Here is a 144,179-nt window from a genome sequence, read left to right as displayed (position 1 = left end):
TTTATACACTGTATGAATAGAACTGCGTTTATGTGCGAAACCATAAATGTATTTTGATGCTTTGGCAACATAAGATGTAACTTATCATGCCAATAAAGCGATTTGAATTGTGAATTGTGAATTGTGTGTGAGGGTGGGGAGTTGGATGGGGTACAGTGTGTGTGAGGGTGGGGAGTTGGATGGGGTACAGTGTGTGTGAGGGTGGGGAGTTGGATGGGGTACAGTGTGTGTGAGGGTGGGGAGTTGGATTGGGTACAGTGTGTGTGAGGGTGGGGAGTTGGATGGGGTACAGTGTGTGTGAGGGTGGGGAGTTGGATGGGGTACAGTGTGTGAGAGGGTGGGGAGTTGGATGGGGTACAGTGTGTGTGAGGGTGGGGAGTTGGATGGGGTACAGTGTGTGTGAGGGTGGGGAGTTGGATGGGGTACAGTGTGTGTGAGGGTGGGGAGTTGGATTGGGTACAGTGTGTGTGAGGGTGGGGAGTTGGATGGGGTACAGTGTGTGTGATGGTGGGGAGTTGGATGGGGTACAGTGTGTGTGAGGGTGGGGAGTCGGATGGGGTACAGTGTGTGAGAGGGTGGTGAGTTGGATGGGGTACAGTGTGTGTGAGGGTGGGGAGTTGGATGGGGTACAGTGTGTGTGAGGGTGGGGAGTTGGATGGGGTACAGTGTGTGTGAGGGTAGGGAGTTGGATGGGGTACAGTGTGTGTGAGGGTGGGGAGTTGGATGGGGTACAGTGTGTGTGAGGGTGGGGAGTTGGATTGGGTACAGTGTGTGTGAGGGTGGGGAGTTGGATGGGGTACAGTGTGTGTGAGGGTGGGGAGTTGGATGGGGTACAGTGTGTGAGAGGGTGGGGAGTTGGATGGGGTACAGTGTGTGTGAGGGTGGGGAGTTGGATGGGGTACAGTGTGTGTGAGGGTGGGGAGTTGGATGGGGTACAGTGTGTGTGAGGGTGGGGAGTTGGATGGGGTACAGTGTGTGTGAGGGTGGGGAGTTGGATGGGGTACAGTGTGTGTGAGGGTGGGGAGTTGGATGGGGTACAGTGTGTGAGAGGGTGGTGAGTTGGATGGGGTACAGTGTGTGTGTGAGGGTGGGGAGTTGGATGGGGTACAGTGTGTGTGAGGGTGGGGAGTTGGATGGGGTACAGTGTGTGTGAGGGTGGGGAGTTGAATGGGGTACAGTGTGTGTGAGTGTGGGGAGTTGGATGGGGTACAGTGTGTGTGAGGATGGGGAGTTGGATGGAGTACAGTGTGTGTGAGGGTGGGGAGTTGGATGGGGTACAGTGTGAGTGAGGGTGGGGAGTTGGATGGGGTACAGTGTGTGTGTGAGGGTGGGGAGTTGGATGGGGTACAGTTTGAGGGTGTGGAGTTGGATGGGGTACAGTGTGTGTGAGGGTGGGGAGTTGGATGGGGTACAGTGTGTGTGAGGGTGGGGAGTTGGATGGGGTACAGTGTGTGTGAGGGTGGGAAGTTGGATGGGGTACAGTGTGTGTGAGTGGGTGGGGAGTTGGATGGGGTACAGTGTGTGTGAGGGTGGGGAGTTGGATGGGGTACAGTGTGTGTGTGTGTGAGGGTGGGGAGTTGGATGGGGTACAGTGTGTGTGAGGGTGGGGAGTTGGATGGGGTACAGTGTGTGTGAGGGTGGGGAGTTGGATGGGGTAAAGTGTGTGTGAGGGTGGGGAGTTGGATGGGGTACAGTGTGTGTGAGGGTGGGGAGTTGGATGGGGTAAAGTGTGTGTGAGGGTGTGGAGTTGGATGGGGTACAGTGTGTGTGAGGGTGGGGAGTTGGATGGGGTACAGTGTGTGTGTGAGGGTGGGGAGTTGGATGGGGTACATTTTGTGTGAGGGTGGGGAGTTGGATGGGGTACAGTGTGTGTGAGGGTGGGGAGTTGGATGGGGTACAGTGTGTGTGAGGGTGGGGAGTTGGATGGGGTACAGTGTGTGTGTGAGGGTGGGGAGTTGGATGGGGTACAGTGTGTTTGAGGGTGGGGAGTTGGATGGGGTACACTGTGTGTGAGGGTGAGGAGTTGGATGGGGTAAAGTGTGTGCGAGGGTGGGGAGTTGGATGGGGTGCAGTGTGTGTGAGGGTGGGGAGTTGGATGGGGTACAGTGTGTGAGAGGGTGGTGAGTTGGATGGGGTACAGTGTGTGTGTGAGGGTGGGGAGTTGGATGGGGTACAGTGTGTGTGAGGGTGGGGAGTTGGATGGGGTACAGTGTGTGTGAGGGTGGGGAGTTGAATGGGGTACAGTGTGTGTGAGTGTGGGGAGTTGGATGGGGTACAGTGTGTGTGAGGATGGGGAGTTGGATGGAGTACAGTGTGTGTGAGGGTGGGGAGTTGGATGGGGTACAGTGTGAGTGAGGGTGGGGAGTTGGATGGGGTACAGTGTGTGTGAGGGTGGGGAGTTGGATGGGGTACAGTGTGTGTGAGGGTGGGGAGTTGGATGGGGTACAGTTTGAGGGTGTGGAGTTGGATGGGGTACAGTGTGTGTGAGGGTGGGGAGTTGGATGGGGTACAGTGTGTGTGAGGGTGGGGAGTTGGATGGGGTACAGTGTGTGTGAGGGTGGGAAGTTGGATGGGGTACAGTGTGTGTGAGTGGGTGGGGAGTTGGATGGGGTACAGTGTGTGTGAGGGTGGGGAGTTGGATGGGGTACAGTGTGTGTGAGGGTGGGGAGTTGGATGGGGTAAAGTGTGTGTGAGGGTGGGGAGTTGGATGGGGTACAGTGTGAGGGTGTGGAGTTGGATGGGGTACAGTGTGTGTGAGGGTGGGGAGTTGGATGGGGTACAGTGTGTGTGTGAGGGTGGGGAGTTGGATGGGGTACATTTTGTGTGAGGGTGGGGAGTTGGATGGGGTACAGTGTGTGTGAGGGTGGGGAGTTGGATGGGGTACAGTGTGTGTGAGGGTGGGGAGTTGGATGGGGTACAGTGTGTGTGTGAGGGTGGGGAGTTGGATGGGGTACAGTGTGTTTGAGGGTGGGGAGTTGGATGGGGTACACTGTGTGTGAGGGTGGGGAGTTGGATGGGGTACAGTGTGTGTGAGGGTGGGGAGTTGGATGGGGTACAGTGTGTGTGAGGGTGGGGAGTTGGATGGGGTACAGTGTGTGTGAGGGTGGGGAGTTGGATGGGGTACAGTGTGTGAGAGGGTGGGGAGTTGGATGGGTACAGTGTGTGAGAGGGTGCGGAGTTGGATGGGGTACAGTGTGTGTGAGGGTGGGGAGTTGGATGGGGTGCAGTGTGTGTGAGGGTGGGGAGTTGGATGGGGTACAGTGTGTGTGAGGGTGGGGAGTTGGATGGGGTACAGTGTGTGTGAGGGTGGGGAGTTGGATGGGGTTCAGTGTGTGTGAGGGTGGGGAGTTGGATGGGGTACAGTGTGTGTGTGAGGGTGGGGAGTTGGATGGGGTACAGTGTGTGTGAGGGTGGGGAGTTGGATGGGGTACAGTGTGTGTGAGGGTGGGGAGTTGAATGGGGTACAGTTTGTGTGTGTGAGGGTGGGGAGTTGGATGGGGTACAGTGTGTGTGAGGGTGGGGAGTTGGATGGGGTACAGTGTGTGTGAGGGTGGGGAGTTGGATGGGGTACAGTGTGTGTGAGGGTGGGGAGTTGGATGGGGTACAGTGTGTGTGAGGGTGGGGAGTTGGATGGGGTACAGTGTGTCTGGGGTGGGGAGTTGGATGGGGTACAGTGTGTGTGAAGGTGGGGAGTTGGATGGGGTACAGTGTGTGTGAGGGTGGGGAGTTGGATGGGGTACAGTGTGTGTGAGGGTGGGGAGTTGGATGGAGTACAGTGTGTGTGAGGGTGGGGAGTTGGATGGGGTACAGTGTGTGTGAGGGTGGGGAGTTGGATGGGGTACAGTGTGTGTGAGGGTGGGGAGTTGGATGGGGTACAGTGTGTGAGGGTGGGGAGTTGGATGGGGTACAGAGTGTGTGAGGGTGGGGAGTTGGATGGGGTACAGTGTGTGTCAGGGTGGGGAGTTGGATGGGGTACAGTGTGTGTGAGGGTGGGGAGTTGGATGGGGTACAGTGTGTGTAAGGGTGGGGAGTTGGATGGGGTACAGTGTGTGTGAGGGTGGGGAGTTGGATGGGGTACAGTGTGTGTGTGAGGGTGGGGAGTTGGATGGGGTACAGTGTGTGTGAGGGTGGGGAGTTGGATGTGGTACAGTGTGTGTGTGAGGGTGGGGAGTTGGATGGGGTACAGTGTGTGTGAGGGTGGGGAGTTGGATGGGGTACAGTGTGTGAGGGTGGGGAGTTGGATGGGGTACAGTGTGTGTGAGGGTGGGGAGTTGGATGGGGTACAGTGTGTGTGAGGGTGGGGAGTTGGATGGGGTACAGTGTGTGTAAGGGTGGGGAGTTGGATGGGGTACAGTGTGTGTGAGGGTGGGGAGTTGGATGGGGTACAGTGTGTGTGTGAGGGTGGGGAGTTGGATGGGGTACAGTGTGTGTGAGGGTGGGAGTTGGATGTGGTACAGTGTGTGTGTGAGGGTGGGGAGTTGGATGGGGTACAGTGTGTGTGAGGGTGGGGAGTTGGATGGGGTACAGTGTGTGTGTGAGGGTGGGGAGTTGGATGGGGTACAGTTTGTGTGTGTGAGGGTGGGGAGTTGGATGGGGTACAGTGTGTGTGAGGGTGGGGAGTTGGATGGGGTACAGTGTGTGTGAGGGTGGGGAGTTGGATGGGGTACAGTGTGTGTGAATGGTGGGGAGTTGGATGGGGTACAGTGTGTGTGAGGGTGGGGAGTTGGATGGGGTACAGTGTGTGTGAGGGTGGGGAGTTGGATGGGGTACAGTGTGTGTGAGGGTGGGGAGTTGGATGGGGTACAGTGTGTGTGAGGGTGGGGAGTTGGATGGGGTACAGTGTGTGTGAGGGTGGGGAGTCGGATGGGGTACAGAGTGTGTGAGGGTGGGGAGTTGGATGGGGTACAGTGTGTGTGAGGGTGGGGAGTTGGATGGGGTACAGTGTGTGTGAGGGTGGGGAGTTGGATGGGGTACAGTGTGTGTGAGGGTGGGGAGTTGGATGGGGTACATTGTGTGTGAGGGTGGGGAGTTGGATGGTGTACAGTGTGTGTGAGGGTGGGGAGTTGGATGGGGTACAGTGTGTGTGAGGGTGGGGAGTTGGATGGGGTACAGTGTGTGTGAATGGTGGGGAGTTGGATGGGGTACAGTGTGTGTGAGGGTGGGGAGTTGGATTGGGTACAGTGTGTGTGAGGGTGGGGAGTTGGATGGGGTACAGTTTGTGTGTGTGAGGGTGGGGAGCTGGATGGGGTACAGTGTGTGTGAGGGTGGGGAGTTGGATGGGGTACAGTGTGTGTGAGGGTGGGGAGTTGGATGGGGTACAGTGTGTGTGAGGGTGGGGAGTTGGATGGGGTACAGTGTGTGTGAGGGTGGGGAGTTGGATGGGGTACAGTTTGTGTGTGTGAGGGTGGGGAGTTGGATGGGGTACAGTGTGTGTCAGGGTGGGGAGTCAGATGGGGTACAGTGTGTGTGAGGGTGGGAAGTTGGATGGGGTACAGTGTGTGTGAGGGTGGGGAGTTGGATGGGGTACAGTGTGTGTGAGGGTGGGGAGTTGGATGGGGTACAGTGTTTGTGAGGGTGGGGAGTTGGATGGGGTACAGTTTGTGTGTGTGAGGGTGGGGAGTTGGATGGGGTACAGTGTGTGTCAGGGTGGGGAGTTGGATGGGGTACAGTGTGTGTGAGGGTGGGGAGTTGGATGGGGTACAGTGTGTGTGAGGGTGGGGAGTTGGATGGGGTACAGTGTGTGTGAGGGTGGGGAGTTGGATGGGGTACAGTGTGTGTGAGGGTGGGGAGTTGGATGGGGTACAGTGTGTGTGAGGGTGGGGAGTTGGATGGGGTACAGTGTGTGTGAGGGTGGGGAGTTGGATGGGGTACAGTGTGTGTGAGGGTGGGGAGTTGGATGGGGTACAGTGTGTGTGAGGGTGGGGAGTTGGATGGGGTACAGTGTGTGTGAGGGTGGGGAGTTGGATGGGGTACAGTGTGTGTGAGGGTGGGGAGTTGGATCGGGTACAGTGTGTGTGAGGGTGGGGAGTTGGATGGGGTACAGTGTGTGTGGGGGTGGGGAGTTGGATGGGGTACAGTGTGTGTGAGGGTGGGAAGTTGGATGGGGTACAGTGTGTGTGAGGGTGGGGAGTCGGATGGGGTACAGTGTGTGAGGGTGGGGAGTCGGATGGGGCACAGTGTGTGTGAGGGTGGGGAGTCGGATGGGGTACAGTGTGTGTGAGGGTGGGGAGTCGGATGGGGTACAGTGTGTGTGAGGGTGGGGAGTCGGATGGGGTACAGTTTGTGTGTGTGAGGGTGGGGAGTCGGATGGGGTACAGTGTGTGTGAGGGTGGGGAGTCGGATGGGGTACAGTGTGTGTGAGGGTGGGGAGTCGGATGGGGTACAGTGTGTGTGAGGGTGGGGAGTCGGATGGGGTACAGTGTGTGTGAGGGTGGGGAGTCGGATGGGGTACAGTGTGTGTGAGGGTGGGGAGTCGGATGGGGTGCAGTGTGTGTGAGGGTGGGGAGTCGGATCGGGTACAGTGTGTGTGAGGGTGGGGAGTCGGATGGGGTACAGTGTGTGTGAGGGTGGGGAGTCGGATGGGGTACAGTGTGTGTGAGGGTGGGGAGTCGGATGGGGTACAGTGTGTGTGAGGGTGGGGAGTCGGATGGGGTACAGTGTGTGTGAGGGTGGGGAGTTGGATGGGGTACAGTGTGTGTGAGGGTGGGGAGTTGGATGGGGTACAGTGTGTGTGAGGGTGGGGAGTTGGATGGGGTACAGTGTGTGTGAGGATGGGGAGTTGGATGGAGTACAGTGTGTGTGAGGGTGGGGAGTTGGATGGGGTACAGTGTGAGTGAGGGTGGGGAGTTGGATGGGGTACAGTGTGTGTGTGAGGGTGGGGAGTTGGATGGGGTACAGTGTGAGGGTGTGGAGTTGGATGGGGTACAGTGTGTGTGAGGGTGGGGAGTTGGATGGGGTACAGTGTGTGTGAGGGTGGGGAGTTGGATGGGGTACAGTGTGTGTGAGGGTGGGGAGTTGGATGGGGTACAGTGTGTGTGAGGGTGGGAAGTTGGATGGGGTACAGTGTGTGTGAGAGGGTGGGGAGTTGGATGGGGTACAGTGTGTGTGAGGGTGGGGAGTTGGATGGGGTACAGTGTGTGTGAGGGTGGGGAGTTGGATGGGGTACAGTGTGTGTGAGGGTGGGGAGTTGGATGGGGTACAGTGTGAGGGTGTGGAGTTGGATGGGGTACAGTGTGTGTGAGGGTGGGGAGTTGGATGGGGTACAATGTGTGTGAGGGTGGGTAGTTGGATGGGGTACAGTGTGTGTGTGAGGGTGGGGAGTTGGATGGGGTACAGTTTGTGTGAGGGTGGGGAGTTGGATGGGGTACAGTGTGTGCGAGGGTGGGGAGTTGGATGGGGTACAGTGTGTGTGAGGGTGGCGAGTCGGATGGGGTAAAGTGTGTGTGAGGGTGGGGAGTTGGATGGGGTACAGTGTGTGTGAGGGTGGGGAGTTGGATGGGGTACAGTGTGTGTGAGGGTGGGGAGTTGGATGGGGTACAGTGTGTGTGAGGGTGGGGAGTTGGATGGGGTACAGTGTGTGTGTGTGAGGGTGGGGAGTTGGATGGGGTACAGTGTGTGTGAAGGTGGGGAGTTGGATGGGGTACAGTGTGTGTGAGTGTGGGGAGTTGGATGGGGTACAGTGTGTGTGAGGGTGGGGAGTTGGATGGGGTACAGTTTGTGTGTGTGAGGGTGGGGAGTTGGATGGGGTACAGTGTGTGTGAGGGTGGGGAGTTGGATGGGGTACAGTGTGTGTGAGGGTGGGGAGTTGGATGGGGTACAATGTGTGTGAGGGTGGGGAGTTGTATGGGGTACAGTGTGTGTGAGGGTGGGGAGTTGGATGGGGTACAGTGTGTGTGAGGGTGGGGAGTTGGATGGGGTACAGTGTGTGTGAGGGTGGGGAGTTGGATGGGGTACAGTGTGTGTGAGGGTGGGGAGTTGGATGGAGTACAGTGTGTGTGAGGGTGGGGAGTTGGATGGGGTACAGTGTGTGTAAGGGTGGGGAGTTGGATGGGGTACAGTGTGTGTGAGGGTGGGGAGTTGGATGGGGTACAGTGTGTGTGTGAGGGTGGGGAGTTGGATGGGGTACAGTTTGTGTGTGTTAGGGTGGGGAGTTGGATGGGGTACAGTGTGTGTGAGGGTGGGGAGTTGGATGGGGTACAGTGTGTGTGAGGGTGGGGAGTTGGATGGGGTACAATGTGTGTGAGGGTGGGGAGTTGTATGGGGTACAGTGTGTGTGAGGGTGGGGAGTTGGATGGGGTACAGTGTGTGTGAGGGTGGGGAGTTGGATGGGGTACAGTGTGTGTGAGGGTGGGGAGTTGGATGGGGTACATTGTGTGTGAGGGTGGGGATTTGGATGGGGTACAGTGTGTGTGAGGGTGGGGAGTTGGATGGGGTACAGTGTGTGTGAGGGTGGGGAGTTGGATGGGGTACAGTGTGTGTGAGGGTGGGGAGTCGGATGGGGCACAGTGTGTGTGAGGGTGGGGAGTCGGATGGGGTACAGTGTGTGTGAGGGTGGGGAGTCGGATGGGGCACAGTGTGTGTGAGGGTGGGGAGTCGGATGGGGTACAGTGTGTGTGAGGGTGGGGAGTCGGATGGGGTACAGAGTGTGTGAGGGTGGGGAGTTGGATGGGGTACAGTGTGTGTGAGGATGGGGAGTTGGATGAGGTACAGTGTGTGTGTGAGGGTGTGGAGTTGGATGGGGTACAGTGTGTGTGTGAGGGTGGGGAGTTGGATGGGGTACAGTGTGTGAGGGTGGGGAGTCGGATGGGGTACAGTGTGTGTGAGGGTGGGGATTCGGATGGGGTACAGTGTGTGTGAGGGTGGGGAGTTGGATGGGGTACAGTGTGTGTGAGGGTGGGGAGTTGGATGGTGTACAGTGTGTGTGAGGGTGGGGAGTTGGATGGGGTACAGTGTGTGTGAGGGTGGGGAGTTGGATGGGGTACATTGTGTGTGATGGTGGGGAGTTGGATGGGGTACAGTGTGTGTGAGGGTGGGGAGTCGGATGGGGTACAGTGTGTGAGAGGGTGGTGAATTGGATGGGGTACAGTGTGTGTGTGAGGGTGGGGAGTTGGATGGGGTACAGTGTGTGTGAGGGTGGGGAGTTGGATGGGGTACAGTGTGTGTGAGGGTGGGGAGTTGGATGGGGTACAGTGTGTGTGAGTGTGGGGAGTTGGATGGGGTACAGTGTGTGTGAGGATGGGGAGTTGGATGGAGTACAGTGTGTGTGAGGGTGGGGAGTTGGATGGGGTACAGTGTGAGTGAGGGTGGGGAGTTGGATGGGGTACAGTGTGTGTGTGAGGGTGGGGAGTTGGATGGGGTACAGTTTGAGGGTGTGGAGTTGGATGGGGTACAGTGTGTGTGAGGGTGGGGAGTTGGATGGGGTACAGTGTGTGTGAGGGTGGGGAGTTGGATGGGGTACAGTGTGTGTGAGGGTGGGAAGTTGGATGGGGTACAGTGTGTGTGAGGGTGGGGAGTTGGATGGGGTACAGTGTGTGTGAGAGGGTGTGGAGTTGGATGGGGTACAGTGTGTGTGAGAGGGTGGGGAGTTGGATGGGGTACAGTGTGTGTGAGAGGGTGTGGAGTTGGATGGGGTACAGTGTGTGTGAGGGTGGGGAGTTGGATGGTGTACAGTGTGTGTGAGGGTGGGGAGTTGGATGGGGTACAGTGTGGGTGAGGGTGGGGAGTTGGATGGGGTACAGTGTGTGTGAGGGTGGGGAGTTGGATGGGGTACAGTGTGAGGGTGTGGAGTTGGATGGGGTACAGTGTGTGTGAGGGTGGGGAGTTGGATGGGGTACAGTGTGTGTGAGGGTGGGGAGTTGGATGGGGTACAGTGTGTGTGTGAGGGTGGGGAGTTGGATGGGGTACATTTTGTGTGAGGGTGGGGAGTTGGATGGGGTACAGTGTGTGTGAGGGTGTTGAGTTGGATGGGGTACAGTGTGTGTGAGGGTGGGGAGTTGGATGGGGTACAGTGTGTGTGAGGGTGGGGAGTTGGATGGGGTACAGTGTGTTTGAGGGTGGGGAGTTGGATGGGGTACACTGTGTGTGAGGGTGAGGAGTTGGATGGGGTAAAGTGTGTGCGAGGGTGGGGAGTTGGATGGGGTACAGTGTGTGTGAGGGTGGGGAGTTGGATGGGGTGCAGTGTGTGTGAGGGTGGGGAGTTGGATGGGGTACAGTGTGTGTGAGGGTGGGGAGTTGGATGGGGTACAGTGTGTGTGAGGGTGGGGAGTTGAATGGGGTACAGTGTGTGTGTGGGTGGGGAGTTGGATGGGGTACAGTGTGTGTGAAGGTGGGGAGTTGGATGGGGTACAGTGTGTGTGAGGGTGGGGAGTTGGATGGGGTACAGTGTGTGTGAGGGTGGGGAGTTGGATGGGGTACAGTGTGTGTGAGGGTGGGGAGTTGGATGGGGTACAGTGTGTGTGAGGGTGGGGAGTTGGATGGGGTACAGTGTGTGTGAGGGTGGGGAGTTGGATGGGGTACAGTGTGTGTGAGGGTGGGGAGTTGGATGGGGTACAGTGTGTGTGAGGGTGGGGAGTTGGATGGGGTACAGTGTGTGTGAGGGTGGGGAGTTGGATGGGGTACAGTGTGTGTGAGGGTGGGGAGTTGGATGGGGTACAGTGTGTGTGAGGGTGGGGAGTTGGATGGGGTACAGTGTGTGTGTGAGGGTGGGGAGTTGGATGGGGTACAGTGTGTGTGAGGGTGGGGAGTTGGATGTGGTACAGTGTGTGTGAGGGTGGGGAGTTGGATGGGGTACAGTGTGTGTGAGGGTGGGGAGTTGGATGGGGTACAGATTGTGTGTGTGAGGGTGGGGAGTTGGATGGGGTACAGTGTGTGTGAGGGTGGGGAGTTGGATGGGGTACAGTGTGTGTGAGGGTGGGGAGTTGTATGGGGTACAGTGTGTGTGAGGGTGGGGAGTTGGATGGGGTACAGTGTGTGTGAGCGTGGGGAGTTGGATGGGGTACAGTGTGTGTGAGGGTGGGGAGTTGGATGGGGTACATTGTGTGTGAGGGTGGGGATTTGGATGGGGTACAGTGTGTGTGAGGGTGGGGAGTTGGATGGGGTACAGTGTGTGTGAATGGTGGGGAGTTGGATGGGGTACAGTGTGTGTGAGGGTGGGGAGTTGGATGGGGTACAGTGTGTGTGAGGGTGGGGAGTTGGATGGGGTACAGTGTGTGTGAGGGTGGGGAGTTGGATGGGGTACAGTGTGTGTGAGGGTGGGGAGTCGGATGGGGTACAGAGTGTGTGAGGGTGGGGAGTCGGATGGGGTACAGTGTGTGTGAGGGTGGGGAGTTGGATGGGGTACAGTGTGTGTGAGGGTGGGGAGTTGGATGGGGTACAGTGTGTGTGAGGGTGGGGAGTTGGATGGGGTACATTGTGTGTGAGGGTGGGGAGTTGGATGGTGTACAGTGTGTGTGAGGGTGGGGAGTTGGATGGGGTACAGTGTGTGTGAGGGTGGGGAGTTGGATGGGGTACAGTGTGTGTGAATGGTGGGGAGTTGGATGGGGTACAGTGTGTGTGAGGGTGGGGAGTTGGATTGGGTACAGTGTGTGTGAGGGTGGGGAGTTGGATGGGGTACAGTTTGTGTGTGTGAGGGTGGGGAGCTGGATGGGGTACAGTGTGTGTGAGGGTGGGGAGTTGGATGGGGTACAGTGTGTGTGAGGGTGGGGAGTTGAATGGGGTACAGTGTGTGTGAGGGTGGGGAGTTGGATGGGGTACAGTGTGTGTGAGGGTGGGGAGTTGGATGGGGTACAGTGTGTGTGAAGGTGGGGAGTTGGATGGGGTACAGTTTGTGTGTGTGAGGGTGGGGAGTTGGATGGGGTACAGTGTGTGTCAGGGTGGGGAGTCGGATGGGGTACAGTGTGTGTGAGGGTGGGAAGTTGGATGGGGTACAGTGTGTGTGAGGGTGGGGAGTTGGATGGGGTACAGTGTGTGTGAGGGTGGGGAGTTGGATGGGGTACAGTGTGTGTGAGGGTGGGAAGTTGGATGGGGTACAGTGTGTGTGAGGGTGGGGAGTTGGATGGGGTACAGTGTTTGTGAGGGTGGGGAGTTGGATGGGGTACAGTTTGTGTGTGTGAGGGTGGGGAGTTGGATGGGGTACAGTGTGTGTCAGGGTGGGGAGTCGGATGGGGTACAGTGTGTGTGAGGGTGGGGAGTCGGATGGGGTACAGTGTGTGTGAGGGTGGGGAGTTGGATGGGGTACAGTGTGTGTGACAGTGGGGAGTTGGATGGGGTACAGTGTGTGTGAGGGTGGGGAGTTGGATGGGGTACAGTGTGTGTGAGGGTGGGGAGTTGGATGGGGTACAGTGTGTGTGAGGGTGGGGAGTTGGATGGGGTACAGTGTGTGTGAGGGTGGGGAGTTGGATGGGGTACAGTGTGTGTGAGGGTGGGGAGTTGGATGGGGTACAGTGTGTGTGAAGGTGGGGAGTTGGATGGGGTACAGTGTGTGTGAGGGTGGGGAGTTGGATGGGGTACAGTGTGTGTGAGGGTGGGGAGTTGGATGGGGTACAGTGTGTGTGAGGGTGGGGAGTTGGATGGGGTACAGTGTGTGTGAGGGTGGGGAGTTGGATGGGGTACAGTGTGTGTGAGGGTGGGGAGTTGGATGGGGTAAAGTGTGTGTGAGGGTGGGGAGTTGGATGGGGTACAGTGTGTGTGAGGGTGGGGAGTTGGATGGGGTACAGTGTGTGTGAGGGTGGGGAGTTGGATGGGGTACAGTGTGTGTGAGGGTGGGGAGTTGGATGGGGTACAGTGTGTGTGAGGGTGGGGAGTTGGATGGGGTACAGTGTGTGTGAGGGTGGGGAGTTGGATGGGGTACAGTGTGTGTGTGAGGGTGGGGAGTTGGATGGGGTACAGTGTGTGTGAGGGTGGGGAGTTGGATGTGGTACAGTGTGTGTGAGGGTGGGGAGTTGGATGGGGTACAGTGTGTGTGAGGGTGGGGAGTTGGATGGGGTACAGTTTGTGTGTGTGAGGGTGGGGAGTTGGATGGGGTACAGTGTGTGTGAGGGTGGGGAGTTGGATGGGGTACAGTGTGTGTGAGGGTGGGGAGTTGGATGGGGTACAGTGTGTGTGAGGGTGGGGAGTTGTATGGGGTACAGTGTGTGTGAGGGTGGGGAGTTGGATGGGGTACAGTGTGTGTGAGCGTGGGGAGTTGGATGGGGTACAGTGTGTGTGAGGGTGGGGAGTTGGATGGGGTACATTGTGTGTGAGGGTGGGGAGTTGGATGGGGTACAGTGTGTGTGAGGGTGGGGATTTGGATGGGGTACAGTGTGTGTGAGGGTGGGGAGTTGGATGGGGTACAGTGTGTGTGAATGGTGGGGAGTTGGATGGGGTACAGTGTGTGTGAGGGTGGGGAGTTGGATGGGGTACAGTGTGTGTGAGGGTGGGGAGTTGGATGGGGTACAGTGTGTGTGAGGGTGGGGAGTTGGATGGGGTACAGTGTGTGTGAGGGTGGGGAGTCGGATGGGGTACAGAGTGTGTGAGGGTGGGGAGTTGGATGGGGTACAGTGTGTGTGAGGGTGGGGAGTTGGATGGGGTACAGTGTGTGTGTGAGGGTGGGGAGTTGGATGGGGTACAGTGTGTGTGAGGGTGGGGAGTTGGATGGGGTACAGTGTGTGTGAGGGTGGGGAGTTGGATGGGGTACAGTGTGTGTGAGGGTGGGGAGTTGGATGGGGTACATTGTGTGTGAGGGTGGGGAGTTGGATGGTGTACAGTGTGTGTGAGGGTGGGGAGTTGGATGGGGTACAGTGTGTGTGAGGGTGGGGAGTTGGATGGGGTACAGTGTGTGTGAATGGTGGGGAGTTGGATGGGGTACAGTGTGTGTGAGGGTGGGGAGTTGGATTGGGTACAGTGTGTGTGAGGGTGGGGAGTTGGATGGGGTACAGTTTGTGTGTGTGAGGGTGGGGAGCTGGATGGGGTACAGTGTGTGTGAGGGTGGGGAGTTGGATGGGGTACAGTGTGTGTGAGGGTGGGGAGTTGGATGGGGTACAGTGTGTGTGAGGGTGGGGAGTTGGATGGGGTACAGTGTGTGTGAAGGTGGGGAGTTGGATGGGGTACAGTTTGTGTGTGTGAGGGTGGGGAGTTGGATGGGGTACAGTGTGTGTCAGGGTGGGGAGTCGGATGGGGTACAGTGTGTGTGAGGGTGGGAAGTTGGATGGGGTACAGTGTGTGTGAGGGTGGGGAGTTGGATGGGGTACAGTGTGTGTGAGGGTGGGGAGTTGGATGGGGTACAGTGTGTGTGAGGGTGGGAAGTTGGATGGGGTACAGTGTGTGTGAGGGTGGGGAGTTGGATGGGGTACAGTGTTTGTGAGGGTGGGGAGTTGGATGGGGTACAGTTTGTGTGTGTGAGGGTGGGGAGTTGGATGGGGTACAGTGTGTGTGAGGGTGGGGAGTTGGATGGGGTACAGTGTGTGTGAGGGTGGGGAGTTGGATGGGGTACAGTGTGTGTGAGGGTGGGGAGTTGGATGGGGTACAGTGTGTGTGAGGGTGGGGAGTTGGATGGGGTACAGTGTGTGTGAGGGTGGGGAGTTGGATGGGGTACAGTGTGTGTGAGGGTGGGGAGTTGGATGGGGTACAGTGTGTGTGAGGGTGGGGAGTTGGATGGGGTACAGTGTGTGTGGGGGTGGGGAGTAGGATGGGGTACAGTGTGTGTGAGGGTGGGGAGTCGGATGGGGTACAGTGTGTGTGAGGGTGGGGAGTCGGATGGGGTACAGTTTGTGTGTGTGAGGGTGGGGAGTCGGATGGGGTACAGTGTGTGTGAGGGTGGGGAGTCGGATGGGGTACAGTGTGTGTGAGGGTGGGGAGTCGGATGGGGTACAGTGTGTGTGAGGGTGGGGAGTTGGATGGGGTACAGTGTGTGTGAGTGTGGGGAGTTGGATGGGGTACAGTGTGTGTGAGGATGGGGAGTTGGATGGAGTACAGTGTGTGTGAGGGTGGGGAGTTGGATGGGGTACAGTGTGAGTGAGGGTGGGGAGTTGGATGGGGTACAGTGTGTGTGTGAGGGTGGGGAGTTGGATGGGGTACAGTTTGAGGGTGTGGAGTTGGATGGGGTACAGTGTGTGTGAGGGTGGGGAGTTGGATGGGGTACAGTGTGTGTGAGGGTGGGGAGTTGGATGGGGTACAGTGTGTGTGAGGGTGGGAAGTTGGATGGGGTACAGTGTGTGTGAGGGTGGGGAGTTGGATGGGGTACAGTGTGTGTGAGAGGGTGTGGAGTTGGATGGGGTACAGTGTGTGTGAGAGGGTGGGGAGTTGGATGGGGTACAGTGTGTGTGAGAGGGTGTGGAGTTGGATGGGGTACAGTGTGTGTGAGGGTGGGGAGTTGGATGGTGTACAGTGTGTGTGAGGGTGGGGAGTTGGATGGGGTACAGTGTGGGTGAGGGTGGGGAGTTGGATGGGGTACAGTGTGTGTGAGGGTGGGGAGTTGGATGGGGTACAGTGTGAGGGTGTGGAGTTGGATGGGGTACAGTGTGTGTGAGGGTGGGGAGTTGGATGGGGTACAGTGTGTGTGAGGGTGGGGAGTTGGATGGGGTACAGTGTGTGTGTGAGGGTGGGGAGTTGGATGGGGTACATTTTGTGTGAGGGTGGGGAGTTGGATGGGGTACAGTGTGTGTGAGGGTGTTGAGTTGGATGGGGTACAGTGTGTGTGAGGGTGGGGAGTTGGATGGGGTACAGTGTGTGTGAGGGTGGGGAGTTGGATGGGGTACAGTGTGTTTGAGGGTGGGGAGTTGGATGGGGTACACTGTGTGTGAGGGTGAGGAGTTGGATGGGGTAAAGTGTGTGCGAGGGTGGGGAGTTGGATGGGGTACAGTGTGTGTGAGGGTGGGGAGTTGGATGGGGTGCAGTGTGTGTGAGGGTGGGGAGTTGGATGGGGTACAGTGTGTGTGAGGGTGGGGAGTTGGATGGGGTACAGTGTGTGTGAGGGTGGGGAGTTGAATGGGGTACAGTGTGTGTGAGGGTGGGGAGTTGGATGGGGTACAGTGTGTGTGAAGGTGGGGAGTTGGATGGGGTACAGTGTGTGTGAGGGTGGGGAGTTGGATGGGGTACAGTGTGTGTGAGGGTGGGGAGTTGGATGGGGTACAGTGTGTGTGAGGGTGGGGAGTTGGATGGGGTACAGTGTGTGTGAGGGTGGGGAGTTGGATGGGGTACAGTGTGTGTGAGGGTGGGGAGTTGGATGGGGTACAGTGTGTGTGAGGGTGGGGAGTTGGATGGGGTACAGTGTGTGTGAGGGTGGGGAGTTGGATGGGGTACAGTGTGTGTGAGGGTGGGGAGTTGGATGGGGTACAGTGTGTGTGAGGGTGGGGAGTTGGATGGGGTACAGTGTGTGTGAGGGTGGGGAGTTGGATGGGGTACAGTGTGTGTGTGAGGGTGGGGAGTTGGATGGGGTACAGTGTGTGTGAGGGTGGGGAGTTGGATGTGGTACAGTGTGTGTGAGGGTGGGGAGTTGGATGGGGTACAGTGTGTGTGAGGGTGGGGAGTTGGATGGGGTACAGTTTGTGTGTGTGAGGGTGGGGAGTTGGATGGGGTACAGTGTGTGTGAGGGTGGGGAGTTGGATGGGGTACAGTGTGTGTGAGGGTGGGGAGTTGTATGGGGTACAGTGTGTGTGAGGGTGGGGAGTTGGATGGGGTACAGTGTGTGTGAGCGTGGGGAGTTGGATGGGGTACAGTGTGTGTGAGGGTGGGGAGTTGGATGGGGTACATTGTGTGTGAGGGTGGGGATTTGGATGGGGTACAGTGTGTGTGAGGGTGGGGAGTTGGATGGGGTACAGTGTGTGTGAATGGTGGGGAGTTGGATGGGGTACAGTGTGTGTGAGGGTGGGGAGTTGGATGGGGTACAGTGTGTGTGAGGGTGGGGAGTTGGATGGGGTACAGTGTGTGTGAGGGTGGGGAGTTGGATGGGGTACAGTGTGTGTGAGGGTGGGGAGTCGGATGGGGTACAGAGTGTGTGAGGGTGGGGAGTCGGATGGGGTACAGTGTGTGTGAGGGTGGGGAGTTGGATGGGGTACAGTGTGTGTGAGGGTGGGGAGTTGGATGGGGTACAGTGTGTGTGAGGGTGGGGAGTTGGATGGGGTACATTGTGTGTGAGGGTGGGGAGTTGGATGGTGTACAGTGTGTGTGAGGGTGGGGAGTTGGATGGGGTACAGTGTGTGTGAGGGTGGGGAGTTGGATGGGGTACAGTGTGTGTGAATGGTGGGGAGTTGGATGGGGTACAGTGTGTGTGAGGGTGGGGAGTTGGATTGGGTACAGTGTGTGTGAGGGTGGGGAGTTGGATGGGGTACAGTTTGTGTGTGTGAGGGTGGGGAGCTGGATGGGGTACAGTGTGTGTGAGGGTGGGGAGTTGGATGGGGTACAGTGTGTGTGAGGGTGGGGAGTTGAATGGGGTACAGTGTGTGTGAGGGTGGGGAGTTGGATGGGGTACAGTGTGTGTGAGGGTGGGGAGTTGGATGGGGTACAGTGTGTGTGAAGGTGGGGAGTTGGATGGGGTACAGTTTGTGTGTGTGAGGGTGGGGAGTTGGATGGGGTACAGTGTGTGTCAGGGTGGGGAGTCGGATGGGGTACAGTGTGTGTGAGGGTGGGAAGTTGGATGGGGTACAGTGTGTGTGAGGGTGGGGAGTTGGATGGGGTACAGTGTGTGTGAGGGTGGGGAGTTGGATGGGGTACAGTGTGTGTGAGGGTGGGAAGTTGGATGGGGTACAGTGTGTGTGAGGGTGGGGAGTTGGATGGGGTACAGTGTTTGTGAGGGTGGGGAGTTGGATGGGGTACAGTTTGTGTGTGTGAGGGTGGGGAGTTGGATGGGGTACAGTGTGTGTCAGGGTGGGGAGTCGGATGGGGTACAGTGTGTGTGAGGGTGGGGAGTCGGATGGGGTACAGTGTGTGTGAGGGTGGGGAGTTGGATGGGGTACAGTGTGTGTGAGGGTGGGGAGTTGGATGGGGTACAGTGTGTGTGAAGGTGGGGAGTTGGATGGGGTACAGTGTGTGTGAGGGTGGGGAGTTGGATGGGGTACAGTGTGTGTGAGGGTGGGGAGTTGGATGGGGTACAGTGTGTGTGAGGGTGGGGAGTTGGATGGGGTACAGTGTGTGTGAGGGTGGGGAGTTGGATGGGGTACAGTGTGTGTGAGGGTGGGGAGTTGGATGGGGTACAGTGTGTGTGAGGGTGGGGAGTTGGATGGGGTACAGTGTGTGTGAGGGTGGGGAGTTGGATGGGGTACAGTGTGTGTGAGGGTGGGGAGTTGGATGGGGTACAGTGTGTGTGAGGGTGGGGAGTTGGATGGGGTACAGTGTGTGTGAGGGTGGGGAGTTGGATGGGGTACAGTGTGTGTGAGGGTGGGGAGTTGGATGGGGTACAGTGTGTGTGTGAGGGTGGGGAGTTGGATGGGGTACAGTGTGTGTGAGGGTGGGGAGTTGGATGTGGTACAGTGTGTGTGAGGGTGGGGAGTTGGATGGGGTACAGTGTGTGTGAGGGTGGGGAGTTGGATGGGGTACAGTTTGTGTGTGTGAGGGTGGGGAGTTGGATGGGGTACAGTGTGTGTGAGGGTGGGGAGTTGGATGGGGTACAGTGTGTGTGAGGGTGGGGAGTTGGATGGGGTACAGTGTGTGTGAGGGTGGGGAGTTGTATGGGGTACAGTGTGTGTGAGGGTGGGGAGTTGGATGGGGTACAGTGTGTGTGAGCGTGGGGAGTTGGATGGGGTACAGTGTGTGTGAGGGTGGGGAGTTGGATGGGGTACATTGTGTGTGAGGGTGGGGATTTGGATGGGGTACAGTGTGTGTGAGGGTGGGGAGTTGGATGGGGTACAGTGTGTGTGAATGGTGGGGAGTTGGATGGGGTACAGTGTGTGTGAGGGTGGGGAGTTGGATGGGGTACAGTGTGTGTGAGGGTGGGGAGTTGGATGGGGTACAGTGTGTGTGAGGGTGGGGAGTTGGATGGGGTACAGTGTGTGTGAGGGTGGGGAGTCGGATGGGGTACAGAGTGTGTGAGGGTGGGGAGTTGGATGGGGTACAGTGTGTGTGAGGGTGGGGAGTTGGATGGGGTACAGTGTGTGTGTGAGGGTGGGGAGTTGGATGGGGTACAGTGTGTGTGAGGGTGGGGAGTTGGATGGGGTACAGTGTGTGTGAGGGTGGGGAGTTGGATGGGGTACAGTGTGTGTGAGGGTGGGGAGTTGGATGGGGTACATTGTGTGTGAGGGTGGGGAGTTGGATGGTGTACAGTGTGTGTGAGGGTGGGGAGTTGGATGGGGTACAGTGTGTGTGAGGGTGGGGAGTTGGATGGGGTACAGTGTGTGTGAATGGTGGGGAGTTGGATGGGGTACAGTGTGTGTGAGGGTGGGGAGTTGGATTGGGTACAGTGTGTGTGAGGGTGGGGAGTTGGATGGGGTACAGTTTGTGTGTGTGAGGGTGGGGAGCTGGATGGGGTACAGTGTGTGTGAGGGTGGGGAGTTGGATGGGGTACAGTGTGTGTGAGGGTGGGGAGTTGGATGGGGTACAGTGTGTGTGAGGGTGGGGAGTTGGATGGGGTACAGTGTGTGTGAAGGTGGGGAGTTGGATGGGGTACAGTTTGTGTGTGTGAGGGTGGGGAGTTGGATGGGGTACAGTGTGTGTCAGGGTGGGGAGTCGGATGGGGTACAGTGTGTGTGAGGGTGGGAAGTTGGATGGGGTACAGTGTGTGTGAGGGTGGGGAGTTGGATGGGGTACAGTGTGTGTGAGGGTGGGGAGTTGGATGGGGTACAGTGTGTGTGAGGGTGGGAAGTTGGATGGGGTACAGTGTGTGTGAGGGTGGGGAGTTGGATGGGGTACAGTGTTTGTGAGGGTGGGGAGTTGGATGGGGTACAGTTTGTGTGTGTGAGGGTGGGGAGTTGGATGGGGTACAGTGTGTGTGAGGGTGGGGAGTTGGATGGGGTACAGTGTGTGTGAGGGTGGGGAGTTGGATGGGGTACAGTGTGTGTGAGGGTGGGGAGTTGGATGGGGTACAGTGTGTGTGAGGGTGGGGAGTTGGATGGGGTACAGTGTGTGTGAGGGTGGGGAGTTGGATGGGGTACAGTGTGTGTGAGGGTGGGGAGTTGGATGGGGTACAGTGTGTGTGAGGGTGGGGAGTTGGATGGGGTACAGTGTGTGTGGGGGTGGGGAGTTGGATGGGGTACAGTGTGTGTGAGGGTGGGGAGTCGGATGGGGTACAGTGTGTGTGAGGGTGGGGAGTCGGATGGGGTACAGTTTGTGTGTGTGAGGGTGGGGAGTCGGATGGGGTACAGTGTGTGTGAGGGTGGGGAGTCGGATGGGGTACAGTGTGTGTGAGGGTGGGGAGTCGGATGGGGTACAGTGTGTGTGAGGGTGGGGAGTTGGATGGGGTAGTGCGTGTGAGGGTGGGGAGTCGGATGGGGTACAGTGTGTGTGAGGGTGGGGAGTCGGATGGGGTACAGTGTGTGTGAGGGTGGGGAGTCGGATGGGGTACAGTGTGTGTGAGGGTGGGGAGTCGGATGGGGTACAGTGTGTGAGGGTGGGGAGTCGGATCGGGTACAGTGTGTGTGAGGGTGGGGAGTCGGATGGGGTACAGTGTGTGTGAGGGTGGGGAGTCGGATGGGGTACAGTGTGTGTGAGGGTGGGGAGTCGGATGGGGTACAGTGTGTGTGAGGGTGGGGAGTTGGATGGGGTACAGTGTGTGTGAGGGTGGGGAGTTGGATGGGGTACAGTGTGTGTGAGGGTGGGGAGTTGGATGGGATACAGTGTGTGTGAGGGTGGGGAGTTGGATGGGGTACAGTGTGTGTGAGGGTGGGGAGTTGGATGGGGTACAGTGTGTGTGAGGGTGGGGAGTTGGATGGGGTACAGTGTGTGTGAGGGTGGGGTACAGTGTGTGTGAGGGTGGGGAGTTGGATGGGGTACAGTGTGTGTGAGGGTGGGGAGTTGGATGGGCTACAGTGTGTGTGAGGGTGGGGAGTTGGATGGGGTACAGTGTGTGTGAGGGTGGGGACAGAAGTGTTCCGCAAAGCAGTCACCCAATCTGTGTTTGGTCTCCCCAATGTAGAGGAGACCACATCGTGAGCAGCGAATACAGTATACCAAATTGAAAGAAGTAGAAGTAAATCGCTGTTTCACCTGGAAGGAGTGTTTGGGGCCCTGGACAATGGGAAGAGAGGAGGTGTTAGTGTCACTGGTCACTGTTTGCTGATGATCTAGGCCGGAGTGTAGGAGCCGAGGATGTCTGTTTACTGTCTTCAGTGAGATGCGGGCGGCTGAGCCAGTCCGGAATGTGGAGCAGGGAAACGGTGTAATATTGACCAGGCTCCAGCAGCTCCATTTGATAAAGCAGAAACTATTAATTTTGGCATGACTCATTGCAGTAGCGTGTGTCTGGTTTACTCAAAGTACAAGGGAAGCTGTGGAGAAATACTTCATTTCCTGAACAGGAAGGGATTCCATTCAATCAATGGCCGGCTGGTCCATTCCCCCATTCCCACTGCTGTCTTTCACCCAGCCGCTGTGAAGCTTTCTCCTCCATCTGGATATTAGGGCATAGATTTGAGTCTTCACTGACCACTGCTGGTGTGTCACGGTGCTCGTTGGCGTGAAATGCAGTCGTACCCAGGTATTGGTACACAGATCATAACCAGGCATGAATCAATCAGTCACAATCCATAATAACAACAGTAAATGCTGGAAAAACTCAACAGGCCAGGCAACATCCGTGGAGAGAAAATAGAGTCAACGTTTCGGGTGAAAACCCCTTTGTCAAGACTAAAGAAGCACAGGAAATGAAATGGATTAAAAGGCCAGGCTAGGAGAGAACAAAAGAGAAGAGACATTAAGAGGTATTCAAAACCAGACGAGATGGTGATGGGACTAGTGGAGACAAAGGACGGCTCTCGATTAGGTGTGAAATGCGCTGGCAGAATGGGAGACAGCTGCCATGTGGGGGAGAAAAAGAAAAAAAAAAGGTGGGGGGAAAGCCAAAACAAAGGTGTGGATAAAAAATATAAGTAAAAATGTAATAGGGGCCGAGGTTATGATCTGAAATTGTTGAACTCGATATTGAGTCCGGAAGGCTGTAAAGTGCCTAATCGGAAGATGAGGTGCTGTTCCTCGATCCATGTTCCTCGGTCACAATCCATGCCTTGGATTTGGGAGAAAGTGTGTGAGGATGTGAGTGAAGGACTGGTCCACACGCCACTCCTGGTGATGAGCTAGTGAACACGGTGAGGGGGTAACCATGTCGCACACATGCTTAGCTCCGAGCACGGTGTCTGCCCTGGCAGAGCTGCCACCAATGTTTCGCCCTGTGTTGCTGTGCACGGGGTTGTGGAGTCGGCACGGATCCCAGCTGTGCACGGGGTTGTGGAGTCGGCACGGACCCCAGCTGTGCAAGGGGTTGTGGAGTCGGCACGGACCCCAGCTGTGCACGGGGTTGTGGAGTCGGCACGGATCCCAGCTGTGCACGGGGTTGTGGAGTCGGCACGGACCCCAGCTGTGCACGGGGTTGTGGAGTCGGCACGGATCCCAGCTGTGCACGGGGTTGTGGAGTCGGCACGGACCCCAGCTGTGCACGGGGTTGTGGAGTCGGCACGGACCCCAGCTGTGCACGGGGTTGTGGAGTCGGCACGGACCCCAGCTGTGCACGGGGTTGTGGAGTCGGCACAGACCCCAGCAGCGTAAAGAGGCAGGGGAGAAAACAGTGGCCGAGCTGCATCTCCTTCAGCATTTAGATTGCTGCCAGGCGCCTCCGCCAGTCACACTGTCTGGTTAATTCGGGGTAAATACTGTGCCGTGTTGCCACGGTGATAATGACAGATAAAGTGATGTACAACGTTATTGGGTCATTAGCATCTGATTTGAATTCTCCGCCCACATTTGAGCTGGCGTCACTTCCACGGAAAATCTGTTGGGGGAAAATATACAAGGATCCGCCTCCCACCGCCCGTGACTGCTGCTAAATGGGTGGCAAACGACAGCAAAATCCTGCCTTGTACAGCTTTCCAAATGTTTGCATTTATAATAGACTGATTGCAATAAAACATCTGGATCCCTTCTGTACATGGCTCATTATCCCAACGTGACATGTTTCTAAGGACCGTTTCCATTATAAATGTTGACATATAGTGAGGAAAGGTGTGACTGTGATAGATGACGAGAAACTGAGCATTTATATACCTTTAATGTACAGAGTGACTATTAATAAACAAACTGATTTTTGGAAAAATAAAAGCTTTGGTTTTGGTGATTCACATCACCCGAATAAAATGTTTCAATTGTAAAATGTTCATAATTAATACGGTTAAAATATTGCTACAAAATTAAATCAGCTTTGTAGTTTGTTTAAAATATACGTAAATATGTTCTTAAAATAAAATTGGTAGTACAGGTTAAGAAAAGGTTTCCGCTGCCTCAGTTACTGGTGGAATCCCCGAGCAAGGAAGAGAAATGAAACTCAAGTGGTTTGTGGGATACAGCTGTGCGCTGATGTGGACTTTCCTGATCTTGCTGCAGATTTCTGTTGAGACCTGAAGAAACACTGAAGGAATGAGACTCGAGCAGCTAGCTGTGGCTTGGGAGCTGACACCGACACCAGCACCAGTTCCAGTCCCAGCAGAGGCACATTGTTCTAGTTTCTATGATGAAGTGAACAGAGGAGTCAACAAGGAGGGGGAATCACACGCAAACTGCAGCAATTATATGAAATGCAGAAGATGTACAGAGAAAGCTGACTGTCCGACCCACGGTAACGCACGGCTCGGGGCAAATGGTGACACTTTCTGGCACTGTCAGCTGCACCATTGTGAAGAGGTTCTGAGTGGAAGGGGGAAGAGACACAGAGAAAGGGTTCCATACAACTCCCAGTGGTCATGTTGTATGGCCTGACAGGGTCGATACTGAGAGGTTGTTTCCCCTGGCTGGAGAGTCTAGAACCGGGGGTCACAGTCTCAGGATAAGGGGTCGGCCATTTAAGACCGAGATGAGGAGAAATTTCTTCATTCAAAGGGTGGTGAACCTTTGGAATTCTCCACCCCAGAGGGCTGTGGAGGCTCAGTCGTTGAGTATATTCAAGACTGAGATCGATAGATTTTTGGACTCTAGGGGAATCAAGGGATATGGGGATCGGCTGGGAAAGTGGAGTTGAGGTCGATGATCAGCCATGATCTTATTGAATGAGTGGAGCAGGCTCGAGGGGCCGACTCCTGCTCCGAATTCTTATGATCTAATCACAGCTCCATCAAAATCTGGGGGCAGGCTGTGCCTCTCACACGAGAGGTTTCCAGAGACTGAGGACAGGAAATGAGGGACTTTTCACATCTTAGTCAAAATTACAGAAAAACTTCATCACGTCAAAATTACAGAAAAACTTCATCACATGAAAAAAAAATCAGTTCAGATTCCAAACTTAGTCTAATAATGCTCAGTCTGCAAGTCAAGAAGAGTAAGGCAGGAGACTGTTCTTCAGGAACTTTCTTCATTTTCTTCAGAGTGCTTTGAAGGTACTAAAACAAAAGAAACATGAGATTTACTGGGGGCACTGGGAGCGAGGGGGACACTGGGAGCGAGGGGGGCACTGGGAGCGAGGGGGACACTGGGAGCGAGGGGGACACTGGGAGCGAGGGGGACACTGGGAGCGAGGGGGACACTGGGAGCGAGGGGGACACTGGGAGCGAGGGGGACACTGGGAGCGAGGGGGGCACTGGGAGCGAGGGGGACACTGGGAGCGAGGGGGGCACTGGGAGCGAGGGGGACACTGGGAGCGAGGGGGACACTGGGAGCGAGGGGGACACTGGGAGCGAGGGGGACACGGGGTATCAGTTCAGAAGGTTGCACATCAAGAATACTGTTATGACCTGTGGGTGTAAAGTTTCAGTGTACACATAGTACAAAGTGCAGGTTACATCAGTAAATTATCTATTTGTTTACATTGTATTAATAAATTATTCCGTAGAATTTAGGGGAAGGTGACTTGAAGTTCCTCCTCACACCGCGAAACTCCAAACCAACGCTCATCCTGCAGCAGATGGTGCACTTTACTAATGTCCCCCACACCCCCCTTCCCCCTACAGCCCTTTCATGTTAATAGCGGACACACCCCCTGGTTAGAGAGATTTTGGCCCATATTTCCCGATGCCTACGGGTGTGTACGAGTTGTACGAATCGCATGCGCTGAAAACTGGCATTTCCGATCTGTCAAGAATCCTCCTGACAGATCGGACGCCTGCCCTGGAGAAGGGCCTCTGCGGGGGGAGAGTTCCACTTTCTGCAGAACCTCCGCCTGCTGAAATCCCTTAAAAATCTTACGCCTGGTAAAAGCAGGTGTAAGACCTGCTTTTACCAGCACAAGAGTTTAAAAAAAGTTAAAAAATCTTTCATTTAAAATTTAAAAATACTTTTAAAAAAGGTAAGTTTATTTTTAGCCCTGTAAAAAACTTTGTTTTTCAAAAAATTAAATTTGTTTAAAATATTTAATTTAATGTAATTTTAACTCATTTTAAAAATGTGATTTAAAAAAAAAATGTATTTAATGTTTTAGTGTCTTTTTTCCAGTGATCCCCATTCATATATTTGACCGGTCCACCTGTCAAAAGTATGAAAGGAGATTCCCTTCTCCCATTGGCTAGCCTGGCCCACGTGATCCAGGGATGCTTGTGAACCGCCTGCGCCCCTGGGATACCTGGGCCCTGCGCATTCCGACTGTGGAGAGGCCCAGAATCGGAAATGGCCTCACCTTGGGAGCCCTCAGGTAAGGGCGTAGATTTTTCCCGATAGGAGACATCCGCACGCAGGAAGCCTCCGATCGGAAATTATGGGCCACTATCTGGAATGTTCCTGGGGAAAACTGGTCTTCTAGGGGAGCCTCAGTCTGTGAATGAATCCTTCAATTGCTAATTGTTAAACTAACACAGTTTCATGAGTTGTGATTCAGCGATAATAAAACGGGTGAGGATGAGCGGTGATAAAATGTGTAACCCACCTAGAAATGGGACGCAGTTATTATCTTCCCATTAGCAGCTGCCACCACTTTGGCTTTTTCTGAATCAGCTAACACGTCTCCAATATTTTCAGCGCTCGATTTTTGGTTTCTTTTCTACAAAAGAAGCAATAATCAACATCACATGAGCAACACAAGCTGTGCCGGAGCCCAAAACACCCACGATGACACCTGTCCTGGTGCCCCTGCCAGGGACATGCACCTGTCCTGGTGCCCCTGCTGGGGATATGCACCTGTCCTGGTGCCCCTGCTGGGGATATGCACCTGCCGGGGACATGCACCTGTCCTGGTGCCCCTGCCGGGGACATGCACCTGTCCTGGTGCCCCTGCCAGGGACATGCACCTGTCCTGGTGCCCCTGCTGGGGACATGCACCTGTCCTGGTGCCCCTGCCAGGGACATGCACCTGTCCTGGTGCCCCTGCTGGGGACATGCACCTGTCCTGGTGCCCCTGCCAGGGACATGCACCTGTCCTGGTGCCCCTGCTGGGGACATGCACCTGTCCTGGTGCCCCTGCCAGGGACATGCACCTGTCCTGGTGCCCCTGCTGGGGACATGCACCTGTCCTGGTGCCCCTGCTGGGGACATGCACCTGCTGGGGACATGCACCTGTCCTGGTGCCCCTGCCAGGGACATGCACCTGTCCTGGTGCCCCTGCTGGGGACATGCACCTGTCCTGGTGCCCCTGCCAGGGACATGCACCTGCTGGGGACATGCACCTGTCCTGGTGCCCCTGCTGGGGACATGCACCTGTCCTGGTGCCCCTGCTGGGGACATGCACCTGTCCTGGTGCCCCTGCCAGGGACATGCACCTGTCCTGGTGCCCCTGCTGGGGACATGCACCTGTCCTGGTGCCCCTGCCAGGGACATGCACCTGTCCTGGTGCCCCTGCTGGGGACATGCACCTGTCCTGGTGCCCCTGCTGGGGACATGCACCTGCTGGGGACATGCACCTGTCCTGGTGCCCCTGCCAGGGACATGCACCTGTCCTGGTGCCCCTGCCGGGGACATGCACCTGTCCTGGTGCCCCTGCCAGGGACATGCACCTGCTGGGGACATGCACCTGTCCTGGTGCCCCTGCTGGGGACATGCACCTGTCCTGGTGCCCCTGCTGGGGACATGCACCTGTCCTGGTGCCCCTACTGGGGACATGCACCTGCCGACACCAGCAGACACTCCAGGGTCAGAGACTCCGTCACTAGGGGCACATCTAAGGTGGAGGGGGGAGAGATCTGCGTCCAGTCCCTACCCCTTGCTCCGGCGATGGCAGTGTTTCAGGCAGGCAGGTTCTCTCCAGAATCCCGGTGTACAGCTCGATCAGGCGGGATGAGTCTACACCCAGTTTCCAGCTGTTTCGATGGACTCTTACTTAAATTACTGAAGTGCCCGGAGGGGTCCGGATTCCCAGGACGCGGATGTTTCCGTTCAGATTCTGCGACTCCACTAACTTTGTTACTAAAATCGGTGTCAATTGGTTTAGTATTTGTGGGATTGTAGGATTAGTTTTCAGCCAGTCACAATCAGAATCACATGCACTGTATAAGTGACAGGGTTCATTTGGCTATTAATAGAAGAAATGTTTAATTATCACACTCCAGCTGAAGGAACAGCAGTTTGTAATATGCCCATCACATTCTATATTGCCCTGGTGCGCTTTGCTGTAATACATGTTAAAATTCGACTACTGAGCAAAACTTAGCTCCTGAGGGGTTAAATGCGCAGGAGGAATGGGATGGAGGCTTTGATTAAATCCGGACAAGGAGTGTGAACCAGCATGCTGCAGACAATGCAAGATAACACATTCTCGTGACAACTCTATTCCTTGAATGCATCAGGGTCATTGCCAATTTAGGCTGGGGGGAGTGGTCTGGTCTTGGGTGAGGAGTCGGCAGTTTGACAAAAACTGACACGAGAGTCTAGCAGAGGAGACGACAGGAAGAGGGCAACAAGATCAAAATTAATAACTTGCATTTATATAACAACAGAAAAGGTTCCCCGAGGTGCATCACACAGGCTGAACCAATGCAAGGGGGTGATAAAAGCTCGGTCAGAGATGGGTTTAAGGAAGGTCTTAAAGGACGGAGAGGAGGTGAAGGACATGGTTGACCTACCATGGTTGACATGGCCCTCGACCGTGTCTGTCCTCTGCCCCTCCCTCCCAGAACCACGATAGGGTTTCCCTTGCCCTCACCTTTCACCCCACCAGCCAACACATTCAACAGATCATCCTGCGCCATTTCCGCCACCTCCAGCGTGATCCCACCACCAAACAAATCTTCCCCTCCCCCCCTTTTCAGCATTCCGAAGGGACCGCTCCCTCCGCGACACCCTGATCCACTCCTCTATCACCCCCAACACCCCTTCCCCTTTGCCCGGCACCTTCCCATGCAAATGCAGGAGATGCAACACCTGCCCTTTTACCTCCTCTCTTCCCACTGTCCAGGGCCCCAAACACTCCTTCCAGGTGAAACAGCGATTTATTTGTACTTCTTGCAATTTAGTATACTGTATTCGCTGCTCACGATGCTGCATTGGGGAGACCAAACGCAGATTGGGTGACCGCTTTGCGGAACACCTCCGTTCAGTCCACAAACGTGACCCCGAGCTTCCGGTCGCCTGTCACTTTAATTCTCCGCTCCACTCCCACTCTGACCTCAGCCTCTTACACTGTTCCAACGAAGCTCAGCGTAAGCTCGAGGAACAGCACCTTATCTTTCGATTAGGCACTTTACAGACTGATATGCCTATCAATTAGTCCAATAAAAGGCGACGAGTTAAGAACGTAACTGAAGGTTTTTATTGGCTAAATAACAGAGCCCACCCTCGTGGGTGATCCGATCCAACAGGGAGGAATACTAGCCAGTCAGCTACCTTTATACCTGGGCAGGTAATGGGCGGAGTCGGAGGTGGTCAGCCCAGGTATAACAGTGCGACAAGAGGCGACCTCGTGTAGTGATGTGACAGTGAGAACAGTGAGAACAATATACAGTGATAACTATAACAGTGGTTTACCACATTCACCCCTTGTTTAGATTAGAGTCCGGCGGGGTGAAGTGTATTACCAGCTCTGGTATGTCAGTCTGTCCGGAGGCTTCGTTAGCCTCTCCGATCGTCGCAGCGGCGGTGTTACATTATCCGGTGTTAAAGCTGGTGTCTGCGTAGTCGGCAAAGGCTCGTGGGGTTCCGGCATGCCGTCTACCTCGGCTGGACTCGGGGGGTTGGGAGGGGGGGGTGAGGGTGCGAGGTCTCGTAAGGAGACAGTGTCCTCCCGTCCGTCTGGGTAAGCCACATAGGCGTACTGGGGGTTGGCGTGCAGGAGGTTCACCTTCTCGACCAGGGGGTCCGTTTTATGGGCCCTCACGTGCTTTCGCAGCAAGACGGGTCCCGGAGAGGTCAGCCAGGTTGGTAGGGTGGTTCCCGTAGTCGACTTCCTGGGGAAGACAAACATTCGAGCATGGGGGGTGGTGTTAATGGCAGTGCAAAGTAGTGACCGGATGGAGTGCAGCGCAATCGGGAGGACCTCTTGCCAGCGGGAGGTTGGGAGGCCCTTAGACTTTAAGGCTAAGAGGGTGGCCTTCCATACCGTCGCGTTCTCTCTTTCCACCTGGCCGTTCCCTCGGGGGTTGTAGCTGGTGGTCCTGCTTGCTGCAATACCCCTCTCCAATAGGAACTGACGGAGTTCCTCGCTCATGAAGGAGGCGCCCCGGTCACTATGTATATAGTTCGGGAACCCGAACAAGGCGAAGAGTTTGTTCAGGCATTTAATGACCGTGTTACTGGTCATGTCTGGGCAGGGGAAGGCAAAGGGGAAACGGGAGTACTCATCAACGATGTTGAGGAAGTACACATTACGGTCGGATGACGGTAGGGGCCCCTTGAAGTCGATGCTCAGACGCTCGAAGGGGCGGGTGGCCTTGATCAGGCTTGCTCTGTCCGGCTTATAGAAGTGCGGTTTGCACTCAGCACAGATCTGGCAGTTCCTGGTCATGGTCCTGACCTCCTCGATGGAGTATGGCAGGTTGCGGGCCTTAATGAAATGGTAGAGTCTGGTGACTCCGGGGTGGCAGAGGTCATTGTGGAGGGTCTGAAGTCTATCACTTTGCGCGCTGGCGCATGTAATGCGTGAAAGAGCATCAGGGGGGTCGTTCAGTTTACCGGGCCGGTACAAGATCTCATAATCATAGGTGGAAAGCTCGATTCTCCATCTCAAGATTTTGTCGTTCTTGATCTTGCCCCTCAGCTTGTTATTAAACATGAAGGCAACCGAGCGTTGGTCGGTGAGGAGGGTAAATCGTTTGCCTGCCAAGTAGTGCCTCCAGCGCCGTACTGCCTCCACAATTGCCTGGGCTTCCTTCTCGACCGACGAGTGTCGGGTCTCGGGGCCCTGTAGGGTCCTTGAGAAGAAGGCTACCGGCCTACCCTCCTGGTTAAGGGTAGCGGCTAGGGCGAAGTCGGATGCATCGCTCTCCACTTGGAAGGGGATTGACTCATCCACTGCGTGCATTGTGGCCTTGGCTATGTCTCCCTTAATGAGGGAGAAGGCCGCGCACGCCTCTTCCGTGAGGGGGAAGGATGTGGTTTTCAGGAGGGGTCTGGCTTTGTCCGCATAATTGGGTACCCATTGGGCATAGTAGGCGAAAAGCCCCAGGGTTCTCCTAAGTGCTTTTGGACAGTGGGGGAGGGGTAGCTCCATGAGGGGGCGCATTCTTTCGGGGTCGGGGCCGATGACTCCGTTCTCTACTACACAGCCAAGGATGGCAAGGCGCGCTGTGTTAAACACGCATTTCTCCTTATTGTAGGTGAGGTTCAGCCGTTGGGCCGTACGGAGGAATTTCTCCAGATTCACGTCATGGTCCTGCCGGTTGCGGCCGCAGATGGTGACGTTATCGAGATAGGGGAAAGTGGCCTGTAGTCCGTTCTGGTCAACCATCCGGTCCATCTCCCGTTGGAAAACCGAGACCCCGTTGGTGACACCAAAGGGGACCCTAAGGAATTGGTAGAGGCGGCCATTCGCCTCGAAGGCGGTGTACTGGCTGTCCTCCGGGCTGATGGGGAGTTGGTGGTAGGCCGACTTGAGGTCGATGGTCGAGAATACGCGGTATTGTGCAATCTCATTGACCATGTCCGATATGCGGGGGAGGGGGTATGCGTCCAGCTGGGTGTATCTGTTTATGGTCTGGCTGTAGTCGATAACCAGGCGATTTTTGTCGCCGGTCTTGACTACCACCACCTGGGCACGCCAGGGGCTGCTGCTCCCCTCAATAATGCCCTCCTTCAGGAGTCGCTGCACCTCAGAGCTAATGAAGGCTCTGTCCCCAGCGCTGTACCGCCTGCTCTTAGTAGCGACAGGTTTGCAGTCGGGGGTGAGGTTAGCGAACAGGGAAGGTGGCGGTACCTTGAGGGTGGATAGGCTGCAGGTGTTACGCGGTGGGCGGTTTAACTTTCGCTGGTTGTCGACTGTGAGTGGGGGGAGGGGTCCACCGTATGCTAGGGTTACACTTTGGAGGTGGGATTGGAAGTCCAGCCCTAGTATGACGGCAGCGCACAGCTGGGGGAGTACGAGGAGTTTAAAATTTTTATACTCTGTCCCTTTAACCGACAATGTCACGACACAGTAGCCGCTGATGTCTGTGGCGTGCGACCTCGATGCCATCGAGATGCAGCTGCGCGTTGGCAGGACGGGGAGGGAGTAGTGGCTCACCGTGTCTGGGTGGATGAAGCTCTCCGTGCTTCCGCTGTCGAACAGGCAGGTCGTGGCGTGGCCGTTGACTTTGATGTCCATCATTGAGCTGGCCAGGTGGTGCGGGCGGGCTTGATCCAGGGTCACGGAAGCTAGGGTGTAGATGAGCGCGTCGTTGTCATGACAAGATGGCGGCGAAGATGGCGGCCCCCGTAGTTCACATGAGGCTCTGTTTAAATCGTTTGCCCCGCACAAAGATGGCCGCCCCTGCTGTTCCCATGAGGCTCTGCAGGCTTCGGCTGCCCCGCACAAAGATGGCCGCCCCTGGTTTTCCCATGAGGCTCTGCAGGCTTCGGCTGCCCCGCACAAAGATGGCCGCCCCTGGTTTTCCCATGAGGCTCTGCAGGCTTCGGCTGCCCCGCACAAAGATGGCCGCCCCCAGGGTTCGCATGAGGCACTGCTGGCTTCTGAGGATTTGCTTCTGCAGGCCTTGGAGAAGTGGCCTTTCTTGAGGCAGGTTTTGCAGGTCGAGTTTTTGGCTGGGCAGCGCGACCTCGGATGCTTCTCCTGGCCGCAAAAGAAGCAGCCAGCGGCCCGATCGGGGTTGCCTGATGTCGGGGCCGGTACCGGGGCTAGCGGGCCCGGTCGGATCCGTGATGCAGACGCTGAGGTAGGTCCCGGGGGCAGCGCTGTGAAGGGTGGTGGGGTGGGGGTCGGGCCCGAGTCCCAGGGTCGCGAATAGTACCTGGCAAACGCTTCCTGGTCTTGCTGGGTGGCCTCTAGGGTGAGGGCGAGGGCTTCGGCCTTGTCCAGGTCTATGTCCTTAGCTTCAAGCAGTCTTTGCCGTGTGTAGTCGGAACGTAGGCCTCTCACCAAGGCGTCGCGGACATTGTCTTCCATGTTCGCAGTAGCCGTCACCGCTTTAAAGTCACAGTTCCTGCCGAGTTGTCTCAGCGCTCGTGAAAATTCAGCTATCGATTCTCCTGGCTGTTGCTGGTGAGATCTTAAGAGATGCCTAGTGTACATGTAGTTTACCGGGCTCCGGTACTGCTGTTTCAGTAGGTTGATGGCGTCGTCGTACGTAGTCATGTCCTGGATGAGTGTATATACTCTCGGGCTCGCTTGGGCTTTCAGGACTCTTAGTTTGGATCTCTGAGGGACGACGGCTTCCTCCAGGTACGATTCGAAGCAGTCCAGCCAGTGTTTGAAGTCGTTGGCTGAGTTTGGTGCCTGTGGGTTTAGATCCAGGTATGGTGGTTTCAAGGCTTGCAGCCAAGCCGGCTGGTGTGGCCCGTTGTCTGGAGGCTGCTGTTGCTGTGCTGCTGGGTGAGCTCCTTGCTGTTGCTGTTCATTATCAGACATCTTTAAAATTTAGTCAATAAAATTGATATGCCTATCAATTAGTCCAATAAAAGGCGACGAGTTAAGAACGTAACTGAAGGTTTTTATTGGCTAAATAACAGAGCCCACCCTCGTGGGTGATCCGATCCAACAGGGAGGAATACTAGCCAGTCAGCTACCTTTATACCTGGGCAGGTAATGGGCGGAGTCGGAGGTGGTCAGCCCAGGTATAACAGTGCGACAAGAGGCGACCTCGTGTAGTGATGTGACAGTGAGAACAGTGAGAACAATATACAGTGATAACTATAACAGTGGTTTACCACACAGACTTCTGGACTCAACCTCGAGTTCAACAATTTCAGACCATGACCTCTGCCCCTATTTATACTTTTCTTCCCCCTTGTCTTCTCACACGGCAACTGTTGATGATTCTGCCGTCGTCATTCACACCTCATCTAGAGTCCTCTTGTGTTTCTGTACTTGTCCCATTACCTCTCTTTATGCCTCGCACCATCATCCCTTTTGTCAGTCAATCTCTCCAGCCTTCCAGCCTGTCGCAGACCCTCCCTTTGTTCTTTCCTCCCCTCCTCCCTGCCCCTGCTTAAAAATCACTCTTCTCTAACCTTTCCCAGTTCTGACGAAGGGTCCCAGACCTGAAACGTTGACTCCGTTTCTCTCTCCACAATGCTGCCTGACCTGCTGAGTGTTTCCAGCATGTTCTTATGTTATTTCAGATTTCCAGCATTCGCAGTATTTTGCTATTGTGTTGAGGAGGGGGAGGGGTTTTGTGAGAGAATCCCAGAGTCTTCTCCCCATTACTCGCCGCTGTGCTTTCAGCCATCGAGGCCTCAGACTCTGCGATTCCTCCCTAAACTCTTCCACTTTTGGTTTCCCCTCTTAGTCTCCAAGCCAGAGAAGGAATTACTATGTATTTGATTACACCTCTATGAAACGCCTCGCGAGGTCTTTCAATGTAAAAGGCTTTATATAAATGCAAGTTGTTGTATTATCTGAGGTCAGGTTTGTTTTACAGACTAACATCAGATTTACTGTTTGATTTATCTTCAGCTACTTCATAAATGACCTTTCTTCCATCATAAGGTCAGGAGTGGGGACGTTCGCTGATGACTGCACAGTGTTAAGTTCCATTCGCAACTCCTCAGATAATGAAGCAGTTTGTACCTGCTTGCAGCAAGACCTGGACGATATTCATGCTTGGGCTGATAAGTGGCAGGTAACATTCGCGTCACAGAAGTGCCAGGCAATGACTATCTCCAACAAGCGAGAGTCTAACCACCTCCCCATGACATTCAACGGCATTACCATCACCAAATTCCCCATCATCAACATTCTCAGGGGTCACCATTGACCGGAAACTTAACTGGACCAGCCACATAAAGAGCAGGTCAGAGGCTGGGTATTCTGTGGCGAGTGTCTTAGCTCCTGACTCCCCAAAGCCTTTCCACCATCTACAAGGCACAAGTAAGGAGTGTGATGGAATACTCTCCACTTGCCTGGATGAATGTAGCTCCAACAACTCTCAAGAAGCTCGACACCATCCAGAACAAAGCAGCCCATTTGATTGGCACCCCATCCACCACCTTAAACATTCACTCCCTCCACCACCGGCGCACCGTGGCTGCAGTGTGTACCATCTACAAGATGCACTGCAGCAACTCGCCAAGGCTTCTTCGGCAGCTCCTCCCAAACCTACGACCTCTACCACCTAGAAGGACAAGGGCAGCAGGTGCATGGGAACACCACCACCTCCAAGTTCCCCTCCAAGTCGCACAACATCCTGACTTGGAAATATATTGGCCGTTCCTTCATTGTCGCTGGGTCAAAATCCTGGAACTCCCTCCCTAACAGCACTGTGGGAGTACCTTCACCACACGGACTGCAGCGGCTCAAGAAGGCAGCTCACCACTGTTGTGTATGTACCTTTAAGAGAATAACTGGTCTCAGACTGCAGTACCGGCAGTCACCACCCCTGTATAAAAGGCGCTAGTGAGCCTCTTGTTTCAGTTTCACTATTGACTTCCATCAGTAAAGACGTGTTTTGTTCCACTCCTGCTGTCCGTGTCTCAATCATTCACGGACGTAATACTGGCGACGAGCAGATACGAACCTACCTACAGTCTGCACCACCTCCTGGGATCCATTCCTGCAGCGAAGTGAGCAGAGGTCGAGGCCAGAAAGAAAAGAAAGTAAGAGGCAGTAGAAACGGGCGTCGACCGTGGGCATCCGCCCTGTGTTGCGGAGTTGAAGATTGCTGGAGAAGCTGTCGGATGCGGGGCCTGGTTCCTGTCAACGGTGCTTCAGCTAATCGGGCTGGTGGCAGGTAGTGCACTGATCCTTCCTGGGCTGCGGCGGTCGCTAACTCGAGCGGGTGGTTTGCAACGGGGCCGAGCAGCATTGTCGGGAAGAAGAGAGAGGGTGGAGCACACAGGGTGCGGCCGGTGCTATGAAGCCGGGCTGCGTATAGACCCGCGAAGAGGGAGCCAAGAGTCCCACAGGGTTGTTCCACGACGGGAAGATAATTTTTAAAAAAAAGAAATATTAAACGCGCAAGAAACCGCGAGGAGCTGCAGGTTGCAACGGGAACCGCGGAAAGCAGCGCTAACAACAGCGGGGAAGAAGGCAAAGCGCGTGAGGCGCCATCTTAATCAGCGGGGAAGAAGGCAAAGCGCGGGAGGCGCCATTTTAGATTTGCAAGATGCCGAAGACTGGCTGTATCACTGCTTTTGATAATACAATAGAGGACTGGACCACGTATGTGGAAAGAGTCGAGGTATATTTCGAGGCAAACGAAATAGCGGAGGAGAAAAAGGCATCGATATTGCTAAACTTAATGGGCGCTAGAACGTACGGCCTATTGCGGGACCTGATTACTCCAGCCAAGCCGAAGGCGAAGAGTTTTAACGAAATTGTTGCTGTCCTACAGGAACACCTAAACCCTGCACCGCTGTTGATAGCAGAAAGATTTAAATTCCACAGGAGAACTCAGCATAAAGATGAGAGCAATGCTGAGTACCTTACGGAACTACGCAAGCTATCAAAGCACTGCCAGTTCGGAGCAGGACTGGCAGATACCCTACGGGACAAATTTGCCTGTGAACTCCTGAGTGAAGGAACACAGAAGAAGTTACTCTCAGAGAAAGAGCTGACGCTAGATAAGGCTTTCAGTGTGGCAGTATCGTATGAAGCAGCAGCCAGGGGAGCTGCAGAAATTCAACAAAAACCACAGGAATACGGCACCCACGAAATGACACGGGGATTTGCAAAATGTTATCGCTGCGGCAGAACTAACCATGACCAGAAGGACTGCTGGTCCAAAGACAAAATATGCAGGCAATGCGGGAAGATGGGACACATTGCACGAGTTTGCAGGTCTGGGAAGAAGACCAGCGACAACAAAAAGGCTACTAAGGAACCGTACAAGAAAGTACAAAAGATGACGGACAGTAGTTCCGAAGACCAGATGAGCGATAGTGAATCCGGGAACAGGAGACTAAGCTGTCTCAAGCTTCACAATATAGTCACAAAAGAGGATCACCGAACCATTTGGGTCACCCTCACGATAGCAGGGTCCCAAGTTAAAATGGAATTGGATACAGGATCAGCGCTAACCGTCATGAATCGACGAGACTACGAGCGGCTATTTTCACACATACCCTTAAGAGAGACATCCATCGTCTTGACGACGTATACGGGGCAAAAAGTATACCCCAGAGGAAAAATAAGGGTGCCTGTCGAATACAACGGCAAGAAAATACGGAAATTGTATCTCTACATACTGCCAAATGGTGGACCACCGTTATTGGGACGGGAATGGATCAGGAAGATAAACTTAGATTGGCACTCCATTCATGCAATGACGGTGGACGGTAAAAAAGATGAAGACGTCACTCCTGGACGATTGTCAACAATCTTAGCTAACGCCAAAGAGGTATTTCAACAAGAACTGGGCACGCTTAAAGGCGTAACCGCCTCGATAAAAATAGAAGAGAATGCAGTTCCCAAGTTTTTCAAAGCAAGACCGGTACCATATGCAATTCGCCCAGCCGTCGAGGCAGAGCTGGAGAATCTGGAGAAGGCAGGCGTGTTGTCTAAGGTCGACTGGAGCGAGTGGGCGACACCGATCGTTCCTGTCATGAAGAAAACGTTAAGCAATAAGTCCGGGGAGCCAAGGAAGATTCGCATCTGTGGGGATTTCAAGGTGACGGTGAACCCTGTCCTTCACACAGTACAATATCCTCTTCCAAGGATAGAAGACATCTTCGCCTCACTGTCTGGAGGGAAGCGTTTTACAAAAATTGACCTAGCACAAGCATATTTGCAGATGGAGGTTGAAGAGTCCTCTAGGAAGTATCTCACGATAAACACTCACAATGGTCTTTACCAGTATCGTCGATTGGTATTCGGAGTAGCATCGGCTCCGGCGATATGGCAAAGAGCGATGGAACAAGTCCTGCAAGGGATTCCGGGGACTCAGTGTTACTTGGACGACATCCTTGTGACAGGTGAAGATGACAGTGAACACCTTAACAACCTAGAATAGCTGCTCACAAGACTACGGGAACATGGGCTGCGAGCCAACCGCCCCAAGTGCGAATTTTTTAAGAAACAGATATCGTATTGTGGCCACGTGATTGATGAAGAGGGGTTACATAAGTCCCCTGACAAAATTGAAGCGGTTGTTAAGGCCCCAGCACCTGAAAATGTGTCGCAACTGAGGTCATTCCTCGGATTGGTGAATTACTATCATAAGTTTTTGCCGAATTTGTCGACAATTTTGCACCCACTGAACGCCCTGCTACGAACGGGGGTAGCATGGAAATGGAGCGATGATTGTAAGCGGGCCTTTCAGAAGAGTAAGGACTTAATCACTTCAAGGGAAGTATTGGCTCACTACAACCCAGCACTGCCGATCAGACTGGCGTGTGATGCGTCTCCCTACGGCATTGGGGCGGTACTGTCACATAAATTCCTTGATGGTTTGGAGAGGCCGATAGCTTTTGCGTCACGCTCGTTAACTTCTGCCGAGCGTAACTACGCCCAGATTGACAGAGAGGCCCTCAGCCTAGTGTGGGGGGTGAAGAAGTTCAATCACTACCTGCACGGTCAAAAATTTACTCTACTAACCGATCATCAACCTCTTGTCTCCATTTTCAACCCTCAGAAGGGCGTACCAATAATGACAGCACAACGGCTGCAGAGGTGGTCCCTTTTCCTAGGGGCACACCAATATGACATCGAGTACAAAGGAACTAAACAGCATGGAAATGCTGATGGATTGTCACGCCTACCGTTGCCGACGGTGGAAGAAGACAACCTTGCAGTGGATCCAATGGAGTTATTCCACTCGACCACAGTCGAATGTCTCCCTGTGACGAATGCAAACATAGAAAAGGAAACACGGAATGACCCGACACTATCACGGGTCTATGATTTAACGGTGAAGGGATGGCCAGCACATGGTGAACCACTGCTGCCAGCATTCTCGCCGAGAAGAGAACAGCTGTCAGTGTGCAGAGGTACCTTGATGTGTGGATCCAGAGTAGTAATTCCACCTAAGTTGACGGATAGAGTGCTCAATGAGCTTCATGAGGGTCATCTGGGTGGGGTAAAAATGAAGAACTTAGCCAGAGCGTTTGTGTGGTGGCCGGGAATCGATAGAGAAATCGAAGAGATGACCAAGAGCTGTGCAGGATGCCAGAAGGTCCAAAACGCCCCACTACAAGCTCCTCTGCATCCATGGGAGTGGCCCTCATCTCCATGGCAAAGGGTGCACATTGATTTTGCTGGTCCCTTCATGGACTCGATGTTTTTAATTGCGGTGGATGCACATTCAAAGTGGCCAGAGGTAATAAAAATGTCCTCAACCACCACGGAAAAAACTATCACAGTTTTACGAATCATATTCGCCAGGAATGGGCTGCCTGAACAGATTTGCTCTGACAATGGACCACAGTTTGTGTCTGAAGAGTTCCGGAGGTTCTTCAAGAACAATGGTGTTAAGCATTACACATCTGCCCCATATCATCCAGCCACTAATGGATTGGCCGAGAGGTTTGTCCAAACATTCAAGAAGGCTATCAAGGCAATGTGTAATGAAGATATACCCCTACAACACAAAGTGGACAACTTCTTGTTTGCCTACCGGAATGCGACACATGCGGTTACCAACCAAGCTCCAGCCATGATGTTCTTCAGTCGAAGACTACGATGCCGCTTGGTTTTGGTTAAGCCAAACGTCCGACGAGATGTGGAGAACAGGCAGTTTCAGAATATGAATGAAAGGCCGACCAGGAGTTTTAAGATAGGTCAACCAGTTTTGGCCCGGGACTACCGCACTGAGAAATGGCAGCCAGGAACGATTTGTACACGACAAGGACCTCTCATGTATACCGTGGACGTTGGGGAGAGCATTGTAAGACGCCATGCTGACCAGATTCTAGAGTCACTGGAAAACGTCAACTCCACACCACGATCTGATACACCTGGTAATGAAATCGACGTTCCAATTGCAGCTACCGCAGAACCGGTAATATTGGAAGCAGATGAACCAAACAACGACATTGATCCCGACTCAACATTGCCAGAAGAACCTGATACCCCAAAGAGGCGTTATCCAGACAGAATCAGGAAGCCTTCTCAAAGACTGAACTTATAATTGCTTAAACTTAACCAATGTATCTCGCAACCGTAATTGTGATTGTAATTAGTTATCATTTAGTTGTTAAATGAATGTTATGTGCTGTTCATCTAAAAGGGGAGGAATTGTTGTGTATGTACCTTTAAGAGAATAACTGGTCTCAGACTGCAGTACCGGCAGTCACCACCCCTGTATAAAAGGCGCTAGTGAGCCTCTGTTGTTTTCAGTTTCACTATTGACTTCCATCAGTAAAGACGTGTTTTGTTCAACTCCTGCTGTCCGTGTCTCAGTCATTCACGGACGTAATAGCCACCACCTTCTCGAGGGCAACTAGGGATGGGCAATAAATGCTGGCCTTGCCAGTGACGCCCACATTCAGAGAATGAATAGTAATTTAAAAAATGTCCTTTCACAATTCTGACTATTTTAGGGCACATTCACTTTCACAATACGTTTGCACAGTTTCCAAGTATCAACTTATTGGTTCTTAGTTAAGTATTTAAAACATTTCATGCACTATTATTTTGATTTGCTCGTATAATTGTTACGCTCATCGCTTTGAGAATTTGAAAAAAAATTAGCTTCTATTTTATTTAAATTGGTTATTTTCATGCAAATAGTCAAACAGGATGATACATCTGCAATTTGTGTTCCACGAGTTTTAATTTTTCTTACCTGTTGCAGAAAAATTATTCCAAGAATTGCAGCAATAACCAGCAGTACAGCACCGAGTCCCAGGAGAATGTACTGAACATATTGCAGAACCGTGGGTACCAACACCATGAAGGTGTAGAAGGTATCGAGGATTGGACCGTCAATGTTCCCACTCTGAAGGAATGGTAGTAAGTAGAATAAGCATCAACCAGTTTGGTAAAAGTACACAAAAGGACACTCAGATTCTGCTTCTTAATAATAACTATTATTGATTAAATAATGTTACCTCAATTTGTGATTTTTTCCAACATGTAATGGTATGTTTTTTTTAAATTTTCTGCTGTTTTCTTTTCCTTTCTGTGATGGTTGCTCCTTTTATAGCGAGTGCTGATACCAAAGTGGAGCTTCTGGTGAGCATCCCAGGGAACATCAGACAACAGCCTCACACCCCCGCACAGGTGGGGTGGGGTGGGGGGCATTTTAACTTTTGCCATTAGTGTAAAATGGACACTACTGGATCAGCCACACGTTATACATCTCGCCTGATGTTCCATCTCACTGACGTGTATAACGGGCGGCCGATCCAGTATCCTTAGTTTTACACTGACCTCAGGGCTCTCTACGCGGAAGTCCTCCCTTTATCTATTGGGGACTTGGCCTGGAGGGTGTTGCACGGAGCAGTCCCGTGCAATAAGGTTTTAAGTCAGTTCATGGACTCCCAGGCCGCCTGCCTTTTCTGTGGCCTGGAGGAGTCCGTGTTCTATGTTTATGTAGAGTGTGAGAGGTTGCAGCCCCTCTTCCACTATTTGAAGGGGCTGCTCCTCGATTTTTAGCTGCACTTCAGTCCCACGCTCCTGATCTTTGGTCACCTAGTGCGGCGGGGAGCGGGCAGATCGGGGGACCTGCTCGTAGGACTGCTCCTGGGCCTGGCCAAAGTGGCCATCAACTGGTCCAGGCAGCGGGCGGTCGAGGAGGTCGTTCGGCCCGACTGCCACGTTCGTGCCCGGGTGGCCCTGGAGATGGGAGCACACGGTGTCTGCCGGCACACTCCAGGCCTTCCGTGACTAGTGAGCACCACAGGGACTGGAGTGCATCATCACCCCAGCAGCCAAATTTAAATTTAATTTGTTAAGTTTCATTTAATTTATTTTTGTTAAGTTACAGTTTATTTGTTAATTGTTGCCACCAAAAGAGTACACTGACCCCAGGCTTGTTTAAAGCTTCCAAACCCTGAGTGGCCACTTGTTCTGAGCACGAGTGTAAACGGTGAAAGTGGTTTCCATTGGTTGGCCCATTGGTAACAAGGGCCATAAAGTCTGGATAATGGGCAGAATGAAGGGGGAGGCTGGAGAAATATTTTCACCCAGGGTCATTAGGACAGGGAATGGTTAATTTTAGTAAGTATATTACCTCTTGGTTAAATGTTTCACGGCCATTTATTATTCACTTCACTTAGATTATAAATCATCACATTAATGCAGTCCCTCAAGTTCAAAAGCCCTTTAATAAATGTGCGGGGTTAGACAGCTGACAGCAATATTAAGGGAATCAAGGGATATGGGGATAGTGCAGGAAAGTGGAGTTGAGGTCGATGATCAGCCATGATCTTATTGAATGGTGGAGCAGGCTCGAGGGGCCGTATTGCCTACTCCTGCTCCTAGTTCTTATGTTCTTAATGTGTGGGTTAGGAAGGGATAAGCATAGAGATCCAGTTCGACATGTCTAGCTCACGGGGCAAATGGGGGAGTGACTCTCCCACTGATCACAAGCTGAGATGCAAAAGAGAAATAAAATTCTGGGAATTTCTTAGGGGTTCTGCTAATTTCCCACCATAATTCCAGCTGAAAACCAACAGAGCCCAACAGAAGAAGAAGTCAGGTGAGGCTGGGGTTCCCAGCAGGGGTCGGGGAGAGGCGGGGGCTCCCAGCAGGGGTCGGGGAGGCTGGGGCTCCCAGCAGGGGTCGGGGGGGAGGCTGGAGTGTGAGTCAGCAGAGAGTGCTGTGAGTTTGGGTAAGTGTGAGAGTTCTTTAATTGTTATTTCTCTTTAAATCATTCTTGATAAGATTACTTAAGCAGTTTAAGTAAAGGGGAAAAGTTAAATATTTGGGATTCTGTTGGTTTAAGAGTAAAACAAGGTTACACTGCAGTAGGAGTAAATTGGCACAGCAGGCAGTGGAAACCAGTTTTCTAACCAATCAGCAGGGGTGACTCATTTGGCTGTGAACAAACAAACAGTATAAAAAGTCCAGTCCTAGTGCGAGCAAGCACTGAGTGTGAGTCATCAAAGAGTGCTGTGAGTTTGGGTAAGTGTGAGTTAGGGTAAGTGGGGTGTTAGGTGCTCTTTTCAAACTTTAACTCTGTGGGTTGTAGTTGGCCTTTCTGGTGCAGAGTGACTGTTGGTAAACCATTTCCCTGGTGTAACTAGAGGGATTAATTTAATTTAAATCCAATTAATTAAAGGGGATACTAGCATCTAAAATTGGGCAGAGGGTGTCCATAACTAACAATAAAAAATTTAATTAATTACATAGAATGGAGCAGGTGATGTGTTATTGTTGCGAGATGTGGGAGCCGGTGAACCCCATTGAGGCTCACGGTGATTACGTCTGCGACAAGTGTCTGCTGCTACAGGAACTCCAGCTCCGTGTTGATGAGCTGGAGTCTGAGCTTCAGACTCTGCGACACATCAGGGAGGGGGAGAAGTACCTGGACTCTGTGTATCAGGAGGTGATCACACCTATGAAGTTAATTAATTCAGATGTAGCCCATGGTCAGGGACAGGACGGTGTGACTACGAGTGAGGCAGGTACGGGGATCCAGGAGGTAGAGCTGGAGGAGCCACAGCCCTTGCTCTTGTCCAACAGGTTCGAGGTTCTTACTCCCTGTGGGGACAGGAGCAGGGACTGCAGGGAGGATGAGCAACCTGGCCACAGCACCGTGGAACAGGGGGCCATTCAAGAGGGGGGAGTAAATAGAAATGTTGTAGTGGTAGTGGATAGTATTATTAGGGGGATAGATAGAGTTCTCTGCAGCCGAGAGCGAGAGTCCCGAAGGCGGTGTTGCCTACCCGGTGCCAGGGTTAAGGATATCTCCTCTGGGCTGGAAAGAAACTTGCAGTGGGAGGGGGTGGATCCAGTTGTCGTGGTCCATGTTGGTACAAACGACGTAGATAGAACTAGGAAACCGGTTCTGTTAAAGGAGTATGAGCAGCTAGGGGTCAAATTAAAAAACAGAACCTCAAGGGTAATAATCTCTGGATTATTACCTGAGCCACGAGCGAATTTGGCTAGGACAAATAAAATTAGAGAGTTAAATGCGTGGCTCAAAGACTGGTGTGGGAGAAATGGGTTTTGCTTCCTGGGACACTGGCACCAGTACTGGGGCAGGAGGGAGCTGTTCCGTTGGGACGGGCTTCACTTGGCCAGTGCTGGGACTAGAGTCCTGGCGGATCATATAACTAGGGCTGTAGAGAGGGCTTTAAATTAACTAGTTGGGGGGAGGTTCCTAGAGAGCAAATAATAAAAATGACAACAGAGAAGGTCATAGACTTAGGTAGCAGTGGGGAAATTAAAAACCAGAGCGTGTCAGGAAGGGGCAGAAGGTATGGAGTAAAAGGTAAAGTAATAAAAAGGGCAAAAGCAGCAACTAAGTGTCACAAAACATATTTGAAAGTTCTCTATCTGAATGCACGTAGCATTCGTAACAAAATAGACGAGTTAATGGCACAAATAACTACATATGGGTATGATCTTGTGGCCATTACAGAAACATGGCTGCAGGGTGACAATGCCTGGGAATTAAACATACCAGGTTATTTAATGATCAGGAAGGACAGGCAGGAAGGAAGGGGAGGTGGGGTGGCTATGTTAATAAAGGAAGGAATCACTGTAATACAGAGAAATGATATTGGGTCAAAAGATCAGGATAATGAAACAGTTTGGGTGGAGGTAAAGAATAATAAGGGGAAAAAAACACTAGTGGGCATAGTCTATAGGCCTCCGAACAGTTGCAACTCTGTTGGACGGAGTATCAATCAGGAAATAGTTGAGGCTTGTAATAAGGGAACATCTATAATTATGGGGGATTTTAACTATCATATTAATTGGACAAATCAAATTGGGCAGGGCTGCCTTGAGGATGAGTTCATTGAGTGTATTAGGGATGGGTTTCTTGAGCAGTATGTAACTGAACCGACGAGGGGGCAAGCAACCTTAGATCTGGTCCTGTGTAACGAGACAGGATTAATTAAAAATGTCCTAGTAAAGGATCCCCTTGGAATGAGTGACCATAACATGGTTGAATTCCATATTCAATTAGAGGGTGAGAAGGTTGGATCTCAAACAAGCGTGCTAAGCTTGAATAAAAGAGACTATGAAGGTATGAGAGCGGAATTGAGTAGAGTGGATTGGAAAAATAGATTAAAGGGTAAGACGGTACATGATCAGTGGTGTACATTTAAGGAGTTATTTTACAACTTCCAAAAAATATATATTCTACTGAGAAGAAAAGGGTGTAAAAGAAAAGACAGTCATCCGTGGCTAAGTAAAGAAATTAAGGATAGTATTCGACTAAAAACAAGGGCATATAAGGTAGCCAAATCTAGCGGGAGGATAGAGGATTGGGAAAACTTTAAAAGACAGCAAAAAATAACAAAAAGATTGATTAAGAAAGGGAAGATAGATTATGAAAGTAAATTAGCAAAAAATATAAAAACAGATAGTAAGAGTTTTTATAGTTATATAAAAAGAAAAAGGGTGGCTAAAGTAAATGTTGGTCCCTTAGAGGATGAGACCGGGAAATTAATAGTGGGAAATATGGAGATGGCAAAAACACTGAATGAATATTTTGTATCAGTCTTTACAGTAGAGGACACTAAGAATATCCCAACACTGGACAAACAGGGGGTTATGGGGGGGGGGAGGAGCTAAACACGATCAAAATCACTAAGGAAGTGGTACTCGGTAAAATAATGGGACTCAAGGCGGATAAATCACCTGGACCTGATGACTTACATCCTAGGGTCTTGAGGGAAGTGGCGGTAGGGATTGTGGATGCATTGGTAATAATTTTCCAAACTCCCTGGACTCAGCAAAGGTACCGGCAGACTGGAAAACTGCTAATGTAACACCCTTATTTAAAAAGGGCAGTAGACAGAAGGCTGGAAACTATAGACCGGTTAGCCTAACATCTGTGGTAGGTAAAATTTTGGAGTCCATTATTAAGGAGACAGTAACAGGACATTTGGATAATCATAATTTAATAGGACAAAGTCAGCATGGTTTTATGAAGGGGAAGTCATGTTTGACAAATTTGCTGGAGTTCTTTGAGGAAGTAACATATAGGGTGGATAAAGGGGAACCAGTGGACGTAGTGTATTTAGACTTCCAAAAGGCATTTGACAAGGTGCCACACAAAAGATTGCTTAAGATAAAAAATCACGGGATTGGGGGTAATATTCTGGCATGGATAGAGGATTGGCTATCTAACAGAAGGCAGCGAGTTGGGATAAATGGTTCATTCTCAGACTGGCAATCAGTAACTAGTGGTGTTCCACAGGGGTCAGTGCTGGGTCCCCAACTCTTTACAATCTATATTAACGATTTGGAGGAGGGGACCGAGTGTAACATATCAAAGTTTGCAGATGATACTAAGATGGGAGGGAAAGTAGTGAGTGAGGAGGACATAAAAAACCTGCAAGGGGACATAGACAGGCTAAGTAAGTGGGCAGAGATTTGGCAGATGGAATACAATACTGGAAAGTGTGAGGTTATGCACTTTGGCAGGAAAAATCGTAGAGCAAGTTATTATCTTAATGGCAAGAAACTGGAAAGTACTGAAGTACAAAGGGATCTGGGGGTCCTGGTGCACGAAACTCAAAAGGTTAGTATGCAGGTGCAGCAAGTGATTAAGAAGGCCAAAGGAATGTTGGCTTTCATTGCTAGGGGGATAGAATATAAAAATAGGGAGGTATTGCTTCAGTTGTACAGGGTATTGGTGAGACCGCACCTGGAATACTGCATACAGTTTTGGTGTCCATACTTAAGAAAAGACATACTTGCTCTCGAGTCAGTACAAAGAAGGTTCACTCGGTTAATCCCGGGGATGAGGGGATGGACATATGAGGAGAGGTTGAGTAGATTGGGACTCTACTCATTGGAGTTCAGAAGAATGAGAGGCGATCTTATTGAAACATATAAGATTGTGAAGGGGTTGGATCGGGTGGATGCGGGGAGGATGTTCCCGATGATGGGTGAAACTAGAACTAGGGGGCATAGTCTTAGAATAAGGGGCTGCTCTTTCAAAACTGAGATGAGGAGGAACTACTTCACTCAGAGGGTGGTAGGTCCATGGAATATGCTGCCCCAAAAAGCTGTAGAAGCTACATCATTACATAAATTTAAAACAGAAATAGACAGTTTCCTAGAAGTAAAGGGAATTAAGGGTTACGGGGAGCGGGCAGGAATTTGGACATGAGTCTAGGTTCGGATCGGACATGGCCCTGTGGGTAGCGGAGCGGGCCCAGGGGCCGTGTAGCCTGATCCTGCTCCTATTTCGTGTGTCTAATTCTGTTAGATTCAGGAGATGGTTCTGTGATAGTAGATTGGCGGTTAGGATCAGATCAGCCATGATCTTATTGAATGGCGGAGCAGGCTCGAGGGGCCGATTGGCCTACTCCTGCTCCTATTTCTTATGTTCTTATGTAAGCAGGGGTCGGGGGGGAGGCTGGGGCTCCCAGCAGGGGTCGGGGGGGAGGCTGGGGCTCCCAGCAGGGGTCGGGGGGGAGGCTGGGGCTCCCAGCAGGGGTCAGGGGGATGCTGGGGCTCCCAGCAGGGGTCGGGGGGAGGCTGGGGCTCCCAGCAGGGGTCGGGGGGAGGCTGGGGCTCCCAGCAGGGGTCGGGGGGAGGCTGGGGCTCCCTGCAGGGGTCGGGGGGAGGCTGGGTCTCCCAGCAGGGGTCGGGGGAAGGCTGGGGCTCCCAGCAGGTGTCGGGGGAAGGCTGGGGCTCCCAGCAGGGGTCGGGGAGAGGTTGGGGCTCCCAGTCCGATGTGGCAGTGTAATTAACTCTGTATTTCTCTTAATTTCCTTCAACAAAAACATAACAAGCAAATTGTTTTGTGCGAGTTAATTTTCATGAACCTGTTTCAGTCTGTGAGCCGCACTGGGAACAATCTTGCTCACGAGTTCCCAGCTTTCATTTGACTCTGGGTAGGGGAGATTTTCCCGACGCGTTTTAGCAGAGTTTTCTGGTCGTGACCTTACCTCAGCAAACCAAATTAAAGGAAGCAGCATCGTCTGCATTTTCCCAGTAATTCTAAAGAAGGAAAGTGAAAGGTTATTATGCTGCGTGAGGAATTGATCACCTGTCCTGTGAGCAATTGTCAATCTTATCCTGAATTTGGTTTCAGAATCTGTGGCTAAATACTTTCAAGATGAGGTAACGCTCCCTGCCAACAGTTTATTTAATGAATGGAAGGAAACACCGCGGGACACACTCACTGGAAGGAGACACACTATAAGGTCGGGACCCAGGAACGAGGTCGAGGCCCAGGGACGAGGACGGGGCCCAGGGGCGAGGACGGGGCCCAGGGGCGAGGACGGGGCCCAGGGACGAGGACGGGGCCCAGGAACGAGGTCGAGGCCCAGGGACGAGGACGGGGCCCAGGGGCGAGGTCGAGGCCCAGGGACGAGGACGGGGCCCAGGGACGAGGACTGGGCCCAGGAACGATGTCGAGGCCCAGGGACGAGGACGGGGCCCAGGAACGAGGTCGAGGCCCAGGGACGAGGACGGGGCCCAGGAACGAGGTCGAGGCCCAGGGACGAGGACGAGGACGGGGCCCAGGGGCGAGGACGGGACCCAGGGGCGAGGACGGGGCCCAGGGGCGAGGACGGGACACAGGGGCGAGGCCCAGGGGCAAGGACGGGGCCCAGGGGCGAGGACGGGGCCCAGGGGCGAGGACGAGGACGGGACACAGGGGCGAGGTCGAGGCCCAGGGGCGAGGACGGGGCCCAGGGGCGAGGACGGGGCCCAGGGGCGAGGACGAGGATGGGACACAGGGGCGAGGTCGAGGCCCAGGGGCGAGGACGGGGCCCAGGGGCGAGGACGGGGCCCAGGGGCGAGGACGAGGACGGGACACAGGGGCGAGGTCGAGGCCCAGGGGCGAGGACGGGGCCCAGGGGCGAGGACGGGGCCCAGGGGCGAGGACGGGACACAGGGGCGAGGACGAGGCCCAGGGGCGAGGCCCAGGGGCGAGGACGGGGCCCAGGGGCGAGGACGGGGCCCAGGGGTGAGGACGGGACACAGGGGCGAGGACGGGGCCCAGGGGCGAGGACGGGACACAGGGGCGAGGACGAGGACGGGACACAGGGGCGAGGACGAGGCCCAGGGGCGAGGACGAGGACGGGACACAGGGGCGAGGACGAGGCCCAGGGGCGAGGACGAGGACGGGACACAGGGGCGAGGTCGAGGCCCAGGGGCGAGGACGGGGCCCAGGGGCGAGGACGGGACACAGGGGCGAGGTCGAGGCCCAGGGGCGAGGACGGGGCCCAGGGGCGAGGACGGGACACAGGGGCGAGGACGAGGCCCAGGGGCGAGGACGAGGACGGGACACAGGGGCGAGGTCGAGGCCCAGGGGCGAGGACGGGGCCCAGGGGCGAGGACGGGGCCCAGGAACGAGGTCGAGGCCCAGGGACGAGGACGGGGCCCAGGGGCGAGGTCGAGGCCCAGGGACGAGGACGGGGCCCAGGGACGAGGACTGGGCCCAGGAACGATGTCGAGGCCCAGGGACGAGGACGGGGCCCAGGAACGAGGTCGAGGCCCAGGGACGAGGACGGGGCCCAGGAACGAGGTCGAGGCCCAGGGACGAGGACGAGGACGGGGCCCAGGGGCGAGGACGGGACCCAGGGGCGAGGACGGGGCCCAGGGGCGAGGACGGGGCCCAGGGGCGAGGACGGGACACAGGGGCGAGGCCCAGGGGCAAGGACGGGGCCCAGGGGCGAGGACGGGGCCCAGGGGCGAGGACGAGGACGGGACACAGGGGCGAGGTCGAGGCCCAGGGGCGAGGACGGGGCCCAGGGGCGAGGACGGGGCCCAGGGGCGAGGACGAGGATGGGACACAGGGGCGAGGTCGAGGCCCAGGGGCGAGGACGGGGCCCAGGGGCGAGGACGGGGCCCAGGGGCGAGGACGAGGACGGGACACAGGGGCGAGGTCGAGGCCCAGGGGCGAGGACGGGGCCCAGGGGCGAGGACGGGGCCCAGGGGCGAGGACGGGACACAGGGGCGAGGACGAGGCCCAGGGGCGAGGCCCAGGGGCGAGGACGGGGCCCAGGGGCGAGGACGGGGCCCAGGGGTGAGGACGGGACACAGGGGCGAGGACGGGGCCCAGGGGCGAGGACGGGACACAGGGGCGAGGACGAGGACGGGACACAGGGGCGAGGACGAGGCCCAGGGGCGAGGACGAGGACGGGACACAGGGGCGAGGACGAGGCCCAGGGGCGAGGACGAGGACGGGACACAGGGGCGAGGTCGAGGCCCAGGGGCGAGGACGGGGCCCAGGGGCGAGGACGGGACACAGGGGCGAGGTCGAGGCCCAGGGGCGAGGACGGGGCCCAGGGGCGAGGACGGGACACAGGGGCGAGGACGAGGCCCAGGGGCGAGGACGAGGACGGGACACAGGGGCGAGGTCGAGGCCCAGGGGCGAGGACGGGGCCCAGGGGCGAGGACGGGACACAGGGGCGAGGACGGGGCCCAGGGGCGAGGACGGGACACAGGGGCGAGGACGGGGCCCAGGGGCGAGGACGGGACACAGGGGCGAGGACGGAGCCCAGGGGCGAGGACGGGGCCCAGGGGTGAGGACGAGGCCCAGGGGCGAGGACGAGGACGGGACACAGGGGCGAGGACGAGGACGGGACACAGGGGCGAGGACGAGGCCCAGGGGCGAGGACGGGGCCCAGGGGCGAGGACGGGGCCCAGGGGCGAGGACGGGACACAGGGGCGAGGACGGGGCCCAGGGGCGAGGATGGGACACAGGGGCGAGGACGGGGCCCAGGGGCGAGGACGGGACACAGGGACGAGGCCCAGGGGCGAGGACGGGACCCAGGGGCGAGGACGAGCCCTGCAGCAAGGCTGGGGCCCAGGAGTGGCGCAGCGTGGACCAGCAGCGGACCACACTGCAGCCTATGAAACCCAGGCAGAGAGGACCTGCGGGAAGGAGGGAGGAGGACAGTAGGAATATGTCTGTGTGTGCTAGGCCGATGGAGCAGAGCCTGGTCTCCAATCGTCTTGGATCTCCTTGCCATTGGACCAAGACCTTGCTCTGTCAGCCCGTGTGGTAGCTGGTGTGCAACGGCCACCCCACGTTAAAAGAATTCACGCACAGGCATCTTCCACCCTTTAAAATGAAGTTCGGGACCTGGAACGTCTAGACCCTCATGGACAACCCCAACAGTGACAGACCGGAACGCCGTACTGCTATCGTTGCTCGGGAGCTCAGACGTTTCGACATTGACATCGCCGCCCTAAGCAAGACCTGGCGGGCTGGGGAAGCCCAGCTCAAGGAGCAAGGTGGTGGCTACACCTTCTTCTGGAAAGGCAAACCTGAAGAAGGACGCCGCCTCCATGGGGTCGGCTTCGCCATAAAAAATGGGCGAGTTGAACGTCTCAGAGACTCCCCTTGTGGAATAAACAAACGCCTCATGACTCGACGGCTCACCCTAGCCCGGAACCAGTGCACTACCGTCATCAGTGCGTACGCCCCAACGCTGGAAGCCACAGACGAGACCAAAGAGGAATTCTACTTCCTGTCCCGAGTCCCAACAGGCGACAAGCTGATCCTCCTTGGCGACTTCAACGCCAGAGTTGGAAAAGACACAGACCTTTGGGGAGGTGAGATCGGCAGCGGGAGTAGGGAAAGCTAACTCCAACGGTACCCTCCTCCTGATGAAATGCTTAGAACATGGCCTTGTCATAACCAACACCTTGTTCCGTCAGAGAGACAAGTACAAGGCTTCATGGCAGCACCCTTGCTCCAAGCACTGGCATCTGCTGGACTATGTTATCATCCAAGCAAGGGACCACAAGGACATCCGCATCACCGTGCCATGACAGGAGCGGACGACTGCTGGACAGACCGTCGCTTAATCCACTCTGTCATCTCCATCAACGTAGCCCCAAAACAGCGGTGGCCACAGAAACAATGCCGCAGGAAAATCAACGCTGGAGCACTCAAAGACCCTGCTAAAAAAGCCCTATTCAGCCTGCACCTCACAACCAACCTGACGACTCCCAGTGATTGTCAGGGTGTCCACAGCACCTGGTCTGCACTCAAGGCCTCCATAATCAGCACCTGTGAAGAGACGCTTGGTCACTCGACCAGGAAACACCAAGACTGGTTCGACGAGAATGACCAGGAGATCCAGGAGCTAATAACCCGCAAGCGCAAAGCATTCCTGATCTGGAAACAGCAACAGAACTCGAGAGCAAGAAAGCAGCTCGACAGGCGCCTGAAGGCCGAGGCCCAACAAAAAACTCGTGACTTAACGAACAGATGGTGGGTGGAGAAAGCATAGGAGATCCAGCAGCTAGCCGACAACCACGACGTGCGTGGATTCTTTAGCACAGTCAAGACCATCTACGGCCCAAGCACCCAAGGCCCTACCCTACTGCGGGCCAAGAACAGAGAAACTCATCAAGGACAGAGAGGCAGTCAGTGCCCGCTGGAAGGAGCACTTCGAAGATCTCCTTAACCGAGACTCTGTCTTCGACGGGAGTGTCCTCAACTCCATCACGCAGCATGCTACCCGCCACCACCTCAGCACAACCCCAGCCTGGCATGAGGTTGAAAAGGCCATCCGACAACTGAAGAGCAACAAAGCCTCAGGAGCAGATGGAATCCCCGCCGAGGTGCTAAAACATGGCGGAGAAGCGCCATTGGCGTGATTACATGAACTCATTTCTCTTATTTGGAAGGAGAGCATGCCAGGGGGTCTCAGAGATGCCGTAATCGTGACCATCTTCAAGAAAGGTGACAAGTCTGATTGCGGTAATTACAGAGGAGTCTCCCTGCTGTCTGCCACAGGGAAAGCCATCGCAAGAATCCTCCTCAATCACCTTCTCCCAGTGGCTGAAGAGCTCCTCTCAGAGTCGCAATGCGGATTCCACCCACTAAGGGGCACAATGGACATGATCTTCACTGCGCATCAACTACATGAGAAATGCAGGGAACAACGCCAACCGCTGTACATGGCCTTCTTCGACCTCACAAAGGCCTTCAACACCGTCAACCGTGAGGGATTATGGAGTGTCCTCCTCAAACTCGGCTGCCCTCAAAAGTTTGTCACCATCCTCCGCCTGCTTCACGATGACATGCAAGCCGTGATCCTGACCAACGGATCCACCATAGACCCAATTCACGTATGGACCGGGGTCAAGCAAGGCTGTGTCATCGCACCAACGCTCTTCTCGATCTTCCTGGCTGCAATGCTCCATCTCACCCTCAGTAAGCTCCCCACTGGAGTGGAGCTAATCTACAGAACAAATGGGAAACTGTTCAACCTCCGTCGCCACCAGTCCAGATCCAAGGTCGTCCCATTCTCTGTCATAAGAACATAAGAAATAGGAGCAGGAATAGGCCACTTGGCCCCTTGAGCCTGCTCCGTCATTCAATAAGATCATGACTGATCTAGGGCTCAAAGCCACTTCCCAACCCGCTCCCCATAACCCTTCACTCCCTTATCTTGCAAAAATTTGTCTATCTCCACTTTAAATGTATTTAATGACCCAGCCTCCACAGCTCTCTGGGGCAGAGAATTCCACAGGTTTACGACCCTCTGAGAGAAGAAATACCAAGGGGCAGAAAACGTTAGTGGGAGTTGTATACAGACCTCCAAACAGTAATGCTGAGGTTGGGGATGGCATTAAACGGGAAATTAGAGACGTGTGCAATAAGGGCACAGCAGTCATCATGGGTGACTTTAATCTACATATAGATTGGGCTAACCAAATTAGTAACAATACTGTGGAGGAGCAATTCCTGGAGTGTATACGGGATGGTTTCCTGGACCAATATGTCGAGGAATCAACTAGAGATCAGGCCATCTTAGACTGGGTATTATGTAATGAGAAAGGATTAATTAGCAATCTTGTGCGAGGCCCCTTGGGGCGAAGCGATCATAATATGATCGAATTCTTCATTATGATGGAGAGTGAAGTAGTTGACTCAGGGACTAGGGTCCTGAATTTAAATAAAGGAAACTACGATGGTATGAGGCGCGAGTTGGCTAGGATGGATTGGGGAATGTTACTTAAAGGGTTGAAGGTGGATAGGCAATGGCAAACATTTAAAGACCGCATGGATGAACTACAGAATTTGTTCATCCCTGTTTGCCATAAAAATAAAACAAAAAAGGTGACTCAACCGTGGCTAACAAGGGAAATTAGGGATAGCATAAGATCCAAGGAGAGGACATATAAATTGGCCAGAAAAAGCAGCAAACCTGGGAGCAATTTAGGATTCAGCAAAGGAGGACAAAGGGATTAATTAAGAGGGGGAAAATAGAGTATGAGAGTAAGCGTGCAGGGAACATAAAAACTGACTGTAAAAGCTTCTATAGATATGTGAAGAGAAAAAGATTGGTGAAGTCAAGTGCAGGTCCCTTGCAGACAGAATCAGGGGAATTTATAATGGGAAACAAAGAAATGGCAGACCAACTAAATACATACTTTGGTTCTGTCTTCACAAAGGAGGACACAAATAACCTCCCAGAGATGTCAGGGAACATAGGTTCTAATGAGAGGAACTGAATGAAATCAGTATTTGTAAGGAAATATTGTTAGGGAAATTGACAGGATTGACAGCCGATAAATCTCCAGGGCCTGATAATCTACATCCTAGGGTACTTAAGGAAGTGGCCCTAGAAATAGTAGATGCATTGCTGGTCATCTTCCAAAATTCTATAGACTCTGGAACAGTTCCCATGGATTGGAGGGTAGCTAATGTAACCCCACTATTCAAAAAAGGTGGTAGAGAGAAAACGGAGAATTATAGACCGGTAAGCCTGACATCGGTAGTGGGGAAAATGCTAGAGTCCATTATAAAAGATGTAATAGAAGAGCACTTGGAAAACAGTAACAGGATCGGACAAAGTCAACATGGATTTACAAAAGGTAAATCGTGCTTGACTAATCTACTGGAATTTTTTGAGGATGTAACTGGTAGAATAGATAAGGGAGAACCAGTGGATGTGGTGTATTTGGACTTTCAGAAGGCTTTCGATAAGGTCCCGCATAAGAGATTAGCATGTAAACTTAAAGCACTTGGGATTGGGGGTAAGGTACTGACTTGGATAGAGAACTGGTTGGCAGACAGGAAGCAAAGAGTTGGAATAAACAGCTCTTTTTCCGAGTGGCAGGCAGTGACTAGTGGGGTGCCGCAGGGATCGGTGCTAGGACCCCAGCTATTCACAATATATATTAATGATCTAGACGAGGGAACCAGATGAAATATCTCCAAGTTTGCAGTCGACACAAAGCTGGGTGGGCGTGTGTGCTGTGAGGAGGATGCCGAGAAACCGAGGGGGGCACGGTGGCACAGTGGTTAGCACTGTTGCCTCACAGCGCCAGGGACCCGGGTTCAAATCTGGCCTTGGGCAACTGTCTGTGTGGAGTTTGCACATTCTCCCTGTGTCTGCGTGGGTTTCCTCCGGGTGCTCCGGTTTCCTCCCACAGTCCAAAGATGTGCGGGTTAGGTTGATTTGGCTATGATAAATTGACCCTTAGTGTTAGGGGATTAAATACGTGGGGTTACAGGGATAGGGTGAGATATGTGTCGGTGCAGGCTCGATGGGCTGAAATGGCCTCTATCTGCACTGTGGGGATTCTGTGGGATTCTGTGAAACTCCAGTATGATTTGGACAGGTTGGGTGATTGGGCAGATGCAGTATAATGTGGATAAATGTGAGGTTATCCACTTTGGTGGCAAAAACAGGAAGGCAGATTATTATCTGAACGGCAATAGATTGGGAGAAGGGGAAGTGCAACGAGACCTGGGTGTCCTTGTGCACCAGTCGCTGAAGGTAAGCATGCAGGTGCAGCAGGCAGTTAAGAAAGCAAATGGTATGTTGGCCTTCGTAGCGAGAGGGTTCGAGTACAGGAACAAGGATGTCTTGCTACAGTTGTACAGGGCCTTGGTGAGAACACACATTGAGTAGTGTGTGCAGTTTTGGTCGCCTTATCTGAGGAAGGATGTTCTTGCCATGGAGGGAGTGCAGCGAAGATTCACCAGGCTGATACCTGGGATGGCAGGAATGACGTATGAGGAGAGGAGCATTAATCTCCTTTACAGTTGCGCTCTGTCCAGCAGTAATATTTGTGAGTCTGTTACTGTGTCACATCGTATTGGAAGATGGATTTCGAAGGATGCCAGCTGATTACTGTCGATCTGATTCTGTAGTTCCCACTCCACTTGCACTGACAATAATGAACTGTTTCCTGAAAATACCTGATGTGTTGGACGCGGACACAGTTTAATTATTTCAGTGTAATTCTTTACAAGGGTGACTGAGGGAGAGACTAACAGCCTACGCCAGTTGGAAAGCTAGCAGCGGCCGTTACACAAGTACGATGGGCCGAATGGCCTCCTCCGCTTTAATTTCTATGATTCTGGTGAGCTTACAGGCTCCGGGGAGTGGGGTAAAAGAAAAAGACTCGCATTTCTCCAGTGCCTTTCACGACCTCGGGACATCCCAAAGCGCTTCACAGCCAATGAAGTACCTTTTGAAGTGTAGTCACTGTTGTAATGTGGGAAACATGGGAGCTAATTTGCGCACAGCAAGCTCCCACAAACAGCAATGTGATAATGACCAGATCATCTGTTTTTGTCATGTTGATTGAGGGATAAATATTGGCCCCAGGACACCGGGGAGAACTCTCCCGCTCTTCTTCAAACAGTGCCATGGGATCTTTTACATCCACCTGAAAGAGCAGATGGGGCCTCGGTTTAACGTCTCATCCGAAAGACAGCACCTGTGACAGTGCAGCACTCCCTCAGCACTGCAATGGGTGTGTCAGCCTAGATTTTTTGCTCCAGTCTCTGGATGAGGACTTGAATCCACAACCTTCTGGCTCAGAGGGGAGAGTGGGGTTAGGGTTAGGGTTTGTAGAATCTATTATTTCTGCTGAGCCTGTCAGAGACAGTGAAGGAAGCTGAAGCCATTCCAGGTTCAAAATGAGTCTGAGGGGAGAGGTCTCAGAGAGAGGGGTACAGGGGGCGATGGGACTGTGGGGAGAGGGGTACAGGGGGCAATGGGACTGAGGGGAGAGGGGTACAGGGGGCGATGTGTGTGGAGAGAGGGGGTACAGGGGGCGATGGGACTGTGGGGAGAGGGGTACAGGGGGCAATGGGACTGAGGGGAGAGGGGATACAGGGGGCGATGTGTGTGGAGAGAGGGGGTACAGGGGGCAATGGGACTGAGGGGAGAGGGGATACAGGGGGCGATGTGTGTGGAGAGAGGGGGTACAGGGGGCGATGTGTGTGAGGGGAGAGGGGGTACAGGGGGCGATGGGACTGTGGGGAGAGGGGTACAGGGGGCAATGGGACTGAGGGGAGAGGGGATACAGGGGGCGATGTGTGTGGAGAGAGGGGGTACAGGGGGCGATGTGTGTGAGGGGAGAGGGGTACAGGGGGCGATGGGACTGTGGGGAGAGGGGTACAGGGGGCAATGGGACTGAGGGGAGAGGGGATACAGGGGGCGATGTGTGTGGAGAGAGGGGGTACAGGGGGCGATGTGTGTGAGGGGAGAGGGGTACAGGGGGCAATGGGACTGAGGGGAGAGGGGGTACAGGGGGCGATGTGTGTGAGGGGAGAGGGGGTACAGGGGGCGATGTGTGTGAGGGGAGAGGGGTACAGGGGGCGATGTGTGTGGAGAGAGGGGGTACAGGGGGCGATGTGTGTGAGGGGAGAGGGGGTACAGGGGGCGATGTGTGTGAGGGGAGAGGGGTACAGGGGGCAATGGGACTGAGGGGAGAGGGGATACAGGGGGCGATGTGTGTGGAGAGAGGGGGTACAGGGGGCGATGTGTGTGAGGGGAGAGGGGGTACAGGGGGCGATGTGTGTGAGGGGAGAGGGGGTACAGGGGGCGATGTGTGTGAGGGGAGAGGGGGTACAGGGGGCGATGTGTGTGGAGAGAGGGGGTACAGGGGGCGATGTGTGTGAGGGGAGAGGGGGTACAGGGGGCGATGTGTGTGAGGGGAGAGGGGATACAGGGGGCGATGTGTGTGGAGAGAGGGGGTACAGGGGGCGATGTGTGTGAGGGGAGAGGGGTACAGGGGGCAATGGGACTGAGGGGAGAGGGGATACAGGGGGCGATGTGTGTGGAGAGAGGGGGTACAGGGGGCGATGTGTGTGAGGGGAGAGGGGGTACAGGGGGCGATGTGTGTGAGGGGAGAGGGGGTACAGGGGGCGATGTGTGTGAGGGGAGAGGGGGTACAGGGGGCGATGTGTGTGAGGGGAGAGGGGGTACAGGGGGCGATGTGTGTGAGGGGAGAGGGGGTACAGGGGGCGATGTGTGTGAGGGGAGAGGGGGTACAGGGGACAATTGGTGTGATGGGAGAGGGGGTACAGGGGGCAATGGGATTGAGGTCTCTCAGAGGGAGGGCACGGATATGATGAACCGATTCTATGTTGACAGAGTTCTGCTGTGTCCCCAGGGTGTGATCTTCAGACAGACGCACCTGAAATATAATTACAGTTCCACTGCTTACGATTTGAGCCCTGAGACTATTGCTCGACTGCAGCACACAACAACCATCGCTTAAATTAACAAGAATCCTGCTTGTACAATGACTGCTCGTTCCACACGCAAACCTCTTTCCCCATTACACTCGCTTGCTCAATTTCCAAAATTTTAAAACAGGAGCACATTTTATATTTTCTCAGCTTTAACCACTTTTGCTTCTCTGAATTTTCCTTGTGTCGTCAAGGTCAGGGTCAGAGTTAGTGTTACAATCGCCTTGTGCCGATAGGGTCAGCTCGGGTTAGGGTCAGAGTTAGTGTTACAATCGCCTTGTGCCGATAGGGTCAGCTCGGGTTAGGGTCAGAGTTAGTGTTACAATCGCCTTGTGCCGATAGGGTCAGCTCGGGTCAGGGTCAGAGTTAGTGTTACAATCGCCTTGTGCTGATAGGGTCAGTTCGGGTCAGGGTCAGAGTTAGTGTTACAATCGCCTTGTGCCGATAGGGTCAGCTCGGGTTAGGGTCAGAGTTAGTGTTACAATCGCCTTGTGCCGATAGGGTCAGCTCGGGTTAGGGTCAGAGTTAGTGTTACAATCGCCTTGTGCCGATAGGGTCAGCTCGGGTTAGGGTCAGAGTTAGTGTTATAATCGCCTTGTGCTGATAGGGTCAGCTCGGGTTAGGGTCAGAGTTAGTGTTACAATCGCCTTGTGCTGATAGGGTCAGTTCGGGTCAGGGTCAGAGTTAGTGTTACAATCGCCTTGTGCCGATAGGGTCAGCTCGGGTTAGGGTCAGAGTTAGTGTTACAATCGCCTTGTGCCGATAGGGTCAGCTCGGGTTAGGGTCAGAGTTAGTGTTACAATCGCCTTGTGCCGATAGGGTCAGCTCGGGTTAGGGTCAGAGTTAGTGTTACAATCGCCTTGTGCCGATAGGGTCAGTTCGGGTTAGGGTCAGAGTTAGTGTTACAATCGCCTTGTGCTGATAGGGTCAGCTCGGGTTAGGGTCAGAGTTAGTGTTGCAATCGCCTTGTGCCGATAGGGTCAGCTCGGGTTAGGGTCAGAGTTAGTGTTACAATCGCCTTGTGCCGATAGGGTCAGCTCGTGTTAGGGTCAGAGTTAGTGTTACAATCGCCTTGTGCCGATAGGGTCAGCTCGGGTTAGGGTCAGAGTTAGTGTTACAATCGCCTTGTGCCGATAGGGTCAGCTCGGGTCAGGGTCAGAGTTAGTGTTACAATCGCCTTGTGCTGATAGGGTCAGTTCGAGTCAGGGTCAGAGTTAGTGTTACAATCGCCTTGTGCCGATAGGGTCAGTTCGGGTTAGGGTCAGAGTTAGTGTTACAATCGCCTTGTGCTGATAGGGTCAGCTCGGGTTAGAGTTAGGGTCAGTTCGGGTTAAGGTTAGGGTCAGTTCGGGTTAGGGTTAGAGTTAGTTAGGATTAGAGTTAGGGTCAGTTCGGGTTAGGGTTAGGGTGGTTATGGTTAGGGTAAGGTGGTTAGTGTTTGGGTTAAGGTTAAGGTTAGGGTTAGGGTGGTACTGACTGAACTCTAATCCGTGATCCCAGCAAATATCAACAGCCATTTTCTCCAGGTCATTAAACAGTCAGAAGTTTATAAGAATGCCCCAAAAAACTCACTTTATTCCTTTTGCAGTTTTTAGGAACAAGTTCAGCTGTAATTTAACGGAGACATTCAAGGGGATTCCAGACAACTGAAAGAGAAAAAAAACAAATCACCTTTAAAACATTTTGGCCTAGAAATTCATTATTGCCACTTTTGGGGCGGTAAAGTCGGGCGGCCGCTAAAGTTTGCGCCCGGCGCAAATTCGAGGCCACTTCTCCGATATTCATTAGCTTCGCCCTAAGAGTTTGCTCGAGCGCTAAAACTGGCGCTGGACGCCTCTCTTTAGGCGCTAAGCCGGAGGTGCTGAGCGAGAGCGCCGAGGCCGGGCGCAGCGCAGGTGCGGCCATCTCGTGATTGACAGCAGACACCCTGGCGCCGGCCAGCTCTTAAGGGGGAAGGGTCGACTTGGTCTGCTGCCACGCCCTGGATAGTGGAGCCCTCCAGCTAGGCCTGAACACTGCTGCTGGACCCAAATAGCGCCTGAAGCCATGCAGAAGGCCCGTGAACGAGCGCAGCGCTTCTCAGAGCGTGATCTGAGTGTGCTGGTTGGTGCTGTGGAGAAGAGGCGCCATATTTTGTACCCGGACAATGGCAGGAAGGCGCCGGTCCGCGTCTACCGGAGAGCCTGGAGGCATGTCGCCAGCAAGCTGTCAGCCAACAGCGAGGTCACCAGGACCGGTGTCCAATGCCGCAAAAAGTTTAATGACCTCACTCGGATTGTCAGGGTGAGTACCCTTTCCAGTGTGCTCCTTATCCTTGCATGTGCACCTCACATTATGGGCAAAGGGACCTGAAAGCCCTAATGGCCAGCCCTCATCCAGCAGCTATGGGACAGGCATGAACATCAATTGCACATTCTGCACTTAACACACTGGCCAGGCTATTCCACCATGGGAGGCAGTGCACACAAGATCAGGGCGACACACTGGCCAGGCTATTCCACCATGGGAGGCAGTGCACACAAGATCAGGGCTACACACTGTACTTAGAGGCCGTCCTTTCTCTTGCAGGCCAAGCTGGCCAATAACAAGAAGAGCCGGACTGCGACCGGGGGAGGCCAACCCCAGATCCAGCCGCTCACCGAGCTGCAACATCGCGTGGAGCGCATCATGGGTGGCCGGGTGATTGGCCCCGTTACATGTGGAGATGCCGACCCTGTTCTGGGCACCAATGGTAAGGACATCACCTTTTGGACCTCTCTCGTCCCACTTGCGCATCAGATCTACATCCTTTGCCACTGTCCGACCAATGCGCTGAATGCCACCACTCATGCATCCCTCGCTGACGCCCTCTCCTCACGCTAAAGCTACTCTTGTGCCTTCCTGCTTTCAGATGGTGAGGAGGAGGTCCCTGAACTTGCCAGTGACAGCCCCTCAGAAGAGGAGGAGGAGGAGGAGCAAGAGGAAGGCGGCCCATCAGGGGAACCCTCAGCCGCGGCAACCCATGCGAATGTAGGGGACACGTCTTCCCTGGAGGGGAGCGTGGCGGAAGTGTCGGAGGGGAGGGGAGCTCATGGGACCTGCGGCCTGCAGAAACGCGGGAAGGGGGTGGAAGCTCGGCGGCCTTCTCCCCAGAGTGGGGAAGGGTCGGAGGGGAGTCCAATTGCTGGGCCCAGCGGCATCCAGCAACGCAGGAAGGGTCGGCCAGCTCGGCGGCCTTCTCCCCAGAGGGAGAGTCCGGCCTCCAGTCCGGAGATGGTCTTCGCCGAGGAGATGGAACACCTCGAGGACTTGTCCGCGGACTCGGAGCGCCGGCACACGGAGCTCATGGGTGTAGTGGCACGGTTGCCTGAGGCCATCGAGTCCCTCTCTGAGTGTGACCGACGTCGGGGCCTCACAGGCCATCAGTTTGGCGGAATTCGGGGCAGAGCAGGCAGCGAGTCGGGCGGTATTCAGGGCAGCTCAGGCAGCGAGTGGGCAGCTGATCAGTGGTGCCGTGCAGTCACTGGGTGCTCTGATGAGGTCACTGAACATGTCAACACGGGCACTCACTGCTGCCACACTCGCTGTGTCAGCCAGGCATCGCCAGGGCACCCGGCGCGCTGCAGCAGCACAGTGGTCTGCCCCTCGGCAGATTGCTGCGCATGCTGCAGTGCTGGCCCGGGCGAGTGCCAGTGTCTCAGGCGACCAGCGAGCGCCTGCCATCCGCCAGCTTGCCCCCATTCCTCCAGCCGCCACTGCCACTCCCCCAGTGGAGCTGGCAGGAGCTGCTGCAGCGACTGATGCTGGCCAGCCACAGCTGCAGCATTCAACAGCCGCCCGCTCGACGGCCAGACCTCGACTAGGCCGACCCCCAAGGGCATCTGCCGTCACGACATGTGCCCCTCAGGAGCCTGCCCCCAGCCTTGCAGCAGCCAATGGCCTTACTTTGAGGAGGAGCAGCAGGGCGGGCAGGGGCCACACAAAGATGGCCAAGGCATCGCCCTAGCGGACCAAAAAATCAAATGTGTGGCCAGTTGTGTTTGTTTTTTGAGGCCGAGAATTGGATGTTTGTTTTTTGAAGGCCGAGAATTGGATGTTTGTTTTTTGAAGGCCGAGGGTGTGATGTTTGTTTTTTACGAAGGCCAAGGATGACGGCCATTTTAGTTGCACTGTTTTGTTAATCCTCTCCAGGTTGTGGGAGCGAGTAATGTGTTTGAGTGTTTTTTGGGGGTTTCGTCTGTTTTTGGTTTTCATGTGGGAAGGGCCCTGAGTTTGTACAATAAAACATTTTGGCCTAGAAATTCGGTTGGGTTAGCGCCCAATTAGGGGCGTTGGAGTGGCTTGCGCCGGCGGTATCGCTGCGCCCGAAATTGCGATGGGCCCTAACATCGGCGTTACCCGGTAGCGCTGCGCCGGCACCGATGACGTCATCGGTGTGCGCAGCGCCCCGGTTGCAGTGGTAATCCGGCCCGATGGCCAAATTCAGTTGCGGCCGCCTCGCCCGTGGCAGCCGCAAACAACGATTGTGGAACGGGATGTTGCAGCACCGTAAGGCCGGCGCATAAAGGTGGAGTGGCGGCCGGCCGCTTTCCCGGCGGCCGCCTGCCCGCACCTCCCTCCCCGGACTCCTGCACCACCCCCCCGCGGCACTGATGTGTGTGTCCCGCGAGCCCGGCACTTCTCTGAGGTGCCGGGCTCATTTGTCAGGGGAATCCACCGGTCAGCTGTCGGCTGCACGCAGCTCCTCCTTAAGCGAAGGAGGAGGCCTGCAGTACCCCAGCCTGCCGCACCGCATCGGGTGCCGCAGCGGGGGATTAGCGCCTGAAACCTGCATTCAACGCCCATAGCGAGGCGCTAAAACCCTCCATTAGCGCCCGCCGCCGTCTGGGCCCGGGGCAACTGAATTTTAGGCGGGCGCAGCGGCAATTATGGCGGGCGCAAAATCTCGGGCGCTAAAGCCCTGGCGGACTCAAACCGAATTTCTAGGCCTTTATTTATTAACATTGTCCATGTTTGATCTTTGAAGTGTTTGTTGCCTTAACCGGCTGAGGGCTTGCGGAGCGGCTGCAATCATGTTCTTTCATTGGCACAAGCCATTCCCTGACAGGGGGCCTAGAAGTGACGTTCAATAAGCCGCCGACGGGCGGCCCTTGGACCTTGTGCCTCCCTCCTGGGCTGGTACTCCTCGTCCTCCTCCTCCTCATGCTCCTCCTGCTCCTCCTCCTGAGGTGGTGGTCCAACGTGAGGTGGCAGTGCCTGAGTCCTGCGGATAGCCAGGTTGTGCAGCATGCAGCAAACGACGACGAATTGGGAGACTCGCTCCTGCGAATACTGGAGGGCTCCCCCGGAGCGATCGAGACAGCGGAACCGTTGCTTGAGGACGCCGATTGTTTGTTCTATGATGTTCCTAGTCGCTTGATGGCTCTCGTTGTATGCCTCTTCAGCAGGGGTCGTGGGCGCACGGAGCGGGGTCATGAGCCAGGTACACAAAGGATAGCCATTGTCCCCGATAAGCCATCCTCTTGGGGGAGGCTGTGCCTGGAACATGTCAGCCACAGTTGTCTGTCGCAGGATAAAGGCATCGTGGCTGCTGCCTGGAAAGCGGGCATTGACAGCTAGGATGCGCTGCCTGTGGTCACACACCAGCTGTACGTTGAGGGAATGGTAGCCCTTCCGGTTGCGGTAATCCTCGGCATGCTCCAGAGGTGCCCGCAAAGCCACATGCGTGCAGTCAATGGCGCCCTGCACCATGGGGTCTGTGGGGGGAATCGGAGGGGGTCAGTGGGGGGGGTGAATTGGGAGGGGTCTGTGTGGGGGAGTGGGGAGGGTCTGTGTGGGGGAGTGGGGAGGGTCTGTGTGGGGGAGTGGGGAGGGTCTGTGTGGGGGAGTGGGGAGGGTCAGTGGGGGGGTGTGAATTGGGAGGGGTCTGTGGGGGGAATCGGAGGGGGTCAGTGGGGGGGTGCGAATTGGGAAGGGTCTGTGTGGGGGAGTGGGGAGGGTCTGTGTGGGGGAGTGGGGAGGGTCTGTGTGGGGGAGTGGGGAGGGTCTGTGTGGGGGAGTGGGGAGGGTCAGTGGGGGGGTGTGAATTGGGAGGGGTCTGTGGGGGGGAGTGGGGAGGGTCAGTGGGGGGAATCGGAGGGGGTCAGTGGGGGGGTGGATTGGGAAGGGTCTGTGTGGGGGAGTGGGGAGGGTCAGTGGGGGGGGTGAATTGGGAGGGGTCTGTGGGGGGGAGTGGGGAGGGTCAGTGGGGGGAATCGGAGGGGGTCAGTGGGGGGGTGCAAATTGGGAAGGGTCTGTGGGGGGGAGTGGGGAGGGTCAGTGGGGGGGTGAATTGGGAGGGGTCTGTGGGGGGAATCGGAGGGGGTCAGTGGGGGGTGAATTGGGAAGGGTCTGTGTGGGGGAGTGGGGAGGGTCTGTGTGGGGGAGTGGGGAGGGTCTGTGGGGGGGAGTGGGGAGGGTCAGTGGGGGGGAGTGGGAAGGGTCAGTGGGGGGGAGTGGGAAGGGTCAGTGGGGGAGTGGGGAGGGTCAGTGGGGGAGTGGGGAGGGTCTGTGTGGGGGAGTGGGGAGGGTCAGTGGGGGGGGGTCAGTGGGGGGGGAGTGGGGAGGGTCAGTGGGGGGGGAGTGGGGAGGGTCAGTGTGGGGGAGTGAGGAGGGTCAGTGGGGGGAGTGGGAAGGGTCAGTGGGGGGAAGTGGGGAGGGTCAGTGGGGGAGTGGGGAGGGTCTGTGTGGGGGAGTGGGGAGGGTCTGTGGGGGGGAGTGGGGAGGGGGAGTGGGGAGGGTCAGTGGGGGGGAGTGGGAAGGGTCAGTGGGGGGGAGTGGGGAGGGTCTGTGTGGGGGAGTGGGGAGGGTCTGTGTGGGGGAGTGGGGAGGGTCAGTGGGGGGGTGTGAATTGGGAGGGGTCTGTGGGGGGGAATGGGGAGGGTCAGTGGGGGGAATCGGAGGGGGTCAGTGGGGGGGTGGATTGGGAAGGGTCTGTGTGGGGGAGTGGGGAGGGTCAGTGGGGGGGGTGAATTGGGAGGGGTCTGTGGGGGGGAGTGGGGAGGGTCAGTGGGGGGAATCGGAGGGGGTCAGTGGGGGGGTGCAAATTGGGAAGGGTCTGTGGGGGGGAGTGGGGAGGGTCAGTGGGGGGGTGAATTGGGAGGGGTCTGTGGGGGGAATCGGAGGGGGTCAGTGGGGGGTGAATTGGGAAGGGTCTGTGTGGGGGAGTGGGGAGGGTCTGTGTGGGGGAGTGGGGAGGGTCTGTGGGGGGGAGTGGGGAGGGTCAGTGGGGGGGAGTGGGAAGGGTCAGTGGGGGGGAGTGGGAAGGGTCAGTGGGGGAGTGGGGAGGGTCAGTGGGGGAGTGGGGAGGGTCTGTGTGGGGGAGTGGGGAGGGTCAGTGGGGGGGAGTGGGGAGGGTCAGTGGGGGGGGAGTGGGGAGGGTCAGTGGGGGGGGAGTGGGGAGGGTCAGTGGGGGGGAGTGAGGAGGGTCAGTGGGGGGAGTGGGAAGGGTCAGTGGGGGGAAGTGGGGAGGGTCAGTGGGGGAGTGGGGAGGGTCTGTGTGGGGGAGTGGGGAGGGTCTGTGGGGGGGAGTGGGGAGGGGGAGTGGGGAGGGTCAGTGGGGGGGAGTGGGAAGGGTCAGTGGGGGGGAGTGGGGAGGGTCTGTGGGGGGGAGTGGGGAGGGTCAGTGGGGGGGGAGTGGGGAGGGTCAGTGGGGGGGAGTGGGGAGGGTCAGTGGGGGGGAGTGGGGAGGGGGAGTGGGGAGGGTCAGTGGGGGGAAGTGGGGAGGGTCAGTGGGGGGGGAGTGGGGAGGGTTTGTGTGGGGGAGTGGGGAGGGTCTGTGGGGGGGAGTGGGGAGGGGGAGTGGGGAGGGTCAGTGGGGGGGAGTGGGAAGGGTCAGTGGGGGGGAGTGGGGAGGGTCAGTGGGGGAGTGGGGAGGGTCTGTGGGGGGGAGTGGGGAGGGTCAGTGGGGGGGGAGTGGGGAGGGACAGTGGGGGAGTGGTGAGGGTCTGTGTGGGGGAGTGGGGAGGGTCTGTAGGGGGGAGTGGGGAGGGTCAGTGGGGGGGGAGTGGGGAGGGTCAGTGGGGGGGGGGAGTGGGGAGGGTCAGTGGGGGGGAGTGGGGAGGGTCAGTGGGGGGGAGTGGGGAGGGTCAGTGGGGAAAATGCTAGCCAAGGCACTGTAGAGCAGGAGGCAGTGCAAGGGAGCGGGGAGGAATGTAATAGAAAGGTTGTAATTGGAGGGGATTTGATCATTAGTGGGATAGAGGGTACCTCCTGCAGTGGTGCTCGAGAGTCCAGGAGGGTGTGTTGCCTACCCAGTGCCAGGGTGAGGGATAACTCAAAGCAGCTGGAAAGGAACGTGGAAAGGGAATGGGAAGAATGAATTGCCATGATCCTTGTCGCAATGGGGAGTGTCCCTGCTCAGGAAGTATCAGGAGGTTGGCACTAAATTAAAAACCAGGACCTGTTAATGGGAAATGAACCGGAGCAGATAAGAGAAGTGAGTGTGGGGGTGCATCAAGGCAGTTGTGATCACAACATAATGACTGAGAGAGATAAATAATACAAAGACCAAAGCAATAGATTGGAAAAAAGCTAACTACTCCATTAATTTCAGCCAAACCCCTTATCTTGCTGAACTTTGCCTGATTTATGTCTAGCACCCTGATTTTTGACTCTTCCTTACCCTTTCTGTTCTTATATTGAACCTAACTAGTTATGGTCACTATTGATTTACTCTCACATCAGCTAGTTGCAATGCTCCATCTCCATGGGCGCACAGATTGCAGTTTTAGTGGCAGCAGGGAAAATAATAGATAGCACCCTGCACACTAGTTTCCAGATTATGGAGGCTGTGATGAAGGTTCCTGTTGTTCAGGGCTTTTAGGATCTGAAAGTTACCAATAGACCAGTCATCCTGCTGATCAGTGGGGCCACAGATCCAGAGCCAAGTCAAATGCTGGAGTCAACCTACCAGAGATGGCTGTCTCTCAGGACAACAACAAATACCACGGGCAGGATTTTCATTGGGCCATGGAGGCGGGATTGGAGGCGTGTGGGGGGGTTAAAATCTCAAAATCGGGTGGCACGAACCCATCCCGCCCCCCAACCCGCCTCCAAGCCAGTTTCAAAGGAGGCGGATACCCAACCTGTGCTGGGAGCTGCCTCCCCGAGACGGGAAGGGGATTAGTGCCAATTAACCGCCTGTTAACAGGCAGTTTTTAGCCTAATCCCTATTTTTATTGCTGAAGTGTGGGATTCCCGATGGCTCCAAACCACGCGAGGCCGACCGTCGGGCTGAAGGGTTCGAGATGTCCGGTGTTCAGGTGAGTGGTGTGTGCATGAGTGCAAAGGTAAGTGTGTTTGGTGTGTGTAAAGTGTTTAAAGAAGTTTTACTTACCTTTACAGCCTTCCTTCCTTCAGGTCTCGGGAGTCCCTCATCTCACCGGCACAGAAAGCAGAATGGCCGCGAGCTGTCAAAAGTTGCAGCATTCTGCTTTCTGTTCTGGAGAGATCTCTAAATCAGCCTGAGAGGAAGGAATTAACTTAGAGTACAGATTGTCAGTGTTTGACAGCTTCAAAGAGCTGTCAAACACTGATATTTCATCTGTCAAAAGCTCTTGACAGATGAAATGTCAATCTGTGACGTCACCTATCGCCGGGTGGCCCATAATTGGCCTGCTGAGCCCACTGGGCGGGCTCAACAAGGTCAATCAAGTGAAAATCGCATGGGTTGGCCACAACTCGATGGAGGCGGGACTACAACCCAAAAAGTGGGAGACCCGCCTCCATCACGCCTCCAGTATCAAAATCCAACCCGTGGTCTCTGGCCTTCCAGCTCAGAACATCACCCCAGTGGAATGTAGGAGGCGTCACCAGACTGTCCAAGCATCAGCTCTAGAGATGCAGTCTTCTGTGGCTCCCTCCCAGGAGCATGTTGCCATGAAAAAGTCACCTCAATCCCATGACCCTTCTGTAGCAAGCAGTCAGCTGTGGCTCCTTAGTATTGACCTGGTGATGGGTGTAGCGGGGACATAAAATCAGAATCTGCAGATGATACAAAAATAGAGCGAGTGGGTAACGGAGAAGAGGACTATAAGTCTTATCAAGAGGACATCGCTGGACCAATAGTTTGGGCAGATAGGTGTCAGATGAAATTTAATGCAGAGAAATGTAAGGTGATAATTTTGAGATGAGACTAAGGAGAGGAAATACAGCATATGCTAAATGATAAAGCTTTAAAAGGAATACAGCAACAGAGATATTTAGGGGTTCAGATCAGTAAATCTTAAAAGCTATAAAAAAAAGCAAATGGTGGTTCCGAGGTTTTATAAATAAGGGCATCAAGAACAAAAGTGGAAGCTAATGTTAAATCAAATCATTGGTTCGGCCGCAGTTAGAATATTAAGTCCAGTTCTGTGCACCTTGCTTTAAAAAGGAAGTGAAGGTCATGGAGCGGGTTGTGAATATTCACCAAGATGATTCCAGGGATGAGAGGCTTTAGTTACGAGGAAATACTAGGGAAACTGAGGAACTATATTGCATTGGAACAGATAAGGATAAAAGATCTAACAGAGGTGTTCAAAATTAATTATTCCTTGCTGGGACTACAATAACTGCTCCGTGATGGGACCACATTAACTGCTCCATGCTGGGACCACATTAACTGCCCTGTGCTGGGACCACATTATTTGCTCCGTGCTGGGACCACACTATCTGCTCCGTGCTGGGACCACATCAACTCCTCCATCACCATCCCCGAGTATGTCCGGTCCCACCAGCAGGATAGACCTACCAGGGGTGGCGGCACAGTGGTATACAGTCGGGAAGGAAACATAGAAGATAGGAGCAGGAGTAGGCCATTCGGCCCCTCGAGCCTGTTCCGCCATTTAATGAGATCATGGCTGATCATCCGAATTCAGTACCCTGTCCCTGCCTTCTCTCCATATCCCTTGATCCCTTTAGCCTTAAGAAATATATCTAACTCCTTCTTGAATATATTTAATGAATTGGCCTCAACTGCCTTCTGTGGTAGAGAATTCCACAGGTTCACCACTCTCTGGGTGAAGAAATTCCTCCTCATCTCTGTCCTAAATGGCTTACCACTTATCCTTAGACTGTGACACCTGGTTCTGGACTCCCCCGCCATTGGGAACATCCTTCCTGCATCTAGTCTGTCTAGTCCTGTTAGAATTTTATAAGTTTCAATGAGATCCTCTCTCATTCTTCTAAACTCTAGCGAATACAAGCCCAATCGACCCAATCTCTCTTCATACGTCATTCCTGCCATCCCAGGTATCAGTCTGGTGAATCTTCGCTGCACTCCCTCCATGGCAAGGAGTGGCCCTTGGAGTCCTCAACATTGACTCTGGACCCCATGAAGTCTCATGGCTTCTGGCCAAGCATGGGCAAGGAAACCTCCTGCTGATTACCACTTACCACCTTCCCTCAGCTGATGAATCAGTACTCCTCCATGTTGAACACCACTTGGAAGAAACACCGAGAATAGCAAGGGCACAGAATGTACTCTGGGTGGGGGACTTCAATGTCCATCACCATGAGTGGCTTGGTAGCACTACTGACTGAGCTGGCTGAGTCCTGAAGGACATAGCTGCCAGTCTGGGCCTGCGACAGATGGCGAGAGAAACAGCACAAGGGAAAAACCTATGTGACCTCGTCCTCACCAATCTACCTGCCGCAGATGCATCTGTCCATGACAGTATTGGTGGCAGTGACCACCGCACAGTCACTGTGGAGACAAAGTCCCATCTTCACCCTCCATTGTGTTGTGTGGCACTACCACCACGCTAAATGGAATAGATTCAGAACAGATCTAGCAGCTCAAAACTGGGCATCCATGAGGCGCTGTGGGCCATCAGCAGCGGCAGAATTGTATTCCAGCACAATCTAACCTCATGGCCCGGCATATCCTTCACTCTACCATTACCATCAAGCCAGGGGACCAACCCTGGTTCAATAAGGAATGTAGAAGAGCATGCCAGGAGCAGCACCAGGCGTACCTAAAAATGAGGTGCAAACCTGGGGAAGCTGCAACACAGGACTCTCTTCTTAAGAACTACATGCATGCTAAAAAGCGGAAGCAGCATGCTATAGACAGGGCTAAGCAATCCCACAATCAATGGATCAGATCAAAGCTCTGCAGTCCTGCCACATCCAGTCGTGAATGGCGGTGGATCATTAAACAACTAACTGGAGGAGGAGGCTCAATGAATATCCCCATCCTCAATGATGGTGGAGCCCAGCACGTGAGTGTAAAAGACAAGGTTGAAGCGTTTGCAACCATCTTCAGCCAGAAGTGCCAAGTGGATGATCCATATTGGCCTCCACCATCACAGAAGCCAGTCTGCAGCCAATTCCGATTCACTCTACGTGATATCAAGAAACAGCTGAGCGCACTGGATACAGCAAAGGCTGTGGGCCCCGACAACATCCCGGCTGTCGTGCTGAAAACTTGTGCTCCAGAACTAGCCGTGCCTCTAGCCAAGCTGTTCCAGTACAGCTACAACACTGGCATCTATCCGACAATGTGGAAAACTGCCCAGGTATGTCCTGTCCACAAAAAGCAGGACGAATCCAATCTGGCCAATTACCGCCCCATCAGTCTACTCTCTATCATCAGCAAAGTGATGATAACACTGACTCACCAATAATCTGCTCACTGATGCCCAGTTTGGGTTCCGCCAAGACCACTCAGCTCCCGACCTCATTACAGCATTGGTCCAAACATGGACAAAGGAGCTGAATTCCAGAGGTGAGGTGAGAGTGACTGCCCTTGACATCACGGCAGCATTTGACCGAGTGTGGCATCAAGGAGCCCGAGTAAAACTGAAGTCAATGGGAATCGGGGGGAAAACGCTCCACTGGCTGGAGTCATACCTAGCACAAAGGAAGATGGTTGTAGTGGTTGGAAGTCAATCATCACAGCCCCAGGACATCATTGCAGGAGTTCCTCAGGGCAGTGTCCTAGGCCCAAACATCTTCAGCTGCTTCATCAATGACCTTCCCTCCAACATAAGGTCAGAAATGGGGATGTTCGCTGATGACTGCAGTGTTCAGTGCCATTCACAACTCCTCAGATAATGAAACAGTCCATGCTTGCATGCAACAAGACCTGGACGACGTTCAGGCTTGGGCTGATAAGTGGCAGGTAACATTCATGCCACACAAGTGCCAGGCAATAACTATCTCCAACAAGCGAGAGTTTAACCACTGCCCTTTGACATTCAATGACATTACCATCGCCGAATCCCCCACCATCAACATCCTGGGGGTCACCATTGACCAGAAATTTAACTGGACCAGCCACAAATACTGTGGCAACAAGAGCAGGTCAGAGGCTGGGTATTCTGCAGCGAGTGTCTCACCTCCTGACTCCCCAAAGCCTTTCCACCATCTACAAGGCACAAGTAAGGAGTGTGATGGAATACTCTCCACTTGCCTGGATGAGTGCAGCTCCAACAACACTCAAGAAGCTCGACACCATCCAGGACAAAGCAGTTCACTTGATTGGCACCCCATCTACCACCTTAAACATTCACTCCCTCCACCACTGGCGTACCGTGGCTGCAGTGTGTACCATCTACAAGATACACTGCAGCAACTCGCCAAGGCTTCTTCAGCAGCACCTCCCAAACCCGCGACCTCTTCCACCTGGAAGGACAAGGGCATCAGGCACATGGGAGCACCACCACCTCCAAGTTACCCACCAAGTCTCACACCATCCTGACTTGGAAGTATATCGCCGATCCTTCATCGTCGCCGAGTCAAAATCCTGGAACTCCCTCCCTAACAGCACTGTGGGAGCACCTTCACCACACGGACTGCAGCAATTCAAGAAGGTGGCTCACCACCACCTTCTCAAGGGCAATTAGGAATGGGTAATAAATGCTGGCCTTGCCAGCGACGCCCACATCCCATAAACGAATATTTTTAAAAAACTGCTCCGTGCTGGGACCACACTATCTGCTCCATGCTGGGACCACATTAACTTATCATAGAGTCATTCTTGAGATGTCAGCTATCTTGACGCTGTTGGTTAGCTTTGCTAGTTTTCTCAGCTGGGCTGTCTGTAATGATCTTACTTACAGGGTGGATGTCAATGAAAAGTGCGTGATCTTTCTCATTGGGATTTAATCCACCGATAGCCTCCCACAGCTCCGGGTCACCGTTGTAGAAGTGTGGGTGCGAGATGAAGATTTGAGCATCTGAAGATGAAGAATTTACAATAAGCATAAAATAAACTGCTGCTGTACTTCACAGCTGATTCATAATTATAGATGCGAGACAAAGCACGCACGCAACTGAAACAGAAATCCATTCCTGTAAAATGGTGAAGAAAAGATATTTGGTGAGCATTTCAACTTATATTGAGGAATGTTAGAACTCATCGTCATCACCATCACCATTATAATCTTTTGTCCAAAATGGATGACCTCACATTTACCTGCATTGAAATCCATTTGCCACAGTTTCACCCACTCACTCAATGGCCTCGATTTCCATTGAGTCGTGGAGTCAGGATTGGAGGTGTGCGGGGGGTTAAATTTCCAAAATCGGGGGTCCCGACCCCATCCCGCCCCCCAACCCGCCTCCATGCCAATTTCAAAGGAGGCGGGTACCCGCCCCGCACTGGGACCCGCCTACCCGAGGTGGGAAGGGATTAGTGCCAATTAACAGGCAGTTTTTAGCCTAATCCCTATTTTTAAGCTTGAACTGTGGGAATCCCGACGGCTCCAAACCACGCCAAGTTAGAGGAGGTAGGCCGTCGGGTTGAAGGACTTGGAGGGGTCGAGATGTCGGTGTTCAGGTGAGTGATGTGCGCGTGAGTGCAAAGGTAAGTGTGTTTGGTGTGTCTAAAGTGATTAAATAAGTTTTACATACCTTTTCTTACCTTTTCAGCCTTCCTTCCTTTAGGTTCGGGGAGTCCCTCATCTCACCGGCACAGAAAGCAGAATGGCTGCAATCTGTCAAAAGTGACAGCCTGCAGCTTTCTGTGCTGGAGAGATTTCTAACTCAGTCTGTGGAGAAGGACTCATGTTAGAAGTAAGACTGTCAGTGTTTGACAGCTTCAAACAGCTGTGAAATGCTGGTATTTCATCTGTCAAAACGTCTTGACAGATTAAATTTCAATCTGTGACGTCACCTGTTGCCGGGTGGCCCTTAATTGGCCTGCTGAGCCCGTTGGGCAGGCTCAACAAGGTCAACCAAGTTAAAATTGCATGGATTGGCCACATCTCGATGGAGGCGGGACTACAACCCCGAAAGTTGTAGTCTGCCTCCTTCCCGACTTCTGAATGAAAATCACCCCCAATGTCTCTTTGTAATGTTATGCTCCCGTCTACACCAAACTTTGTGTCATTGACAGACCTGGATATATGGCTCTCTATTGTGTTATCTAAGTCATTAATAAATATAGTGACTAGTTAAGGCTCCAGCACAGATCCTTGTGGGACACCGCTAGTCACTTCCTTCCAATTCGAGTACATACCCATTGTCCCTACTCTCCGTGTTCTACCGCCTAACCAATCTCCTAACCAGGTCAATAATTTTCCTTCAATTCCATGAGCTTTAACTTTAGCTAACAGACTCTTATGTGGAACCTTATTGAATGCCTTTCGGAAGTCCATATAAGCTACATCCATAGACATTCCCCTGTCTACTACTTTAGTTACTTTATCAAAAATTGGTTCGTTAGATGTGACCTATCCATTACAAATCCATGTTGGCTCTCTCTCAAGGTTCTTGAAATGCTCAGTTACTTTGTCCTTAATTATAGATTCCAATAACTTCCCCACAACAGATGTTAGACTAACAGGTCTATAAATTCCTGGCTTCTCTCTCTCAACTTTCTTAAATAATGGAGTTACTTTGGCAATTTTCCAATCTTAAGAGACAATTCCTGAATCAAGGGAGCTTTGGAAGATTATGGCTAAAACATCTGCAATTTCCTCACCTTCCTTTAAAATCCTGGGATAGAAACCATCAGTCCTGGGGATTGTCTTTAGTGCCTTTGGGGGAGAAATTCATTACCGCCCAGGAATGGGCGCTAACTTTGGAAAAGTTAGAGATTTAGCGCCGGGCGCAAATGAATCTCGCTGTATGCAAAATTCAGTGTCATCGCTGAGAGAAGGATTGGAGTGTTAAATCAAACGCTAACGGCCTCGCTCAGTGGCATTACACTCAAAACGCTAACCAATATCAGGTGCAGCCTAATCGCAAGTCATCATTGCCACAGGCTATTTCCAGTTCTTAAGGGGAAGGTTCATTCATGCTGCAGAATCTCATTCTCAGCATTGCTGGCTGTGGACCTGTCAGCAAGCAGGAGCAGGCCAAGCCCAAGGAGCCGGATGACTCAACCAGCTGTACTCATGGCAGATCCACACCGCAGGGAGAGAGCTTGCAGGTTTTCGGACCAAGCATTGGAGGAGTTGGTGCCCGCTGTGAAGATTCGGAAGGCGGTGCTATACCCGGCAAGTGGCAGGAGGCCCTCGCTGCACGCCATGTGGAGGGAGGTTGCCCATCAGGTCTCAGGCAGCACTGTAGTCCCCAGGACCCACACACAGTGCAGGAAGAAATTTAACAACCTCACTCAGGTGGTCAGGGTGAGTCAATGCCTCAACAAATGCTATATACCACCATCTGAACCTCAGTCTGCACACACTGGCCAAAGCACCTCACCCCCAGCACTCACCCACCAACAATCTCTACCTACCAACACTCACACCCACATCTCACACCTTGCACACAATGACAGCTATAAGAACATAAGAAATAGGAGCAGGAGTAGGCCAATCGGCCCCTCGAGCCAACTATGGCAGGCACATCACCCAAACACATTGCTCCACACTCACTCACACACTTTCCTTTCTCTTGCAGGCCAAGGTGGCTCACAGCAGGAGGGAGCAGGAGCGCACAGGCGGGGGACAAGCCGACACCCAACCACTGTCTGCGCTGGAGCATCGAGTGCTGATGATTATTAGGAGGCCAGGTGGTGGGCACCGTGGCCACCGGTGACGTTGACCCCCTTGGGGACAACAACGGTATGTTCATCACTACTCCTTCTTCTCACATCCCACTTACCCCTCACCCCACAAGCCTTTCGCACTTTCCAGCTAATCATGTTCTATGCATGCATTTCTCCCTTCCTGCCCCACTCCCCTCACCTTAACCTGTCTCTTGTGCCTTTATGCTTTCAGATAATCAGCAAGCACCAGAGCAGCCTGTGCCAAGAGCACATTAGAGTGTGATGCGGGAGAAGGAGGAGGAAGAACACACTGCATCACTGCATGTCTCACCCGCAGGCACCAGCTCAGATACTGACACTACGCGTTCATTAGAGGTTAGTATAGTAGTGGGATCTGCACAGGGTGATGCACCAGGAACGAGTGGGCTGCAGCAAGGCCAGGGGGAAAGGGTAGCTCAGGGGCCAGCTCCCCAGAGAGCGAGTTTGCACGCGAGTTCTGCTGCACAGGACTCAGATGAGGACCTCGATGGGGAGGCCTTTAGAAGAAGGGTGATAGCCATGCACACCGAGATGATAGGTGCAATGTCAAGGGTGCCAGAGAGCCTGTCAGCAATGGTAAGGAGCGTGGAGGAGTCCACCTCCAACAGAGCTCTGTGCACACCATGGAGCCCATCATTTCCAGTCTGCAAAGGATGGCAGACTCCCAGAGAGACCGTGGCGACCCAGACCTGATGCCGCATATGATGGGCGATCTGGCAGCTTCCATTGCAGCACAGACGGAAGCAACGCAACGTCTTAGTGCTGTAATGCAGTCTATGGTTGTTGCCATTCAATCTCAGACTGCTCTCATGCAGTCTCAGCTTGATGCCACGCAAGCTCTGACAGCTGCCATCATGGCTGGGTCTACCACCGTCGACTGGGGTTTTCACAGTGTCACAGCACGCCAGTAATCTGTGCTGCAACAGATTGCTAGGGATGCTGAGGTGATGCCCCAGGGGAGTGGCAGAAGGTCAGTGGAGCAGGAACCTGCTGTCCTCTCTCAGGATGACAGCATTCTTGCTCCCATCACTGCCACTCCGCCATTGCCCTTGTCGCTGCCTGTCATCCAGCCAGCCCTGACTGCTACCGTCCATCCTGAGGTGGTACAGTCTACAGCCGGGCCTTCCAGGCCCAGAGCTGGTCGAGGGCGTCCTGCGAGGCCATCTGAAGTCTCCCACATGGACACTCTGCAGCCTTCCACCAGCCGTGCTGCAGTCACTGGGCCAACACTTTGTAGGAGCACTAGAGCAGGCAAAGGCACAGTAACAAGAGGCACTAAGGGATCACACAAGGGTGAATAGTAAAAATTGTTGTTGTAAAGATGTGTTCACTGATTATTGATAAATTTATTAAATCACTTCAGATAATTTTGTACTGTCTCTCATTTCAGTTGTGCGCTGTGATATGGCCTGCGAGAGGGATGGAATGATGGGGATGTGGTGAGCAACAGGGATCTGGGGTTGAATTTACTGGAATCGCAGTCTGATGAGACGCTCAAGGACCGCCCTTCTGGAAGGCCGATTGAGTGGCTGCCCCCTCCCTTGCTCCTGTTCCTCCTCCTCCTCTCCTCCTGAAGTGGTCCTGCAATCCCTGCTGGCAAGGGCTGGGCCCTCATGATGGCCAAATTGTAGAGCATGCAGCACACCACAATGAAATGGGACATCCGCTCTGCCGAGTACTGGAGGGCTCCTCCCGAGTGGTCAAGGCAGCGGAACTGTTGCTTCAGCAGGCCGATGTTCCTGGTGACAGCATGGCTCTCATTATATGACTACTGTGCAGAAGTGTTGGGGTTGCGGAGTGGAGTCATGAGTCAGGTGGAGAGCGGCTACCCCTTGTCTCCGACCAGTTAGCCATGAGCTTGATGTGTTCCAGCACACTTCCAGCCACCATCAGTCTGGCGCAGGATGAAGGCATCGTGGCTGCTGCCAGGATAGCGGGCATTCACATTGAGGAATCGCTGTCTGTGGTCGCACACCAACTGGACATTAAGTGAATGGTAGCCTTTGCCGTTATGGAAGACCTCAGGATTGTTATATGGTGCCCGCAAAGCCATGTGGGTGCAGTCAATGGTGCCCTGCACCATGGGGAATCCCACTATCCTGGCAAAGCCACATGCACGCTTGTCCTGCTTCCCTCTGGTGGTGGGAAGGAAATGTTGTCCCTTCTCCTACTGCAGAGAGCCTCTGTGACCTCCCGGATGCAGCGATGGATGGCGAACTGCGATATGTTAGCTATAACTCCTGTTGCAGACTGGAAGGATCCACTGGTGAAGAAATCGAGGGCTGTGGAGGCTCAGTCGTTGAGTATATTCAAGACAGAGATCGATAGATTTTTGAATATTAAGGGAATCAGTGGATATAGGGATAGTTCAAGAAAGTGGAGATGAGGTAGGTCAGCCATGATCTTATTGAATGGCGGAGCAGTCTCAAAGGGCCAAATGGCCCACTCCTGCTCCTATTTCTTATGTTCCTCTTAACCTTCTCTACTCAAAGGAGAACAATCCCAGCTTCTCCAGTCTCTCCCCATAATGGTATCATCCCTGGTACCATTCTAGTACCCTCTCCAAGGCCTTGACATCCTTCCTAAAGTGTGGTGTCCAGAATTGGACACAATATTCCAGCTGGGGCCGAACCAGTGTTTTATAAAGGTTTAGCATAACTTCCTGGCTTTTGTACTCTATCCTCTATTAATAAAACCAAGGATCCCGTATGCTTTTATAACAGCCTTCTCAACTTGTCCCACCACCTTCAATGATTTGTGTGCATTCACCCCCAGGTCTCTCTGTTCCTGCACCCCCTTTAAAATTACACCATTTAGTTTATATTGCCTCTCCTCAATCTTCCTACCAAAATGTATCACTTCATACTTCTCTATGTTAAATTTCATCGGCCATGTGTCTGCCCATTTCACTGGTCTGTCTGTGTCCTCCTGAAGTCTGTTACTATCTGCCTCATTGTTTACTACATTTCTGAGTTTTGTGTCCTCTGCAAACTTTGAAATTGTGCCCGGTATACCAAAGTCCAGGTCATTAATAGATATCAAAAAGAGCAGTGGCCCCAACACCAACCCCTGGGGAACACCACTGTACACTTCCCTCCAGTCTGAAAAACAACTGTTCACCACTACTCTCTGCTTTCTGTCCCTTAGCCAGTTTTGTATCCACGCTGCCACCGTCCCTTTAATCCCAAGGGCTTCAACTTTGCTAATAACATCATTACTCTCAACATCATCATAAAAGCAAATCTCAATGAAAAGAAAGGAAAAACTGAAATATGAATATGATTCAGTGTTTATTTCTTGTATCTATGATTTGTGATTGTTTAACTATGCGTTATATAGATTCAGATACTCACGGTCTCGGCACGTGCTGACGTTCAGCACCCCCGACTGTCTGCACGGACAGAAGCCTTCATTGGGGGGATACACCGTTCCATTCGCAAACATGGTCTTGGGAGCAATGTACCGGAAAGAAGGTAACCCAAAGGTCCTGCCTGATCTTTGGTAAACTAATTCCAATGACCTGTTCAAATTTAAAAGTGAAATTGCTTAAGAATCAGTTTCCTGCCAATGTTACAACTGCTAAGTGAAAGAATTACCTGCTGTGTTACCCTGTTGGTGCCTGTTCATTGCACAACACATTTATTGCCACTTGTATCATGTTAGCACAATGTAGGCCAAAGGCCATGGAAGTGACAACATTCTACAAAACATTAAATGCAGTCAGGTGGGGTACCATATCTTCAATAAACTATTCTAAATCTGATGGCAGAAAATTGTGTGAACATTTACTAAAACCTTGAAGAAGCCCCCACTTATGACCTGGAGGAAGCCCCCCATTTACTGTGAGGTGTATGGGGGTGGCGTGACTTTATCCTTTTCTCTTTTGCTCCGTGCCGCTGCTTGCGATCAGGAACTGAAGGTAGAATCACAACATTTTCCAGTCCCATCTTGTGCCACATTGGAAACTCTTGCCTCTGAGAAGGAAATTATTAGGATCAGGAGGAGGCCATTCAGCCCCTCGAGCCTGTTCTGCTATTCAATGAGATCATGGCTGATCTATATCCTAACTCCATCCATCCGCCTTGGCCCATATCCCTTAATACCCTTGACTACTGATCTCAGATTTAAAGTTATTAATTGAGCTAGGATCTACTGCTTTTTGTAGGAAAGAGTACCACACTTCTACCACTCTTTGCATGAAGAAGTGTTTCATAACTTCTCTCCTGAATGGCCTGGCTCTGATTTTAAGGATATGTCCCCTTGTCCTAGACCCTCCACCAGAGGAAGGGTAGGTGTTATTTATGATTCTGCATTTGTGATTAGTGTCTGGAGACAGACAAGAAACAGTTCCCATCCCATGTTTGTCATCTTTAAACCTCTCCCTTTGGTAAATAATCTCAATTTAAACGAGTACTTTTTGACTCCCTCAATTGCATTTCACTCCTGCCCCCACCTGAACCCCCTTTACAATATGGACTTGTACCATTTACCAAACACTCATTGTATTTGTGGCTCACAAATCTTTGTTGATTCGTACCGACAGGCATCGGGGCTAAAAAACTTTAACGTGTCTGATGGATCCATGAACGGTGGCCACATTTCACCCGCTGTTCCATTCAACATGTTGCACTGGTCAGAATGCCAATAGTTTACCTAGAATATGTGAAGTATATTTATATTAAGTCACATTTCATGATATACAAAATAAAGGTTTCAAATATGGTGCTTGATCGACCACGGAATCATAGGAATACAGAAACCACGATGGAGCCTGGGTTCCGCCACACCCCACACCCCCTGCACCCCGCCCCCCCACACTATAAACGGTTCACTCCCCATCCCGAGGACAGGGACTGTACCCCCACACCTCCCCACACCACCACTATAAACGGTTCACTCCTCATCCAGAGGACAGGGACTGTACCCCCATGCACCCCACCCCCCCCACACTATAAACGGTTCACTCCACATCCAGAGGACAGGGACTGTACCCCCGCAACCCACACCCCCCCCCACACCCCACGCTCCCCCCACACCCCACACCTCCCCACCTCCCCCCACACCCCACCTCCCCACACCCTCCCATGCCTCCCCACACCCTCCCCCACCTCTCCACACCCCCCACACACCTCTCCACACCCCCCCCACCTCTCCACACCCCACGCCCCCCACACCTCCCCACACTATAAATGGTTCACTCCCTATCCCGAGGACAGGGACTGTACCCCCACACCCCAACCCCCCGCACCACACCCGCCCCCCCCCCCCGCACCACATACCCCACAACCCCCGAACCCCCACACTATAAACGGTTCACTCCCCATCCCAAGGACAGGAACTGTACCTTTTTAACACCATTCCATCTGCTCACTTTCTGAACTTTATTAATGTTATCAACTCCTGTATTAATTGTGAATAATCCAGTGTCTGTGTTGTTGAACTGTAACAGAATCAGAGTACAGGCTGTTAGATCATTTAGTCTTCACATGAAAGGGAATTTACAATTCACTTACCCTCAGAGTAAAGCCAGTCACATTGTGACAGGGAGTTAGAACTGATTTCGACACCGCATCTCCCACCTTTAGCAGCGAGTGGCGGGAGAGTGAGCTAATCAACCCCATCTCCATTTTATAACGTGCAACAAGCCCCATAAAATGCTTTGCTCACTTCCTGCACTGTGGGGACATGGGGTTCAGGGGTGCCCATCACACTGTGGGCAGCAGAATAATGTGGAGCAGGACTCAGGACCTTGCATCAAGATGTCACTACGAAGATTGGGGTCAGAGTTTTTGGGGGTTACTGGGGGTTTTGGCCTCCTGCAGGATCTGGCATGCGAACCAGGACCACTCGGTGCCGCAAAGGTCTTCCTCACCTCGAGGAAGAAACATTCAGTAGGTTTACTTTGATGTGGGAGAGGCATGTTACAGGAGCCAGTGGCCAAAGAACAATATACAAGCAGCTTATCATTATCCTCACCATCACTAATACTGCTTTACTGTGATGGATTGCTGTATTCTGATCTACACTAGGAAATAACTACCATACCTCCAACAGACTGCAACGAGGACCCAAGGTTTTTGCAGGACTTATTTTTTCTAATTAATTCTCAAGATGTTGGGTATTCACTGATAATTGCATGGTGTTCAGTTCCATTTGCAACTGCTCAGATAATGAAGCAGTCTATGCCTGCATACAGCAAGACCTAGATGACATTCAGGCTTGGGCTTATAAGTGGCAGGTAACATTTGCGCCACACAAGTGCCAAACAATGACTATCTCCAACAAGCGAGCATCTAATCACCGCCCCATGACATTCAACAGCATTACCATCGCTGAATCCCCCACCATCAACATCCTGGGGGTCACCATTGACCAGAAACTTAACTGGACCAGCCACATAAATACTGTGGCAACAAGAGCAGGTCAGAGGCTGGGTATTCTGCAGCGAGTGTCTCACCTGTCTCCACAAAGCCTTTCCACCATCTACAAGGCACAAGTGAGGAGTTTGATGGAATACTCTCCACTTGCCTGGATGAGTGCAGCTCCAACAACACTCAAGAAGCTCGACACCATCCAGGACAAAGCAGCCCGCTTGATTGGCACCCCATCCACTACCTTAAACATTAACTCCCTCCACCACTGGCGTACCATGGTTGCAGCTTCTTCGACAACACCTCCCAAACCCATGACCTCTTCCACCTAGAAGGACAAGGGCAGCAGGCGCATGGGAACATCACCACCTCCAAGTTCCCCTCCAAGTTACACACCATCCTGACTTGGAAATATATCGGCTGTTCCTTCATCATCACTGGGTCAAAATCCTGGAACTCCCTCCCTAACAGCACTGTGGGAGTACCTTCACCACACGGACTGCAGCGGTTCAAGAAGACGGCTCACCACCACCTTCTCAAGGGCAACTAGGGATGGGCAATAAATGCTGGCCTTGCCAGCGATGCCCACATCCCAGGAGAGATCTCTAAATCAGCCTGAGAGGAAGGAATTAACTTTGTGTACAGATTCAGTGTTTGACAGCTTCAAAGAGCTGTCAAACGCTGATATTTCATCTGTCAAAAGCTCTTGAGAGATGAAATGTCAATCTGTGACGTCACCTGTTGCCGGGTGGCCCTTAATTGGCCTGCTGAGTCCGCTGGGCGGGCTCAACAAGGTCAATCAAGTGAAAATCGCGTGGGTTGGCCACAACTCGATGGAGGCGGGACTACAACCCCGAAAGTTGTAGTCCCGCCTCCTACACGCCTCCAGAATCAAAATCCAGCCCAGAGAGTTGAAGACTTAGAGCCTGCCTCTGAAGAATCGCTTTGCCCCTTTACAGCGAATCTATCATCCCATTTGAAAGTTCAATTTTTATACCTTTTTGCAGTGGTATTTCCTTTGAAGTTTTCTGCTGATGTAAGCTAATTATCTCTAGTCATTTTTCTGCTGACCCCTGCTATTTTTACAGTTAGATCAGCTGGTAGCATTAAGCATTATGTCTCTACCCTAGGTGTTTGAAGCTTATCATAAAAAACGGTGTGGAACAGGTGCATCTTGTGTAAATAAAAACACCTCAACTCGGGTGATCTATGCAATTCTTATTTACCTCAGCTGGTTGCAACACAGACTCGTGCCTCCTGTGTTTCATTTGATGTCATTTTTACGAAGGCATATGTTTCTTAATTTTCTGTGTTTCTTTCCAAAGTGTTGGTTTAGGACACCTTAACAGGGTGTACCATTGTGTTCTTTCCAAGGCTTCAGACTTTCAGGAACCTCCAACCTCCTGTTTCAATAAGGTTATTGATTCAGTGTCAACAACTTATCTTATCTCAATAGCCTGTATGCTGTTTACAGCTTCTCCATTGTTGAGGCTTTTAGATTTCCAGACCTAGTATGTCATGTTACAAAGGTCAGAATTCTTTCATAGAATGGTGTATTTTTCTGAATATAGCTTATTCCTTCACATCATGTCTGGGTCTGTTGTAGACTCATTGATAGAGATTGATCGCTGTGATTAGTCAACAACCCCATTATCATTGGATCATGTGACTACCAGGATGGGAGAAGGCGAACTCGATGGACTTTGGTCATTTTTCGTCTAGCAATTCCTATATTCCGTGTTTGCTCATTTTACTTAATTTTGAAAGCTACAAATTCTTCCTACCTGTACCTGCAAGTAATACTCACATCTGCAAACAAACCAAACTTGTTCTTAAAGGGGAGGAGGTTTGGGAAGAGTTTTTTAAGGAAGTTAATAAGTTCATCATCATATCCCCACATTATCTCCTGTACAGTCTTTTTGATGAAAGCAGTCTGATTAAACTCCTTCATGGCAACATTGTATATGAGCTTCATCGATGGAGGGAGTTTCTCGGCCACGATCGCCATCCCCTAAAGTTAAAACAAACAACAATTTAAAAAATATTAGTAGATGATAAGAAACGTTTGTTCAGACCAGCAGTGAATTTGGTGCATGTGACTCTGGATTCTAAAGAAAATGCACAACTATAAGAAGGCATTTAGTTTTAGGTTGTGAAGGAGAATGTATTTTAAATACCGTATCACATGCATTGAAAGGAAGAATGTGCATTTATATAGCATCATAATAATGTGGAAATAACCCAATGCATCAGACAGGAGTGAGGAGGACAGACAATTGTGGGTTGCACTTACAGCAGGCATCCTTAGGGTGCCAGAAATACCCCATAGCCTTGATTTTTTTCCCTTCAAGTATTTCTCCAATTCCCTTTTGAAAGTTACTATTGAATCTGCTCCCACCGCCCTTTCAGGCAGCGCATTCCAGATCACAACAACTCGCTGTGTAAAAAAAAATTCTCATCTCCCCTTTTGCCAATTACTTTAAATCTGTGTCCTCTGGTTACCGACCCTCCCGCTACTGGAAACAGTTTCTCCTTATTTACTTGATCAAAACCCTCCATGATTTTGAACACCTCTATCAAATCTCCCTTTAACCTTCTCTGCTCTAAGGAGAACTACCCCAGCTTCTCCAGTCTATCCACGTAACTGAAGTCCCTCATCCCTGGTGTCATTCTAGTAAATATCAGCGGCCATGAATATATCATCATTTTCAAAAATCCTCATAGTTTGTCCACTTGCATGTAAATTTATTGAGGTTTGTGAACCTGTAATCAACATCTGCATTGCCTGCTGCAGCTGCCTTGATTTAATGCTAATGTAGCCTGGCGAGGGGAGACCTACCAGTGCGAGTATGTTGGGCAAGACCAGCTCGTCGCTCTCATTCCCAATCGACCGTTCAGGAACAAAATGAAACTGGCGATATACACGATATGAAACGGTGTAATTCTCATTAAAGGTTATGTTGCTTTTTGGCCTGTACTCTCTGTAAAATGAGAAACATGTCAATGATCACAATATTTAATTTTAAATTTTAATTTCTCTCATCAGTGTATGCAAAGACTGCAATACCATTCACCATATACAGGTAGAACGTCCCGAATCAGGCAACCTCAGGACCGAGGCCGAGCCGGATTTTGGGTTTGTCTGGACTTCAGAACATGTTTCTGATGTCCGAAGTCCGGAAACGCCCAAGCCCAGCTTGCGATATTTCCAGACTTTGGACATCAGAAACACTTGCCAAGTCCGGAAATGCCTGGGCCCAGATTGCGCTTTTGGTAAGATAGCAAAATACTGCAGATGCTGGAAATCCGAAATAACAACAGAAAATGCTGGAAAATCTCAGGCCAGGCAACATCCGTGGAGAGAGAAAGAGAGTCAACGTTTCGGGTCGAAACCCTTTGTCAAGACTGAAGAAGCACAGGAAATGAAACAGATTAAAAGGCCAGGCTAGGAGAGAACAAAAGAGAAGTGAAGAGACATTAAGGTATTCAAAACCAGACGAGATGGTGATAGGACTAGTTTAGTGTCCCTCTTAATGTCTCTTCACTTCTCTTTTGTTCTCTCCCAGCCCCCAAACTGGCCTTTTAATCTGTTTCATTTCCTGTGCTTCTTCAGTCTTGACAAAGGGTTTCGGCCTGAAACGTTGACTCTATTTCTCTCTCCACGGATGTTGCCTGGCCTGCTGAGTTTTTCCAGCATTTTCTGTTGTTATTACGGTTTTTGGTAAACCTCCCTCAGGGTGTCCGGATTCCGGAACATTTTATGGATTCCAGACCCCTGCCATCAATTGTCCCAGAGTCCGCATTCTGGAACTCTGGATTTGGGACGCTCAACCTGTACAGGGTAACAATCTCTCTGTGTTCCCCTGTAATCACCATAATAAGTCATCAAAAAGCCTAATGAGAACTTCTAATCCTTCTTAGATGTTTGATTGGTGTTGATGTGTGATGTGTGTGAGGGTCTCTAGCTCACAAATTAACATAATTTACCATATTGCTCCTGAACCAAAGTCAGGTTTTTAAGAGGCAATGATGATGAAGACTTCAGTTTACAGACTATGTACAGATGCTTCACGGGTAACATTGAATCCCAGAGACTTGATGTCCTCAGTTCGTGCAGTCTGATTACCCAATGAAGACATCAAACCTTTTTGTATATTCATTCTCACGATGTGGGCTTCGCTAACAATGCCGGCATTTATTGCCCATCCCTAGTTGCCCCGAGAAGGCAGTGGTGGGCCTTCTTCTTGAACCGCTGCAGTCCGTGTGGTGAAGATGCTCCCACAGTGTTGTTAGGAAGGGAGTTCCAGGATTTTGACCCAGTGACGATGAAGGAACGGTGATATATTTCCAAGTCAGGATGGTGTGTGACTTGGCGGGGTACTTGGAGGTGGTGGTGTTCCCATGCCCCTGCTGCCCTTGTCCTTCTAGGTGGTAGAGGTCTCGGGTTTGGGAGGTGCTGTCAAAGAAGCCTTGGCGAGTTGCTGCAGTGCATCTTGTAAATGGTACAGACTGCAGCCACGGTACACCAGTGGTGGAGGGAGTGAATGTTTAAGGTGGTGGTTGAGGTGCCAATCAAGCTGGTTGCTTTGTCCTGGATGGTGTTGAGGTTCTTGAGTGTTGTTGGAGCTGCACTCATCCAGGCAAGTGGAGAGTATTCCATCACACTCCTTACTTGTGCCTTGTAGATGGTGGAAAGGCTTTGGGGAGTCAGGAGGTGAGACACTCGCTGCAGAATACCCAGCCTCTGGCCTGCTCTAGTAGCCACAGTATTTGTGTGGCTGGTTCAGTTAATTTTCTGGTCAATGGTGACCACCAGGATGTCAATGATTGGGGATTCAGCAATGGTAATGCCGTTGAATGTCATGGGGAGGTGGTTAGATGCTCTCTTGTTGGAGATAGTCATTGCCTGGCATTTGTGTGGCATAAATGTTACTTGCCACTTATTAGCCCAAGCCTGAATGTTGTCTAGGTCTTGCTGCATGCGGGCACGGACTGCTTCACTATCTGAGGAGTTGCAAATGTAATTGTCAAAACAGCCCCAGTTCTACCTTATGATGGAGGGAAGGTCATTGATGAAGCAGCTGAAGATGGCTGGGCCTAGGACACTGCCCTGAGGAACTCCTGCAGCGATATCCTGGGGCTGAGATGATCGACCTTCAATCACCACAACCATCTTCCTTTGTGCCAGGTTTGATGAGACAGTTACAGATTTACAGGAAGATGAGCTGAACTTCAAATACTTGCTCCCTTAGTTGGGCTTTTCTGCAAACAGTGTCCTTCAGGGCAGTGATCATTCTCGCTTTACAGACAAATGCAGCGATTTGGATTCAGGAAGCTCGGTTTGTGTAATGCTTGTGAGTATCACAATTTGGGTTTTTTATAGATCCCTTTTACAGGGCTCTTCCCACTTAATGGTTGAACAGTCCTTTCCATAAACAGAACTTATTTTATTTTTATTCGTTCATGGGTTGTGGACGTCGCTGGCAAGGCTGGCATTTATTGCCCATCCCTAATTACCCTCGAGAAGGTGGTGGTGAGCCGCCTTCTTGAACCACTGCAGTCCGTGTGGTGAAGGTGCTCCCACAGTGTTGTTGGGGAGGGAGTCCCAGCATTTTGACCCAGCGACGATGAAGCAACGGCCGATATACTTCCAAGTCAGGATGGTGTGTGACTTGGAGGTGGTGGTGTTCCCATCATCAGAATCATAGAAATTTACAGCACAGAAGGTGGCCATTCAGCCCATCCTGTCCATGCCGGTAGACAAATAGCTCTCCACCCTAATCCCACTTTCCAGCACTTGGTCCTTAGCCTTGTAGGTTACGGCACTTCAAGTTCATATCCAAGTACTTTTTAAATGTAATGAGGGTTTCTGCCTCTACCACCCTTTCAGGCAGTGAGTTCCAGACCCCACCACCCTCTGGGTGAAAAAAAATTCTCTTCAAATCCGCTCTAAACTTCTGACCAATTACTTTAAATCTAAGCCCCCTGGTTATTGACCCGTCTGCTAAGGGAAATAGGTCCCTCATAATTTTATACACCTCAATTAGGTCTCCCCTCAGCCTCCTCTGTTCCAAAGAAAACAACCCCAGCCTGTCCAATCTTTCCTCATAGCTAAGATTCCCCAGTCCAGGCAACATCCTGGTAAATCTCCCCTGCACCCTCTCTAGTGCAATCACATCCTTCCTGTAATGTGGTGACCAGAACTGCACGCAGTACTCTTGCTGCGGCCTAACTAGTGTTTTATACAGTTCAAGCATAACCTCCCTGCTCTTATATTCTATGCCTCGGCTAATAAAGGCAAGTATCCTGTGTGCCTTCTTAACCACCTTATCTACCTGTCCTGCTACCTTCAGGGATCTGTGGACATGCACACCAAGGTCCCCTTGATCTTCAGCATTTCTCAGTGTCCTACCATTTATAGTGTATTCCCTTGCCTTGTTAGCCCTCCCCAAATACATTACCTCACACTTCTCTGGATTGAATTCCATTTGCCACTGTTCTGCCCACCTGACCAGTCCATTGATATCTTCCTGCAGTCTGCAGCTTTCTTCTTCATTATCAAACACACGGCCAATTTTTGTATCATCTGCAAACATCTTAAATCATACTTCCTACATTCAAGTCCAAATCATTGATATATACCACAAAAAGCAAAGGACCCAGTACTGAGCCCTGCGGAACCCCACTGAAAACAGCCTTCCAGTCACAAAAACACCCATTAACCATTACCCTTTGTTTCCTGCCTCTGAGCCTATTTTGGATCCAACTTGCCAGTTTGCCCTGGATCCCATGGGCTTTTACTTTCATGACCAGTCTGCCATGCGGGACCTTATCAAAAGCCTTGCTAAAATCTATATAGACTACATCAAACGCACTACCCTCATTGACCCTCCTTGTTACCCTCCATCACACTCCTGACTTGTGAAGGTGGAAAGGCTTTGGGGAGTCAGGAGGTGAGACACTTGTCACAGAATACCCAGCCTCTGACCTGCTCTTGTTGCCACAGTATTTATGTGGCTGGTCCAGTTAAGTTTCCAGTCAATGGAGACCCCCAGGATGTTGATGCTGGGGGATTCGGCGATGGTAATTTTGTTGAATGTCAAGGGGAGGTGGTTAGACTCTCGCTTGTTGGAGATAGTCATTGCCTGGCACTTGTGTGGTGAGAATGTTACCTGCCACTTATCAGCCCAAGCCTGAATGTTGTCCAGGTCTTGCTGCATGCGGGCACAGACTACTTCATTATCTGAGGAGTTGTGAATGGCACTGAACACTGTGCAGTCATCAGCAAACATCCCCACTTCTGACCTTATGATGGAGGGAAGGATCATTGATGAAGCAGCTGAAGGTGGTTGGGCCTAGGACACTGCCCTGAGGAACTCCTGCAGCGATGTCCTGGGGCTGTGATGATTGACCTCCAACAACCACAACCATCTTCCTTTGTGCTAGCTATGACTCCAGCCAGTGGAGAGTATTCCCCCTGATTTCCATTGACTTCAGTTTTACTAGGGTTCCTTGATGCCACACCCGGTGAAATGCTGCCTTGATGTCAAGGGCAGTCACTCTCACCTCACCTCTGGAATTCAGCTCTTTTGTCCATGTTTGGACCAAGGCTGTAAGGAGGTCTGGGGCCATGTGGTCCTGGCGGAACCCAAACTGAGCATCAGTGAGCAGGTTATTGATAGCACTGTCGATGACTTTGTTTTGCTTTTTTCCTCCATCTAATTGCCGCTCTTTCTGCACTATTCTGTTGCTGTTAGTCCCTCCTAGTTTTCTCTGCACCTTGTCTCTCCTCTCTGCTGCTGCGGCCTGGTTCCCCTCCCCTTGCCAAATTAGTTTAAACCGTCCCCCACAGCACTAGTTAACCTCCTCACGAGGACATTTGTCCCCATCCTGTTCAGGTGCCACCCATCCGGCTTGTACTGGTCCCTCCTGCCCCAGAACTGGTCCCAATGCCGTAGGAACCTGAAGCCCTCCCTCCAGCACCATTTCTCCAGCAACGCATTTACCTGCACAATCTTCCTATTCCTGCATTCACTAGCACGTGGCACTGGGAGTAATCCTGAGATTACTACCTTTGATGTCCTGTTCTTTAATCTTTTTCCTAGCTCCTGAAACTCTGCCTGTTGGACCTCAACCCTTTTTCTACCTATATCATTGGTTCCAACAAGGACCATGGCTTCTGGCTGTTCCCCTTCCCCTCGCAGAATTTGCTGCACCTGTTCAGTGATGTCCTTTACCCTGGCATCAGAGAGGCAACACACCATGTGGGATTCACATCTGCAGTTGCAGAAACGCCTGTCTATCCCCCTGACTATCGAATCCCCTATAGCAACTGCACTGCTACACTTTCTTGTGCCCCCCGTGCAGCCGAGTTGCCCACGGTGCCGTGGATTTACACAGAAACACAGAAGATAGGAGCAGGAGTAGGCCATTCGGTCCCTCGAGCCTGCTCCACCATTCAATGAGATCATGGCTGATCGTCCAAATTCAGAACCCTGTCCCTGCTTTCTCCTGACAGCACTCCCCTGAGACGTCATTAGCCTCACTGGTACTCAACACTGAATACTGGTTTGTGTGAGTGCCACACTCCCAGGGGATACCCACACTGCCTGCCTCTTCCATCCAGTCTGCTTGGTGGTCACCCAATCCCTCACCCACCCTGAACCCTCTGTAGCTGCGGGGTGACCACCTCCTGAAACCTACTATCCACAAAACTCAGTCCATTCCACACTCGCTGCCCTGGTCAGTCCATTCCACACTCACTGCCCCGGTCAGTCCATTCCACACTCACTGCCCCGGTCAGTACATTCCACACTCACTGCCCTGGTCAGTCCATTCCACACTCACTGCCCCGGTCAGTCCATTCCACACTCACTGCCCCGGTCAGTCCATTCCACACTCACTGCCCCGGTCAGTCCATTCCACACTCACTGCCCCGGTCAGTACATTCCACACTCACTGCCCTGGTCAGTCCATTCCACACTCACTGCCCCGGTCAGTCCATTCCACACTCACTGCCCCGGTCAGTCCATTCCACACTCACTGCCCCGGTCAGTCCATTCCACACTCACTGCCCTGGTCAGTCCATTCCACACTCACTGCCCCGGTCAGTCCATTCCACACTCACTGCCCCGGTCAGTCCATTCCACACTCACTGCCCCGGTCAGTCCATTCCACATTCACTGCCCCGGTCAGTCCATTCCACACTCACTGCCCCGGTCAGTCCATTCCACACTCACTGCCCTGGTCAGTCCATTCCACACTCACTGCCCCGGTCAGTCCATTCCACACTCACTGCCCTGGTCAGTCCATTCCACACTCACTGCCCAGGTCAGTCCATTCCACACTCACTGCCCCGGTCAGTCCATTCCACACTCACTGCCCTGGTCAGTCCATTCCACACTCACTGCCCCGGTCAGTCCATTCCACACTCATTGCCCCGGTCAGTCCATTCCACACTCACTGCCCCGGTCAGTCCATTCCACACTCACTGCCCTGGTCAGTCCATTCCACACTCACTGCCCCAGTCAGTCCATTCCACACTCACTGCCCCGGTCAGTCCATTCCACACTCACTGCCCTGGTCAGTCCATTCCACACTCACTGCCCCGGTCAGTCCATTCCACACTCACTGCCCCGGTCAGTCCATTCCACACTCGCTGCCCTGGTCAGTCCATTCCACACTCACTGCCCTGGTCAGTCCATTCCACACTCACTGCCCCGGTCAGTCCATTCCACACTCACTGCCCCGGTCAGTCCATTCCACACTCGCTGCTCTGGTCAGTCCATTCCACACTCACTGCCCCGGTCAGTCCATTCCACACTCACTGCGCCGGTCAGTCCATTCCACACTCACTGCCCCGGTCAGTCCATTCCACACTCACTGCCCCGGTCAGTCCATTCCACACTCACTGCCCTGGTCAGTCCATTCAACACTCACTGCCCCGGTCAGTCCATTCCACACTCACTGCCCCGGTCAGTCCATTCCACACTCACTGCCCTGGTCAGTCCATTCCACACTCACTGCCCCGGTCAGTCCATTCCACACTCACTGCCCTGGTCAGTCCATTCCACACTCACTGCCCAGGTCAGTCCATTCCACACTCACTGCCCCGGTCAGTCCATTCCACACTCACTGCCCTGGTCAGTCCATTCCACACTCACTGCCCCGGTCAGTCCATTCCACACTCACTGCCCAGGTCAGTCCATTCCACACTCACTGCCCCGGTCAGTCCATTCCACACTCGCTGCCCCGGTCAGTCCATTCCACACTCGCTGCTCTGGTCAGTCCATTCCACACTCGCTGCTCTGGTCAGTTCATTCCACACTCGCTGCTCTGGTCAGTCCATTCCACACTCACTGCCCCGGTCAGTCCATTCCACACTCACTGCCCTGGTCAGTCCATTCCACACTCACTGCCCCGGTCAGTCCATTCCACACTCACTGCCCCGGTCAGTCCATTCCACACTCACTGCCCCGGTCAGTCCATTCCACACTCGCTGCTCTGGTCAGTCCATTCCACACTCGCTGCTCTGGTCAGTCCATTCCACACTCACTGCCCTGGTCAGTCCATTCCACACTCACTGCCCTGGTCAGTCCATTCCACACTCACTGCCCCGGTCAGTCCATTCCACACTCGCTGCTCTGGTCAGTCCATTCCACACTCACTGCCCCGGTCAGTCCATTCCACACTCGCTGCTCTGGTCAGTCCATTCCACACTCACTGCCCCGGTCAGTCCATTCCACACTCACTGCCCGGTCAGTCCATTCCACACTCACTGCCCCGGTCAGTCCATTCCACACTCACTGCCCCGGTCAGTCCATTCCACACTCACTGCCCCGGTCAGTCCATTCCACACTCACTGCCCCGGTCAGTCCATTCCACACTCACTGCCCCGGTCAGTCCATTCCACACTCACTGCCCCGGTCAGTCCATTCTACACTCGCTGCTCTGGTCAGTCCATTCCACACTCACTGCCCTGGTCAGTCCATTCCACACTCACTGCCCCGGTCAGTCCATTCCACACTCACTGCCCTGGTCAGTCCATTCCACACTCACTGCCCCGGTCAGTCCATTCCACACTCACTGCTCTGGTCAGTCCATTCCACACTCACTGCCCTGGTCAGTCCATTCCACACTCACTGCCCCGGTCAGTCCATTCTACACTCGCTGCTCTGGTCAGTCCATTCCACACTCACTGCCCTGGTCAGTCCATTCCACACTCACTGCCCCGGTCAGTCCATTCCACACTCACTGCCCTGGTCAGTCCATTCCACACTCACTGCCCCGGTCAGTCCATTCCACACTCACTGCTCTGGTCAGTCCATTCCACACTCACTGCCCTGGTCAGTCCATTCCACACTCACTGCCCCGGTCAGTCCATTCCACACTCACTGCCCCGGTCAGTCCATTCCACACTCACTGCCCTGGTCAGTCCATTCCACACTCTGCCCCGGTCAGTCCATTCCACACTCACTGCTCTGGTCAGTCCATTCCACACTCACTGCCCTGGTCAGTCCATTCCACACTCACTGCCCCGGTCAGTCCATTCCACACTCACTGCCCTGGTCAGTCCATTCCACACTCTGCCCCGGTCAGTCCATTCCACACTCACTGCTCTGGTCAGTCCATTCCACACTCACTGCCCTGGTCAGTCCATTCCACACTCACTGCCCCGGTCAGTCCATTCCACACTCGCTGCCCTGGTCAGTCCATTCCACACTCACTGCCCCGGTCAGTCCATTCCACACTCGCTGCCCCGGTCAGTCCATTCCACACTCGCTGCCCCGGTCAGTCCATTCCACACTCACTGCCCCGGTCAGTCCATTCCACACTCCCTGCCCTGGTCAGTCCATTCCATACTCACTGCCCTGGTCAGTCCATTCCACACTCACTGCCCTGGTCAGTCCATTCCACACTCACTGCCCCGGTCAGTCCATTCCACACTCACTGCCCCGGTCAGTCCATTCCACACGCACTGCCCCGGCCAGTCCATTCCACACTCACTGCCCTGGTCAGTCCATTCCACACTCGCTGCTCAGGTCAGTCCATTCCACACTCGCTGCCCCGGTCAGTCCATTCCACACTCACTGCCCCGGTCAGTCCATTCCACACTCACTGCCCCGGTCAGTCCATTCCACACTCACTGCCCCGGTCAGTCCATTCCACACTCACTGCCCCGGTCAGTCCATTCCACACTCACTGCCCCGGTCAGTCCATTCCACACTCACTGCCCCGGTCAGTCCATTCCACACTCGCTGCTCTGGTCAGTCCATTCCACACTCGCTGCCCTGGTCAGTCCATTCCACACTCACTGCTCTGGTCAGTCCATTCCACACTCGCTGCCCCAGTCAGTCCATTCCACACTCGCTGCCCTGGTCAGTCCATTCCACACTCACTGCCCCGGTCAGTCCATTCCACACTCACTGCCCCGGTCAGTCTATTCCACACTCACTGCCCCGGTCAGTCCATTCCACACTCGCTGCCCCGGTCAGTCCATTCCACACTCGCTGCCCCGGTCAGTCCATTCCACACTCGCTGCCCCGGTCAGTCCATTCCACACTCGCTGCCCCGGTCAGTCCATTCCACACTCGCTGCCCCGGTCAGTCCATTCCACACTCGCTGCTCTGGTCAGTCCATTCCACACTCGCTGCCCCGGTCAGTCCATTCCACACTCGCTGCCCCGGTCAGTCCATTCCACACTCGCTGCCCCGGTCAGTCCATTCCACACTCGCTGCCCCGGTCAGTCCATTCCACACTCGCTGCCCCGGTCAGTCCATTCCACACTCGCTGCCCCGGTCAGTCCATTCCACACTCGCTGCCCCGGTCAGTCCATTCCACACTCGCTGCCCCGGTCAGTCCATTCCACACTCGCTGCCCCGGTCAGTCCATTCCACACTCACTGCCCCGGTCAGTCCATTCCACACTCACTGCCCCGGTCAGTCCATTCCACACTCACTGCCCCGGTCAGTCCATTCCACACTCACTGCCCCGGTCAGTCCATTCCACACTCGCTGCCCCGGTCAGTCCATTCCACACTCGCTGCCCTGGCCAGTCCATTCCACACTCACTGCCCCGGTCAGTCCATTCCACACTCACTGCCCCGGCCAGTCCATTCCACACTCACTGCCCTGGTCAGTCCATTCCACACTCGCTGCTCTGGTCAGTCCATTCCACACTCGCTGCCCCGGTCAGTCCATTCCACACTCACTGCCCCGGTCAGTCCATTCCACACTCACTGCCCCGGTCAGTCCATTCCACACTCACTGCCCCGGCCAGTCCATTCCACACTCACTGCCCTGGTCAGTCCATTCCACACTCGCTGCCCCGGTCAATCCATTCCACACTCACTGCTCTGGTCAGTCCATTCCACACTCACTGCCCGGGTCAGTCCATTCCACACTCACTGCTCTGGTCAGTCCATTCCACACTCACTGCTCTGGTCAGTCCATTCCACACTCACTGCCCGGGTCAGTCCATTCCACACTCACTGCCCCGGTCAGTCCATTCCACACTCACTGCCCTGGTCAGTCCATTCCACACTCGCTGCCCCGGTCAGTCCATTCCACACTCACTGCCCCGGTCAGTCCATTCCACACTCGCTGCTCTGGTCAGTCCATTCCACACTCACTGCCCTGGTCAGTCCATTCCACACTCACTGCCCGGGTCAGTCCATTCCACACTCGCTGCCCCGGTCAGTCCATTCCACGCTCACTGCCCTGGTCAGTCCATTCCACACTCGCTGCCCCGGTCAGTGCATTCCACACTCACTGCCCTGGTCAGTCCATTCCACACTCACTGCCCTGGTCAGTCCATTCCACACTCACTGCCCCGGTCAGTCCATTCCACACTCACTGCCCCGGTCAGTCCATTCCACACTCACTGCCCTGGTCAGTCCATTCCACACACTCTGCCCCGGTCAATCCATTCCACACTCACTGCTCTGGTCAGTCCATTCCACACTCACTGCCCGGGTCAGTCCATTCCACACTCACTGCTCTGGTCAGTCCATTCCACACTCACTGCCCCGGTCAGTCCATTCCACACTCACTGCCCCGGTCAGTCCATTCCACACTCACTGCCCTGGTCAGTCCATTCCACACTCACTGCCCAGGTCAGTCCATTCCACACTCACTGCCCCGGTCAGTCCATTCCACACTCACTGCCCTGGTCAGTCCATTCCACACTCACTGCCCCGGTCAGTCCATTCCACACTCATTGCCCCGGTCAGTCCATTCCACACTCACTGCCCCGGTCAGTCCATTCCACACTCACTGCCCTGGTCAGTCCATTCCACACTCACTGCCCCAGTCAGTCCATTCCACACTCACTGCCCCGGTCAGTCCATTCCACACTCACTGCCCTGGTCAGTCCATTCCACACTCACTGCCCCGGTCAGTCCATTCCACACTCACTGCCCCGGTCAGTCCATTCCACACTCGCTGCCCTGGTCAGTCCATTCCACACTCACTGCCCTGGTCAGTCCATTCCACACTCACTGCCCCGGTCAGTCCATTCCACACTCACTGCCCCGGTCAGTCCATTCCACACTCGCTGCTCTGGTCAGTCCATTCCACACTCACTGCCCCGGTCAGTCCATTCCACACTCACTGCGCCGGTCAGTCCATTCCACACTCACTGCCCCGGTCAGTCCATTCCACACTCACTGCCCCGGTCAGTCCATTCCACACTCACTGCCCTGGTCAGTCCATTCAACACTCACTGCCCCGGTCAGTCCATTCCACACTCACTGCCCCGGTCAGTCCATTCCACACTCACTGCCCTGGTCAGTCCATTCCACACTCACTGCCCCGGTCAGTCCATTCCACACTCACTGCCCTGGTCAGTCCATTCCACACTCACTGCCCAGGTCAGTCCATTCCACACTCACTGCCCCGGTCAGTCCATTCCACACTCACTGCCCTGGTCAGTCCATTCCACACTCACTGCCCCGGTCAGTCCATTCCACACTCACTGCCCCGGTCAGTCCATTCCACACTCACTGCCCAGGTCAGTCCATTCCACACTCACTGCCCCGGTCAGTCCATTCCACACTCGCTGCCCCGGTCAGTCCATTCCACACTCGCTGCCCCGGTCAGTCCATTCCACACTCGCTGCTCTGGTCAGTCCATTCCACACTCGCTGCTCTGGTCAGTTCATTCCACACTCGCTGCTCTGGTCAGTCCATTCCACACTCACTGCCCCGGTCAGTCCATTCCACACTCACTGCCCTGGTCAGTCCATTCCACACTCACTGCCCCGGTCAGTCCATTCCACACTCACTGCCCCGGTCAGTCCATTCCACACTCACTGCCCCGGTCAGTCCATTCCACACTCGCTGCTCTGGTCAGTCCATTCCACACTCGCTGCTCTGGTCAGTCCATTCCACACTCACTGCCCTGGTCAGTCCATTCCACACTCACTGCCCTGGTCAGTCCATTCCACACTCACTGCCCCGGTCAGTCCATTCCACACTCGCTGCTTTGGTCAGTCCATTCCACACTCACTGCCCCGGTCAGTCCATTCCACACTCGCTGCTCTGGTCAGTCCATTCCACACTCACTGCCCCGGTCAGTCCATTCCACACTCACTGCCCGGTCAGTCCATTCCACACTCACTGCCCCGGTCAGTCCATTCCACACTCACTGCCCCGGTCAGTCCATTCCACACTCACTGCCCCGGTCAGTCCATTCCACACTCACTGCCCCGGTCAGTCCATTCCACACTCACTGCCCCGGTCAGTCCATTCCACACTCACTGCCCCGGTCAGTCCATTCTACACTCGCTGCTCTGGTCAGTCCATTCCACACTCACTGCCCTGGTCAGTCCATTCCACACTCACTGCCCCGGTCAGTCCATTCCACACTCACTGCCCTGGTCAGTCCATTCCACACTCACTGCCCCGGTCAGTCCATTCCACACTCACTGCTCTGGTCAGTCCATTCCACACTCACTGCCCTGGTCAGTCCATTCCACACCCACTGCCCCGGTCAGTCCATTCTACACTCGCTGCTCTGGTCAGTCCATTCCACACTCACTGCCCTGGTCAGTCCATTCCACACTCACTGCCCCGGTCAGTCCATTCCACACTCACTGCCCTGGTCAGTCCATTCCACACTCACTGCCCCGGTCAGTCCATTCCACACTCACTGCTCTGGTCAGTCCATTCCACACTCACTGCCCTGGTCAGTCCATTCCACACTCACTGCCCCGGTCAGTCCATTCCACACTCACTGCCCCGGTCAGTCCATTCCACACTCACTGCCCTGGTCAGTCCATTCCACACTCTGCCCCGGTCAGTCCATTCCACACTCACTGCTCTGGTCAGTCCATTCCACACTCACTGCCCTGGTCAGTCCATTCCACACTCACTGCCCCAGTCAGTCCATTCCACACTCGCTGCCCTGGTCAGTCCATTCCACACTCACTGCCCCGGTCAGTCCATTCCACACTCACTGCCCCGGTCAGTCTATTCCACACTCGCTGCCCCGGTCAGTCCATTCCACACTCGCTGCCCCGGTCAGTCCATTCCACACTCGCTGCCCCGGTCAGTCCATTCCACACTCGCTGCCCCGGTCAGTCCATTCCACACTCGCTGCCCCGGTCAGTCCATTCCACACTCGCTGCCCCGGTCAGTCCATTCCACACTCACTGCCCCGGTCAGTCCATTCCACACTCACTGCCCCGGTCAGTCCATTCCACACTCACTGCCCCGGTCAGTCCATTCCACACTCACTGCCCCGGTCAGTCCATTCCACACTCACTGCCCTGGTCAGTCCATTCCACACTCACTGCCCCGGTCAGTCCATTCCACACTCGCTGCTCTGGTCAGTCCATTCCACACTCACTGCCCCGGTCAGTCCATTCCACACTCACTGCCCCGGTCAGTCCATTCCACACTCCCTGCCCTGGTCAGTCCATTCCATACTCACTGCCCTGGTCAGTCCATTCCACACTCACTGCCCTGGTCAGTCCATTCCACACTCACTGCCCCGGTCAGTCCATTCCACACTCACTGCCCCGGTCAGTCCATTCCACACGCACTGCCCCGGCCAGTCCATTCCACACTCACTGCCCTGGTCAGTCCATTCCACACTCGCTGCTCAGGTCAGTCCATTCCACACTCGCTGCCCCGGTCAGTCCATTCCACACTCACTGCCCCGGTCAGTCCATTCCACACTCACTGCCCCGGTCAGTCCATTCCACACTCACTGCCCTGGTCAGTCCATTCCACACTCGCTGCTCTGGTCAGTCCATTCCACACTCGCTGCCCTGGTCAGTCCATTCCACACTCACTGCTCTGGTCAGTCCATTCCACACTCGCTGCCCCAGTCAGTCCATTCCACACTCGCTGCCCTGGTCAGTCCATTCCACACTCACTGCCCCGGTCAGTCCATTCCACACTCACTGCCCCGGTCAGTCCATTCCACACTCACTGCCCCGGTCAGTCCATTCCACACTCACTGCCCTGGTCAGTCCATTCCACACTCACTGCCCTGGTCAGTCCATTCCACACTCACTGCCCCGGTCAGTCCATTCCACACTCACTGCCCCGGTCAGTCCATTCCACACTCGCTGCCCCGGTCAGTCCATTCCACACTCGCTGCCCTGGCCAGTCCATTCCACACTCACTGCCCCGGTCAGTCCATTCCACACTCACTGCCCCGGCCAGTCCATTCCACACTCACTGCCCTGGTCAGTCCATTCCACACTCGCTGCTCTGGTCAGTCCATTCCACACTCGCTGCCCCGGTCAGTCCATTCCACACTCACTGCCCCGGTCAGTCCATTCCACACTCACTGCCCCGGTCAGTCCATTCCACACTCACTGCCCCGGCCAGTCCATTCCACACTCACTGCCCTGGTCAGTCCATTCCACACTCGCTGCCCCGGTCAATCCATTCCACACTCACTGCTCTGGTCAGTCCATTCCACACTCACTGCCCCGGTCAGTCCATTCCACACTCGCTGCTCTGGTCAGTCCATTCCACACTCACTGCCCTGGTCAGTCCATTCCACACTCACTGCCCGGGTCAGTCCATTCCACACTCGCTGCCCCGGTCAGTCCATTCCACGCTCACTGCCCTGGTCAGTCCATTCCACACTCGCTGCCCCGGTCAGTGCATTCCACACTCACTGCCCTGGTCAGTCCATTCCACACTCACTGCCCTGGTCAGTCCATTCCACACTCACTGCCCCGGTCAGTCCATTCCACACTCACTGCCCCGGTCAGTCCATTCCACACTCACTGCCCTGGTCAGTCCATTCCACACACTCTGCCCCGGTCAATCCATTCCACACTCACTGCTCTGGTCAGTCCATTCCACACTCACTGCCCGGGTCAGTCCATTCCACACTCACTGCTCTGGTCAGTCCATTCCACACTCACTGCCCCGGTCAGTCCATTCCACACTCACTGCCCCGGTCAGTCCATTCCACACTCGCTGCTCTGGTCAGTCCATTCCACACTCACTGCCCCGGTCAGTCCATTCCACACTCACTGCCCTGGTCAGTCCATTCCACACTCGCTGCCCCGGTCAGTCCATTCCACACTATGCAGGTGCAGCAAGTGATTAAGAAGGCCAATGGAATGTTGGCTTTTATTGCTAGGGGGTTGGAATATAAAAACAGGGAGGTATTGCTGCAGTCGTACAAGGTATTGGTGAGGCCGCACCTGGAATACTGCATACAGTTTTGGTGTCCATACTTAAGAAAAGACATACTTGCTCTCGAGTCAGTACAAAGAAGGTTCACTCGGTTAATCCCGGGGATGAGGGGGTGGTCATATGAGGAGAGGTTGAGTAGATTGGGACTCTACTCATTGGAGTTCAGAAGAATGAGAGGCGATCTTATTGAAACATATAAGATTGTGAAGGGCCTTGATCGGGTGGATGCGGTGAGGATGTTCCCAATGATGGGTGAAACTAGAACTAGGGGGCATAATCTTAAAATAAGGGGCTGCTCATTCAAAACTGAGATGAGGAGAAACTTCTTCACTCAGAGGGTGGTAGGTTTGTGGAATTTGCTGCCCCAGAAAGCTGTGGAAGCTACATCATTAAATAAATTTAAAACAGAAATAGATAGTTTCCTAGAAGTAAAGGGAATTAAGGGTTACGGGGAGCGGGCAGGAAATTGGACATGAGTCTAGGTTCGGAATGGTCATGGCCCTGTGGGTAGTGGAGTGGGCCCAGGGGCCGTGTAGCCTTGTTCTGCTCCTACTGTGTTCTAATTCTGTTAGATTTCAGGAGATGGTTTTATTCCTGTTCCTGGCTGGGGTGGAGATCGCCTTTACAGAAGGTAAGTACTGTAGAAAATATAGGGACAGAGTGATCTCCTGGAAGAATTTCGATCGCCTAGATGGGTCGGAGAGGAATTTCCCAGATTTTTTTCTCCCAAATTGGCCATTGGGTCTTTATCTGGTTTTTCGCCTCTCCCGGGAGATCACATGGGTTCGGGTGGATGCACAGTGATAGAAGATTTGAGGTTAGGATCAGATCAGCCATGATCTTATTGAATGGTGGAGCAGGCTCGAGGGGCCGATTGGCCTACTCCTGCTCCTATTTCTTATGTTCTTATGTTCTTATGTTCCACACTCGCTGCTCTGGTCAGTCCATTCCACACTCACTGCCCCGGTCAGTCCATTCCACACTCACTGCCCTGGTCAGTCCATTGCACACTCACTGCCCCGGTCAGTCCATTCCACACTCACTGCCCCGGTCAGTCCATTCCACACTCACTGCCCCGGTCAGTCCATTCCACACTCACTGCCCTGGTCAGTCCATTCCACACTCACTGCCCGGGTCAGTCCATTCCACACTCGCTGCTCTGGTCAGTCCATTCCACACTCACTGCCCCGGTCAGTCCATTCCACACTCACTGCCCCGGTCAGTCCATTCCACACTCGCTGCTCTGGTCAGTCCATTCCACACTCACTGCCCCGGTCAGTCCATTCCACACTCACTGCCCGGGTCAGTCCATTCCACACTCGCTGCCCCGGTCAGTCCATTCCACACTCGCTGCCCTGGTCAGTCCATTCCACACTCGCTGCTCTGGTCAGTCCATTCCACACTCACTGCCCTGGTCAGTCCATTCCACACTCACTGCCCCGGTCAGTCCATTCCACACTCGCTGCCCTGGTCAGTCCATTCCACACTCACTGCCCCGGTCAGTCCATTCCACACTCACTGCCCCGGTCAGTCCATTCCACACTCACTGCCCCGGTCAGTCCATTCCACACTCACTGCCCCGGTCAGTCCATTCCACACTCACTGCCCCGGTCAGTCCATTCCACACTCACTGCCCCGGTCAGTCCATTCCACACTCACTGCCCTGGTCAGTCCATTCCACACTCACTGCCCTGGTCAGTCCATTCCACACTCACTGCCCCGGTCAGTCCATTCCACACTCGCTGCCCCGGTCAGTCCATTCCACACTCGCTGCCCCGGTCAGTCCATTCCACACTCACTGCCCCGGTCAGTCCATTCCACACTCACTGCCCTGGTCAGTCCATTCCACACTCACTGCCCCGGTCAGTCCATTCCACACTCGCTGCCCCGGTCAGTCCATTCCACACTCACTGCCCCGGTCAGTCCATTCCACACGCACTGCCCCGGCCAGTCCATTCCACACTCACTGCCCTGGTCAGTCCATTCCACACTCGCTGCTCTGGTCAGTCCATTCCACACTCACTGCCCCGGTCAGTCCATTCCACACTCACTGCCCCGGTCAGTCCATTCCACACTCACTGCCCCGGCCAGTCCATTCCACACTCACTGCCCTGGTCAGTCCATTCCACACTCGCTGCTCTGGTCAGTCCATTCCACACTCGCTGCCCCGGTCAGTCCATTCCACACTCACTGCCCCGGTCAGTCCATTCCACACTCACTGCCCCGGTCAGTCCATTCCACACTCACTGCCCCGGCCAGTCCATTCCACACTCACTGCCCTGGTCAGTCCATTCCACACTCGCTGCCCCGGTCAATCCATTCCACACTCACTGCTCTGGTCAGTCCATTCCACACTCACTGCCCGGGTCAGTCCATTCCACACTCACTGCTCTGGTCAGTCCATTCCACACTCACTGCTCTGGTCAGTCCATTCCACACTCACTGCCCGGGTCAGTCCATTCCACACTCACTGCCCCGGTCAGTCCATTCCACACTCACTGCCCCGGTCAGTCCATTCCACACTCACTGCCCTGGTCAGTCCATTCCACACTCGCTGCCCCGGTCAGTCCATTCCACACTCACTGCCCCGGTCAGTCCATTCCACACTCACTGCGCGGTCAGTCCAATCCACACTCACTGCCCTGGTCAGTCCATTCCACACTCGCTGCTCTGGTCAGTCCATTCCACACTCACTGCCCTGGTCAGTCCATTCCACACTCACTGCCCGGGTCAGTCCATTCCACACTCGCTGCCCCGGTCAGTCCATTCCACGCTCACTGCCCTGGTCAGTCCATTCCACACTCGCTGCCCCGGTCAGTGCATTCCACACTCACTGCCCTGGTCAGTCCATTCCACACTCACTGCCCTGGTCAGTCCATTCCACACTCACTGCCCCGGTCAGTCCATTCCACACTCACTGCCCCGGTCAGTCCATTCCACACTCACTGCCCTGGTCAGTCCATTCCACACACTCTGCCCCGGTCAATCCATTCCACACTCACTGCTCTGGTCAGTCCATTCCACACTCACTGCCCGGGTCAGTCCATTCCACACTCACTGCTCTGGTCAGTCCATTCCACACTCTCTGCCCCGGTCAGTCCATTCCACACTCACTGCCCCGGTCAGTCCATTCCACACTCGCTGCTCTGGTCAGTCCATTCCACACTCACTGCCCCGGTCAGTCCATTCCACACTCACTGCCCTGGTCAGTCCATTCCACACTCGCTGCCCCGGTCAGTCCATTCCACACTATGCAGGTGCAGCAAGTGATTAAGAAGGCCAATGGAATGTTGGCTTTTATTGCTAGGGGGTTGGAATATAAAAACAGGGAGGTATTGCTGCAGTCGTACAAGGTATTGGTGAGGCCGCACCTGGAATACTGCATACAGTTTTGGTGTCCATACTTAAGAAAAGACATACTTGCTCTCGAGTCAGTACAAAGAAGGTTCACTCGGTTAATCCCGGGGATGAGGGGGTGGTCATATGAGGAGAGGTTGAGTAGATTGGGACTCTACTCATTGGAGTTCAGAAGAATGAGAGGCGATCTTATTGAAACATATAAGATTGTGAAGGGCCTTGATCGGGTGGATGCGGTGAGGATGTTCCCAATGATGGGTGAAACTAGAACTAGGGGGCATAATCTTAAAATAAGGGGCTGCTCATTCAAAACTGAGATGAGGAGAAACTTCTTCACTCAGAGGGTGGTAGGTTTGTGGAATTTGCTGCCCCAGAAAGCTGTGGAAGCTACATCATTAAATAAATTTAAAACAGAAATAGATAGTTTCCTAGAAGTAAAGGGAATTAAGGGTTACGGGGAGCGGGCAGGAAATTGGACATGAGTCTAGGTTCGGAATGGTCATGGCCCTGTGGGTAGTGGAGTGGGCCCAGGGGCCGTGTAGCCTTGTTCTGCTCCTACTGTGTTCTAATTCTGTTAGATTTCAGGAGATGGTTTTATTCCTGTTCCTGGCTGGGGTGGAGATCGCCTTTACAGAAGGTAAGTACTGTAGAAAATATAGGGACAGAGTGATCTCCTGGAAGAATTTCGATCGCCTAGATGGGTCGGAGAGGAATTTCCCAGATTTTTTTCTCCCAAATTGGCCATTGGGTCTTTATCTGGTTTTTCGCCTCTCCCGGGAGATCACATGGGTTCGGGTGGATGCAGAGTGATAGAAGATTTGAGGTTAGGATCAGATCAGCCATGATCTTATTGAATGGTGGAGCAGGCTCGAGGGGCCGATTGGCCTACTCCTGCTCCTATTTCTTATGTTCTTATGTTCTTATGTTCCACACTCGCTGCTCTGGTCAGTCCATTCCACACTCACTGCCCCGGTCAGTCCATTCCACACTCACTGCCCTGGTCAGTCCATTCCACACTCACTGCCCTGGTCAGTCCATTCCACACTCACTGCCCTGGTCAGTCCATTCCACGCTCACTGCCCTGGTCAGTCCATTCCACACTCGCTGCCCCGGTCAGTCCATTCCACACTCGCTGCCCTGGTCAGTCCATTCCACACTCACTGCCCTGGTCAGTCCATTCCACACTCACTGCCCCGGTCAGTCCATTCCACACTCACTGCCCTGGTCAGTCCATTCCACACTCACTGCCCCGGTCAGTCCATTCCACACTCACTGCCCTGGTCAGTCCATTCCACACTCACTGCCCTGGTCAGTCCATTCCACACTCACTGCCCTGGTCAGTCCATTCCACGCTCACTGCCTTGGTCAGCCCATTCCACACTCGCTGCCCCGGTCAGTCCATTCCACACTCACTGCCCTGGTCAGTCCATTCCACACTCACTGCCCCGGTCAGTCCATTCCACACTCACTGCTCTGGTCAGTCCATTCCACACTCACTGCCCTGGTCAGTCCATTCCACACTCACTGCCCCGGTCAGTCCATTCCACACTCACTGCCCTGGTCAGTCCATTCCACACTCGCTGCCCGGGTCAGTCCATTCCACACTCGCTGCTCTGGTCAGTCCATTCCACACTCACTGCCCCGGTCTGTCCATTCCACACTCACTGCCCCGGTCAGTCCATTCCACACTCGCTGCTCTGGTCAGTCCATTCCACACTCACTGCCCCGGTCAGTCCATTCCACACTCACTGCCCGGGTCAGTCCATTCCACACTCGCTGCCCCGGTCAGTCCATTCCACACTCGCTGCCCTGGTCAGTCCATTCCACACTCGCTGCTCTGGTCAGTCCATTCCACACTCACTGCCCTGGTCAGTCCATTCCACACTCACTGCCCCGGTCAGTCCATTCCACACTCGCTGCCCTGGTCAGTCCATTCCACACTCACTGCCCCGGTCAGTCCATTCCACACTCACTGCCCTGGTCAGTCCATTCCACACTCACTGCCCTGGTCAGTCCATTCCACACTCACTGCCCTGGTCAGTCCATTCCACGCTCACTGCCTTGGTCAGCCCATTCCACACTCGCTGCCCCGGTCAGTCCATTCCACACTCACTGCCCTGGTCAGTCCATTCCACACTCACTGCCCCGGTCAGTCCATTCCACACTCACTGCTCTGGTCAGTCCATTCCACACTCACTGCCCTGGTCAGTCCATTCCACACTCACTGCCCCGGTCAGTCCATTCCACACTCACTGCCCTGGTCAGTCCATTCCACACTCGCTGCCCGGGTCAGTCCATTCCACACTCGCTGCTCTGGTCAGTCCATTCCACACTCACTGCCCCGGTCTGTCCATTCCACACTCACTGCCCCGGTCAGTCCATTCCACACTCGCTGCTCTGGTCAGTCCATTCCACACTCACTGCCCCGGTCAGTCCATTCCACACTCACTGCCCGGGTCAGTCCATTCCACACTCGCTGCCCCGGTCAGTCCATTCCACACTCGCTGCCCTGGTCAGTCCATTCCACACTCGCTGCTCTGGTCAGTCCATTCCACACTCACTGCCCTGGTCAGTCCATTCCACACTCACTGCCCCGGTCAGTCCATTCCACACTCGCTGCCCCGGTCAGTCCATTCCACACTCACTGCCCCGGTCAGTCCATTCCACACTCACTGCCCTGGTCAGTCCATTCCACACTCACTGCCCTGGTCAGTCCATTCCACACTCACTGCCCCGGTCAGTCCATTCCACACTCACTGCTCTGGTCAGTCCATTCCACACTCACTGCCCCGGTCAGTCCATTCCACACTCACTGCCCCGGTCAGTCCATTCCACACTCACTGCCCCGGTCAGTCCATTCCACACTCACTGCCCCGGTCAGTCCATTCCACACTCACTGCCCCGGTCAGTCCATTCCACACTCACTGCCCCGGTCAGTCCATTCCACACTCGCTGCCCCGGTCAGTCCATTCCACACTCACTGCCCTGGTCAGTCCATTCCACACTCACTGCCCCGGTCAGTCCATTCCACACTCACTGCCCTGGTCAGTCCATTCCACACTCGCTGCCCCGGTCAGTCCATTCCACACTCACTGCCCAGGTCAGTCCATTCCACACTCGCTGCCCCGGTCAGTCCATTCCACACTCACTGCCCAGGTCAGTCCATTCCACACTCACTGCCCCGGTCAGTCCATTCCACACTCACTGCCCTGGTCAGTCCATTCCACACTCACTGCCCCGGTCAGTCCATTCCACACTCGCTGCCCCGGTCAGTCCATTCCACACTCGCTGCCCCGGTCAGTCCATTCCACACTCGCTGCCCCGGTCAGTCCATTCCACACTCACTGCCCCGGTCAGTCCATTCCACACTCACTGCCCCGGTCAGTCCATTCCACACTCACTGCCCCGGTCAGTCCATTCCACACTCACTGCCCCGGTCAGTCCATTCCACACGCACTGCCCCGGTCAGTCCATTCCACACGCACTGCCCCGGTCAGTCCATTCCACACTCGCTGCCCCGGTCAGTCCATTCCACACTCACTGCCCCGGTCAGTCCATTCCACACTCGCTGCCCCGGTCAGTCCATTCCACACTCGCTGGCCCGGCCAGTCCATTCCACACTCGCTGCCCCGGCCAGTCCATTCCACACTCGCTGCCCCGGTCAGTCCATTCCACACTCGCTGCCCCGGTCAGTCCATTCCACACTCACTGCCCCGGTCAGTCCATTCCACACTCACTGCCCCGGTCAGTCCATTCCACACTCACTGCCCCGGTCAGTCCATTCCACACTCACTGCCCCGGTCAGTCCATTCCACACTCACTGCCCCGGTCAGTCCATTCCACACTCACTGCCCCGGTCAGTCCATTCCACACTCACTGCCCCGGTCAGTCCATTCCACACTCACTGCCCCGGTCAGTCCATTCCACACTCACTGCCCCGGTCAGTCCATTCCACACTCACTGCCCCGGTCAGTCCATTCCACACTCACTGCCCTGGTCAGTCCATTCCACACTCACTGCCCCGGTCAGTCCATTCCACACTCGCTGCTCTGGTCAGTCCATTCCACACTCACTGCCCTGGTCAGTCCATTCCACACTCACTGCCCTGGTCAGTCCATTCCACACTCACTGCCCCGGTCAGTCCATTCCACACTCACTGCCCTGGTCAGTCCATTCCACACTCGCTGCCCCGGTCAGTCCATTCCACACTCACTGCCCTGGTCAGTCCATTCCACACTCACTGCCCTGGTCAGTCCATTCCACACTCACTGCCCCGGTCAGTCCATTCCACACTCACTGCCCCGGTCAGTCCATTCCACACTCACTGCCCCGGTCAGTCCATTCCACACTCACTGCCCTGGTCAGTCCATTCCACACTCACTGCCCCGGTCAGTCCATTCCACACTCACTGCTCTGGTCAGTCCATTCCACACTCACTGCCCTGGTCAGTCCATTCCACACTTACTGCCCCGGTCAGTCCATTCCACACTCGCTGCCCGGGTCAGTCCATTCCACACTCACTGCTCTGGTCAGTCCATTCCACACTCACTGCCCCGGTCAGTCCATTCCACACTCACTGCCCCGGTCAGTCCATTCCACACTCGCTGCTCTGGTCAGTCCATTCCACACTCACTGCCCCGGTCAGTCCATTCCACACTCACTGCCCTGGTCAGTCCATTCCACACTCGCTGCCCCGGTCAGTCCATTCCACACTATGCAGGTGCAGCAAGTGATTAAGAAGGCCAATGGAATGTTGGCTTTTATTGCTAGGGGGTTGGAATATAAAAACAGGGAGGTATTGCTGCAGTTGTACAAGGTATTGGTGAGGCCGCACCTGGAATACTGCATACAGTTTTGGTGTCCATACTTAAGAAAAGACATACTTGCTCTCGAGTCAGTGCAAAGAAGGTTCACTCGGTTAATCCCGGGGATGAGGGGGTGGTCATATGAGGAGAGGTTGAGTAGATTGGGACTCTACTCATTGGAGTTCAGAAGAATGAGAGGCGATCTTATTGAAACATATAAGATTGTGAAGGGGCTTGATCGGGTGGATGCGGTGAGGATGTTCCCAATGATGGGTGAAACTAGAACTAGGGGGCATAATCTTAAAATAAGGGGCTGCTCATTCAAAACTGAGATGAGGAGAAACTTCTTCACTCAGAGGGTGGTAGGTTTGTGGAATTTGCTGCCCCAGAAAGCTGTGGAAGCTACATCATTAAATAAATTTAAAACAGAAATAGATAGTTTCCGAGAAGTAAAGGGAATTAAGGGTTACGGGGAGCGGGCAGGAAATTGGACATGAGTCTAGGTTCGGAATGGTCATGGCCCTGTGGGTAGTGGAGTGGGCCCAGGGGCCGTGTAGCCTTGTTCTGCTCCTACTGTGTTCTAATTCTGTTAGATTTCAGGAGATGGTTTTATTCCTGTTCCTGGCTGGGGTGGAGATCGCCTTTACAGAAGGTAAGTACTGTAGAAAATATAGGGACAGAGTGATCTCCTGGAAGAATTTCGATCGCCTAGATGGGTCGGAGAGGAATTTCCCAGATTTTTTTCTCCCAAATTGGCCATTGGGTCTTTATCTGGTTTTTCGCCTCTCCCGGGAGATCACATGGGTTCGGGTGGATGCAGAGTGATAGAAGATTTGAGGTTAGGATCAGATCAGCCATGATCTTATTGAATGGTGGAGCAGGCTCGAGGGGCCGATTGGCCTACTCCTGCTCCTATTTCTTATGTTCTTATGTTCTTATGTTCCACACTCGCTGCTCTGGTCAGTCCATTCCACACTCACTGCCCCGGTCAGTCCATTCCACACTCACTGCCCCGGTCAGTCCATTCCACACTCACTGCCCCGGTCAGTCCATTCCACACTCACTGCCCCGGTCAGTCCATTCCACACTCACTGCCCCGGTCAGTCCATTCCACACTCACTGCCCCGGTCAGTCCATTCCACACTCACTGCCCTGGTCAGTCCATTCCACACTCACTGCCCTGGTCAGTCCATTCCACACTCACTGCCCAGGTCAGTCCATTCCACACTCACTGCCCCGGTCAGTCCATTCCACACTCACTGCCCCGGTCAGTCCATTCCACACTCACTGCCCCGGTCAGTCCATTCCACACTCACTGCCCCGGTCAGTCCATTCCACACTCACTGCCCCGGTCAGTCCATTCCACACTCGCTGCCCCGGTCAGTCCATTCCACACTCACTGCCCCGGTCAGTCCATTCCACACTCACTGCCCCGGTCAATCCATTCCACACTCACTGCCCCGGTCAGTCCATTCCACACTCACTGCCCCGGTCAGTCCATTCCACACTCGCTGCCCCGGTCAGTCCATTCCACACTCGCTGCCCTGGTCAGTCCATTCCACACTCACTGCCCTGGTCAGTCCATTCCACACTCACTGCCCCGGTCAGTCCATTCCACACTCGCTGCCCCGGTCAGTCCATTCCACACTCACTGCCCCGGTCAGTCCATTCCACACTCACTGCCCCGGTGAGTCCATTCCACACTCACTGCCCTGGTCAGTCCATTCCACACTCGCTGCCCCGGTCAGTCCATTCCACACTCACTGCCCCGGTCAGTCCATTCCACACGCACTGCCCCGGTCAGTCCATTCCACACTCACTGCCCTGGTCAGTCCATTCCACACTCACTGCCCCGGTCAGTCCATTCCACACTCGCTGCCCTGGTCAGTCCATTCCACACTCGCTGCCCTGGCCAGTCCATTCCACACTCACTGCCCCGGTCAGTCCATTCCACACTCACTGCCCCGGTCAGTCCATTCCACACTCGCTGGCCCGGCCAGTCCATTCCACACTCGCTGCCCCGGCCAGTCCATTCCACACTCGCTGCCCCGGTCAGTCCATTCCACACTCACTGCCCCGGTCAGTCCATTCCACACTCACTGCCCCGGTCAGTCCATTCCACACTCACTGCCCCGGTCAGTCCATTCCACACTCACTGCCCCGGTCAGTCCATTCCACACTCACTGCCCCGGTCAGTCCATTCCACACTCACTGCCCCGGTCAGTCCATTCCACACTCACTGCCCCGGTCAGTCCATTCCACACTCACTGCCCCGGTCAGTCCATTCCACACTCACTGCCCCGGTCAGTCCATTCCACACTCACTGCCCCGGTCAGTCCATTCCACACTCACTGCCCGGGTCAGTCCATTCCACACTCACTGCCCCGGTCAGTCCATTCCACACTCGCTGCTCTGGTCAGTCCATTCCACACTCACTGCCCTGGTCAGTCCATTCCACACTCACTGCCCTGGTCAGTCCATTCCACACTCACTGCCCCGGTCAGTCCATTCCACACTCACTGCCCTGGTCAGTCCATTCCACACTCGCTGCCCCGGTCAGTCCATTCCACACTCACTGCCCTGGTCAGTCCATTCCACACTCACTGCCCTGGTCAGTCCATTCCACACTCACTGCCGCGGTCAGTCCATTCCACACTCACTGCCCCGGTCAGTCCATTCCACACTCACTGCCCCGGTCAGTCCATTCCACACTCACTGCCCTGGTCAGTCCATTCCACACTCACTGCCCCGGTCAGTCCATTCCACACTCACTGCTCTGGTCAGTCCATTCCACACTCACTGCCCTGGTCAGTCCATTCCACACTTACTGCCCCGGTCAGTCCATTCCACACTCGCTGCCCGGGTCAGTCCATTCCACACTCACTGCTCTGGTCAGTCCATTCCACACTCACTGCCCCGGTCAGTCCATTCCACACTCACTGCCCCGGTCAGTCCATTCCACACTCGCTGCTCTGGTCAGTCCATTCCACACTCACTGCCCCGGTCAGTCCATTCCACACTCACTGCCCTGGTCAGTCCATTCCACACTCGCTGCCCCGGTCAGTCCATTCCACACTATGCAGGTGCAGCAAGTGATTAAGAAGGCCAATGGAATGTTGGCTTTTATTGCTAGGGGGTTGGAATATAAAAACAGGGAGGTATTGCTGCAGTTGTACAAGGTATTGGTGAGGCCGCACCTGGAATACTGCATACAGTTTTGGTGTCCATACTTAAGAAAAGACATACTTGCTCTCGAGTCAGTGCAAAGAAGGTTCACTCGGTTAATCCCGGGGATGAGGGGGTGGTCATATGAGGAGAGGTTGAGTAGATTGGGACTCTACTCATTGGAGTTCAGAAGAATGAGAGGCGATCTTATTGAAACATATAAGATTGTGAAGGGGCTTGATCGGGTGGATGCGGTGAGGATGTTCCCAATGATGGGTGAAACTAGAACTAGGGGGCATAATCTTAAAATAAGGGGCTGCTCATTCAAAACTGAGATGAGGAGAAACTTCTTCACTCAGAGGGTGGTAGGTTTGTGGAATTTGCTGCCCCAGAAAGCTGTGGAAGCTACATCATTAAATAAATTTAAAACAGAAATAGATAGTTTCCGAGAAGTAAAGGGAATTAAGGGTTACGGGGAGCGGGCAGGAAATTGGACATGAGTCTAGGTTCGGAATGGTCATGGCCCTGTGGGTAGTGGAGTGGGCCCAGGGGCCGTGTAGCCTTGTTCTGCTCCTACTGTGTTCTAATTCTGTTAGATTTCAGGAGATGGTTTTATTCCTGTTCCTGGCTGGGGTGGAGATCGCCTTTACAGAAGGTAAGGACTGTAGAAAATATAGGGACAGAGTGATCTCCTGGAAGAATTTCGATCGCCTAGATGGGTCGGAGAGGAATTTCCCAGATTTTTTTCTCCCAAATTGGCCATTGGGTCTTTATCTGGTTTTTCGCCTCTCCCGGGAGATCACATGGGTTCGGGTGGATGCAGAGTGATAGAAGATTTGAGGTTAGGATCAGATCAGCCATGATCTTATTGAATGGTGGAGCAGGCTCGAGGGGCCGATTGGCCTACTCCTGCTCCTATTTCTTATGTTCTTATGTTCTTATGTTCCACACTCGCTGCTCTGGTCAGTCCATTCCACACTCACTGCCCCGGTCAGTCCATTCCACACTCACTGCCCCGGTCAGTCCATTCCACACTCACTGCCCCGGTCAGTCCATTCCACACTCACTGCCCCGGTCAGTCCATTCCACACTCACTGCCCCGGTCAGTCCATTCCACACTCACTGCCCCGGTCAGTCCATTCCACACTCACTGCCCTGGTCAGTCCATTCCACACTCACTGCCCTGGTCAGTCCATTCCACACTCACTGCCCTGGTCAGTCCATTCCACGCTCACTGCCCTGGTCAGTCCATTCCACACTCGCTGCCCCGGTCAGTCCATTCCACACTCGCTGCCCTGGTCAGTCCATTCCACACTCACTGCCCTGGTCAGTCCATTCCACACTCACTGCCCCGGTCAGTCCATTCCACACTCACTGTCCTGGTCAGTCCATTCCACACTCACTGCCCCGGTCAGTCCATTCCACACTCACTGCCCTGGTCAGTCCATTCCACACTCACTGCCCTGGTCAGTCCATTCCACACTCACTGCCCTGGTCAGTCCATTCCACGCTCACTGCCTTGGTCAGCCCATTCCACACTCGCTGCCCCGGTCAGTCCATTCCACACTCACTGCCCCGGTCAGTCCATTCCACACTCACTGCTCTGGTCAGTCCATTCCACACTCACTGCCCCGGTCAGTCCATTCCACACTCACTGCCCCGGTCAGTCCATTCCACACTCACTGCCCCGGTCAGTCCATTCCACACTCACTGCCCCGGTCAGTCCATTCCACACTCACTGCCCCGGTCAGTCCATTCCACACTCACTGCCCCGGTCAGTCCATTCCACACTCACTGCCCCGGTCAGTCCATTCCACACTCACTGCCCTGGTCAGTCCATTCCACACTCACTGCCCTGGTCAGTCCATTCCACACTCACTGCCCTGGTCAGTCCATTCCACGCTCACTGCCCTGGTCAGTCCATTCCACACTCGCTGCCCCGGTCAGTCCATTCCACACTCGCTGCCCTGGTCAGTCCATTCCACACTCACTGCCCTGGTCAGTCCATTCCACACTCACTGCCCCGGTCAGTCCATTCCACACTCACTGCCCTGGTCAGTCCATTCCACACTCACTGCCCCGGTCAGTCCATTCCACACTCACTGCCCTGGTCAGTCCATTCCACACTCACTGCCCTGGTCAGTCCATTCCACACTCACTGCCCTGGTCAGTCCATTCCACGCTCACTGCCTTGGTCAGCCCATTCCACACTCGCTGCCCCGGTCAGTCCATTCCACACTCACTGCCCCGGTCAGTCCATTCCACACTCACTGCTCTGGTCAGTCCATTCCACACTCACTGCCCCGGTCAGTCCATTCCACACTCACTGCCCCGGTCAGTCCATTCCACACTCACTGCCCCGGTCAGTCCATTCCACACTCACTGCCCCGGTCAGTCCATTCCACACTCGCTGCCCCGGTCAGTCCATTCCACACTCACTGCCCCGGTCAGTCCATTCCACACTCACTGCCCCGGTCAATCCATTCCACACTCACTGCCCCGGTCAGTCCATTCCACACTCACTGCCCCGGTCAGTCCATTCCACACTCGCTGCCCCGGTCAGTCCATTCCACACTCGCTGCCCTGGTCAGTCCATTCCACACTCACTGCCCTGGTCAGTCCATTCCACACTCACTGCCCTGGTCAGTCCATTCCACACTCGCTGCCCCGGTCAGTCCATTCCACACTCACTGCCCTGGTCAGTCCATTCCACACTCACTGCCCCGGTGAGTCCATTCCACACTCACTGCCCTGGTCAGTCCATTCCACACTCGCTGCCCCGGTCAGTCCATTCCACACTCACTGCCCCGGTCAGTCCATTCCACACGCACTGCCCCGGTCAGTCCATTCCACACTCACTGCCCCGGTCAGTCCATTCCACACTCACTGCCCTGGTCAGTCCATTCCACACTCACGGCCCCGGTCAGTCCATTCCACACTCACTGCACTGGTCAGTCCATTCCACACTCGCTGCCCCGGTCAGTCCATTCCACACTCGCTGCCCCGGTCAGTCCATTCCACACTCACTGCCCTGGTCAGTCCATTCCACACTCACTGCCCCGGTCAGTCCATTCCACACTCGCTGCCCTGGTCAGTCCATTCCACACTCACTGCCCTGGCCAGTCCATTCCACACTCACTGCCCCGGTCAGTCCATTCCACACTCACTGCCCCGGTCAGTCCATTCCACACTCGCTGCCCCGGCCAGTCCATTCCACACTCACTGCCCTGGCCAGTCCATTCCACACTCACTACCCCGGTCAGTCCATTCCACACTCACTGCCCCGGTCAGTCCATTCCACACTCACTGCCCCGGTCAGTCCATTCCACACTCACTGCCCCGGTCAGTCCATTCCACACTCACTGCCCCGGTCAGTCCATTCCACACTCACTGCCCTGGTCAGTCCATTCCACACTCACTGCCCTGGTCAGTCCATTCCACACTCACTGCCCCGGTCAGTCCATTCCACACTCGCTGCTCTGGTCAGTCCATTCCACACTCACTGCCCTGGTCAGTCCATTCCACACTCACTGCCCTGGTCAGTCCATTCCACACTCACTGCCCCGGTCAGTCCATTCCACACTCACTGCTCTGGTCAGTCCATTCCACACTCACTGCCCTGGTCAGTCCATTCCACACTTACTGCCCCGGTCAGTCCATTCCACACTCGCTGCCCGGGTCAGTCCATTCCACACTCACTGCTCTGGTCAGTCCATTCCACACTCACTGCCCCGGTCAGTCCATTCCACACTCACTGCCCCGGTCAGTCCATTCCACACTCGCTGCTCTGGTCAGTCCATTCCACACTCACTGCCCCGGTCAGTCCATTCCACACTCACTGCCCTGGTCAGTCCATTCCACACTCGCTGCCCCGGTCAGTCCATTCCACACTATGCAGGTGCAGCAAGTGATTAAGAAGGCCAATGGAATGTTGGCTTTTATTGCTAGGGGGTTGGAATATAAAAACAGGGAGGTATTGCTGCAGTTGTACAAGGTATTGGTGAGGCCGCACCTGGAATACTGCATACAGTTTTGGTGTCCATACTTAAGAAAAGACATACTTGCTCTCGAGTCAGTGCAAAGAAGGTTCACTCGGTTAATCCCGGGGATGAGGGGGTGGTCATATGAGGAGAGGTTGAGTAGATTGGGACTCTACTCATTGGAGTTCAGAAGAATGAGAGGCGATCTTATTGAAACATATAAGATTGTGAAGGGGCTTGATCGGGTGGATGCGGTGAGGATGTTCCCAATGATGGGTGAAACTAGAACTAGGGGGCATAATCTTAAAATAAGGGGCTGCTCATTCAAAACTGAGATGAGGAGAAACTTCTTCACTCAGAGGGTGGTAGGTTTGTGGAATTTGCTGCCCCAGAAAGCTGTGGAAGCTACATCATTAAATAAATTTAAAACAGAAATAGATAGTTTCCGAGAAGTAAAGGGAATTAAGGGTTACGGGGAGCGGGCAGGAAATTGGACATGAGTCTAGGTTCGGAATGGTCATGGCCCTGTGGGTAGTGGAGTGGGCCCAGGGGCCGTGTAGCCTTGTTCTGCTCCTACTGTGTTCTAATTCTGTTAGATTTCAGGAGATGGTTTTATTCCTGTTCCTGGCTGGGGTGGAGATCGCCTTTACAGAAGGTAAGTACTGTAGAAAATATAGGGACAGAGTGATCTCCTGGAAGAATTTCGATCGCCTAGATGGGTCGGAGAGGAATTTCCCAGATTTTTTTCTCCCAAATTGGCCATTGGGTCTTTATCTGGTTTTTCGCCTCTCCCGGGAGATCACATGGGTTCGGGTGGATGCAGAGTGATAGAAGATTTGAGGTTAGGATCAGATCAGCCATGATCTTATTGAATGGTGGAGCAGGCTCGAGGGGCCGATTGGCCTACTCCTGCTCCTATTTCTTATGTTCTTATGTTCTTATGTTCCACACTCGCTGCTCTGGTCAGTCCATTCCACACTCACTGCCCCGGTCAGTCCATTCCACACTCACTGCCCCGGTCAGTCCATTCCACACTCACTGCCCCGGTCAGTCCATTCCACACTCACTGCCCCGGTCAGTCCATTCCACACTCACTGCCCCGGTCAGTCCATTCCACACTCACTGCCCCGGTCAGTCCATTCCACACTCACTGCCCTGGTCAGTCCATTCCACACTCACTGCCCTGGTCAGTCCATTCCACACTCACTGCCCTGGTCAGTCCATTCCACACTCACTGCCCCGGTCAGTCCATTCCACACTCACTGCCCCGGTCAGTCCATTCCACACTCACTGCCCCGGTCAGTCCATTCCACACTCACTGCCCCGGTCAGTCCATTCCACACTCACTGCCCCGGTCAGTCCATTCCACACTCGCTGCCCCGGTCAGTCCATTCCACACTCACTGCCCCGGTCAGTCCATTCCACACTCACTGCCCCGGTCAATCCATTCCACACTCACTGCCCCGGTCAGTCCATTCCACACTCACTGCCCCGGTCAGTCCATTCCACACTCGCTGCCCCGGTCAGTCCATTCCACACTCGCTGCCCTGGTCAGTCCATTCCACACTCACTGCCCTGGTCAGTCCATTCCACACTCACTGCCCCGGTCAGTCCATTCCACACTCGCTGCCCCGGTCAGTCCATTCCACACTCACTGCCCCGGTCAGTCCATTCCACACTCACTGCCCCGGTGAGTCCATTCCACACTCACTGCCCTGGTCAGTCCATTCCACACTCGCTGCCCCGGTCAGTCCATTCCACACTCACTGCCCCGGTCAGTCCATTCCACACGCACTGCCCCGGTCAGTCCATTCCACACTCACTGCCCTGGTCAGTCCATTCCACACTCACTGCCCCGGTCAGTCCATTCCACACTCGCTGCCCTGGTCAGTCCATTCCACACTCGCTGCCCTGGCCAGTCCATTCCACACTCACTGCCCCGGTCAGTCCATTCCACACTCACTGCCCCGGTCAGTCCATTCCACACTCGCTGGCCCGGCCAGTCCATTCCACACTCGCTGCCCCGGCCAGTCCATTCCACACTCGCTGCCCCGGTCAGTCCATTCCACACTCACTGCCCCGGTCAGTCCATTCCACACTCACTGCCCCGGTCAGTCCATTCCACACTCACTGCCCCGGTCAGTCCATTCCACACTCACTGCCCCGGTCAGTCCATTCCACACTCACTGCCCCGGTCAGTCCATTCCACACTCACTGCCCCGGTCAGTCCATTCCACACTCACTGCCCCGGTCAGTCCATTCCACACTCACTGCCCCGGTCAGTCCATTCCACACTCACTGCCCCGGTCAGTCCATTCCACACTCACTGCCCCGGTCAGTCCATTCCACACTCACTGCCCTGGTCAGTCCATTCCACACTCACTGCCCCGGTCAGTCCATTCCACACTCGCTGCTCTGGTCAGTCCATTCCACACTCACTGCCCTGGTCAGTCCATTCCACACTCACTGCCCTGGTCAGTCCATTCCACACTCACTGCCCCGGTCAGTCCATTCCACACTCACTGCCCTGGTCAGTCCATTCCACACTCGCTGCCCCGGTCAGTCCATTCCACACTCACTGCCCTGGTCAGTCCATTCCACACTCACTGCCCTGGTCAGTCCATTCCACACTCACTGCCGCGGTCAGTCCATTCCACACTCACTGCCCCGGTCAGTCCATTCCACACTCACTGCCCCGGTCAGTCCATTCCACACTCACTGCCCCGGTCAGTCCATTCCACACTCACTGCCCCGGTCAGTCCATTCCACACTCACTGCTCTGGTCAGTCCATTCCACACTCACTGCCCTGGTCAGTCCATTCCACACTTACTGCCCCGGTCAGTCCATTCCACACTCGCTGCCCGGGTCAGTCCATTCCACACTCACTGCTCTGGTCAGTCCATTCCACACTCACTGCCCCGGTCAGTCCATTCCACACTCACTGCCCCGGTCAGTCCATTCCACACTCGCTGCTCTGGTCAGTCCATTCCACACTCACTGCCCCGGTCAGTCCATTCCACACTCACTGCCCTGGTCAGTCCATTCCACACTCGCTGCCCCGGTCAGTCCATTCCACACTATGCAGGTGCAGCAAGTGATTAAGAAGGCCAATGGAATGTTGGCTTTTATTGCTAGGGGGTTGGAATATAAAAACAGGGAGGTATTGCTGCAGTTGTACAAGGTATTGGTGAGGCCGCACCTGGAATACTGCATACAGTTTTGGTGTCCATACTTAAGAAAAGACATACTTGCTCTCGAGTCAGTGCAAAGAAGGTTCACTCGGTTAATCCCGGGGATGAGGGGGTGGTCATATGAGGAGAGGTTGAGTAGATTGGGACTCTACTCATTGGAGTTCAGAAGAATGAGAGGCGATCTTATTGAAACATATAAGATTGTGAAGGGGCTTGATCGGGTGGATGCGGTGAGGATGTTCCCAATGATGGGTGAAACTAGAACTAGGGGGCATAATCTTAAAATAAGGGGCTGCTCATTCAAAACTGAGATGAGGAGAAACTTCTTCACTCAGAGGGTGGTAGGTTTGTGGAATTTGCTGCCCCAGAAAGCTGTGGAAGCTACATCATTAAATAAATTTAAAACAGAAATAGATAGTTTCCGAGAAGTAAAGGGAATTAAGGGTTACGGGGAGCGGGCAGGAAATTGGACATGAGTCTAGGTTCGGAATGGTCATGGCCCTGTGGGTAGTGGAGTGGGCCCAGGGGCCGTGTAGCCTTGTTCTGCTCCTACTGTGTTCTAATTCTGTTAGATTTCAGGAGATGGTTTTATTCCTGTTCCTGGCTGGGGTGGAGATCGCCTTTACAGAAGGTAAGGACTGTAGAAAATATAGGGACAGAGTGATCTCCTGGAAGAATTTCGATCGCCTAGATGGGTCGGAGAGGAATTTCCCAGATTTTTTTCTCCCAAATTGGCCATTGGGTCTTTATCTGGTTTTTCGCCTCTCCCGGGAGATCACATGGGTTCGGGTGGATGCAGAGTGATAGAAGATTTGAGGTTAGGATCAGATCAGCCATGATCTTATTGAATGGTGGAGCAGGCTCGAGGGGCCGATTGGCCTACTCCTGCTCCTATTTCTTATGTTCTTATGTTCTTATGTTCCACACTCGCTGCTCTGGTCAGTCCATTCCACACTCACTGCCCCGGTCAGTCCATTCCACACTCACTGCCCCGGTCAGTCCATTCCACACTCACTGCCCCGGTCAGTCCATTCCACACTCACTGCCCCGGTCAGTCCATTCCACACTCACTGCCCCGGTCAGTCCATTCCACACTCACTGCCCCGGTCAGTCCATTCCACACTCACTGCCCTGGTCAGTCCATTCCACACTCACTGCCCTGGTCAGTCCATTCCACACTCACTGCCCTGGTCAGTCCATTCCACGCTCACTGCCCTGGTCAGTCCATTCCACACTCGCTGCCCCGGTCAGTCCATTCCACACTCGCTGCCCTGGTCAGTCCATTCCACACTCACTGCCCTGGTCAGTCCATTCCACACTCACTGCCCCGGTCAGTCCATTCCACACTCACTGCCCTGGTCAGTCCATTCCACACTCACTGCCCTGGTCAGTCCATTCCACACTCACTGCCCTGGTCAGTCCATTCCACGCTCACTGCCTTGGTCAGCCCATTCCACACTCGCTGCCCCGGTCAGTCCATTCCACACTCACTGCCCCGGTCAGTCCATTCCACACTCACTGCTCTGGTCAGTCCATTCCACACTCACTGCCCCGGTCAGTCCATTCCACACTCACTGCCCCGGTCAGTCCATTCCACACTCACTGCCCCGGTCAGTCCATTCCACACTCACTGCCCCGGTCAGTCCATTCCACACTCGCTGCCCCGGTCAGTCCATTCCACACTCACTGCCCCGGTCAGTCCATTCCACACTCACTGCCCCGGTCAATCCATTCCACACTCACTGCCCCGGTCAGTCCATTCCACACTCACTGCCCCGGTCAGTCCATTCCACACTCGCTGCCCCGGTCAGTCCATTCCACACTCGCTGCCCTGGTCAGTCCATTCCACACTCACTGCCCTGGTCAGTCCATTCCACACTCACTGCCCTGGTCAGTCCATTCCACACTCGCTGCCCCGGTCAGTCCATTCCACACTCACTGCCCTGGTCAGTCCATTCCACACTCACTGCCCCGGTGAGTCCATTCCACACTCACTGCCCTGGTCAGTCCATTCCACACTCGCTGCCCCGGTCAGTCCATTCCACACTCACTGCCCCGGTCAGTCCATTCCACACGCACTGCCCCGGTCAGTCCATTCCACACTCACTGCCCCGGTCAGTCCATTCCACACTCACTGCCCTGGTCAGTCCATTCCACACTCACGGCCCCGGTCAGTCCATTCCACACTCACTGCACTGGTCAGTCCATTCCACACTCGCTGCCCCGGTCAGTCCATTCCACACTCGCTGCCCCGGTCAGTCCATTCCACACTCACTGCCCTGGTCAGTCCATTCCACACTCACTGCCCCGGTCAGTCCATTCCACACTCGCTGCCCTGGTCAGTCCATTCCACACTCACTGCCCTGGCCAGTCCATTCCACACTCACTGCCCCGGTCAGTCCATTCCACACTCACTGCCCCGGTCAGTCCATTCCACACTCGCTGCCCCGGCCAGTCCATTCCACACTCACTGCCCTGGCCAGTCCATTCCACACTCACTACCCCGGTCAGTCCATTCCACACTCACTGCCCCGGTCAGTCCATTCCACACTCACTGCCCCGGTCAGTCCATTCCACACTCACTGCCCCGGTCAGTCCATTCCACACTCACTGCCCCGGTCAGTCCATTCCACACTCACTGCCCTGGTCAGTCCATTCCACACTCACTGCCCTGGTCAGTCCATTCCACACTCACTGCCCCGGTCAGTCCATTCCACACTCGCTGCTCTGGTCAGTCCATTCCACACTCACTGCCCTGGTCAGTCCATTCCACACTCACTGCCCTGGTCAGTCCATTCCACACTCACTGCCCCGGTCAGTCCATTCCACACTCACTGCTCTGGTCAGTCCATTCCACACTCACTGCCCTGGTCAGTCCATTCCACACTTACTGCCCCGGTCAGTCCATTCCACACTCGCTGCCCGGGTCAGTCCATTCCACACTCACTGCTCTGGTCAGTCCATTCCACACTCACTGCCCCGGTCAGTCCATTCCACACTCACTGCCCCGGTCAGTCCATTCCACACTCGCTGCTCTGGTCAGTCCATTCCACACTCACTGCCCCGGTCAGTCCATTCCACACTCACTGCCCTGGTCAGTCCATTCCACACTCGCTGCCCCGGTCAGTCCATTCCACACTATGCAGGTGCAGCAAGTGATTAAGAAGGCCAATGGAATGTTGGCTTTTATTGCTAGGGGGTTGGAATATAAAAACAGGGAGGTATTGCTGCAGTTGTACAAGGTATTGGTGAGGCCGCACCTGGAATACTGCATACAGTTTTGGTGTCCATACTTAAGAAAAGACATACTTGCTCTCGAGTCAGTGCAAAGAAGGTTCACTCGGTTAATCCCGGGGATGAGGGGGTGGTCATATGAGGAGAGGTTGAGTAGATTGGGACTCTACTCATTGGAGTTCAGAAGAATGAGAGGCGATCTTATTGAAACATATAAGATTGTGAAGGGGCTTGATCGGGTGGATGCGGTGAGGATGTTCCCAATGATGGGTGAAACTAGAACTAGGGGGCATAATCTTAAAATAAGGGGCTGCTCATTCAAAACTGAGATGAGGAGAAACTTCTTCACTCAGAGGGTGGTAGGTTTGTGGAATTTGCTGCCCCAGAAAGCTGTGGAAGCTACATCATTAAATAAATTTAAAACAGAAATAGATAGTTTCCGAGAAGTAAAGGGAATTAAGGGTTACGGGGAGCGGGCAGGAAATTGGACATGAGTCTAGGTTCGGAATGGTCATGGCCCTGTGGGTAGTGGAGTGGGCCCAGGGGCCGTGTAGCCTTGTTCTGCTCCTACTGTGTTCTAATTCTGTTAGATTTCAGGAGATGGTTTTATTCCTGTTCCTGGCTGGGGTGGAGATCGCCTTTACAGAAGGTAAGTACTGTAGAAAATATAGGGACAGAGTGATCTCCTGGAAGAATTTCGATCGCCTAGATGGGTCGGAGAGGAATTTCCCAGATTTTTTTCTCCCAAATTGGCCATTGGGTCTTTATCTGGTTTTTCGCCTCTCCCGGGAGATCACATGGGTTCGGGTGGATGCAGAGTGATAGAAGATTTGAGGTTAGGATCAGATCAGCCATGATCTTATTGAATGGTGGAGCAGGCTCGAGGGGCCGATTGGCCTACTCCTGCTCCTATTTCTTATGTTCTTATGTTCTTATGTTCCACACTCGCTGCTCTGGTCAGTCCATTCCACACTCACTGCCCCGGTCAGTCCATTCCACACTCACTGCCCCGGTCAGTCCATTCCACACTCACTGCCCTGGTCAGTCCATTCCACACTCACTGCCCCGGTCAGTCCATTCCACACTCACTGCCCCGGTCAGTCCATTCCACACTCACTGCCCCGGTCAGTCCATTCCACACTCACTGCCCTGGTCAGTCCATTCCACACTCACTGCCCTGGTCAGTCCATTCCACACTCACTGCCCTGGTCAGTCCATTCCACACTCACTGCCCTGGTCAGTCCATTCCACACTCACTGCCCTGGTCAGTCCATTCCACGCTCACTGCCCTGGTCAGTCCATTCCACGCTCACTGCCCTGGTCAGTCCATTCCACGCTCGCTGCCCCGGTCAGTCCATTCCACGCTCACTGCCCTGGTCAGTCCATTCCACACTCACTGCCCCGGTCAGTCCATTCCACACTCACTGCTCTGGTCAGTCCATTCCACACTCACTGCCCTGGTCAGTCCATTCCACACTCACTGCCCCGGTCAGTCCATTCCACACTCACTGCCCCGGTCAGTCCATTCCACACTCACTGCCCTGGTCAGTCCATTCCACACTCGCTGCCCGGGTCAGTCCATTCCACACTCACTGCTCTGGTCAGTCCATTCCACACTCACTGCCCCGGTCAGTCCATTCCACACTCACTGCCCCGGTCAGTCCATTCCACACTCGATGCACTGGTCAGTCCATTCCACACTCACTGCCCCGGTCAGTCCATTCCACACTCACTGCCCGGGTCAGTCCATTCCACACTCGCTGCCCCGGTCAGTCCATTCCACACTCGCTGCCCTGGTCAGTCCATTCCACACTCGCTGCCCTGGTCAGTCCATTCCACACTCCCTGCTCTGGTCAGTCCATTCCACACTCACTGCCCTGGTCAGTCCATTCCACACTCACTGCCCCGGTCAGTCCATTCCACACTCGCTGCCCTGGTCAGTCCATTCCACACTCACTGCCCCGGTCAGTCCATTCCACACTCACTGCCCTGGTCAGTCCATTCCACACTCACTGCCCTGGTCAGTCCATTCCACACTCACTGCCCCGGTCAGTCCATTCCACACTCACTGCTCTGGTCAGTCCATTCCACACTCACTGCCCCGGTCAGTCCATTCCACACTCACTGCCCCGGTCAGTCCATTCCACACTCACTGCCCCGGTCAGTCCATTCCACACTCACTGCCCCGGTCAGTCCATTCCACACTCACTGCCCCGGTCAGTCCATTCCACACTCACTGCCCCGGTCAGTCCATTCCACACTCACTGCCCCGGTCAGTCCATTCCACACTCGCTGCCCCGGTCAGTCCATTCCACACTCGCTGCCCCGGTCAGTCCATTCCACACTCACTGCCCCGGTCAGTCCATTCCACACTCACTGCCCCGGTCAGTCCATTCCACACTCACTGCCCCGGTCAGTCCATTCCACACTCACTGCCCCGGTCAGTCCATTCCACACTCACTGCCCCGGTCAGTCCATTCCACACTTACTGCCCTGGTCAGTCCATTCCACACTTACTGCCCTGGTCAGTCCATTCCACACTCACTGCCCCGGTCAGTCCATTCCACACTCACTGCCCCGGTCAGTCCATTCCACACTCGCTGCCCCGGTCAGTCCATTCCACACTCACTGCCCTGGTCAGTCCATTCCACACTCACTGCCCCGGTCAGTCCATTCCACACTCGCTGCCCTGGTCAGTCCATTCCACACTCGCTGCTCAGGTCAGTCCATTCCACACTCACTGCCCTGGTCAGTCCATTCCACACTCACTGCCCTGGTCAGTCCATTCCACACTCGCTGCTCTGGTCAGTCCATTCCACACTCGCTGCCCCGGTCAGTCCATTCCACACTCGCTGCTCTGGTCAGTCCATTCCACACTCACTGCCCTGGTCAGTCCATTCCACACTCACTGCCCTGGTCAGTCCATTCCACACTCACTGCCCCGGTCAGTCCATTCCACACTCACTGCTCTGGTCAGTCCATTCCACACTCACTGCCCTGGTCAGTCCATTCCACACTCGCTGCCCTGGTCAGTCCATTCCACACTCACTGCCCCGGTCAGTCCATTCCACACTCACTGCCCTGGTCAGTCCATTCCACACTCACTGCCCTGGCCAGTCCATTCCACACTCTCACCACCATCTGTGTAAAGTAGTTAATCTAAATGGTCTGTGCACCTTCCGTGTTCTAATCTTGATTGTAGAGTTTTTGACAATCTAGAATGTATTATTAGGCTCAATTTATTTATTATTTTAATAACAGGAGGTGAGGAAATATAAACTAAATGGTACAATTCTAAAGTGGGTGCAGAAGCAGAGAGACTTGGGGGTGTATGTACACAAATCTTTGAAGGTGGCAGGACAAGTTGAGATGGCTGTTCAAAAGGCAAACGGGACCTTTGGCTTTATTAATAGAGGCATAGAGTACAAAAGCAAAGAAGTTATGCTGAACCTTTATAAAACACTGGTTAGGCCTCAGCTGGAGTATTGTGTCCAATTCTGGACACCACACAAGAGAAACTGTTTCCAATGGCAGAAGTGTCGGTAACCAGAGGACACAGGTTTAAGGTGATTGGTAAAAGAACCAGAGGGGAGATGAGGAGAATTTTTTTTTACGCAGCAAGTTGTGATCTGGAATGTGCTGCCTGAAAGGGCGGTGGAAGCAGATTCAATAATAACTTTCAAAAGTGAATTGGATAAATACTCGAAGGGGAAAAATTTGCAGGGCCATGGGGAAAGAGCAGGGAAGTGGAATTAATTGGAGAGAATCTTTCAAAGAGCCGGCGCAGTAATGATGGGCTGAATGGCCTCTTTTTATCCTGTAAGATTCTAAGATTCTATGAATAAACCTTTTTATGAAAAAAATCTTCTGATCTCCCCCTTTGTTTCTTTTAATGGGAATCCTTGGTTTCGGCCACAGTCTGTGATTTGCAGGTTCACCAGCTGTGTTGTGAATGTTGGCACATGAGCCACCAGGCAAAAATAACCAGCTTCGCTGCTGTATATAAGTTGCACTGAGTACCCCAGCTTATATCCCAGAGCGCCAGGCACAGATTCCTCCTTCGCAGCAGTCCATTTTATGCTCAATAACTTAGTGTATTTTGTGTTTGCTTTCCCTGCTCCCAAATCCTGTAGTAATGAATACAAACATCAACAATTCCTGGGACAATAACATTTAGTTTTGGAATAAAGGGAATATTTCCTAAATAACATACCTGTAAACATATGGTCCTTGCTGTGCAACAACAGGTTTCTCTCCACGGAGAATTGCCTCTGGATTCACGATATGAAAGAAATAGACGGATAGGTAGAATGGAATAGGCATGCCTCGCCACACTGAGTAAGCAAACCCATTGCTGGGGTCAATCTGAACATTCTAAATCCAAAAACAAAACACAGATTAACTTAGAAATTACAATACGGAAACAGGATGAGGATGAGGAAGAAGAGGAGGAAGAAGAGCAGGAGGAGGAAGAGGAGGAGGTGGAAGAGCAGAGCAAGGGGAGGAAGAGGAAGAGGAGTAAGAGGAGGATGTGCAGGGAGCAAGGGCCACCAGTCTCATCAGCTGCCAGATAATTGAGGCAGAAAGTTATTGAGAGGTTCAGCTGAATCACCCCACACAATGGACCAGCAGTCCTGCCAAGCATCGAAACAAAGGTCCTCACGCCCACCATCTGAGCATCCTGAAACCATCCCATTTCATGGATGTTGCTCTTACAAAACTAAGAATATTAAGATCACAGAAATCTAAGAGAAAAAGGATGACTGCACCAAGATACTTCATCACTCTTCATGTTGCAACTGTTTATACCAAATATAGAGAACTAAAAATCACTCATACAAGTCCTTATTGCCTGTCTTTGGTACTCGGTTATGATGTGCTCCTACGATGCGCTTCCCCAGGGGCTGCAGCAAGGGAGACTAATGGGGTGCCACAGGGATCGGTGCTGGGGCCTCAACTATTTACAATCTACATTAATGACTTGGCTGAAGGGACCGAATGTAATGTAGCCAAGTTTGCGGATGATACAAAGATGGATGGGAAAGCAACTTGTGCACAGGACTCAAAGAATCTGCAAAGGAATATAGACAAGCTAAGTGAGTAGGCAAACATTTGGCAGATGGAGTATAATGTGGGAAAGTGCGAGGTTATCCACTTTGGCAGGAAAAATAAAAAAGCAAATTATTATTTAAATGGAGAGAGATTACAAAATGTTACAGTTCAGAGGGACCTGGGAGTCCTTGTACATGAAACACAAAAAGTTAGCATGCAGGTACAAGAAGTAATCAAAAAGGCAAATGGAATGTTAAATATAGAAGAAACATAGAAGAAAGGAGCAAGAGTAGGCCATTCGGCCCCTCGAGCCTGCTCCACCATTTAATGAGATCATGGCTGATCGTCCAAATTCAGTACCCTGTCCCTGCTTTCTCCCCATATCCCTTGATCCCTTTAGCCTTAAGAAATATATCTAACTCCTTCCTGAATATATTTAATGAATTGGCCTCAACTGCCTTCTGTGGTAGAGAATTCCACAGGTTCACCACTCTCTGGGTGAAGAAATTTCTCCTCATCTCTGTCCTAAATGGCTTACCCCTTATCCTTAGACTGTGACCCCTGGTTCTGGACTCCCCGACCATCGGGAACATCCTTCCTGCATCTAGTCTGTCTAGTCCTGTAAGAATTTTATAAGTTTCAATGAGATCCCCTCTCATTCTTCTAAACTCCAGCGAGTATAAGCCCAATCGACCCAATCTCTCCTCATACGTCATTCCTGCCATCCCAGGTATCAGCCTGGTGAATCTTCGCTGCACTCTCTCCATGTCAAGAACATCCTTCCTCAGATAAGGCGACCAAAACTGCACACAATACTCAAGGTGTGGTCTCACCAAGGCCCTGTACAACTGCAGCAAGACATCCTTGCTCCTGTACTCGAATTCTCTCGCTACGAAGGCCAACATACCATTTGCCTTCTTAACTGCCTGCTGCATCTGCATGCTTACCTTCAGTGACTGGTGCACAAGGACACCCAGGTCTCGTTGCACTTCCCCTTCTCCCAATCTATTGCCGTTCAGATAATAATCTACCTTCCTGTTTTTGACACCAAAGTGGATAACCTCGCATTTATCCACATTATACTGCATCTGCCATGCATCTGTCCAATCACCCAACCTGTCCAAATCACACTGGAGTTTCTCGGCATCCTCCTCACAGCACACATGCCCACCCAGCTTTGTGTTGTCTGCAAACTTGGAGATATTACATCTAGTTCCCTTGTCTAGATCATTAATATATATTGTGAAATAGCTGGGGTCCCAGCACCTATCCCTGCGGTACCCCACTAGTCACTGCCTACCACTCGGAAAAAGACCCGTTTATTCCAACTCTTTGCTTCCTATCTGCCAACCAGTTCTCTGTACCTTACCCCCAATCCCACGTGCTTTAACTTTACACGCTAATCTCTTATGCGGGACCTTATCGAAAGCCTTCTGAAAGTCCAAATACACCACATCCACTGGTTCTCCCTTATCTATTCTACCAGTTACATCCTCAAAAAATTCCAGTAGATTAGTCAAGCACGATTTACCTTTTGTAAATCCATGTTGACTTTGTCCGATCCTGTCACTGTTTTCCAAGTGCTCTGCTATTACATCTTTTATAATGGCCTCTAGCATTTTCCCTACTACTGATGTCAGGCTTACCGGTCTATAATTCCCCGTTTTCTCTCTACCACCTTTTTTAAATAGTGGGGTTACATTAGCTACCCTCCAATCCATGGTAACTATGCCAGAGTCTATAGAATTTTGGAAGATGACCAGCAATGCATCCACTATTTCTAGGGCCACTTCCTTAAGTGCCCTAGGATGTAGATTATCAGGCCCTGGGGATTTATCAGCCTTCAATCCCGTCAATTTCCCTAAAAATATTGATTTCATTCAGTTCCTCCCTCTCATTAGACTCTATGGGCTAAAAATTCGGTGGCGCCCCAAGCTCGCCTGGGCGCCGGAAGTCCTGCCCCGGAAGGAGCCGGGAGCGCCAGCGGGATAGTCAGTTTGAGCGCCCCAAACGGAAGCGGGGCGCTGCTCGAGGCGCCCCGCGTCCCTCTTGGGGCGCTGAAACTGAATATCGCAGCGCAACATGCTGCAGAGCCACATGCTGCGGCACGGCGCGCTGCGGTACTGCAGGCCTTCCTCCCCTTCTTAAAGGGGCGGGGCCTGCACCAGCGCGATCTCTGATCGCGAGTGCCGGCAAAAGAGCCCGGCACCGAGGAGACGTGCCGGGCTCTTGGGACACAGCCGGCACTGCCCGGTGGGGGGGTGAGATCAGGAGGCCGGGGATGGCGGTGCGAGGAGCTGCTGGCAGGCGGCCAGCGAAAAAAATGGCCGCCCCCCACCTCCCCTTTAATTAGCGCCACTACCGCCACAGGTAGGCCCCACTGAACCGGTCGCGATTTGCGACCGGTGCTACGGGGGGGCGTGACCCAATATCGCGTTCGGGGTGGTAGCGGGGTGCTGCGCACACTGATGACGTCATCGGTGGTGGCGCAGCGCTACAGGCAAACGCCGCCATTAGCGCCCCGCTAAATTTCGCGGGAGGTGTGGCCAGTGGTGCTAAAACCACTAGGTGCCCTCTTTAGGTGCTAACTGGTGGCGCAGCCCACCGAATTTCTAGGCCTATGTTCCTTGACATCTCTGGGAGGTTATTTGTGTCCTACTTTGTGACGACAGAACCAAAGTATGTATTTAATTGGTCAGTCATTTCTTTGTTCCCCATTATAAATTCCCCTGATTCAGACTGCAAGGGAGCTATGCTTGACTTCACCAATCTTTTTCTCTTCACATATCTATAGAAGCTTTTACAGTCAGTTTTTATGTTCCCTGCAAGCTTCCTCTAATACTCTATTTTCCCCCTCTTAATGAATACTTTTGTCCTCCTTTGCTGAATCTTAAACTGCTCCCAATCCTCAGGTTTGCTGCTTTTTCTGGCCCATTTATATGTCCTCTCCTTGGATCTTATGCTATCCCTAATTTCCCTTGTTAGCCACGGTTGCGCCACCTTTTTTGTTTTATTTTTATGCCAGTGATGAACAAATTCTGCAGTTCATCCATGTGATCTTGAAATGTTTACCATTGCCTATCCACCTTCAACCCTTTAAGTAACATTCCCCAATCCATCCTAGCCAACTCGCACCTCATACCATCATAGTTTCCTTTATTTAAATTCAGGAACCTAGTCTCTGAGTCAATTACTTCACTCTGCATCTTAATGAAGAATTCGATCATATTAAGATTGCTCCTCCCCAAGGGGCCTCGCACAACACGATTGCTAATTAATCCTTTCTCATTACATAATACCCAGTCTAAGATGGCCTGATTTCTAGTTGGTTCCTCGACATATTGGTCTAGGAAACCATCCTGTATACACTTTAGGAATTCCTGCTCCATAGTATTGTTACTAATTTGGTTAGCCCAATCTATATGTAGATTAAAGTCACCCATGATAAATGCTGTGCCCTTATTGCACGCATCTCTAATTTCCTGTTTAATGCCATCCCCAACCTCAGCATTACTGTTTGGGGGTCTGTATACAACTCCCACTAACGTTTTCTGCCCCTTGGTATTTCTCAGCTCTACCCATACAGATTCCACATCATCAGAGCTAATATCCTTCCTTACAATAGTGTTAATCTCCTCTTTAACCAGAAATGCTACCCCACCTCCTTTTCCTGAATATTGAATACCCCTGGATGTTGAATTCCCAGCCTTGGTCAACCTGGTGCCATGTCTCCATAGTCCCAATTATATCATATCCATTTACATCTATTTGCGCAGCTAATTCATCCACCTCATTACGAATGCTCCTTGCATTAAGACAGAAAGCCTTCCGGTTTGTTTTTTTAACACTCTTAGTGCTTTTAGAATTATTATTTACTGTGGCCCTGTTTGATTTACACACTTGATTTCTCCCTTCCACTTTTGCTTTTCTCCTTCCTGTCTTTTGCTTCTATCCTTGCTTCCCTTTCCTCTGTCTCCCTGCACAGGTTCCCAACCACCTGCCATTTTAGTGTAAACCCTCCCCAACAGCACTAGCAAACACTCCCCCTAGGACATTGGTCCCGGTCCTGCCCAGGTGAAAACCGTCCTGTTTGTTCTGGTCCCGCCTCCCCCAGAACCGGTTCCAATGTCCCAGGATTTTGAAACCCTCCCCCTTGCACCATTCCTCTAGTCACGTATTCATCTGAAATATCCTTCTATTTCTACTCTGGCTAGCACGTGGCACTGGTAGCAATCCTGAGATTACTACCTTTGAGGTCCTAAGTTTTAATTTACCTCCTAACTCCCTATATTCAGCTTTTAGGACCTCATCCCATTTTTTACCTATATCATTGGTACCTATATGCACCATGACAGCTGGCTGTTCACCCTCCCCCTCCAGAACGCCCTGCAGCTGCTCCGAGACACCCTTGACCCTTGCACCAGGGAGGCAACATACCATCCTGGAGTCTCGTTTGCGGCCGCAGAAACGCCTATCTATTCCCCTTACAATAGAATCCCCTATCACTATAGCTCTCCCACTCTTCTTCCTCCCGTCCTGTGCAGCAGAACCACCCATGGTGCCAGGAAGTTGGCTACTGCTGCCTTCCCCCAATAAGCCATCTCCCCCAACAATATCCAAAGTGGTATATCTGTTTGAGAGGGGGATGGCCACAGGGGACCCCTGCACTACCTGCCTGCACCTACTACTCTGTCTGGCGGTCACCCATTCCCTTCCAGCCTGTGCAGCTTTTACCTGCCGTGTGACCAACTCCCTAAACATGCTATCACGATGTCCTCAGCATCGCAAATGCTCCAGTATGTATCCATTCACAGCTCCAGCGCCGCAATGCGGTCTGCCAGTAGCTGCAGCTGGATACACTTCCCGCACACATGGTCGTCAGGGACACAGGAAGTGTCCCTGATTTCCCATATAGTGAAGGAGGAGCATGCCACGGGGCCGAGCTGTGCTGCCATGGCTTACGCTTTAATTAATTTAAATTAAATTAAATCAAATCAATACCACTAATTACACTACAATTAAATGCTATACTCAAGGGCCCTTGTTTACTCGCACTCCCCACTACACAACAGAGACCCTAGAATCTATAAACCACAAAAATTAAGTTTGGCCTTTATTGCAAGGGGGTTGGCGTATAAAAGCAGGGAAGTCCTGCTACAACTGTATGGGGTATTGGTGAGACCACACCTTGAGTACTGCATACAGTTTTGGTCTCCTTATTTAAGGAAGGATATAATTGCATTGGAGGCAGTTCAGAGACGATTCACACGGTTGATTCCAGAGATGAGGGGGTTGACTTATGAAAAAAGCTTGAGCAGGTTGGGCCGATACTCATTGGAATTTATAAAAATGAGAGGTGATCTTATTGAAACATATAAGATTCTGAGGGGGCTCGACAGGGTAGATGCAGAGAGGATGTTTCCCCTCGTGTGGAAATCTAGAACTCGGGGGCATAGTTTCAGAATAAAAGGTCACCCTTTTAGAACTGAGATGAGGAGGAACTTATTCTCTCAGAGGGTCGTAAATCTGTGGAATTCTCTGCCGCAGAGAGCCGTGGAGGCTGGGTCATTAAATACATTTAAGTTGGAGATAGACAGATTTTTACAAGATAAACTGGACCCTGGACTTCCTAACAAACAGACCCCAGTCTGTCAAATTAGGCAACCACACCTCCCCCCCCCCCGACCCTGAACACGGGGGCCCCACAAGGATGTGTGCTGAGCCCCCTCCTCTACTCCCTCTTCACCCACGACTGTGTGGCTGTTAATGGTTCCAACACCATCATCAAGTTTGCAGATGACACCACGGTAGTAGGCCAGATCACCAACAACGATGAGTCAGCCTACAGGGAGGAGGTCCAGCATCTCGTGAAGTGGTGCGCCGACAAGAACCTGGCCCTTAACACCAAGAAAACAAAGGAAATAATCGTGGACTTCAGGAAGTCCAAAGACGGAAGTCACACCCCCATCCACATCAATGGGGCGGAGGTGGAAAGGGTGGCCAGCTTCAAGTTCCTCGGAGTCCACATCACGGAAGACCTCTCCTGGTCCCTCAACACCTCCTCTCTGGTGAAGAAGGCCCAGCAGCGCCTATATTTCTTGAGGAGGCTGAAGGGATGTAATCTGTCACCCCCGATCCTCTCTAACTTCTACCGCTGCACTATAGAGAGCATCCTGACAAACTGTATCACGGTATGGTACGGCACCTGTAGCTCCCATGACCGGAAAGCCCTGCAGCGGGTAGTCAAAACTGCCCAACGCATTACCGGCACCCGGCTACAGACCATAGAACATATATCAGAAACGCTGCCTATGGAGGGCACGGTCCATCATCAAAGACCCTACCCACCCCAGCCACAGTCTGTTCGCCCTCCTACCATCTGGAAGACGCTACAGATGCACTCGCACCCGTACGACCAGATTTAGGAACAGCTTCTTTCCCAGGGCTGTCATCCTACTGAACTCCACAAATAAACACTAAAGCCTGCACATCTGCCGATGCACTTTATTATGGTCATATTTATGCTAATATATATGTACAAATGTATGTTGAAATGTTTAAGTGTCCTAATCCAAATTGTACACTCTCGGGAGCCGCAAGCCTACATTTCGTTGTACTGCACTTGTGCACTAACAATGACAATAAAAGTTGATTTGATTTGATTTGATTTGATTTGAAGGGTTATAGGGAGCGGATGGGGTGCCAGTCAAGTGGGATGCTTTGTCCTGGATGGTGTTGATATTCTTGAGTGTTGTTGGAGCTGCACTTATCCAAGCAAGTGGAGAGTATTCCATCATACTCCTGGCTTGTGCCTTGTAGATGGTGGAAAGGATTTGGGGAGTCAGGAGGTGAGTCACTCGCCGCAGAATACCCAGATTCTGACTTGCTCTTGTAGTCACAGTATTTATGTGGCTGGTCCAGTTAAATTTCCGGTCAATGGTGACCCCCAGGATGTTGATGGTGGGGGATTCGATGGTGGTAATGCTGTTGAATGTCAAGTGGAGGTGGTTAGACTCTCGCTTGTTGGAGATAGTCATTGCCTGGCACTTGTGCGGCATGAATGTTACTTGCCACTTACCAGCCTAAGCCTGAATGGCGTCCAGGTCTTGTTGCATGCGGGCATGGACTGCTTCATTATCGGAGGAGCTGTGAATAGAACTGAACTCTATGCAGTCATCAATGAACATCCCCACTTCTTATGATGGAAGGAAGGTCATTGGTGAAGCAGCTGAAGATGGTTGGGCCTGAAACACTGCCCTGAGGAACTCCTGCAGTGATGTCCTGGGGCTGAGATGATTGGCCTCCAACAACCACAACCATCTTCCTTTGTGCTAGGTATGACTCCCCCCGATTCCCATTGACTTCAATTTTATTAGGGTTCCTTGATGCCACACTCGATCAAATGCTGCCTTGATGTTAAGGGCAGTCACTCTCACCTCACCTTTGGAATTCAGCTCCTTTGTTCATGTTTGGACCAAAGCTATAATGAGGTCAGGAGTCGAGTGGTCTTGGTGGAACCGAAACTGAGCATCAGTGAGCAGGTTATTGGTGGGTAAGTGCTGCTTGATAGCACTGTCGACGACACCTTCCATCACATTGCTGATGATCGAGAGTAGGCTGATGGGGCGGTAATTGGCCAGATTGGATTTGTCCTGCTTTTTGTGGACAGGACATACCTAGAATAGAATCATAGAATGGTTACAGCACAGAAGGAGGCCATTCGGCGTGTCGAGCCCATGCCTGCTGTCTGCAAGAGCACTTCAGCGAGTCCCACTTCCCTGGGCAATTTTCCACATTGTTATGTAGATACCAGCATTGTAGCTCTACTGGAACAGCTTGGCTAGAGGCATGGCTAGTGCAGGCGTGATGAGATGCTCTTGAAGCCCCGTCCTTTGAAAGCCAGAGGAGATGCTGAACCTTCGAGCCAATATGGTAGCTGTCGGAGCTGCCACCAGAGACAATGTTCCTGAAGATCCCACCAGAGGCAGTGTTCCTGGAGCTGCCACCAGAGGCAGTGTTCCTGGAGTTGTCCACCAGAGGCAGTGTTTCCGCAGTTGGCCACTTGCTGTATGGGTGACTGCATGGTCTCACTGCTGTTAACAAGACCCCACACAAGTTGAAGCTCAACTCCATTATAATGCTTGCCATCTCACTGGCAGGTAGTCAATGTTCCTGGTGTACAGCAATCAGTCTCCTTCTGTAGCAGCTTCAGTGTGTCATGTAGAGTGAGATTGCTGTAAGGTGGGAAAAAGTGGGCAAGTCATGTAGAAACTCTGTGGAACATGGCCTCCAGCCTCCCCTGCCCATAATGTCCTGGCCTCCTCCTTGAGTAGGGATAGGATGTGACCACTCCTTGTCTGATCCCACGTATTGTGCGCCAGCTTGTCCTGCAAGAATGAAGGCTCGGTTGTGTGAATCTTTAATGCTGTTGTAATGTCTATGGCAGGAGCTGTCCATGTTCCACATGTAGTCTGCAGCAGATGGGACAACGCTGGCAGCCTAGGCAGCACAGACTAGGAATGTCAGCCTAGATTTTATGCTCAAGTCTCTGGAGTGGGACTTGAACGATTTTCTGACTCAGAAGCAAGAGTGCTGCCCACTGAGCCACAGCTGACACCTTGTGGCTATGTGTAGGTTCTATAACTCCCTGCTCGCATCATGGTAGAACTTAATGGCCTCGTCATTCTGCTGTTGAGCAGAGCTTTGCTCAATGGCCACTCTATCCTAAATTGGTATTTGGGGTCTTGATTCAGTCACCTGCTGGTCACCAAGTGCTGGGTTTCAGTTTCTGCCACAAGGCTCGAAATCACCCCACAGAGTTACCGTCACACAATCGACTCTTGAACGTATCATTTAACTTGACACAATTGCATTGGGCTTTCTTATCTTTAAATAACTGAACCCCACAGACGTGGATCATGTACAAAATTTGGTCTGTAATAAAGTTTATAGTAATCACAATGATAAGAGTCATTAAACTTTACACAAGACATTAAACCTTATGTCATTGAAGGATAAATAAGCTGTGGAAAATCCTTACAGTACTAAGGTTAATTTCTGTCTTACACAATAAGTTGGCGCAGCCTTGCACACGCGAACACTTGTACATTGATTGTGAAATAGGAGCAGAAACCCAGGCCTGTTCTACCATTTTGTTATCCATGGCAGCTTAAATCTTTTGGATTTTCATTCCCTGCATTCTCTCCATCACCCTTAACACGCTTATCCCTGAAGCAAGTATCGGGCTTTGTATTGGATTTGTATCTATGGCCTGCCTGGGCACCGAGTTCCACATTCTCACAACTCTTTGTGTGAAGGTTTTTCTGGATTTACTTTTAACGAGTTTAATTTGAATTCTAAGATCAGATCCCCAAGACATCTGATGAGCCAAAAGCTACAAATGTCCTTGGATAAAAGCAGAAAATGCTGGAAATACTCAGCAAGTCAGGCAGTATCCGTGGAGAGAGAAACAGAGTTAACGTTTCAGCTCGATGACCTTTCGTCAGAACTGGAAAAAGTTGGAGATGTAACAGGTTTTAAGCAAGTACAGGGACAGGGAAAGGGGGAGGGGAGGAAAGAACAAAAGGGAAGGTCTGCGATAAATTGAAAGGCAGGAGAGATTAAATGACAAAAGGGGTGATGGTGCGAGGCAAAAGGGGATGGTAATGGGAAAGTAAAGAAACAAAAGATGGGTCTAGAGGAGGTGAAAATGGGTATATCAGAATTATTACCAGCAACTGCTGCCTGAAAAAATGGGAGCAGTGGTCATGGTCTGAAATTGTTGAACTCGATGTTGAGTCCAGAAGGCTGTAAAGTGCCTAATCGAAAGATGAGGTGCTGTTCCTCGAGCTTACGTTGAGCTTCATTAGAACAGTGTAAGAGGTTGAGGTCAGAGTGGGAGTGGGATGGAGAATTAAAGTGACAAGCGACTGTGTTTGGTCTCCCCAATGTAGAGGAGACCGCATTGTGAGCAGCGAATATAGTACACTAATTTGAAAGAAGTACAAATAAATCGCTATTTCACCTGGAAGGAGTGTTTGGGGCCCTGGACAGTGGGAAGGGGGGAGGTATAAGGGCATGTGTTGCATCTCCTGCGTTTGCACGGGAAGGTGCCGGGCGAAGGGGAAGGTGTGTTGGGGGTGATTGAGAAGTGGACTAGGGTGTTGCGAAGGGAGCGGTCCCTACGGAATGCTGAAAGGGGAGGTGAGGGGAAGATGTGTTTGGTGGTGGAATCACGCTGGAGGTGGCGAAAATGACAGATGATGATCCGTTGAATGTGGAGGATGGTGGGGTGAAAGGCGAGGACACGGGGAACCCTATCGTGGTTCTGGGAGGGAGGGGAAGGGGTGAGAGCAGAAGTGCGGGAAATGGAACTGACATGGTCGAGGGCCGTGTCAACCACGGTGGAAGGGAATCCTCGGTTGAGGAAAAAGGAAGACATAGCAGAATCATTCGTATGGAAGGTGGCATCGTCAGAACAGATGTGACAGAGACGGAGAAACTGGGAGAATGGAATAGAGTCCTTACAGGAAACGGAGTGGGAGGAAGTATAGTCCAGGTAGCTGTGGGAAGCAGTGGGCTTACAGTGGATGTTTGTCGATAGCCTATCCCCAGAAATGGAGACAGAGAAGTCAAGGAAGGGAAGGGAAAAGTTAGAGATGGACCATGTGAAGGTGAAGGAAGGGTGGAAATTGGAAGCAAAGTGAATGAAATACAGTCATCAATGTACCCAGAAAAAGAGGTGAGGGAGGGGACCTGAGTAGGACTGGACAAAGAACAAAGAATTTTCCACATATCCCACGAAAAGGCAGGCATAGCTAGGTCCCACGCGGGTTCCCATAGCAACACCTTTAATTTGGAGGAAGTGAGTGGAGTCAAAGGAAAAGTTGTTCAATGTGGGAACAAGTGCAGCCAGGCGGAGGAGGGTGGTGGTGGAAGGGGATTGGTTTAAAGATGCGGAGAGTCCTCAGGCTGTCCTGGTGCTTTTGTAACTGTCCTTAGATCCTCTGTTGAGGGGTGGCGAGGAGGAGGGAGGCCTAGACTGCTCCAATCCTCTTCTTTCTCCTCTGCCAGAGTGCAATTCTCAGGATCACCCCATGAAGAAATAATTGCAGTTCCTAAAGTCCCTCTAGTGTTCTGGAGCCTTCTTCAACTGCTGCAGTCCGTGGGTAGAGTTCAGGAGCTGCAGCATTTCTAAAACACTATCGAATACTAGCAAAATGTCTCCTAAAACTTTCCGCAGTTTTACCGGAGGATCCCTTTAAATATCGCAGAAAATGTCTGCATCCCGATTTGGGCAGAATCGGAAATAGGACTGGGGGCTGTAATTTGACTCCAATTAGCATATATTAATGAGACTCTCGCCTGATTCCCGCGGGACCTCTGACCACCTGGAAACCAGCGAGGGGAAGGCTGCACACTCACTCCGCATTTCCTTGTACTCGCTAGTTTGGTTCCATGACCACCCTGATTATATGCGAAGTGGTCGGGACACGGAAATGGCTGTCTCATGTCTGACCAGAAAAATAGGGGTAAGGAAACCTTTTAAAAGGGAAGTGAATAAATATTTGGAAAATAAAAATTTACGTGTGTAGGGAAAGGACAGAGAATGGGACTGAGCAGATAGCTCTTGGAGTGCCAGCACAGACATATTGGGTCAATTGGCTTCCTGCTGTGCTGTAAAATTATATGATTCTAGCAACATAGGAACAGGAGGAGGCCATTCAGTCCCTTGAGCCTGTTCTGCCATTCAGTGAGATCATGTCTTATCTGCGATCTAACTCCATATCCCCATCTTTGGCCCATATCCCTTAATACCTTTGACTAACAAAAATCTATCAATCTCAGATTTAAAATTAACAATTGGCCTAGCGTCAACTGCCATTTGTGGAAGAGAGTTCCAAGCTTCTACCACCCTTTGTGTGTAGAAGTGTTTCCTAACTTCACACTTGAAAGGTCTGGCTCTAATTTTTAGGCTGTGTCCCCAGTCCTTCACTCTCCAACCAGCGGAAATAGTTTCTACCCTGTCAGTTCCCCTTAATATCTTGAAAACTTCGATCAAAACCATACCTTAACCACCTAAATTCCAGGGAATACAACCCTAATTTGTGTAATCTCTCCTCGTAATTTAACACTTGGAGTCCAGGTATCATTCTGGTAAATCTACACTGCACTGTTCCAGTACAGCTACAAAACTGGCACCTACCCGACAAAGTGGAAAACTGCCCAGGTATGTGCTCTCCACAAAAAGCAGGATAAATCCAATCCGGCCAATTACTGCCCCATCATTCTACTCTTAATCATCAGCAAAGTGATAGAAGGGGTCATGAACAGTGCTATCAAGAGGTACTTACTCACCAATAACCTGTTCACCGACACACAGTTTGGGTTCCGCCAGGGCCACTCAGCTCCACACCTCATTACAGCCTTGGTCCAAGCATGGACAAAAGAGCTGAATTCCAGGTGAGGTGAGAGTGACTGCCCTCAACATCAAGGCAACATTTGACCAAGTGTGGCATCAAGGAGTCCTAGTAAAACTGAAGTCAATGGGAATCAGGGGGAAAATTCTCCACTGGCTGGAATCATGCCTAGCACAAAAGAAGACGTTTGTGCTTGGCCACTATATCCTTCCTACGGTGTACTGCCCAGAACTGCTCAAAGTACTCCAGCATAACTTCTACCCCTTGTATTGTAGTCCTCTAGATATAAAGGCCAGAATTCCATTAGCCTTTTTGATTATTTTCTGTACTTGTACAAGACATTTTAATTATCTATGTACCTGGACCCCTAAGTCTCTTTGGGCCTCACTGTTTCTTCCTTTTTACTATTTAGAAAGTACCCCGTTCTATCATTTTTAGGCCCAAAGTGGTTGACCTCACAGTTGCCTACATTGAAATCCATTTGCTGCAGTTTTCCCCCATTCACTTAATCTATTAACATCCCTTTGTAGATACACTGCTTACAGTGCCACCTATCTTTGTTTCATCAGCAAAGTTGGATATGTGGCTCTCTTTCCCCATCATCTAAGTCATTCATAAATACAGTGAATAGTTGAGGCCCCAACACAGATCCCTGCAGGACACCAATAGTCACATCCTGCCAATTTGAGTACCTGCCCATTATCCCTACTCTCTGTCTCCTGCCGCTGGGCGAATCTCCCAACCAGGTCAATAGTTTGCCCTCAATTCCATGGGCTTCAACTTTAGCTAACAATCTCTTATGAGGGACTTTATTGAAGCCTTCTGGAAGAGCATGGCCCAGATATTCCGATCGCAGGCCTCCCACGGGCGGAGGACTGCAATCTGGAAAAATCTGTGCCCTTACCTGAGGGCTCCCGGGACGCGCACAATTCCGATGCTGGGCCTCTCCAAACTGCCAGTGCGCAGGGCCCACGTATCCCAGAGGCGCAGGTAATTTGCAGCATCCCTGGGATCACGTGGGCCATGGGGAGCCAATCACAGAAGGGACTCTCCATTCATACATTTGACAGGAAGACCTCTAGCAATTTCCCCACAACAGATGTTAGGCTAACTGGTCTATAATTCCCTGGTTTCCCTCTCTCGCCATTCTTAAAAAGCAGAGTGACATGTGCAATTTTCCAATCTAAAGGAACAGTGCTGAATTGAGAACACTGGAATATTTAGCTCCCAGTCATGCTCAGCTTGTAGCCAGGCCTCTATGATGGCTATTACATCATACCCTTTAAACTGAATTTGTGCTTCTAATTCACTTGTTTTATTCCTTATATTTGTGTATTTGTGCACAGAACTCAGATCTGGGAAACTGTCCCCACCCTGTCCAAATTTCCTGACGGTGTATTTCTCACTTTCTGTACTCTGACCTTTGCTCTCAAGCCTTCTTTTTCTTATCTTCAGTTAATATTATTTCTACCCAAACCCTCCACCCACCTGCAGCACCTGCTGGGATATCGTCCCAGTGCATGAACATGGTTTTGATTCTCTGCAAATGTCTTTCTTTTCCATCACCCCCAACACCCTCTCCCCTTTCCACAGCACCTTCCCGTGCAAGCGCAGGAGATGCAACACATGCCCTTTTACCTCCCCCCTTCCCACTGTCTAGGGCCCCAAACACCCCTTCCAGGTGAAACAGTGATTTACTTGTACTTCTTGCTATTTAATATACTGTATTCGCTGCTCACGATGCGGTCTCCTCTACATTGGGGAGACCAAACGCAGATTGGGTGACCGCTTTGCAGAACGCCTCCGGTCAGTCCACAAGCGTGTCCTTGAGCTTCCGGTTGCTTGCCATTTTAATTCTCCGCTCCATTCCCACTCTGACCTCTCGGTCCTCGGCCTCCTACACTGTTCCAATGAAGCTCAACGTAAGCTCAAGGAACAGCACCTCATCTTTCTATTAGGCACTTTACAGCCTTCTGGACTCAACACTGAGTTCAACAATTTCAGACCATAACCATTGTTCCCATTTTTTCAGACGGCAGCTGTGGTGGATGATTCTGATATTCCCATTTACAGCCCCTCTAGGCCCATCTTTTGTTGCTTAACTTGTCCCATTACTATCTCCTTTTGCCTTTCACCATCATCCCTTTTGTCATTTAATCTCTCCTGCTTTCCACCCTATCTCAGACCATCCTTTTGTCCTTTCCTCCCCTCCCCCGTTCTTTGCCCCTACACTTGCTTAAAAACTGTTACATCTCTAACTTTTTCCAGTTCTGACGAAGGGTCATCGACCTGAAACGTTAACTCTGTTTCTCTCTCTACAGATGTTGCCTGACCTGCTGAGTATTTCCAGCATTTTCTGCGTTTCTTTCTTTTAAATGCCAGCCTCATGAGATCTGGATTCGAGGTTACTCAGGTGATTCTGACGACTGCCAACACTCCAACCATTTTGCACCTCCTGGCCTCGTGTTCAATGCATTCCTTGTGCACTTCCCTCAGTCTCACTAACTAATCCTCACTGGGTGTCTCTAGGCTGTGCTTGGGAGGGTGACATTAAATCACAGGGGTGGAGGAGAGACGTGGGGGCTTTGCAGAAGCAGAGATGGATGAGTGCTACTGTCACCTGGACCCCCGGCACCCCACCTGGACCCCCGGCACCCCACCTGGACCCCCGGCACCCCCACCTGGACCCCCGGCACCCCCACCTGGACCCCCGGCACCCTCACCTGGACCCCCGGCACCCTCACCTGGACCCCCGGCACCCTCACCTGGACCCCCGGCACCCCCACCTGGACCCCCGGCACCCTCACCTGGACCCCCGGCACCCCCACCTGGACCCCCGGCACCCCCACCTGGACCCCCGGCACCCTCACCTGGACCCCCGGCACCCCCACCTGGACCCCCGGCACCCTCACCTGGACCCCCGGCACCCCCACCTGGACCCCCGGCACCCCCACCTGGACCCCCGGCACCCCCACCTGGACCCCCGGCACCCCCACCTGGACCCCCGGCACCCTGACACTGTCAACTGTATACAGTAAACTGCAGCAAATATCAAATTTTGGACCAAATGCAACATAAGCCGAGGAATAGCACAACCCTACAGTCAAAACACTGAACAGCTGCATTTTAAAAATGAAAGTAAATTCCTTTAAAGCATCGCTCGAGGTTGTAATAAATTAAACGTCATTATTTTAAAGTAATTCTCACAGGTTTAAACAATCTGTTCACTTCACGATTCAGACTCGGTGTTTGTCCCGGACTCTCGCTTACCTTAATAACCTGATCCCGGATAATGACCGGCCCGACAAAGATCAGCACTACTCCGAGTCCGGCGAGCAGGAGCCCGACCAACAGCACCAGCACCGATCTCCTCACCGTCACCCTCATCGCCACAGCTCGGGAACTGCCGGCACCTGAGCAACAACCGGCACCTGGAGGAGTGGCCAGCAATTAAGGGAGGGGCGGTGCAGCACTTGTTAATAATCTAAAGAAACCGAGATTCCCAACACCTGGCCAGTCATACCACCCAACACCTGGTCACTCACACCTCCCTACACCTGGCCAGTCACAGCTCCCAAAACCTGGCCAGTCACAGTTCCCAACACCTGGCCAGTCACAGCTCCCAACACCTGGCCAGTCACAGCTCCCAACACCTGTCCACTCATATCGCCCAACACCTGGTCACTCACACCTCCCAACACCTGGCCAGTCACAGCTCCCAACACCTGGCCAGTCACAGCTCCCAAAACCTGGCCAGTCACAGCTCCCAACACCTGGCCAGTCACAGCTCCCAACACCTGGCCAGTCACAGCTCCCAAAACCTGGCCAGTCACAGCTCCCAACACCTGGCCAGTCACAGCTCCCAACACCTGGCCACTCATACTGCCCAACACCTGGTCACTCACACCTCCCAACACCTGGCCAGTCACAGCTCCCAACACCTGGCCAGTCACAGCTCCCAACACCTGGCCAGTCACAGCTCCCAACACCTGGCCAGTCACACCTCCCAACACCTGGCCAGTCACAGCTCCCAACACCTGGCCAGTCACACCTCCCAACACCTGGCAGTCACAGCTCCCAACACCTGACCAGTCATACCTCCCAACACCTGGCAGTCACAGCTCCCAACACCTGGCCAATCACACCTCCCAACACCTGGCAGTCACAGCTCTCAACACCTGACCAGTCACACCTCCCAACACCTGGCCAGTCACACATCCCAACACCTGGCCAGTCATACCGCCCAACACCTGGTCACTCACACCTCCCTACACCTGGCCAGTCACAGCTCCCAACACCTGGCCACTCGCACCTCCCAACACCTGGTCACTCACACCTCCCAACACCTGGCCAGTCACACCTCCCAACACCTGGCCAGTCACAGCTCCCAACACCTGGCCAGTCACACCTCCCAACACCTGGCCACTCATACCGCCCAACACCTGGCCAGTCACAGCTCCCAACACCTGGCCAGTCACAGCTCCCAACACCTGGCCACTCACACCTCCCAACACCTGGCCACTCATAGCACCCAACACCTGGCCAGTCACAGCTCCCAACACCTGGCCAGTCACAGCTCCCAACATCTGGCCAGTCACAGCTCCCAACACCTGGCCACTCATACCGCCCAACACCTGGTCACTCACACCTCCCAACACCTGGCCAGTCACACCTCCCAACACCTGGCCACTCATACCGCCCAACACCTGGCCAGTCACAGCTCCCAACACCTGGCCAGTCACAGCTCCCAACACCTGGCCAGTCACACCTCCCAACACCTGGCCACTCATACCGCCCAACACCTGGCCAGTCACAGCTCCCTACACCTGGCCAGTCACAGCTCCCAACACCTGGCCACTCGCACCTCCCAACACCTG

The 144,179-nt window shown here is 53.4% G+C and overlaps 1 protein-coding gene across 1 annotated transcript; it reads right to left on the bottom strand.

The window, feature by feature from the left end:
* Positions 1–23,142: 23,142 nt before the first annotated feature.
* Positions 23,143–142,917, bottom strand: LOC147103488 (scavenger receptor class B member 1-like). The gene is made up of 13 exons (XM_086011814.1): positions 142,573–142,917; positions 126,045–126,205; positions 84,274–84,415; positions 83,242–83,445; positions 80,408–80,503; positions 79,601–79,716; positions 78,417–78,583; positions 72,147–72,265; positions 59,658–59,731; positions 47,566–47,617; positions 40,329–40,481; positions 25,958–26,071; positions 23,143–24,482 (listed from the first exon to the last, which is right to left on the bottom strand). Exons 1-12 carry the CDS (start codon positions 142,687–142,689, stop codon positions 25,958–25,960), a joined length of 1,515 nt encoding a protein of 504 aa, XP_085867940.1. The 5' UTR covers positions 142,690–142,917; the 3' UTR covers positions 23,143–24,482.
* Positions 142,918–144,179: the final 1,262 nt, after the last annotated feature.

This window comes from Somniosus microcephalus, chromosome 19 (genome assembly GCF_052327205.1).
Source record: "Somniosus microcephalus isolate GS21.2 chromosome 19, FLI_Smic_1.0, whole genome shotgun sequence".
NCBI classification, from domain to species: Eukaryota; Metazoa; Chordata; class Chondrichthyes; order Squaliformes; family Somniosidae; genus Somniosus; species Somniosus microcephalus.
Note: the sequence above shows the minus strand (reverse complement) of the source record. Positions and strands in the feature narration are given on the sequence as shown.

Excerpts from the sequence above, each read along its gene's own strand:
- LOC147103488 (XM_086011814.1), bottom strand. The coding sequence starts at position 142,689 with ATGAGGGTGACGGTGAGGAGATCGGTGCTGGTGCTGTTGGTCGGGCTC. Across the intron at positions 126,206-142,572 it reads TCCGGGATCAGGTTATTAAG|AATGTTCAGATTGACCCCAG; the intron begins GTAAGCGAGAGT and ends TTTTGGATTTAG. Across the intron at positions 72,266-78,416 it reads CGTCAGCACGTGCCGAGACC|ATGCTCAAATCTTCATCTCG; the intron begins GTGAGTATCTGA and ends CTTCATCTTCAG.